The sequence below is a fragment of the Ascidia mentula genome, chromosome 3, assembly GCF_947561715.1.
Source record: "Ascidia mentula chromosome 3, kaAscMent1.1, whole genome shotgun sequence".
Taxonomy (NCBI): domain Eukaryota; kingdom Metazoa; phylum Chordata; class Ascidiacea; order Phlebobranchia; family Ascidiidae; genus Ascidia; species Ascidia mentula.
Window position 1 is genome coordinate 20,930,305 of NC_138568.1, and position 115,663 is coordinate 21,045,967.

General features: G+C 37.9%; 5 protein-coding genes and 1 pseudogene across 8 annotated transcripts; 3 read left to right on the plus strand and 3 right to left on the minus strand.

The window, feature by feature from the left end:
* Positions 1 to 3,906: 3,906 nt before the first annotated feature.
* On the plus strand, positions 3,907 to 7,773 carry LOC145894369 (fibrinogen-like protein 1; annotated as a pseudogene). Its single transcript, XR_014401552.1, has 10 exons — positions 3,907 to 4,037; positions 4,161 to 4,286; positions 4,341 to 4,490; positions 5,716 to 5,845; positions 5,910 to 6,013; positions 6,349 to 6,434; positions 6,570 to 6,666; positions 6,784 to 6,889; positions 7,059 to 7,217; positions 7,374 to 7,773. The product of XR_014401552.1 is annotated as a fibrinogen-like protein 1 (transcript).
* A 30,186-nt stretch (positions 7,774 to 37,959) lies between these two features.
* LOC145894910 (uncharacterized) lies at positions 37,960 to 44,543 on the plus strand. The gene is made up of 20 exons (XM_082983580.1): positions 37,960 to 37,988; positions 38,080 to 38,145; positions 38,325 to 38,554; positions 38,641 to 38,775; positions 38,861 to 39,016; positions 39,345 to 39,485; positions 39,552 to 39,786; positions 39,883 to 40,067; positions 40,310 to 40,381; positions 40,451 to 40,645; positions 40,832 to 40,903; positions 41,017 to 41,214; positions 41,725 to 41,796; positions 41,872 to 42,054; positions 42,119 to 42,178; positions 42,247 to 42,411; positions 42,551 to 42,622; positions 42,891 to 43,088; positions 43,413 to 43,484; positions 43,825 to 44,543. The coding sequence occupies exons 1-20, from the start codon at positions 37,970 to 37,972 to the stop codon at positions 44,209 to 44,211; spliced, it is 2,913 nt and encodes a 970-aa protein (XP_082839706.1). The 5' UTR covers positions 37,960 to 37,969; the 3' UTR covers positions 44,212 to 44,543.
* A 9,783-nt stretch (positions 44,544 to 54,326) lies between these two features.
* LOC145893948 (atlastin-like) lies at positions 54,327 to 71,764 on the minus strand. 3 transcript variants are annotated; one of them, XM_082982357.1, is made up of 15 exons: positions 71,674 to 71,764; positions 71,364 to 71,590; positions 71,179 to 71,310; positions 70,601 to 70,756; positions 70,314 to 70,490; positions 69,967 to 70,201; positions 69,677 to 69,861; positions 69,437 to 69,508; positions 69,180 to 69,374; positions 68,955 to 69,026; positions 68,642 to 68,836; positions 68,254 to 68,325; positions 67,992 to 68,183; positions 66,778 to 66,849; positions 54,327 to 55,383 (listed from the first exon to the last, which is right to left on the minus strand). In XM_082982357.1, exons 1-15 carry the CDS (start codon positions 71,690 to 71,692, stop codon positions 54,946 to 54,948), a joined length of 2,439 nt encoding a protein of 812 aa, XP_082838483.1. In that variant the 5' UTR covers positions 71,693 to 71,764; the 3' UTR covers positions 54,327 to 54,945. The 3 variants fall into 3 exon arrangements, with proteins under 3 accessions (XP_082838483.1, XP_082838482.1, XP_082838484.1); XM_082982356.1 differs by lacking the exon at positions 54,327 to 55,383 and adding an exon at positions 65,302 to 66,065; XM_082982358.1 differs by lacking the exons at positions 54,327 to 55,383; positions 68,254 to 68,325 and adding an exon at positions 65,302 to 66,065.
* Positions 55,904 to 60,533, minus strand: LOC145893950 (atlastin-like). Its single transcript, XM_082982359.1, has 13 exons — positions 60,440 to 60,533; positions 60,128 to 60,357; positions 59,943 to 60,074; positions 59,397 to 59,552; positions 59,127 to 59,282; positions 58,483 to 59,007; positions 58,246 to 58,317; positions 57,989 to 58,183; positions 57,754 to 57,825; positions 57,438 to 57,629; positions 57,127 to 57,201; positions 56,899 to 57,059; positions 55,904 to 55,952 (listed from the first exon to the last, which is right to left on the minus strand). The coding sequence occupies exons 1-12, from the start codon at positions 60,459 to 60,461 to the stop codon at positions 56,967 to 56,969; spliced, it is 1,920 nt and encodes a 639-aa protein (XP_082838485.1). The 5' UTR covers positions 60,462 to 60,533; the 3' UTR covers positions 55,904 to 55,952; positions 56,899 to 56,966.
* Positions 71,765 to 80,505: 8,741 nt separating the features above from the next.
* On the minus strand, positions 80,506 to 86,236 carry LOC145895932 (uncharacterized). The gene is made up of 13 exons (XM_082984705.1): positions 86,198 to 86,236; positions 85,418 to 85,567; positions 84,944 to 85,141; positions 84,598 to 84,832; positions 84,308 to 84,492; positions 84,069 to 84,140; positions 83,812 to 84,006; positions 83,584 to 83,655; positions 83,271 to 83,465; positions 82,874 to 82,945; positions 82,613 to 82,804; positions 81,643 to 81,714; positions 80,506 to 80,934 (listed from the first exon to the last, which is right to left on the minus strand). Exons 1-13 carry the CDS (start codon positions 86,234 to 86,236, stop codon positions 80,506 to 80,508), a joined length of 2,106 nt encoding a protein of 701 aa, XP_082840831.1.
* A 14,550-nt stretch (positions 86,237 to 100,786) lies between these two features.
* LOC145895933 (uncharacterized) lies at positions 100,787 to 106,658 on the plus strand. Its single transcript, XM_082984706.1, has 15 exons — positions 100,787 to 100,805; positions 100,889 to 101,115; positions 101,169 to 101,300; positions 101,722 to 101,877; positions 101,990 to 102,187; positions 102,299 to 102,533; positions 102,639 to 102,823; positions 103,126 to 103,320; positions 103,472 to 103,543; positions 103,662 to 103,856; positions 104,177 to 104,248; positions 104,318 to 104,509; positions 105,432 to 105,503; positions 106,223 to 106,390; positions 106,452 to 106,658. Exons 1-15 carry the CDS (start codon positions 100,787 to 100,789, stop codon positions 106,656 to 106,658), a joined length of 2,325 nt encoding a protein of 774 aa, XP_082840832.1.
* The last annotated feature ends 9,005 nt before the right edge of the window (positions 106,659 to 115,663 follow it).

Consider the following 115,663-nt stretch of genomic DNA (forward strand, 5'->3'; position numbering starts at 1 on the left):
ACGGTGAGAGCGACAAATACAGAATTTTTGTTGACGGATACAGTGGAAATATTGAAAACAGCTTTAACTTGTCTGGACACCCCAATTTTCGCTTAAATGACGTTAAGTTCAGCACCCAATATCGAGATAATGACAACTCATATGGGTTACAGCACACAACGTGACAAAATAACGACATCCGATTTTCGATTAAAACAAACGAATAAAATAAAATAAACAACAAAATAAATTACATATGTAATGATTGGAAATACATGCAAAGACAACATTATATTTAGTTTCAATGATATTAATTTTCAGTGTATTTTGTGCAAGCTCTAACCGCAAGCAAGGAGGGTGGTGGTTTAGAGGTTGTAGCTGGGCTTTTTTAAATGGGTTGTGGACGGAGGTATATTCTGAAGATCACGGGCCTGATGCGCACTGGAAGTCGTTCCACGGTCGTGCATCACTAAAGAACACAGAGCTGAAATTCCGCTGTGGATAACGAGAATAGGTGAAGCAAAGAAAAAGACTTCCTGATCACCCTCAAATATTGACAGACAATAATTGTTTTAATTTTCATATTCACACATTCGCCTGAAAGGCAGGAACTTCGACACAAATGTTATGTTGTTAAAGCGATAACCGTAGGTGGTCCAGAACCTCTATTGTTAGTCGTAGAGTTCCCCAGTGAATCTCACTTTATAGTTTAATTGTCCTTGACCCTCAAAGGAAAAAAAATACCTTTGGGCTGAAAATGATCCTTTCTACTGGTTTTGAGAAACATCAATCTTGTAAATAATATATACACTTATTCTTACCAAGTGCCAACATGAGGCCAGTAATGCTAACTACAATCATTTCCACATAAGCAGTTTACGTGGCAACCCAAACAATAGAATGCCAGGCACAGCACTTGCAAAGCGAACGACAATCAGAGAGGACATAACCGAGCGATGCAGGCATGTGAAACAGAGATTCGAAAAACATACATTGAAGGCAAAACAAGTTTGGTATTGCTCCATCAGACTTAGTCCAGCGCCAGCAGAGACGATATACTGGAAATAACACACAACACAACAACGTGCTTGGCGCCAGTGAAAAATAATATACCCACTATGTAAAACATTAGATCTTGTGATTATGAATTCGTTGCAAACACAATACACTTTATTTATGTGAAGCAACACACAAGTTGATTGGAATTTAAAACTACTTGTTTGAGAAAATCGATAAACTTATTTACACACCAGGGCATGAGTTCGCAAATGATGAGTCGCGGCCCAATTTTGGGTCACCAGATTGTCAGTTTCAGGTCGCGAAAAATTTTGTGTCGTTCCTGTAAAACCGACGGATCCACATAGTTTCCTTCACATAACTATGAATTGAACAACAAGTTGTATTAGTCTTGTGACATTGAACTGCACTCTTCAAGTATAGCAAGTTTGTTTAATTGTTTTTAATTATTGGATACAGATGTTTCTGGTACAATTTCATCTAAAAATTCACTAGGTAATCTCATGGTTTGGCCATAGACTAATTCAACACCACATGCACCTATGTCTGGCTTAAAAACACCGCGTAAACCCAAAAGTACAAGACCTAATTATGCGTTCCAATTGTTTGGTTAATTATGAGCTTTGAGAGCAGATTTAAATGCTTATGTTGTACTTCAATAAAACCATTCCCCTCAGGATGGTTAGTCGTGGTTTTCTGTAATTTTATACCAAATTCCACACAAATCTGATTAAATGCTTCAGATGTAAACTGACTACCGCGATCAGTCGAAACCCACAGCGGCGCACCAAATCTTGCATAAAGATATTTTGACAGTTTCTCTGCGTCTGACCAGAGGGTCACTTGATAAACTGAACAGAATATATAGTCAGAGAGAGTGCAGTTAATCGGGTTCGGGGAAAAGGAAGACTACTTTAAAAATGACGTTGGTGTTAAAGGTTACGACAAGGTTGGTGTCGAATGTCTTGAGGTAGACAGAGGGCTACTTATGGTTAGTTAGTATAAATGATGAGTGTTCGTTTTTTCTAAACGAATTGACGTGAGTCTGGGAATTGCACGTAGCTAATTGTGACATGTTGATGTCGGGAAATAGCAATTACGCGTAAAAAAATAAAACCATAATGCTGGGAACTGTTCTCTAATATGACGTGGTAGATGCACCAGACAGTGTTAAAGCGTACACTACTTCCGCTGCGTTGGCTGTTTTTGCCAGTTGTATTTTGTCATCATGATCTATACTGTGATATTCGATACGAGGAAATTCGACGACGCGTCATCTTATGTTGCTGACAATTGATTGTGTTTCCATAGCTTGAAGCAATAAACGTGTATTTTTAATCGGAAAAAAGACAACGAAGAATATACGTATGAAGGAAGCCAAAGCCGTCTGATTTCTGCCTAGTACTTTTTCATCATTAGCTTGCTGTTAGATGATGCTTGTGCGATCACTGCTTATAGGAGCAACTATGTCTTACCATCGAATTTATGGAGGTTATATTTAAATCTCGGCTGTGCAGTAAGTGAGACGGCAAGTTCAATATTCCGCCTTTACGTCCGCGAGTTGCGACCATGAAACAAAGGCTATTGTCACACAAGAGAAAGCCGCGTAGTGACGCGATAAAACTAAAAAGTTTCGGTGTTTTGACCGAAATTCATTAAAAACTGTAAATTACATAGGTACAGTTAAATTGTGGACAGGGGTCACAATGCTGTGTTGCAAAATCGTGGTTCCCCATAGTTTTTGCAAACAGCACGATGTGCGCAAGAACGTGAATAAGCTGGATTTTTCTTCTACACAGTGCATTACACCGTGCCTTGTGCGTAAGCGGGAGTGAGTGGGTGGACGATTATAAACAATCATGGTGTGTGGATTCAGGGTTTTAACTTTTTCTGCTAGTTTCTTTGCGTTCACGAAACGTCGTCCAACTCTTGTGAGGATTGCGCATAATGCGAGGTATAAACTGTCTTTTCAGTCCCTAGCTGGGTTGGTTATGTCGCTATCCACGTTATCTGGGAAGTGCGATCACAAGTCTTTGGACTTCAGCTTCTCTAGAGTGTTATGGAAGTCCGAATTACATTCGAAGTCTTTTTTGTGTCCGTTGGTGGTTGTTGGTGGCTGATGGGAATACGCGCATTGATAACAACGATTTAACATGGTAGATTTGAAGAGATTCAATGTTTTAATACCAGGTCTAGAAAAGGTGGAAAAGACGCGTTCTACGTCCAGAAAAGGTATACCCGCTATACCTTGGTGTACATGTTGTTGTTTTCTAAAAATTAAGTTTCAAGTTGTAATTTCGAAATCTACCGTCCAGTCCATCACTGATGTATGTGACTGTCTTTTCTCCTAAACATATCAAAATGATGCCAATGTTCTGTGAATTGTTCATACGTATTGTACCTGTTTCACGTTTCGTGTTTCTCGGGAATATTTGTGCATACACACACTGTTTAAACGACAGTTTTGATGAAGGATTTCAAAACGTAGGAAAATCGTATTTACTCATGTCACACAACGTCAATTTCTTCGTCCTGTAAAGTATTGGGTAACACTTCCCCGCAATGATAAAGAAGGTCATTGCAGCATTTCTGCTCACGCATTTTGCACGTGGTCTTGCAGGCCAGCATTTAAAAGGTAAGATTTAATGAAGTACTTTGTGTCAATACGCACACTTGTATGTCGGTCGTTTACTGTTATGACGACACTTTACTGTTCGAACGTTTATTTGTTTTACAACGAGGGTCATTTATTTGGAATAATTTCTTTAAATAAATTCTAATGCTTGTGAAGGAAGAATAAATTATGTCTGTCTGTCTGTATGTATGTAAAAACGCCCTCCGCGTTTACTGATGAGAGGTTTTTAATAATTCGAAACCACTTTCAGTAACATGCGACACACAGTTCTCCGATCTCGTACACTCGATCACGGTCGTGTTGTGTCCTGCCGGTTGTTTGAGGAAACAATCATCATTGTGTGGAAATAGGGTTTACACCAGGGGACCTATTTGCTTGGCAGCAATGCAAGATCAATGGATTGCAGGTGACATTGATTATAATAAAACTCTTTATTCTATTTCTCCAAGTTAAATTGATCAAAACACCCTAAACATAACCCGGTAATTATTTTTTTGCAAAGTGTTAAGATTTTATATTTCTGCAACAGACGACGGGGGACCGGTTACTGTTTATCGAAGTCCGAGTCAAGAAAACAATTTCTACAGTGGTGGGATGAGGAACGGAGTAAAGAGTCAATCATGTTCTGCAAGTGGAGACACGTATTCGTTTGAAAGTAATTATAGTGTTTGATTGCGTATTACTTTACAAGACATGTTTTGTGTGGCAGTGACATGTGCCACACAAGGATACTCATCTCAAGAGATCACGGAAGTCGAATGTCCTTCCGGTTGTGGAAAGGATACCGTGTTTGGTTCAGACATCTACAGCAGTCATTCGTCTGTGTGCAGTGCTGCCATACACGCTGGACTAATAACAGGTCTGAACCATTTCCTGCATGTTGGATATGGCGCTGAAATGGAGGTTGCGCTTGTTGAATCATCGTAGGTCTTGCTGATGGTCAATCGCACGTTGTGATGTTGGCGAGCAGCGCTCCTAGGTCTGAAACAACAACGTATCCTACGGCAGTAAATTGTTCATTTAGGCGTAGAGTGTACAGTGGAGTATAAATAAAAACACAAGAAAACACCAGAAAGAAAGAAAAGGAAAAACGCAATAAACGACAAGAGGACTACGAAGAAAAAAAGAAAAACGGACTGCTAACAGGGTGGATAGAAATTATCTTAATACTGAGCTGTGCAAGATAGGCGGTTTTTTTAAATCATGGACGGTAGAGCGATCTAATGGAAGGGTTTATTTCCTCCCCTATCTGTGGACCCCTAAATTTTAGCATGCGTAAGCCGAAGGTGGTGTTAACCCTAGGGTGAAATAGGTTCTTTTTCGATGCATTTCTTGTGAAATGATCGTGCACTGTGTCTACTAACGAAAATAAGGAGTTGTAGGAGGTCGGTAGATTGCCGGTATGGAAATCGTGCATTGCTTTGGCCAGTTCGAGTTTGTAAATGTCTCTAACTTTTATGACATCTAATTTCATGTATAATGGCGTGACGTGGCTTTGAAAGGAACTAAAGGTTATGGAACGGAGTATGTTATTATGAACAGTGTTGAGATTTTTCAGTGAGAGTGCCGATCCTCCACCCCAAGCACCGAAAGCGTACTGAATATGGGAATATACAAATGAATAGTAAACGTTTCGCAACGTTTTAACGTCAAGATATTTTCGCAACCAAAAAAAAGTGCCGCTTGCTTGTGACAATTTCTTTTCCAAATAATGAATGTGAGTTGTCCAGGTTAGTTTGTCATCAATGTATACACCGAGGTACTTGATAATATCTGATCGCAAAAGTTTTTCATGTCCGATGGTGATGGTGAAATCGCTAGTGCTTGAGGTGGAAGGGGAAAGCAATAGGAACTTTGTTTTCCGAATGTTGAGGAAACATGATCCCGCACATGTTGCATGCTTGTCCATGACTTGGTTTCTTAAACGTTTATGTTCTGCAAAAACAAATTGCGCTGCGGCCACTTTTTGATAAGTCTATGTGTTGGTGCTTGAAACAAGAAATTAAAAGCAAAATTGTATTCCGAAATCATATTTTGTTTTTTTATTTTATATTTTTTTATTTTTAAATTGCTTTTTATTTTAGTTAAAGGAGGGGTTTTGAAGTTTTTCATACAAAAGGGTCAGCCTTCATATACTGGTTCCACCAAAAACAGTCTCACAAGCAAATCTGCTTCTTCTTCAGATGCAGCTTTCACTTTTAAAAGCACGTAACAGTTGTTACTGTCAAATTGAACTTATAACTTAAGTACTATATATTATTATAGTTAAAGGACTTAGCTGCCCTGGCAACAACTGCACCACTGGCAGCACATGCATGGAACTGGTTGGTGATTACGCATGCATTTGTCCACCAGGATATTATGGAAAGTTCTGTGAATTAGGTGGGCAATCTTTCGTGGTAAACAAAACTGTTTTTTCTTTACCCAGTTTGGTTAACGTTTCATTCAAAGAAAAAAACTGATTACTTTATTAATGGATTTGATTAAGATTTTGGGAACTTTAGTAGCAAAAGAAACAGTGCAGTAAATGACTTCACAGCCCAAAAACAGGGCAATGTTGATTGCACAGCTTTCATTTTTTGTATAACTTCTTTTCAACGAACCTGTTTTGAATCCTAATTTCTCAAAACAACTATTTTGGTTACGCATAAGTAAATCTACGGCAGTTGACCACAGCTAAGGTGATTCCACACCTATGTAACCACAAAAATGTTTAGAATTTACTGAGTGTTGGAACGGAAATTTGAGCGGGTTGTATTCCTACAAATCGGGGTTACAAGTTATCTGTAATAACGGATGGACGGTATGTACGGGAGACTAGATATTGCTGTGCTTATTTTCTAGTCCATAAAACTAATTGTATTCAATTCAATACAACTGGTTTGGTAAACCTTCCGAAAAATGATTGGCATTTACGTATGTTATTTCCGATAAAAAGGTATTTCAACGTCGCTTTGATGGAAGCGTTGACTTTCAACAAAACTGGATCGAATACAAGAACGGGTTTGGATGTTTGGATGGAGAGTTTTGGTGGGGTGAGTTAATTTAAAATAGTTTTGATTTGTCAATATCTAAGCTATGTTTATCACCAAACGTAATTCTTACCATTTACTACTATCAGTAACCAAATATTTGTTTTCTTGATCGTTTAGGTCTTGAGCATGTTCACCAAATTGTTAGAAGTTTCACCTGTACTCAATGTCGCATTCGTGTCGAAATTGGAGATTTCAACGGAAATTCTGGATATGCCGAATACAGGTAAAAAAAAAAACAATATGAATTTAGGAGAAATTAATAGAAACGAATCTCAGTCTTACTTTAAAAACCATTGATGATGTTAAATTATAATACGGTTATACGTGAATTTGTGGGTTATGGATAGTAGGCCTGTTGATTGCTTAGACTTATTTGATGAAATACTTTGCAGTAACTTCCATGTAAACGGAGAGAGCGACAAATACAAAGTTTGTGTTGACGGATACAGTGGAACTATTGGCGACAGTATTAACCCGCCTGAATTTAATTATCTCGTGGCAAACGGCATGCAGTTCAGCACTCAAAATCAAAATAATGACCAAAAAGACGCGTAAGCACAGCAATACAATTATAGAATTTGCATTCCCATTAAAAATTACAAATAAAGGATTTTTTGTTTATTGATTTGCAGTTTAATGTTTTGCAATACCATTTGTATTGGAAAATTACTTCTGAATAGCAATAATAATAAATTAATAATTTGCAGTGTTTTTTGTGCGAGTTTTGAACGCAAGCAAGGAGGGTGGTGGTTCAGAGGTTGTAGCCATGCTGTTTTAAATGGGTTTTGGACGGAGATAAATTCTGGAGGAGACGGGCCTTATGCGCACTGGCACACGTTCCACGGTCGTGCACCACTAAAGAACACAGAGCTGAAATTTCGCTGTGGATGACGAGAACAAGAGAATCGAAGAAAAAGACTTCCTGATCAACGAAAAATATTGGCAGACAATATTCGCACATAATAATTTAGCTTTTTGTTTGTATTTTTGCTGTGCGTTTACGTGGACGTGTGCTTTGTATTTTTCTGAAGTACACGCAACGTTGATTAAAACCCCGTTGTCCGTTGCGAATTGTTAAGTGAATGTTACACCTTTTAGAAATCATTCGACCCAATTACCAACATAACCACTAGGTGGTAACGTAATAAGACTTCACAAGTGAATGTTTTTCTTGCTCTGTGGTCGATATTTGGTCGGTAAATGTAAGTACAATGTAACATGTGACTTCTTGTGTTTTTCTGTGATTTATACCAGATACAACTCTGATTAAAAAAAACAAAATCATTAGATGAGATATTGGCAGTCACCTCGTTACTACAATGTCAAGTTACTATCAGCTACTATTATGTGGCACCTTCTAGTAACCAATAACCACACTTGATAAAGATACCCTCGACAACATCCCCCTTTATCGCCCCTTACATGTCGCCATTTTTCAAGCGATTGCGTAACGACCTAAAAGAGCGGGTGATTGGCAACATCGGTCGAGCGCGCGACACTTACAAAAAGAAAAAAAGATTCGTGTCCTGGATATCCTGGGTTTCAAATCCCTGAGTTGTAAAAAAATATATATAAAAGTTACCTAGAAGAACACATTATTTATTTTTAAACCGTTCAATTCCCCTTCGACGAATTCAGGTTGCGCAACTTGCGTCTGGTTCTTTTTTCCCTTCTTTCGTCACGCGTCGTTGGTTGTGTCTGCTTAAATTGTCATGACATTTCTGCGGTCTGTACAAGCGAAAACTGCTTTAAGATGAAAGTATTAGGCTTGGCTAGGCTTGAACTGAAAACTAAAGCCATGGCAGCGGACCTAAGGTTGTGGTTTTAAAATAGGGACATGAGGCGGATGTTTGAGAACGTTAACTCTGTTGTCGGTAATCCGTGTAACTAGTTTCTATGACTTTACCTTTATCTCACGGATCTGAAATTAAAATGATAAATGAACGCATCATGGGTAATACTGCGCAATGTAGAAGAATCGCATAACCCACAGAGACGTGACTTGCTTCCTGTAGGTCACACCATGCGATACGTTTTTTTCCATGAAATTAAGAATCGATTTTGCAACACAGCATTGTGACACCTGTCCACAAATTTCCGTCCTATGTAATTCACTATGTAATGGCTTCTCTTTACGGAGCTTTGTTTTCCATTCATACTTTTACTGCGTTACCTTATAATGACAATAAAATATTATTGGTTTGATTGGAAAATTTAACTCATGAACACGACATCAGAAGAAAGTTATATTGCTACAGCGAAAACATAAACGACCAATATGCAAGTTTATGACGTCATTAAGTCCGAATCCGAAACTTTTCTGTTTTATCGCATCACTACGCGGCTTTCTCTCGTGTGGCAGTAGCCTTGTTATTGTTAGTTTGGTTTTGTTGTCGCAACTCGCGCACGTATAAACGTGGAATACTGAACTTGGCGTTTCAAGTATTGGGCAGCCAAGATTTAAATATAACCTCCAAAAATTAATGGAAAGTCTTAGTTGTTCCTGTAAGCAATGATCGCACAAGCATCATCCAACACAACATAGTAATAATGAAAAAGGACTAGGCAGAAATCAGACAGCTTTGACTTCCTTCATGCAGATATTCTTGTTTGTCTTTTTTTCGATTAAGAATGGACGTTTATTGCTTTAAGCTATGGAAACACAATTAATTGTCAGCAACATATGGTGACGTGACATCGAGTTTTCTGGTAACGAATATCACAGAATAGAACATAATGACAAAATACAACTGGCAAAAACAGCCAACCCGGCGAAAGCAGTATATACCACGTCATAGTAGAGAACAGTTCCCAGTATTATGGTTCTTTTTTTTAACATGCAATTGCTTTGTCCCGTCATCAACTTGTTGCAATAAGCTACAGGCACTTCCCAGACTCAATTAGTAGCGCTCAGTCTACCTCATTAAGACGTTCGACACAAAACTTGTCATAACCTTTAACACCAACGTCATTTTTAAAGTAATCTTCTTTTTCCCCGAACCCAATTAACTGCACTCTCTCTGACTATATATTCCCTCTGGCCAGACGCAGAGAAATTGTCAAAAACATTGTTTTTTGATAGATTGCCCGCAAACATCAGAATGATATTGGCACCCCATTATTGCTGATCACATAACGTTGAACAGTGAGCCAGGTTAGTTTCAGCCAGACAAAGTGGTCAAACATCACATAGGTGCTTCGGACGCGAAAAACATTATGGCCAACACGCAAATGGTCATAAATGAGAATATGGAAAGGAGTCTAAGGGAAGTGATCGAAGAACTACATGCCTTGATAACGATTCAAACCGTTACGTCTGTCACCGTACGGTTTCAAGCGACAAGAAGGCAAAATGGTGGGTATTACAGGTCTCGTAATTTCGCAGAGCGCAACAGTAATTATCGGCCGCCTCCTAGCCGAGATTATAACGCTTGACCACGCATAGGGCATCGAACTTTAATGGCAGACAGGACTACCAACGTCTTCGTTTCTCAATGGCGCCCCCTTCCGACTTGTGTTATTGCCACAGCAGGTATGGGTCGCATGCAACTACTCCGCCCTGTTCATTCATCGTCCAAAAACGGGCGAAGTTCCCTCAATAAGGTGAACAACGTACATAGGGTACGAAACACATTCACGTACTTTCACCATTTTTGATAGAAATCATAAGCTGAAGTTCCTTGTAGATACTGCAGTGCCCTCAATCTAATTCTCCGTAATTTAGAGCGTGAATTTTATCCCAGTTTTCCTGAAAAATGAAACGCGCGCTGGGAAACGAATTACAGTCATACGGGGAAGAAGAGTTATCTCTCAACTTTAATGCTGGCCGTTTTACGTGGACACTCCTCGTTTGTGAAGTGAATTCTTGTAATATAGGTGCTGATTTGTTGAGTAATTTTAAGTTTTTGATTGATGTAAACCACAAACATTTGTTGCGCAGCGTAAAGGCAATGGGTAAAACCACTTAATCGCTGTACGGATAATAGTCCTGTCAAACTGACAAACCAGGTCATGCTTAGTCGTGCAAATGTTATTAGCGTACAAAGCACAACACACGATACCAGTTTAGAAATTAATCGATCGAAACAGTTTGACGCAGTTTTCCGCTATCACGCAACAGATTTCAGGTGATCAACAGACAAAAAATGTCGTCATTCACAGAATAGAGACTGCTGGGCGGACAGTATCGTAAGAAGGTTGTCGCCAGAGACGCTACATGTCGCCAAGTCATGGACAAGCATGCAACATGTGCGGGATCATGTTTCCTCAACATTCGGAAAACAAAGTTCCTATTGTTTTCCCCTTCCACCTCAAGCACTAACGATTTCACCATGACCATCGGACATGAAAAACTTTTGCGATCAGATATTATCAAGTACCTCGGTGTATACATTGATGACAAACTAACCTGGACAACTCACATTCATTATTTGGAAAAGAAATTGTCACAAGCAAGCGGCACTTTTTTTTAGTTGCGAAATTATCTTGACGTTAAAACGTTGCGAAACGTTTACTATTCATTTGTATATTCCCATATTCAGTACGCTTTCGGTGCTTGGGGTGGAGGATCGGCACTCTCACTGAAAAAACTCAACACTGTTCATAATAACATACTCCGTTCCATAACCTTTAGTTCGCTCTCCCGTCCATGATTTAAAAAAAACGCCTATCTTTCACAGCTCAGTATTAAGATAATTTCTATCCACCCTGTTAGCAGTCCGTTTTTCTTTTTTTCTTCGTAGTCCTCTTGTCGTTTATTGCGTTTTTCCTTTTCTTTCTTTCTGGTGTTTTCTTGTGTTTTTATTTATACTCCACTGTACTCTCTACGCCTAAATGAACAATTTACTGCCGTAGGATACGTTGTTGTTTCAGACCTAGGAGCGCTGCACGCCAACATCACAACGTGCGATTGACCATCAGCAAGACCTACGATGATTCAACAAGCGCAACCTCCATGACCGGGTGGCCACCTTTCGTCACATGCAGCTTGTCGCAACCCATCACCTCCCAGTGCGACTGGCTGCGATCCTACGACAGACGGTGATTCTCCGTGAGTAAATCACCTTTACATGGGCGCCTTACTCGATAACCTTTATGGTTTTATCGGTGACCATGCCATTTCATTTCCTTTTATATTGTTCTTTGCGTGGTTGCTTTTTTTGCAAAATAAACATGATTTGATTTTCATGTGCAGAATCACATTTCATGTGGGGGGGGCACATTTCAGCGCCATATACAACATGCAGGAAATGGTTCAGACCTGTTATTAGTCCAGCGTGTATGGCAGCACTGCACACAGACGAATGACTGCTGTAGATGTCTGAACCAAACACGATATCCTTTCCACAACCGGAAGGACATTCGACTTCCGTGATCTCCTGAGATGAGTATCCTTGTGTGGCACATGTCACTGCCACATAAAACATATCTTGTAAAGTAATAAACAATCAAACACTATAATTACTTTCAAACGAATACGTGTCTCCACTTGCAGAACACGATTGACTCTTTACTCCGTTCCTCATCCCACCACTGTAGAAATTGTTTTCCTGACTCGGACTTCGATAAACAGTAACCGGTCCCCAGTCGTCTGTTGCAGAAATATAAAATCTTAACACTTTGCAAAAAAATAATTACCGGGTGATGTTTAGGGTGTTTTGATCAATTTAACTTAGAGAAATAAAATAAAGAGTTTTATTATAATTAATGTCACCTGCAATCCATTGATCTTGCATTGCTGCCAAGCAAATAGGTCCCCTGGTGTAAACCCTATTTCCACACAATGATGATAGTTTCCTCCAACAACCGGCAGGACACAACACGACCGTGATCGAGTGTACGAGAACCGAGAACTGTGTGTCGCATGTTACTGAAAGTGGTTTCGAATTATTAAAAACCTCTCATCAGTAAACGCGGAGGGCGTTCTTACATACATACAGACAGACATAATTTATTCTTACTTCACAAGCATTAGAATTTATTTGAAGAAATTATTCCAAATAAATGACCCTCGTTGAAAAACAAATAAACGTTCGAACAGTAAAGTGTCGTCATAACAGTAAACGACCGACATACAAGTGTGCGTATTAACACAAAATACTTCATTAAATCTTACCTTTTAAATGCTGGCCTGCAAGACCACGTGCAAAACGCGTGAGCAGAAATGCTGCAATGACCTTCTTTATCATTGCGTGGAAGTGTTACCCAAAGTTACCCAGTAAATACGATTTTCCTACGTTTTGAAATCCTTCATCAAAACTGTCGTTTAAACAGTGTGTGTATGCACAAATATTCCCGAGAAACACGAAACGTGAAACAGGTACAATACGTATGAACAATTCACAGAACATTGCCATCATTTTGATATGTTTTGGAGAAAAGACAGTCACTTACATCAGTGATGGACTGGACGGTAGATTTCTAAATTACAACTTGAAACTTAATTTTTAGAAAACAACAATACGTACACCAAGGTATAGCGGGTATACCTTTTCTGGACGTAGTACGCGTCTTTTCCACCTTTTCTAGACCTGGTATTAAAACATTCAATCTCATTAAAACTACCATGTTAAATCGTTGTTATCATTGCGCGTGTTCCCATCAGCCACCAACAACCACCAACGGACACAAAAAAGACTTCGAATGTAATTCGGACTTCCATAACACTGTAGAGAAGCTGAAGTCCAAAGACTTGTGAACGCACTTCCCAGAGAATGTGGTTAGCGACATAACCAACCCAGCTAGGGACTGGAAAGACAGTTTATACCTCGCATTATGCGCAATCCACACAAAAGTTGGACGACGTTTCGTGAACGCAACGAAACTAGCAGAAAAAGTTAAAACCCTGAATCCACACAATGATTGTTTATAATCGTCCACCCACTCTCGCTCGCTTACTTACAAGCTACGGCGTAATGCACTGTGTGGAAGAAAAATCCAGCTTATTTACGTTCTTGCGCACATCGTGCTGTTTACGGAAACTACGGGGAACCACGATTTTGCTACACTGCGGTGTGACACCTGTCCACAATTTAACTATACCTAAGTAATTTACAGTTTTTGATAAACTTCGGTCAAAACAACGAAACTTTTTAGTTTTATCGCGGCACGAAGCGGCTTTCTCTTGTGTGACAATAGCCTTTGCTTTATGGTCGCAACTGGCGGACGCAAAGGCGGTATATTGAACTTGCCGTCTCACTTACTGCACAGCCGAGATTTAAATATAACGTCCATAAATTTGATGGAAAGACATAGTAGTTCCTATAAGCAGTGATCGCACAAGCATAATCTAACAGCAAGGTAATGATGAAGAAGGTCTAGGCAGAAATCAGACGGCTTTGGCTTCCTTCATACATATATTTTTCGTTGTCTTTTTTCCGATTAACGTTTGTGAAACTGATAAAAGTTTACTACTATGTAATGAAATACCCTATTTAATATTGTTTTTGTTGTGAATTCCAGATATCGAAGTAGAATTTCGTAACACGGGTTAAATATTTGTGAACGATCTCTTTGCACACGAAAAAGTTGTCATTAAAAAATCCACATGTAAAGCGATTACAGGAAATATGCTAATTGATTTAAGCTTGTCTTACTTTAACGCACTTAACGATGGAAAAATGCCAAATGTTACAACAATAGCTCAGGTGAAGTTTCATTCGGACTAGTTTATTTATTGCGCACTTTCTGTTCTAAAGATATTTCTGCTAAGAATAATTACCTTAAAAGTAAACTTTATTTTACGAAAAGGTCGTTGTTAATTTTTATCGCAGTTTCCCATCATATAAACGCTGCTTAACATTATTTCCTAAGGCATCAGCAGAAAACAATGCTCGAAGTGCCATACAAGAATGCATGAAAAACTACAAAAAACAAATGAACGAGGTATGAGTAGAATAATATAAAAGTTGTTAACAGTAGTCAAAACAAATTAAATTTCCCGCAGATCTGTGAAAAGCGATTCTACGGCCAAGCTTTCTTTGTCACTAAACATGAAACCCTAAAAACAGAAGCACTGAAGTACTTTGACAGCCAAACAAATTTCGGCGACGACAACCTCCTTGTCAAGTTCCGCAAACATTTGGATGAAAACATGGATGTGGAGTTTGTTTGTTTCAAACAAACTAACAAAATTAAGTTGGTGCGTGCAACCTACTATACGAATTAATATATTAGCTTTCGCCTATTTTTTGCTGTTTGCGAACCTACTTTTCACTATAGTAAAAAATAATAAATTTATTTATTGAAGCAACAATGGAAAACGACTGTTTCCGAGGGTGTAAGGGAGGCCAAAGAAAACTACAAAAAGGAAATGCATGAAGTAATGTTTATTGGTTGAAGAATTTCAATTTTATTTATATTGATAATATTTGTTTTTGAAAAACCTTCAATACTTTTCAGTTATTTGATGACAGAAATCATTTATTAGCATTATTAATTGAATTTTAGGCGATCAATGAAAAATATGTAGAAAAATCTCAGTTTGCAGAGATTGAGAAACAATGTCGAAAGAAGGCTTTTGAATCATACAATAAATTCATGAAAAACATCCCCCTGGCCTTGAAATAAGAGAATTAAAAGATTTCTTGGATGAGTTGCGTAAACAGTTCAAAGAAGAAAACAAGAACAATCTTGTAAGTGCGCTTACAGCCACTTGTGTTAAATTGCCAGGTTGTATACAACGAAAAAAGCTTTGATTAAAAATGCGATAGCCTAATAAATGCTAACCAATGTGAAGTTATCGGTTCTCACACTGCTTTCCTCATCATCACAACTGTGAGCTACCTGAGTTACATGTTACCTTTGGCTTCAAATTCAAAGTAATTTACTCCTAGTTTTCACACCTAAAACAGCTATTGTTTTTAACCTTCGCGTTTATGCTGCGCAACAAACAAAATTCACCCCCTAAATTACAGGGAATTAGACTGCGGGCACTGTCAGTATCTACAAGGAACTTCAGTTTGTGATTTCTATCAAAAATGGTGAATGTACGTGAATGTGGGTGCAAAATATTTGGAGTTTATAACTTTGAAAATGAAAGCCAAAGCTAAAATGCTGTTATACATTAGTATTAGTAAACGTTTCGAACACTAACTGCGTTCATCATCAGTACTACAATGAGTGCATGCAAGAAAAGCGTCGGGGTAATAAAGGACTGAGCAGGCAGAAGGGAAACAGCAGCAGCAACAACGCGCAACAAGCCGGAGGCATGTCGCGTGACAACAACATGGGAGCACAGCAGCGACGTCATCATTAACGATGTGTCAGGCTGTAGTACGGACCTAGATGTTGAGTCCTGTTGCTGTTTCCCTTCTGCCTGCTCAGTCCTTTATTACCCCGACGCCTTTCTTGCATGCACTCATTGTAGTACTGATGATGAACCCAGTTAGTGTTCGAAACGTTTACTAATACGTGAATGTGTTTCACCTCTTACATTGTTCACCCTTAATGAGAGGGACTTTGCCTGTTTCTTTGATGGTTAAATGAACAGGGCGGTGTACAAGTAGTTGCATGCGTACCATATCTGCTGCAGTAATAACACATGTCGTAAGGTGGCGCTTGTGAGAAACGCGGACGTTGGTAGTCCTGTCCGCCATAAAAAATTGACGTCATAAATAATCTCGGCTAGGAGGTGGCAAAACAGCAACGGTTTGAGCTGTTTTCAAGGCCGGTAGTTCTTTGGTCATTTCGCTTAGACGCCTCTCCATATTGTCATTTATGAACATTTGAGTGCTGGCCATAATGTTTTACGTCAGTTAGTATGAATTTTGTCAGTTAGTATGAATGATGAATGTTCGTCCGTTCTAAACGAGTTGACGTGAGTCTGGGAAGTGCACGTAGCTAATTGCAACAGGTTAATGTCGAGACAAAGCAATTGCGTGTTAAAAAATAGATCAATAATACTGCGAACTGTTTTCTAATATGACCTGGTAGATGCACCAGACAGTGTTACAGGGTACACTGCTTCCGCCGCGACGGCTGTTTTGCAAGCTGTATTTTGTCATTATGTTCTATTCTGAGATATTCGATACCAGGAAACGCGATGTCACGTCTGACAATTGATTGATTCCACAGCCTAAAGCAATAAACGTCCATTTTTAATCGGAAAAATTGGAAAAGAAGAATATCTGCATAAAGGAAGTCATAGCCGAATGATTTCTGCCTAGTCCTTTTTTATTATTACTATGCTGTGTTGGATGATGCTTATGCGATCACTGCTTATAGTAACAACTACGACTTACTATCAAATTTTTGGAGAAAGTGAGACGCCAAGTTCATTATTTCGCCTTTACGTCTGCGAGTTGAGATAACGAAGCCAAACTAACAATAACAAGGCTATTGCAGCACAAGAGAAAACCGCGTAGTGATGTGATAAAACGGAAAAGTTTCGGATTCGGTCTTAATGACGTCATAAATTTGCATACTGGTCGTTTATGTTTTCGCTGTAGCAACATAACTTTGTTCTGTCGTCGTATTTTTGCGTTAATTTTGCCGAACAAACCAATAACGTTTTTTGTTGCCATTATAAGGTAACGCAGTAAAAATATGATTGGAAAACAAAGTTCCGTAAAGGGCAGCCATTACATAGTATTTTATATTACTTAAGCACATGTATTTGGTGTTGGATTTTTATGATAACTGCATTAATTACATCAAAAACATTACCGAGCAATGAACACGACAATAATATTCACCAAATAGTATTTAAGTGTTTTAACCGAAATCCATCAAAACTGTAAATAGCATAGATAAGAAATTTGTAGACAGGTGACACAATGCTGTGTTGCAAAAACGATTCTTAATTTCAAGAAAAAAAAACGAATCACATCGTATGACGTATAGGAAGCAAGTCATGTGTCTGTGGGTTGTGAGATTGTTTTACTTGGATTGGGCAATATTACCCATGATTCGTTAATTCATAATTTTCATTTGAGATCCGTGAGGTAAATGTAAAGTCAGAGAAAGAAGACAAAAGAAATAACATGTTGGTACGCCCATAGATTTGTTGTTTCCCATAGTTCCTATAAAGAGGACGTGAATAAGCTGGATTTTGCCTCCACACTGTGCACTACACCGTGCCTTGTAAGCGAGAGTGGGTGGGTGGACGAATGTACACTACCACGGTGTTTCGTTAGTCTGACGAGACTCGTCGCCCTTATATCACGCTTGTGTGGATTGCGCGTAATGCGAGGTCTAAACTGTCTTCCAGTCCTTAGCCGGGTTGGTCATGTCGCAGACCATTTTCTTGGGGAAGAGTGATCGCAAGACTTTATAATTAAGCTTCTCCTACTATGGGAGTCTGAATCACATTCGAACTCTTTTTGCCTGCTTTTGAAAACCGTTGGTGGGTGATGGGAATACCCGTCTAGAAAACAGCGATTTAACATGGTAGTTTCAATGAGATCAAATGTTTTGAAACTAAGTTTAGAACAGATGGAAAGATATATCCATCATGTCTTGGTGAACGTATTGCTTTTTTGAAAGTAAGTGTCAAATTGTACAAAATGTACGGTCCAGTTCATCACTGAATTAAGTGACTGTATTTTCTCCAATACATATAAAAATGTTGTCAGTGTTCTGTAAATTTTTGAAGTAGTATCACGGAACAGGTACAGCTACGTCTGTTTATTGAATTATGTTGTTCAATAATAGCGTTGATATAGATCATAATAAAATAAATCATTGGAAAACGTAAAAGAAGATTATTTTTGCATTTGTGCTAAAATGCCACGCCATTTGCATGTGCTCTTGCAGGCCAGCATTTAAAAGGTCACATTTTAAAAGACTTTTATTACAAAAAGACTTTTTAGGATACATTGGTGCCATGCTAAGAATACATTACTGCAGTGCAACCTTCTCATGTAACTCTCTTTAACATGACGCATTGCATATCAGTTGGTGACAGTAAGGAGAAAATGGCAGGTATCATGCGTCATCGGTCGTTAAATGTTTCAACAAAGTACAAGTAGTCCTTCCTCCTGCAACACTATTAATGTACAAGTGTTTTTTTATAAATTTATCAGCGGTTTTAAGTAAATCTATCAGTGGGTTTATATTTGTATATAAGTGGTGTTATACGGTTTGACTGTTTTCAAGGCCTGTAGTTCTTCGTTCATTTGCCTTAGACGCCTCTCCATATTGTCATTTATGACCATTTGAGTGTTGGCCATAATGTTTTTCGTGTCCGAGGCACCTGCGTGATGTTTGACCAATCTGTCTGTTTGAAATTTACCTGGCTCACTGATGATCAGCCGACATACAAACCATAATCGGGTGCCAATATCATTCTGATATGAGCGGGCAATCTATTTAAAGTTTCTCTGCGACTGGGCTCAGATTTTGATGGTATTTACCTAGAAGAACTTTCATGCGATTTAGCAAATTAGTTTTATTTTCCAGTGTCAGATCATGAATCAATTTATGTACCTCTGCTACCCGTTGCGCCTGTACCTGATTAAGAGAAGAAGTGATTTAATTAAATTTCTCCCCGTCGGACGTGACCCGATTGTTCTGAAAATTAATCTCAAATGTCGACAACCACAACATAAAAGAATCCTGTCGCATTGGGAGGTAACTTGTACTTTAGCTGGCATGGGTGATGCGGATGCGAATGCAAAATTGGGTGCAGAAATGCCAGAATGCCAAGGCGTCGAAGACGGTGCTTCACCCGGGGGCAAAAACATAGACGCGTCCTGGTCAGTGTTGCCATCGGAGAGTAAATCTTAGATGTCTACATTCTTTTTTTAACCAGTAGCGCAGGAGTCAGATATACGGCAGTGTTATATTTTGTATTACGTTCCAGGAACGGTCAGTGCATATTTGATGACCCCTAAGTGATACATGAACACAAAAATTAACCCCCTGATTTAATGTTTTTAACGCGCTTTAACAAAACGTAGCAAAAGGCTACGATTGTCAGTTAGTATGAATGATGAATGTTCGTCCGTTTTAAACGAGTTGACGTGAGTCTGGGAAGTGCCCGTAGCCAATTGCAACAGGTTGATGTCGGGACAAAGAAATTGCGTGATAAAAAATAGAACCATTAATACTGGGAACTGTTCTCTAATATGACGTGGTAGATGCACCAGACAGTGTTAAAGCGTACACTGCTTCCGCCGAGTTGGCTGTTTTTGCAAGCTGTGTTTTTTCATTATGTTATATTCATCAAAAACATTACCGAGCAATGAACACGACTGTAATATTTACCAAATAAGTGTTTTGACCGAAATCCATTAAATAATTCCAAATAACATAGGTAGGAAATTTGTGGACAGGTGTCACAATGCTGTGTTGCAAAATCGATTCTTAATTTCATGGAAAAAAAACGTATCGCATGGTGTGACGTACAGGAAGCAAGTCATGTGCCTGTGGGTTGTGCGATTCTTCTACAGAGATTATTTATAATTTTGATTTGAGGTCCGTGAGATAAAGGTAAAGTCATAAAAAGAAGACAAGACAAATGACATGTTGGTACGACCACATACTTGTTGTTCCCCATAGTTTCCGCAAAGAGCACGATGTGCGCAAGAACGTGAATAAGCTGGATTTTTCCTCCATACAGTGCACCACACCGTGCCTTTGTGGGTTAGCGCGCAAGAGTAGGTGGACGATTATACACTCCCACCGTGTGTGGATTCAGGGTTTTCTATTATTCTGTTTTCATGTGATCGATCGTTTTGAAGTTAAGTTTAGAACAGTTGGTATATCCATCATGCCTTAGTTCCTATAAAGAGGACGTGAATAAGCTGGATTTTGCCTCCACACTGTGCACTACACCGTGCCTTGTAAGCGAGAGTGGGTGGGTGGACGAATGTACACTACCACGGTGTGTGGATTCAGGAATTTCACTTTTGTAATTTCGTTAGGCTGACGAGACTCGTCGCCCTTATATCACGCTTGTGTGGATTGCGCGTAATGCGAGGTCTAAACTGTCTTCCAGTCCTTAGCCGGGTTGGTCATGTCGCAGACCATTTTCTTGGGGAAGAGTGATCGCAAGACTTTATAATTAAGCTTCTCCTACTATGGAAGTCTGAATCACATTCGAACTCTTTTTGCCTGCTTTTGAAAACCGTTGGTGGGTGATGGGAATACCCGTCTAGAAAACAGCGATTTAACATGGTAGTTTCAATGAGATCAAATGTTTTGAAACTAAGTTTAGAACAGATGGAAAGATATATCCATCATGTCTTGGTGAACGCGTTGCTTTTTTGAAAGTAAGTGTCAAATTGTACAAAATGTACGGTCCAGTTCATCACTGAATTAAGTGACTGTATTTTCTCCAATACATATAAAAATTAATCAGAATTGCTCTTCTGGCACTTAGTTTCTAACGTGTTTATTGGAAACCAACGTTTCGTCTGCCATCCGGCGAGACTTCTTCAGGGTTATGTGCCGGATGGCAGACGAAACGTTGGTTTCCAATAAACACGTTAGAAACTAAGTGCCAGAAGAGCAATTCTGATTAATTAGTATGCCTGGCAACAAAAATAGCAGTACATATAAAAATGTTGTCAGTGTTCTGTAAATTTTTGAAGTAGTATCACGGAACAGGTACAGCTACGTCTGTCTATTGAATTATGTTGTTCAATAATAGCGTTGATATAGATCATAATGAAATAAATCATTGGAAAATGTGAAAGAAGATTATTTTTGCATTTGTGCTAAAATGCCACGCCATTTGCATGTGCTCTTGCAGGCCAGCATTTAAAAGGTCACATTTTAAAAGACTTTTATCACAAAAAGACTTTTTAGGATACATTGGTGCCATGCTAAGAATACATTACTGCAGTGCAACCTTCTCATGTAACTCTCTTTAACATGACGCATTGCATATTAGTTGGTGACAGTAAGGAGAAAATGGCAGGTATCATGCGTCATCGGTCGTTAAATGTTTCAACAAAGTACAAGTAGTCCTTCCTCCTGCAACACTATTAATGCACAAGTGGTTTTATATAAATATATCAGCGGTTTTAAGTAAATATATCAGTGGGTTTATATTTGTATATAAGTGGTGTTATACGGTTTGACTGTTTTCAAGGCCTGTAGTTCTTCGTTCATTTGCCTTAGACGCCTCTCCATATTGTCATTTATGACCATTTGAGTGTTGGCCATAATGTTTTTCGTGTCCGAGGCACCTGCGTGATGTTTGACCAATCTGTCTGTTTGAAATTTACCTGGCTCACTGATGATCAGCCGACATACAAACCATAATCGGGTGCCAATATCATTCTGATATGAGCGGGCAATCTATTTAAAGTTTCTCTGCGACTGGGCTCAGATTTTGATGGTATTTACCTAGAAGAACTTTCATGCGATTTAGCAAATTAGTTTTATTTTCCAGTGTCAGATCATGAATCAATTTATGTACCTCTGCTACCCGTTGCGCCTGTACCTGATTAAGAGAAGAAGTGATTTAATTAAATTTCTCCCCGTCGGACGTGACCCGATTGTTCTGAAAATTAATCTCAAATGTCGACAACCACAACATCAAAGAATCCTGTCACATTGGGAGGTAACTTGTACTTTAGCTGGCATGGGTGATGCGGATGCGAATGCAAAATTGGGTGCAGAAATGTCAGAATGCCAAGGCGTCGAAGACGGTGCTTCACCCGGGGGCAAAAACATAGACGCGTCCTGGTCAGTGTTGCCATCGGAGAGTAAATCTTAGATGTCTACATTCTTTTTTTAACCAGTAGCGCAGGAGTCAGATATACGGCAGTGTTATATTTTGTATTACGTTCCAGGAACGGTCAGTGCATATTTGATGACCCCTAAGTGATACTTGAACACAAAAATTAACCCCCTGATTTAATGTTTTTAACGCGCTTTAACGAAACGTAGCAAAAGGCTACGATTATCAGTTAGTATGAATGATGAATGTTCGTCCGTTTTAAACGAGTTGACGTGAGTCTGGGAAGTGCCCGTAGCCAATTGCAACAGGTTGATGTCGGGACAAAGAAATTGCGTGATAAAAAATAGAACCATTAATACTGGGAACTGTTCTCTAATATGACGTGGTAGATGCACCAGACAGTGTTACAGCGTACATGCTTCCGCCGAGTTGGCTGTTTTTGCAAGCTGTGTTTTTTCATTATGTTATATTCATCAAAAACATTACCGAGCAATGAACACGACTGTAATATTTACCAAATAAGTGTTTTGACCGAAATCCATTAAAAAGTTCCAAATAACATAGGTAGGAAATTTGTGGACAGGTGTCACAATGCTGTGTTGCAAAATCCATTCTTAATTTCATGGAAAAAAAACGTATCGCATGGTGTGACGTACAGGAAGCAAGTCATGTGCCTGTGGGTTATGCGATTCTTCTACAGAGATTATTTATAATTTTGATTTGAGGTCCGTGAGATAAAGGTAAAGTCATAAAAAGAAGACAAGACAAATGACATGTTGGTACGCCCATAGACTTGCTGTTCCCCATAGTTTCCGCAAAGAGCACGATGTGCGCAAGAACGTGAATAAGCTGGATTTTTCCTCCATACAGTGCACCACACCGTGCCTTTGTGGGTTAGCGCGCAAGAGTGGGTGGACGATTATACACTCCCATTGTGTGTGGATTCAGGGTTTTCTATTATTCTGTTTTAATGTGATCGATCGTTTTGAAGTTAAGTTTAGAACAGTTGGTATATCCATCATGCCTTAGTTCCTATAAAGAGGACGTGAATAAGCTAGATTTTGCCTCCACACTGTGCACTACACCGTGCCTTGTAAGCGAGAGTGGGTGGGTGGACGAATGTACACTACCACGGTGTGTGGATTCAGGAATTTCACTTTTGTAATTTCGTTAGGCTGACGAGACTCGTCGCCCACATATCACGCTTGTGTGGATTGCGCGTAATGCGAGGTCTAAACTGTCTTCCAGTCCTTAGCCGGGTTGGTCGTGTGGCAGACCATTTTCTTGGGGAAGAGTGATCGCAAGACTTTATAATTAAGCTTCTCCTACTATGGAAGTCTGAATCACATTCGAACTCTTTTTGCCTGCTTTTGAAAACCGTTGGTGGGTGATGGGAATACCCGTCTAGAAAACAGCGATTTAACATGGTAGTTTCAATGAGATCAAATGTTTTGAAACTAAGTTTAGAACAGATGGAAAGATATATCCATCATGTCTTGGTGAACGTGTTGCTTTTTTGAAAGTAAGTGTCAAATTGTACAAAATGTACGGTCCAGTTCATCACTGAATTAAGTGACTGTATTTTCTCCAATACATATAAAAATGTTGTCAGTGTTCTGTAAATTTTTGAAGTAGTATCACGGAACAGGTACAGCTACGTCTGTCTATTGAATTATGTTGTTCAATAATAGCGTTGATATAGATCATAATGAAATAAATCATTGGAAAATGTGAAAGAAGATTATTTTTGCATTTGTGCTAAAATGCCACGCCATTTGCATGTGCTCTTGCAGGCCAGCATTTAAAAGGTCACATTTTAAAAGACTTTTATTACAAAAAGACTTTTTAGGATACATTGGTGCCATGCTAAGAATACATTACTGCAGTGCAACCTTCTCATGTAACTCTCTTTAACATGACGCATTGCATATCAGTTGGTGACAGTAAGGAGAAAATGGCAGGTATCATGCGTCATCGGTCGTTAAATGTTTCAACAAAGTACAAGTAGTCCTTCCTCCTGCAACACTATTAATGTACAAGTGGTTTTTTATAAATATATCAGCGGTTTTAAGTAAATCTATCAGTGGGTTTATATTTGTATATAAGTGGTGTTATACGGTTTGACTGTTTTCAAGGCCTGTAGTTCTTCGTTCATTTGCCTTAGACGCCTCTCCATATTGTCATTTATGACCATTTGAGTGTTGGCCATAATGTTTTTCGTGTCCGAGGCACCTGCGTGATGTTTGACCACTTTGTCTGGCTGAAACTAACCTGGCTCACTGATGATCAGCCGACATACAAACCATAATCGGGTGCCAATATCATTCTGATATGAGCGGGCAATCTATTTAAAGTTTCTCTGCGACTGGGCTCAGATTTTGATGGTATTTACCTAGAAGAACTTTCATGCGATTTAGCAAATTAGTTTTATTTTCCAGTGTCAGATCATGAATCAATTTATGTACCTCTGCTACCCGTTGCGCCTGTACCTGATTAAGAGAAGAAGTGATTTAATTAAATTTCTCCCCGTCGGACGTGACCCGATTGTTCTGAAAATTAATCTCAAATGTCGACAACCACAACATCAAAGAATCCTGTCACATTGGGAGGTAACTTGTACTTTAGCTGGCATGGGTGATGCGGATGCGAATGCAAAATTGGGTGCAGAAATGCCAGAATGCCAAGGCGTCGAAGACGGTGCTTCACCCGGGGGCAAAAACATAGACGCGTCCTGGTCAGTGTTGCCATCGGAGAGTAAATCTTAGATGTCTACATTCTTTTTTTAACCAGTAGCGCAGGAGTCAGATATACGGCAGTGTTATATTTTGTATTACGTTCCAGGAACGGTCAGTGCATATTTGATGACCCCTAAGTGATACATGAACACAAAAATTAACCCCCTGATTTAATGTTTTTAACGCGCTTTAACAAAACGTAGCAAAAGGCTACGATTGTCAGTTAGTATGAATGATGAATGTTCGTCCGTTTTAAACGAGTTGACGTGAGTCTGGGAAGTGCCCGTAGCCAATTGCAACAGGTTGATGTCGGGACAAAGAAATTGCGTGATAAAAAATAGAACCATTAATACTGGGAACTGTTCTCTAATATGACGTGGTAGATGCACCAGACAGTGTTACAGCGTACACTGCTTCCGCCGAGTTGGCTGTTTTTGCAAGCTGTGTTTTTTCATTATGTTATATTCATCAAAAACATTACCGAGCAATGAACACGACTGTAATATTTACCAAATAAGTGTTTTGACCGAAATCCATTAAATAATTCCAAATAACATAGGTAGGAAATTTGTGGACAGGTGTCACAATGCTGTGTTGCAAAATCGATTCTTAATTTCATGGAAAAAAAACGTATCGCATGGTGTGACGTACAGGAAGCAAGTCATGTGCCTGTGGGTTGTGCGATTCTTCTACAGAGATTATTTATAATTTTGATTTGAGGTCCGTGAGATAAAGGTAAAGTCATAAAAAGAAGACAAGACAAATGACATGTTGGTACGACCACAGACTTGTTGTTCCCCATAGTTTCCGCAAAGAGCACGATGTGCGCAAGAACGTGAATAAGCTGGATTTTTCCTCCATACAGTGCACCACACCGTGCCTTTGTGGGTTAGCGCGCAAGAGTGGGTGGACGATTATACACTCACACCGTGTGTGGATTCAGGGTTTTCTATTATTCTGTTTTAATGTGATCGATCGTTTTGAAGTTAAGTTTAGAACAGTTGGTATACCCGTCATGCCTTGGTGAACGTGTTGCTTTGTTGAAAGTAAGTGTCAAGTTGAACAAAATGTACGGTCCAGCTCATCACTGACTTAAGTGACTGTATTTTGTCAGTGTTCTGTAAATTTTTCGTATTGTACATATTTACGTTCTGTTCGTTTTTATCGAGACCCAATGTGGGTGTCATTTTGTTTGGCATACACACACTATTTAAACTGAGGAAGATCATATTTACTCCTGTGTAGAGATTGAAGTAGTATCACTGAACAGGTACAGCTACGTCTATATATTTAATTATGTTGTTCCATAATAGCATTGATATAGATATTAATGAAGTAAATCATTGGAAGATTAGAAAGAAGATTATTTTTGCATTTGTGCTAAAGTACACTTGATTTTTGCATGTGCTCTTGCAGGAGACATTAAAAAGGTAACATTTAAAAATAGTTCTATTACAAGAGGTATATAAAACGTATACGTGTATACACTTGTATGTCGAGCCTTTTGAAACACGCAAATTAATTCATTTTTGATTTGGCGAATGCGGCGTGGCGTTGCTAATCGTGCGTTTATTTGTCTTCCAACAAGGGTCATTTATTTGGGATGGCTTCCTGTAAACGAGACTTCCCAGGGTTAGCTTCTCGATAACCACGTTTGGTTCTGAGATGGTTAATTTTAAAATGCAATCTGTTATTTTTATTGCTTATGACGCAAATTATGCACTGTATGTATTAAAGAAAGGCGCAACACCGTATAAGAGTTATCTTATGTTTGCCTTTAGTGTCTTAATCAGAATAAAAGCGCGTGTCACAACAGAAACTGAAAATTTATATGACTAAAATTTATGTGAGGGCAGTGAACAGGAAATCGAATGCGGCAAAAACGAAATACATAATGTTGTGAAACATTGACGCAATGCTAAAAATACATCACTGCAGTGTCACCTTCTTAAGTGACGCTATTTAACGTGATGGATTGCAAAATAATTAGTGACAGTAAGGAGAAAATGGCAGATATCATGCGTCATCGGTCGCTAAATGAGGCAACAATTGCGAGTAGTTCTTCCGATTGCGACATCATTAGTATATTAGTGGTTTTATATTAATATAGCAGTGGTTTTATATTTTTATATGAGAGGTTTTATATTAATATATAATTGATTTTATAATAATATATAAGTGGTTTTATGTTAATATATCAGTGGTATTACACAGCCTGCAAGTAATCATGTATACCGTTTGGTCCAGCTTGGCTTAAAGCGTTCCATTGCGCCACCATAATAAATGTAGCAACGTTTTCACATACTTAAAAAGAAGATGATTCTTTGAACATGTGTTTATTTGTAGTTTATCGCTCTATGCTGTTTTATATTTGCTGTTGATTTAATTACACCCAGGAAGAATAGGTTGCAAATTTCCCTGTGCGACATTAAGGATCTAACTAAGCCACGAACAAAAGTCTGCGAATTTCTATTACTTATTAAATATTGTACACCAATGCTGTGTTGCTAATACTATTTCATCTTTCAATTTCTCTTAACATCCTCTTTTATTACAAGAGTTATTCAAACTTTACAATCATTGTCACTTACATGTGACACACAGTTCTCCGATCTCGTACAACGGTGAAAGAGTTCTTACCATAATACTTGTTGTTGACACTGGTTTGACAAGTATATAGTGGATAATGATCATGGTTGTCTGTTTTGTACCTTTATACGTGTACATCCTGATGAAGGCTATGTTATATCAACAGAAACGTTGGTATTAACAAACATTATTGCCATATGGGGCTTTCTGCAGTGATAATGGCAACAGCATCAGAGATGAATTGCTGTCAATTAGCGTCAGAGACTATTTCCCGGCTTAAGTTGACTGTATTGATTGGAACCCTTCACCTTAGCAACAAAACCACAACTATACGTAACTATATCATGCATCACTTTTCCAGCTGTAGTGTTTAACAAGCTCTTTTATTAAAAGCAAAACTTTACAACAGAGATAAACCACACACGTGTCGCTTTTTTTCCTTTTGTGCAGCAGAATGGTCTGCGCGAAAAAAGAATTAAAAGTTTGGGTAAATAGGCTTCTTCGCACACACACGGTTAGCCAGCTTTTATAAATTCCTTCTTACAAAATCATATATTTGTAAGGGGTTTATTTACGGAAGTGTCTTCGGAATCTTAGGAATGAACAGTGACCAATCGATGGGTCCCCAGTATTTTTATAGACATTTGTTATAGACTCTTAAAAGTTCGAGGTCTTCAAAATTGTAATCATTAATTTGGGAGTTTCGTCAGTGATTGATTGGGGGCGAGGAAGAATGTATGTTGGGTAACAACCGAGCACAGCACAAACTAGTCATTGAAACAAGACAACAGTCCATCTATCATCAGCACTTGTGGTTTGTTTAACTGCAGTGCAGAGGTTTATGTTAAAAATGTTTTATTTATCAAAAAAGAACAAAGGCTTCTAAGAGAAGTCCTTTTGTATTGGATCTTCATGGTGTAGAATTTAACAGATTTGCTTTCGTTTAAGAGATGTGTAAAATATCTATGTTAGAGACGGTTACATTACGCTATTATTGCTCTCTCTGTGGCAATTAGGATCGTATTCTGAAGAGGTCTTCCTAATTGAAAATAGAAAAAAAAATCAGTACAACTCGTGTTTCTGACCTAAATCAATGGTTGTTTACGCATTGTGCAAATTGTGTTTTGTGCTACACGCGCAGAAATGGCGATTTGTCGATAGAGGTTAAAAAGTTGTGGAGTTACCAAATTGCTCCCACAGGTCAATTGTCGTCAACTCGCGGCAAAATATAAATAATTAGATTTTGCGGGGTGTGTCGTCACAGAAAATAAAGTTCCCAGCACCAAAAGCTAGACTAAAGACAGTGAATAAGAAATAAACAATGTTGTGATTTGTGGTGGCATGCTAAAAACACATTACTGTAGTGCAACCTTTTTATGTGACGTATAATCGGCTTTAAAGTGACTCATTGTAAATGAATGAGAGACGGTAAGGAGTAAATGGCAGGTAAAGTGTTGCAACAAAGCACGCGTATACACGTAGTTCTTCCACCTGCGAAATTATTATTATTATATTTGAGGTTTTACTTCTTCACGTTTCCCCCAAAAGCTCATGTTTATCGTCCTGTGTTGTTTTATGTCCGTTGTTGATTTCAATTACACCTAGGAAATGATAGGTTGCAAACTGATCTGTGCGATATTAATCTTCGACGTTTATTGATTTGCTAAATGCATTGTACTCGTAATAATTGCACGGTCAACAGCATCAACATTCTCATACATTTGCCCCATGTCCTCCATCTTGAAACCATCCCTTACCTGCTTCTCCCAATCTTCACCGAGGTAATACACTTCATACCCGAGAAGTTTTGATGTTTCTTGCATTGATGTTTTGCCAGTTTTGGCCACACCCGCAACCAACACTTTACTCTTGTTGCAACTTGATCTTGTTATTGTGGTTTGTCACTTGTGGCAAGCACAATGGTTTTGCATCATTCTTATCAAAGTAAATTTATATTTTGTTTGTAAAATATTACATTGAGCGAATGATTTAACTAGTTTGCTGGATATTTTGTCACTGTTTGCCAAACAATTGACATTAGGAAGGATAGCGCCACATATTTTTGTGATTAATTGCAGTAAACAGTAAAAAAGTTGAGCAATGTGTTGGAAGCTGGTAAACATCACTATTGAAAAAGTATTATGTAGACGTTGTCATTATTTAGTATCTTGGAAGAAAAGATGGTGTTTGGTGGAATTAAAATTGATGAAAGCAAACTACATACGTAGGAAATTTGTAGACTAGTGTAACATTGCTGTGTTGCAAAATCGATTCTTAATTTCATAGAAAAAAAAAAACCCTGTTTTGACCTACAGGAAGCAAGTCTCGTGTTTGTGGGTGGTGTGATTCTTCCACATGAAGAACGCAACACTACCCACGATTTTTGACCTTCGACGTTTATTGATTTGCTAAATATGCGTTGTATCAGTAATAATTGCACGGATTGTCAACAACAGGGTCAACTTTCTCAAACATTCGCCTCATGTCCCCATCTTGAAACCATCCCTAACATTCTTGCCCAATCTTCACCGAAGTTCTCCATAATATCATGCACTCTGTACCCGTGAAGTTTTAATGCTTCTTCCATTGATGTTGTGTCAGTTTTGGCCACGCCCGCGACCAACACTTTTCCTCATGTTGCGACTTGGTCTTGTGTTTGGTCACATTCGAGTTTCGATGTTAACTATTGAAAATGTGCAGATCCGTGAGGATAAAGGTAAAGGCATAGAAAGAGAAGACAAGACAAATGGCATATTGGTATGACCATAGACTTGCGGTTCCCCATAGTATCCGTAAACAGCACGATGTCCGCAAGGACGTGAATAAGCTGGATTTTTCCTCCACGCAGTGCATACACCGTGTCTTGTAAGTAAGCGAGAGTGAGTGGGTGGACGATTATACACTCCAACAGGTGTGTGCTTTCAGGGTTTTCACTTTATCTGTTAGGTTCGGTGCGTTCACGAAACTCGTCGTCCATATATCACGCTTGTGTGGATTTCGTATAATGCGAGGTTTAAACGTTGGCCATGTCGCTAACCATGTTCTTGGGCAAGATTGATCGCAATACTTTGGAGTTAAGCTTGTCCGAAATACTGTGGATGTTGGGATAACAATGTAGGATTTGTGCCCACGCTTTTTGCATGTGCTCTTGCAGTCCAGTAATCGTTGGATAAGATTTGTAAAGTTTTTTAATACCGTAACGTACACTTGTAAGTCGGCCCTTTTGAAACACGCAAATTTATTCACGTTTACATTGGTGAATGAGGTGTGGCGTTGCCATTCGTAAGTTTGTTTGTTTTCCAACAAGGGTCATTTATTTGGGATGGCTTCCTATAAACGAGACTTCCTATGGTTAGCTTATTGATAACCACGTTTAGTTCTGAGTTGGTTAATTTTCAAGTGCATTCTGTTATTTTCTGAATGCTTAGGACGCAAATTATGTACTGTATATGCATTGAAGAAGGACGCAATACCGTATAAGAGTTACCTCATGTTTTCCTCTGGAGTCTCAATCAGAAAAAAAACATGTACCACAACGGAAACGAAAAATTCTTATCACCAAAATCTTTGTGAAGGCAACAAGAAATTGAATGCGGCGAAAAACGAAATAAACAATTTTGTGATACACTGATGCCATGCTGAAATTACAACACTGCAGTTCTTCTTCTTCAACACTGCAGCATTTTAACGTGATGGATTGCAAATTAATTAGTGACAGTAAGGAGATATGGCAGGTATCTTACGTCATCGCTCGCTAAATGTGGCAACAAAGTACGAGTAGTCCCTCCTGCAAAATCATTTTAAGTAGTTTTATATTTATATATCAGTGGGTTTTACGCAATCTGCAAGAGGTCACGTACCATGTGGTCCAACTTGACTTAAAGCCTTCCATTGCGCCATGGTAATAAATATAGCAACGTTTACACAAACTTAAAAAGATGATGATTCCTTGAACAAGTTTCATTTGTAGTTCATCGCTCTGTGTTGTTTTATGTTAGTTGTTGATTCAAATACTTCTGGTAAAAGATAGATTGCACACGATATTTAGGGTTTGTCTAAACCACAAACAAAAAAATTGTAATTTCTATTGTTTTTTAAACATTGTACACCAATACTCTGTGGCCAATTATATTTCATCTTTCAATTTCTCCTAACATCTTAGTTTATTGATATAGGGTATTTGCAAATGTCCAATCACTTGCACTGTCAGTGACATGTGACACACAGTTCTCCGATCTCACACAGTTCTCCGATCTCACACAGTTCTCCGATGAAATTGAGTTCTTATCATAATACGATACATGTTGTTGACATTTGTTTGACAAGTGAATGGTAGATTATAATCGTAGTTGTATGTTTTGCACCTTTATACGTGTACATCCTGACAAAGGCTGTTGCATATTAAGCGAAACGTTAATATTAATAAACATCATTGTCATAAGAGGCTTTTTGCAGTGATAATGGCAGCAGCATCAGTGATGAATTGCTGTCAATTAACGTCAGAGACTATTTCCCGGCTGAAGTTGACTGTATTGCTTTAAACCCTTCACCTTAGCAACAAAATCATAACGTACGTAGCAAGGCAGTCGCCGCTCAATATCATGCACCACTTCTCCAGCTATAGTGCTTACTAAGCTCTGTAATCAAAAAGCAAAATTGTACAACAAAGATAAACGAATCACGTGTCGCTTTTTCCGTTTGTGCAACACATGCGTTTGCGCGAAGAAAGAATTGAAAGTTTGGTTGATGTAAGGCTTCTTCGCAACAAACAGTTGGCAAGCTTTGATAAACTCCTTCTTACAAAATGGAATATTTGTAAAGGGCGTGCCAACTGAAGGTGTTCAAAATCTTACAGATGAACAGTGACCAATCCATGGGTGCACAGTATATTTGTAGGCATTTGCACTCTCTCTAATGTTCGATAAAAAAGAGGTCTTTAAGATTTTATTCATTAATTTGGGAGTTTCATCAGTGATTGATTGGGGGCGAGGAAGAAGGTACGTTGGGTCGGAGCCGTGCACAGCACAAGCTAGTCATTAAAACAAGACAACAGTTCATCTATCATCAGCACTTGTGGTTTGTTTAACTGCAGTGTAGAGCTTTGTGTTAAAACTGTTTTATATATCAAAGAGGAACACAGGTTTCTAAGAGAAGTCATTTTGTGTTCGATCTACACGGTGTAGAATTTAACAGATTTGCTTTAGTATTAGAGTTGTGTAAAATATCTATGTAAAAGAAGGTTAAAATATACGCACTTGCTCTCAGTGTGACAATTAGGATCGTGTTATTAAATGGTCTTCCCAATCGACAATGTATTTCATATTTCCTGCAAACAGCACGATGTCCGCAAGGACGTGAATAAGCTGGATTTTTTTTTGTTCCTTGTGAGTAAGCGAACGAGTGTGGGTGGACGATTAGAAACAATCATGGTGTGTGGATCTAGGGTTTTCACTTTTTCTGTTGGTTTCGGTGCGTTCACGAAGCTTGTCGCCCGACGTTAACGTTGGTCATGTCGCTAGCCATGTTCTTGGGAAAGATTGATCGCAATGAGTTTCGACTCAAGCTTCTCTAGTCTAAAGTGTAAGTCGGGATCACATTGTAGGGTTTGTGCCCACGCTTTTTACATGTGTTCTTGCAGGCCAGCAATCGTTAGATAAGATTTATAAAGCTTTTAACACGAACACTTGTCGAATTTAACAGTTTTGCTTTAGTATTAGAGTTGTGCAAAATATCTAGGTTAGAGAAGGTTAAAGTATACGCCCTTGCTCTCAGTGTGGTAATTAGTATCGTGTTCTGAAGAGGTCTTCCTAGCCGAAAATAGTAAAAAGCACTACAACTCGTGTTTCTAACCTAAAGCAATGTTTGTTTACACATTGTGCAAATTGTCTGTTACGGTGCACGCGCAGAAATGGCGATTTGATTTGGGTGATCTCCTATATTTTCAACATAGGGAGATTTTCAAATGCAAACATGGCATTTTTCTCAAAAGAATTCCTCCTATGACGTCATATTTGCTACAGCGATAAAGGTGCAAGTGGTAGCCGCTATTTTCAGTGCAGTTTTTTACATTTTTTAGTTGACATAGAACCGCATGCAATTTTAAGTAGAACAAATATGTTTCATCACAAAAAATACAAGTTCCCAGCGCCAAAAGCTAGACTAAAGACAGTGAATAAGAAATAAACAATGTTGTGATTTGTGGTGGCATGCTAAAATCACAATACTGTAGTGCAACCTTTTTATGTGACGTATAATCGGCGAAAACGATTTCAAGTGACGGGTTGCAAATGAATGAGAGACGGTAAATATAAAATGGCAGGTAAAGTGTTGCAACAACGAACACCTAGTAACCATTTTCATACATTCGCCTCATGTCTACCATCTAGAAACCATCCCTGACTTGCTTCTCCCAATCTTCACCGAGGTAATAAAAGTTCTCCATGAAATCATACACTCCATACCTGAGAAGTTTTAATGCTTCTCCCATTGATGTTGTGCCTGTTTTCGCCATGCCAGCAACTAACACATTGACTCTTGTTGCAACTTGATCTTTTTATTGTGGTTAGGCACATTCGAGTTTGGGTGTTACCTGTTGAAAAATGTAGAGATCCGTGACGTAAAGGTAAAGTCATAGCAAGAAGACAAGAGAAATCATATGTTGGTATGACCATAGACTTGTGGTTCCCCATAGTTTCCGTAAACAGCACGATGTTCGCAAGGACGTGCATAAGCTGGATTTTTCTTCATACAGTCCACTGCACCGTGTCTTGGGCGCAAGCAAGCGAGAGTGGGTGGACGATTATAAACAATCATAGTGTGTGGATTCAGGGTTTTCACTTTTTCTGTTAGTTTCGGTTTCGAAGCTTGTCGTCCTACGCTTGTGTGGATTCCACATAATACGAAGTTTAAACTGTTGTCATGTCGCTAGCCATGTTCTTGGGAAAGATTAATCGCAATGACTTCCGACTCAAGCTTCTCTGGACTAAAGTGGAAGTCGGGATCACATTGTTGGGTTTGTGCCCACGGTTTCTGCATGTGTTCTTGCAGAAATCGTGAGATAAGATTTATAAAGTTTTTAACACGAACACTTGTCGACCTTTTCAAACACGCAAATGAATTCATGTTTACATCGATGAGTGCGGTGTGGCGTTGCCATTCGTACGTCTGTTTGTTTTCTAACAAGGGTCACTTATATAGGATGGCTTCCTATAAACCAGGCTTCATAGGGTTAGCTTCTTCTTCCTAGGGAGTTACCTCATGTTTGCCTCTGCAGTCTTATTTAGAAAAAAAACATGTGTTACAACAGAAACTAACAATTCTTATCACTAAAATCTATGTGAAGGAAGTGAACAAGAAATTGAATGATACATTGGAGCCATGCTAAAAATACTGTGACGCTTTTTGGCGTGATGGATTGCAAATTAATTAGTGACATTAAGGAGAAATGCGGGTATCATGCGTCATCGCTCGCTAAATCTGGCAACAATGTACGAGTAGTCCTTCCTCTAGCGACATTATTAATATATAATTTGTGTTATATTAATATATCAGTGGTTTTATATTAATATATCAGTGGTATTACGCATCTCAGTGTGGCAATTAGGATCGTGTTCTGAAGAGGTCTTCCTAACTGAAAATAGAAAAATCACTAAAACTCGTGTTTCTAACCTAAACCAATGTTTGTTTACGCGTTGTGCAAATTGTTTGTTACGTTACACGCGCAGAAATGGTGATTTGTCGATAGAGGTTACAATGTTGTGGAGTTACCAAATTGCAGACACTGGCCAGATATAGTCATCTCCCGGCAGAAGAAAAGTAATTATATTTCAAAATTTGCAAAGTTCATAACCTGGTTCAACAATGCGGTATTTTGTCAGTTATTGTTCAAGGTCATTTTTGCAATCAACCACCGAGGTATTTTTTGCAATAAATTACTTAAAGTAGTGTTAGAAACGTCAGATTAAGTCACCACAAAGTTGAGGTTAAAGATATGACATCACACCCAAGTCGACTTCAAGTTATATCGCAACACACGATCCCCGTCTTGTTGAAGCAGAGGATGTCGTTGCTGTTGTACCTCTTTTCGTTCTGAGCTAGTTAATTTTACGAGCAGTTCTTCCTCTTGCGACATTATTAATATATAAGTAGCTTTATATTAATATATCAGTGGTATTACGCAGCCTGCAAGAGGTCATGTACCGTTTGTTTCTGCTTGACTTAGAGCGTTCCATTGCGCCATCGTAATAAACCGTCGTCATTTAATATGTCTTCCTCTCTCTCTAAAGTTCGAGGTCTTCAAAATTGAGTCAGTGATTTGAGAGTTTCGTCATTGATTAATTTGGGGCGAGGAGGAAGTTACGTCGGGTCACAACCGAACACAGCACAAACTAGTCATTAAAACAAGACAAAAGATTATCTCTCATCAGCACATGTGATTTGTTGATCTGCAGTGCAGAGCTTTGTGTTAAGTTTTTAATTTTTTTTTAAAGGAAAAAATGGCTTCTGAAAAAGGCTTTTCGTGTTCGATCTATCCTTGGTAGAATTTAACAGTTTTGCTCTAGTATTAGGGTTGTGTAAAATATTTATGTTTGAGAAGGTTATATTATGCTCTTGCTCTCAGTGTGCCAATTAGGATCGTGTTCTGAAGAGGTCCTGCAACATTATTGATAGATAAGTGGCTTTATATTAATATATCAGAGGGTTTTACGCAGTCTGCAAGAGGTCATGTATACCGTGTGGTTCAGCTTGACCTAATCGTTCCACATATACTCACATACTTCAAAAGAAGATGATTCTTTGAACACGTGTTTATTTGTTGTTTATCGCTCCGTGCTGATTTATATTCGTTGTTGATTCAATTACACCCAGGAAACGATAGGTTGCAAATTTATCTGTGCGACATTAAGGATCTATTACTAACAAAAATTACACTAAAAAAGCCACAGACAAAAGTCGGTGAATTCTGTTACTTGTCAAACATTGTAAACCAATGCTGTGTCGCCAATCTTATTTTATCTTTTAATATCTCTAAACATCTTTATTATTATTAGAGTTTTTTAAAATATTCCAATCATTGTTAGTTACATTTGACACACAGTTATCCAATCTCGTACAACGGTGAAATCGAGTTTGGTTCTTAATACGATATTTGTTGTTGACACTTGTTTGACAAGTGAATGGTAGATCATATAATCATGGTTGTCTGTTTTGCACCTTTATACTTGTACATCCTGATGAAGACTGTTGCATATCAACCGAAACTTTGATATTAATAAACATTATTGCCATAAGAGGCTTTTCGCAGTGATAATGTCAGCAGCATCAGTGATGAATTGCTGTGAATTAGCGTCAGAGACTATTTCCGGGCTTAAGTTGACTGTATTGCTTTAAACCCTCTGCCTCAGCAACAAAATCAATCGCCGCTTAAACATCGTATACCACTTCTCCAGCTGTAGCGTTTAACAAGCTCTCTCATTTAGTAGTAAAATTGTACAAAAATATATAAACGTAGCGCGCGTCGACTTTTTCCCATTTTATGCAACATAATGAATTCGCCTCTGTTGAACTCACAGTCATCTAGCTTTGATAAGCTCTTTCTTGTGCAAAATATCCAGGTCAGTGAAGATTAAGGTATGATGGTCAGCGCGTTTTCTTAGATGGTTGTTGCACTTGCTCTAGTGGCAAGTATGGTCGTGTTTTAAAGACTTCTGTCCAATCAAAAATAGGGCACAGCAGTGGCAATTTTGCAATACAGGTTACAACGTTGTGAAAGAGCCAGAACCGGCCTGCAAAAAGAATGCAACGTTAGTTGGTTGTGTTTATCTTACTCATATGATTTATTTATGCACTGTGTGTTTGTTGACAATAATGACGTCTGTGAATGACGTAACTTACTTAATTTATCGATTATCAACATAACACTTAACAGTGATTTTGACGATATTGAAGCGTATATGCGTACAATTGCAAGGCGGATATGTATGTATTATTTTTGTCATTATTCTTATTACACTTTTTATGCGATGATATAATGCAATATCGGACAATCATTCAGTTTCAGACGAGATTAACTAAAAACGACGAGATTAACTAAAATAAATATTCAGATATGCAAACAAATCAGTAGACTTCATTGTACAGATCCGAGCAAACCTTTTAGATTTCAAGGAATCTAGGTTAAGGGTAATAGTGAGAGGAAGATTCTATCCCAGAAAGTTTTTTTGTTAAAAATTTTGTGCCTTGCGAAAGAATCTCTCACTTGGTTGTTTTACCAGATAATCTCTAAAATTGTCTTCCCAGTAATAAGTTGGAATTTTTGTGGCGATTAGTTGTGTATGATTCTTTTGGAATGTCTTCTGCGGAGGGGGGTAAGTAGGTTCTTTACATTGTTGGCTAATCTCAATGAAGCAAATAGTGTTTAAATTTAGGTTTAGATTATTTCAAACTTTTTTTTTCAAGAATGCAGCGGTATTGGACAACAACAAATACTTGATTCACAGCCAGGAAACTTTTATTCAAAAGATGGTAATTATATAGTTTGTGATATACTTCAAACATACTCAACTGATGCAACGAAAGTCATTAGTCAACCAAACTTTATTAAATAAGTTTCATTCCATACATAATTTTCCCTTATGTAAACTTTTCCACCCTTGGTATGGCAAGTTATCAAACTGTTCACAAATCAAAAATCTGCATTCCAGACCCTGGAAGTACTCAACAAAAACCCAAAGCAGTGCAAATAATCCGACCAAGTCTACAAAAAAACAACATTTATGAAATCGATGCTGATGAACTTGAACGAATATTTGGACATCCCAAAGTGGCCAACACACCGGTTGCAATCTATTCAATTGCTGGAGCTTCTAGGGGAGGAAAATCCTTTATGTTGAACTTCTTTCTGCGATATTTGTGGGCGGAAAAAAATAATCAGGTATAGAAAACTATATTTTGAAAGCTCAAAGAAGTTTTCATCTAATTCGAAACCGAATAAACACTTTCTTCTGTCGTTCCCAACAGTCAGATTCCTGGCTCAGTTCCAAAGAAGATGAATTGGTTAAGGGATTTTCATGGCGAGGTGGTGACGAGAAACACACACAAGGAATTTGGATTTGGGATGAACCATTTTTCATTGAAACACCAGATAAAAAAACGGTACACATCAGCATCGCGTTATATGCAATTATAAAAAAGAGGGCGACTTTTAGCATGAACATTAACACATACACTATGTTTATAGGTTGTTTTATTTCTTATGGATACTCAAGGATTTTTTGATCACCAAAGCACATTAAAAAACTGTTCCTTTATATTTGCACTCAGCAATCTGATGAGTTCTATTCAAATCTATAATGTGCACAATCAAATACAAGGGGACAATTTACAAAATCTTCAGGTTGAAAAAATGAAAAGATTAAATTTTTATTTATGCAAAGCATTCCGTGACGAAAAGGCTGTTTAAAAAGATGCATCTCAAATCAAGGCAATTTGGTTTTTGCAAATTTAATTTTAATAAATTGGCCTCTTCTTGAAGATGAATTCGTAACTTCTTTCTGTTTAGATAATTGATGTAGCCTAAACAGTTTTTGCAATAATACACCCGCTACTTTCTGTCGGAACAGTGCTTTGCAGCAATTTATTACACGCGAAAAAACTGCACAAATTCCATATTTGCTTTTTTATCACAAGACATACCTTATTGAGTTAACAAATATCATCAACAGCTATTTACGCAATATGCAAGAAGTGCTAGTTGGATAGCTTTTGCTAAAGAGAAGGTAAAATATTTTGTCAATGTCGGGAAAAATCTGGTCAAAAACTCTGACAAGGAAGTGCCGAAAAGTATCATCACACATTTATTTCAGGTTGTTAAACTTTTATTTCATTCCATTCTGAACCAAGAGCACACCTAACTTCAATTTTATTTCCAGCACTTGATATTTCTTGTTCGTGACTGCGGGTTCAAAAAATATAAATGTGATTTCGATGGTGGTGAAGAATATCTTCAGACATTCCTGAAACCCACTTCACAAAATTCAGAAGCTGAATCAAGTCAAAAGAACTTGCGTGATGCTTTTGAAAACATCTCTTGTTGTTTGATGCCATATCCAGGGGAAAATGTTGCCCGAAGAGATGAGGATGAAGGAAGTAAACTTCAATTAAAAGGTGACATTTATGAGTTCAGTCAAACCAAACATATTTTCACAATTTATTAAAAAACTCTTTATTTATTTTTTAACTATTGTTTACTTTATGATGCAGATGTTAAAAAAGATTTTCTTGACACCGTCGACATACTCGTAAAAAGAATTTTATCAAGCCAGCAAGTTTTAATAAAAAAAGTTAACGGCAATCCAATTACTGGAACTGATCTCATCCACTTGACCTTGTCTTACTTTGATGCACTGAACACTAAGGAAATGCCTGATGTTAAGGCAATTGCTCAGGTGATAGCTGTAGTTGCACAAACCAGCGTGACAAATGTATACGTATAAAATTTTTTTTATTCATGATAAGTTTTGTAAAGTGGGTGTGAAAATAAAATTGTTAACAATCCCTAAAAGTTTTAACTCTTGTTTACTTTCTTCGTGTAATAACTTTTTTGCAAAACATTTGTTAGATGAATACATTAAATTTAGTTACTGCTCTCCTGTCACATACGAAATAAAAAATATTATTTTGTGTCCAGATACAAGAAGAAATCATAGCTTTGAAAGTAAGTCGTGAATGCACAAATAGCTACAAACAGCAAATGAACAAGGTTAGATGAAAAAAATATATTTAATATTTATTTAAAACAAGCTTTGACTCCCCTAAACTTTTCATACAGTTTTGCGAAAAGACATGTCACAACCAAACTAACTTTGAAGATAAACATAAAAGCTTACAAGAACAATGTCTAAAAACCTTTGGTGGCGAACAACATTTTGGCGATGCTGAGTTTTTAGCCAAACACCGGAAAAAGTTGGTTCGAGACATGGATTGGGAGTTTGTATATTTCAAAACTTTGAACGAAACTAATCTGGTGTGTAGAACCCATGTAACTATTTGTTCTGTCATTGGCACTTAATTATGATCCTACAAAAAAGTAACGTGGTAAATAGACTACTGTAATTTTTTATGATCTTTTCCAAAGACAGCAGGTAGAAAAATGAATTATTGTATTATATCTTATTGCATTACAAAATTTAATGAGCCTAATTGGTTAAAGGAATTATGGAAAGGAAAAGTTAAAGAAGCTATGAGAAAAGTCGAAGTAAACTACAATGAAGAAATGAAAAAAGTAACCGTTTTAAACTTTATTTTGTTTGACAAACTTATTCTAAACCACTTAAAATGGGTTTGTGATTTTGTCAACTTAATTTGATTTTATTAAAGTAGTCATAAAATTTCCAGGTGGTCAGCAATGAACTGTGTGTAGAAGAGACTCAGCTTGAACAGAGTGAGAAGCGAAATCGACCAAAAATGATTCAATTTTACAAGGATTTGACAAAAGATTTTCCTTGTTTGGTTGATCTTGAACCTGACAGAACATTAGAAGAAATGTTGACTGAGCTGAGTGAACAGTTCGAAATAAAAAACACAAAGAATATTGTGAGTATTATTTTTGCATATTCAGCGCTTTTTTATGTAGATTAGTATGCCGCTGTAAAAGATAATTATACGAACAAATTTAAGTTTAACTTTTAAATAGATACATAATTATTTTTTCCTAGGTTTGAAATGGTAGATATTATGTTCACTATACCAAATTTTTTTTCATACAATACTTTAAAGCTTTTTTTGCTAAAAATACTTGCATGCAGAAATAACAAATTTTATTATGAGTCTAAAAATATTTCGCAAATTAAAATGTTTTTGTGATGCTTAATTCATGCTGGATAAAATAACCAATTTAGGATGTTTCTGTGATGTTTATGTTCATGCTGGATAAAATAACCACTAGATGAGTGGTTTTAAGCTCCTGGGACGTCACGCATCCTGTGATTTACATTAAGCAAGAATGGGGGCTGCAGTTTTACAGTAGCTATACACGAGCCGTCACTGTACTAAATGTTCTAAAAATTTTTACGTGGTACAATTTACCTGAAGATTGCGTTGCAGAAAACACTAGAGTCAAAACTTGAAACTGAAGCACAATCTTCAATTGAGGAATACAGAAAAATTATGGATGAGGTTGGTTTAAACTTAGTTATCTAGAAGGTAAAAACTATTTATTAATAACACATTTTTTACTAATATTTGTTACAGAAGTGCAACGAAAAAGTTCTTAATGAAGAAGATTTTCATGAACTCCACCGAGACGCTGAGGAAAAAGCAATCAAAAACTTCACTGCATCCGATACTGGCAAAAACACAAAATGGAAAAACATTCAACTCGTAAAACTTCAAAATAGAATTAACGAAAATAAACCACGTTACCAAGAAATGAACGTAATATTAAAATATTAGAAATTTTCAACATCAGTAAGCGCAATGAACTTTGTTCTTTTTTTAGAAAAATGTGTCTGATTTTCTACTAAAAGCAAAAAATTGTTACAATGAGAGAATGTCAGGGGTGAGATACAAATTCATTTATATGCTTTTATGGAATTACTGCATCATTATTTGATTTGATTTTTGAAGCTGTGTGGCAGCGATTATATCGAAGCAAACACACTCAGGAAACATCATGAAACTAGCAAGGAATATGCAACAATAGATTCTACAGAAACAAAAATCTCTGAACGCATTAAGTTAATGATTGACGTGGAATTTAAAATGCTTGAAATGAAAAACTCGGAATTAAAGGTTACCATACTTTTTTGCATGTTGTTAGATAAAGTGTTTATTTGAAGCTATAAATATTCGGTTTGTAAAATAGGTAATTGTAATGTTCTGTCTTTTGATTATTTTCATAATAACTAAAGGGTTTTACTGTACTTTTTAGGAAAAAACTATTCGAATGTTCCAAGACAAAATGGCAGAATGCTATCGCAAATACAAACAAGAAATAAAAAATGTATGTATGAGTGATTTGTTTAAATTTATTTTTGACAGTTCAATCTTAAAAACATAGTTTTTGATACTACTTCAATATTGTTTTTTTGTTTATGTGTTTAAAAGACAAAAAAAGTATAATTTTTTATTATATTTTAACGAAGTAATTCCGAATCACTTTATTTAATCACGTCACATTGAATGCATTTTATTTAGATAGTCAAAAGTTTTATCAGAAATGTAATGTGATTTTTTAGAGTTTATCTGAAAACACCACTTTTTGTCACCAGGAAACGGGAACGTATATTCCAGGACCTAAATTAGATAAAATTCATATCCAGATCAGAGGAAATGCAATGCACAAATACGAAGAACTTCAATGTTCAGAAAACCATTTAGCAACAGATTACAATTCCATACGCAAGCAGTTGGAAAAAGTCATTGATGAAATTTATAAGAATGTTAAAAAACAAAACTTGCAGCTAAAGGCAAGTTGATATAACACAAAACACTTTTAATTACACTTATTATTTAGATTTATAAAGACAAACAATTATATTAGTACACGTTGCTCCCCCATATTGGTAATATGGAGGAAGAAAGCGTATATAAACCGGTTTATTTCCAGACAGTAGTAATGCAATAAGTTTGTTGAGGCTATATATTGCAACGATCACTTTTTACGATTTTGCAGTTCAAATTCTAAAAACGTTAATACATTTTTAAAAAAGAAAAACACGTAGTTTAGTGAATAAATTGGTAATATGAACTGTAATTTTATTATTAATACATTTGTTTCATATTGCACGTAGGAATGTCTGGAGGAAGAATGTCAAGTACATTTGGGGGAACAAATCAACAAATACTTGAGATCAATGAGAGAAGTAAGTTCTGTTGGTACGACCACACATATATATATTATATATATATATACATATATACAGTAAATTCAGGTTCATTTTAATTGTTTATAAAATGAGTCGCGGAAAAGGTATAGAGCATTTCTCGTAATCAAGTAACACAACAATTGAAAAGTCATTTGAAATTAAACAGACTTTTGGACTACAGTTAAAGTGCAGTTTAGTCTTCCACCTAAAACATAGTTACTTATCGGCAATTTTAACGAAAACCCAAACGTTTTTTGATAAAAGTTTTACCATTGCAGATTTCGTCACAAAGCATGCATAACAAAAATTATTATTTTCATAATTGTCTCATTTATAGATCTGTGACGAAAGGTATGTGGAACCATCTGTTTTACAAGAACGTCACCAAAAACTAATAAAGGAAGCTGATGAACAGCATTCTAAAAAGCTCACAGGAGACCTTGCTGTCTTTAAAATCGAGTTTGAAAGAAGATATATAAATAAAGTTAATGAATTATACAAAAAAGTGAAGGAATACAACAGAGACAACCAAAACATATTTATCAGAGTTCTCAAAAGTGCTGGACAGGGTTTCTTACGTGGAGGGATAAATGATTTTGCAAAAGATGGAAACCCTGTGTCACGTGTACTTAAAACAGTTACAGGTGCCATCGGTGGTTTATTTGAAGGGGCAAAAGAAGAAATAAATAGGGAAAAAAAATCATTTCCAGAGTCGCCTGTGTAGAAAAATGCTGATCACTGATAACATTAACATTTACAGCAGTTTATGTATATTTAAATGTGGTGTTTAAGATTAGAGAAAATCGTTTCTCGACCTTGATTTTTCGTGTTTGTGATTTTACGATTGTTTAAACTCATATTCGGTACGATCAGTTGTTCCTAGTCAATAACAGTGATGTAACAATCGAACGAGATGTTTTCAAATTTTTCGCGACCCGAAACTGATAGTATGACCCAAAATAGGCCGCGACTTTTCATTTGCAGACTCCTGCCCTAGTGTGTAAATGAGTTTTTCTAATTGTGTAAAACCCGCTTCAACCGATTTTCTTCGAATAAGTAGTTTTGGATACAATGTATATATTCACAATCAATTTGTCTGTTTCTTCATGTAAATAAAGTATATTGGGATTTCCTTTAATGCATGTTTTTGGAATTGCTGTTTCACACGCCTGCATTGCTCGGTTATGTCCTTTGACTGTCGTTTGCTTTTGCAAGTGCTGTGTTTGGCATTCTATTGTTGGGGTTGTCACGTAAACTGCTATGGGAACAAGGATTAAAGAATGTTGCCTGCCTTCTGTCCGGAAATTGGTACAACAACAAAATTGTACATATTAATTGCAAGATTGAAATATTTCCAAACCAGAAAAAAAAGAAAAAATAAAATTGATACGTTTCAGCCCAAAGGCTTAATTTTGCCTTTGAGGGTCAAGGACAATAAAACTATAAAGTGAGGTTCACTGGGGAACTCTGCGACTAACAATAGAGGTAAAGCCCTACCTACGGCTATCGCTTCAGCTCCATAACATTTGTTGAATATTCTGTTCTTCCCGCACGAATCGATAACAAATGCCTCAAGGATCGGTGGAAATTCCTGCTTTAAAGCTGGTGGATTATGCCCTGGTTCGCCAGACTTGGAACACACGGTTATTCCCCTAAACTACGAGGCCATCATTTATGCATCAAATCAAGTAACAACAAAATGCATACTTTTATAACCCTGAAATGAAGTGAGTGAGATCAGGATTCCAGCAACAACCACCTTCAACCAATACCTGATAAAACACAAAGAAATTATATCTTACATTGTCATGTTCCTATATTGTCTTTGGTCTCACAAACCTTGCTCTCATGTTCCGACTGAAGTCAACAAGGCGAATCCAACCCTGTCCCTAATCCTCCCTCTAATCAACCAACAATTGCACACCAAATGTTTTAATTTGTGTAAGTATTCACAAAATCAGCTTTCTTTATAAACCATATCTGACATTTATAACTGGCATTTCCTAATCCATTTTCTTGCCCACGTCTGGTCAACATCCTGGCAAATTTAGACGTCGTTGTGTCAGAGGATTATCAGATGCATTAAAAATTCACAATCATTACCAAGGTTGAAAAGGTTTTCCTCATCATTTGTCAATTAAAGGATTTTTATGTTGGAAAACCGAATATTTTAATGGTGAAGCCCACCTCGCTCGTATGCCAGAATGTTGTAATATTGACACATTGGACGCACGCATCAAACACTGCTAAAAACACTCTTGTTCTATCCAACAACTTTGAAACGCCATAATTTAATAGTTTCCGATTGAAGTCAGCTCGTCAACTGGAAAATTAAACGGGTCGACATCGGAAACGTTCTGTTTCAAATTATTAACATCCTATCCCAATAAATTGGTGTCGGTGATTGAAAGAACATGTTCAGTAGAGGGCGGGATTCCAGCAAAATTAAGGAATTGATCTTAAAGACAAGCAATGATAATGATGCGTGCCATGCCTGACACTAAAAGTTATCTGTGAGTTGGTTATGTTTAAAACTTAGCCAATTACGAGCGGACAACTTAGACATAGGGATTCAGTGTTAACTTTTATGGTCTCACGCATCACCAAACTTTTTGAATTTTCTTTTCTTGTTCGTCACGATTAAACGTGTGTTGGGTAGAAATCACGCATTGAATGATTATGAGTAAATAAAGGATGAGATAGTCGTTGAATGTAAAGTAATGGTGTTGACTTCTTCCTTTCGACAAGGATGCATTCTAATATGTCTACGACTTGTCAGTATTACAACATATCCCAAATATAGTACATGCCGGTTGGCGAAAGATTTACGTGAAGCTGGTAAAATACTTACCATCTCATACCCCTGTCTCTTGCACAACAGTGAAAGGATCGTTTAGTACACACCATGACAAACCCAACAACGCATTTATATATATATATATATATATATATATGTTATATAGGAACATGTTCATTCAAAGGAAAATGGGAAAGAAGCAACCATCCACGTGACGATACAAGCGGTGCCAATGTTATCTATTCCCTTTTTTTCTTGTGTTTTTCTTACGTTTTTCTTGATTTTTTAGATTTTATGCGTTTGATGCTTTATTATTGAAATAACTGTGAGGAAGTGTTACCGGATGCTAGTTGAAACGTCGGTTTTAATAAACATTTTAGAAATCTTAGTGCCAGAAGAGCAAATTCCCATTGATTCCAAATTAGGGTTTGGATATGATTTCCAAAATATAAATCTCGGCAGCAACCAAACATAGAAAGACATTTTTATACAAATGATATGGATTTTTTACCGCCTGACATTTATAATTGGCATTTCCTAATTCCTTTTCTTGCCTACGTCTGGTCAACATCCTGGCAAAGACGTCGTTGTGTCAAAGGATTATCAGATGCATCAAAAATTCACAATCATTACCAAGGTTGAAAAGGTTTTCCTCATCATCTGTCAATTGAAGGATTTTTATGTTGAAGAAACGAATATTTTAATGGTGAAGCCCACCTCGCTCGTATGCCAGAATGTTGTAATATTGACACATTGGACGCACGCCTCAAACACTGCTAAAAACAATCTTGTTCTATCCAACAATTCTAAAACACAATCATTCAAAAGGGAAAGTTTCCGATTAAAGTCATCTGGTCAACTGGAAAATTAAACGGGTCGACATCGGAAACTTTCTGTTTTCAAATTATCAACTTCCTATCCCAATAAATTGGTGTCGGAAATTGAAAGACCATGTTCAGTAGAGGGCGGGATTCCAGCAAAATTAAGGAATCAAAGGCAAGCAATGATAATGATGCGTGCCATGCCTGACACTAAAAGTTATCTGTGAGTTGTTTATGTTTAAAACTTAGCCAATTACGAGCGGACAACTTAGACACAGGGATTCAGTGTTAACTTTTATGGTCTCACTCATCACCAAACCTTATGAATTTTCTTTTATTGTTCGTCACGATTAAACGTGTGTTGGGTAGAAATCACGCATTGAATGATTATGAGTAAATAAAGGATGAGATATTCGCAGAATGTAAAGTAATGGTGTTGACTTCTTCCTTTCGACAAGGATGCATTCTAATATGTCTACGTCTTGTCAGTATTACAACATATCCCAAATATAGTACATGTCGGTTGGCGAAAGATTTACGTGAAACTGGTAAAACACTTACCATCTCATACCCCTGTCTCTTGCACAACAGTCAAAGGATCATTTAGTACAAATCACGACAAACCCAACAACGCATTTATATGTATATGTTATATAGGAACATGTTCATTCAAAGGAAAATGGGAAAGAAGCAACCATCCACGTGACGATACAAGCGGTGTCAATGTTATCCATTCCCTTTTTTTCTTGTGTTTTTCTTACGTTTTTCTTGAGTTTTTAGAGTTTATGCGTTTGATGCTTTATTATTGAGATAACTGTGAGGAAGTGTTACCGGATGCTAGTTGAAACGTCGGTTTTAATAAGCATTTTAGAAATCTTAGTGCCAGAAGAGCAAATTCCAATTGATTCCAAATTAGGGTTTGGATATGATTTCCAAAATCTCGACAGCAACCAAACATAGACAGACATTTTTATACAAATGACATGGATTTCTTTTACCGCCTGACATATATAACTGGCATTTCCTGATCCATTTTCTTGCCCACGTCTGGTCAACATCCTGGCAAATTAAGACGTCGTTGTGTCAAGGGATTATCAGATGCATTAAAAATTCACAATCATTACCAACGTTGAAAAGGTTTTCCTCATCATCTGTCAATTTGAGGATTTTTATGTTTGTCAGTTGAAGGATTTTTATGTTGAAAAAACGAATATTTTAATGGTGAAGCCCACCTCGCTCGTATGCCAGAATGATGTAATATTGACACATTGGACGCACGCATCAAACACTGCTAAAAACACTTGTTCTATCCAACAACTCTGAAACGCCATAATTTGATAGGAAAAGTTTCGGATTGAAGTCAACTGGTCAACTGGAAAATTAAACGGGTCGACATCGGAAACGTTCTGTTTTCAAATTATCAACTTCCTATCCCAATAAAATGGTGTCGGTGATTGAAAGACCATGTTCAGTAGAGGGCGGGATTTCAGCAAAATTAAGGAATCAAAGGCAAGCAATGATTATGATGCGTGCCATGCTTGACACTAAAAGTTATCTGTTAGTTGTTTATGTTTAAAACTTAGCCAATTACGAGCGGACAACTTAGACATAGGGATTCAGTGTTAACTGTTATGGTCTCACCCATCACCAAACTTTATGAATTTTCTTTTCTTGTTCGTCACAATTAATCGTGTGTTGGGTAGAACTCGCGCATTGAATGATTATGAGTAAATAAAGGATGAGATATTCGCAGAATGTAAGGTAATGGCGTTGACTTCTTCCTTTCGACAAGGATGCATTCTAATATGTCTACGTCTTGTCAGTATTACAACATATCCCAAATATAGTACATGTCGGTTGGCGAAAGATTTACGTGAAGCTGGTAAAACACTTACCATCTCATACTCCTGTCTCTTGCACAACAGTGAAAGGATCGTTTAGTACACACCATGACAAACCCAACAACGCATTTATATATATATATATATATGTTATATAGGATCACGTTCATTCAAAGGAAAATGGGAAAGAAGCAACCATCCACGTGACGATACAAGCGGTGCCAATGTTATCTATTCCCTTTTTTTCTTGTGTTTTTCTTACGTTTTTCTTGATTTTTTAGAGTTTATGCGTTTGATGCTTTATTATTGAAATAACTGTGAGGAAGTGTTACCGGATGCTAGTTGAAACGTCGGTTTTAATAAACATTTTAGAAATCTTAGTGCCAGAAGAGCAAATTCCCATTGATTCCAAATTAGGGTTTGGATATGATTTCCAAAATATAAATCTCGGCAGCAACCAAACATAGAAAGACATTTTTATACAAATGATATGGATTTTTTACCGCCTGACATTTATAATTGGCATTTCCTAATTCCTTTTCTTGCCTACGTCTGGCCAACATCCTGGCAAAGACGTCGTTGTGTCAAAGGATTATCAGATGCATCAAAAATTCACAATCATTACTAACGTTGAAAAGGTTTTCCTCATTGGTAAAGCCCACCTCGCTCGTATGCCAGAATGTTGTAATATTGACACATTGGACGCACGCATCAAACACTGCTAAAAACAATCTTGTTCTATCCAACAATTCTAAAACACAATCATTTAAAAGGGAAAGTTTCCGATTAAAGTCATCTGGTCAACTGGAAAATTAAACTGGTCGACATCGGAAACTTTCTGTTTTCAAATTATCAACTTCCTATCCCAATAAATTGGTGTCGGTAATTGAAAGACCATGTTCAGTAGAGGGCGGGATTCCAGCAAAATTAAGGAATCAAAGGCAAGCAATGATTATGATGCGTGCCATGCTTGACACTAAAAGTTGTCTGTGAGTTGTTTATGTTTAAAACTTAGATAATTACGAGCGGACAACTTAGACACAGGGATTCAGTGTTAACTTTTATGGTCTCACTTATCACCAAACCTTATGAATTTTCTTTTATTGTTCGTCACGATTAATCGTGTGTTGGGTAGAACTCGCGCATTGAATGATTATGAGTAAATAAAGGATGAGATATTGGCAGAATGTAAAGTAATGGTGTTGACTTCTTCCTTTCGACAAGGATGCATTCTAATATGTCTACGTCTTGTCAGTATTACAACATATCCCAAATATAGTGCATGTCGGTTGGCGAAAGATTTACGTGAAGCTGGTAAAACACTTACCATCTCATACCCCTGTCTCTTGCACAACAGTGAAAGGATCATTTAGTACAAATCATGACAAACCCAACAACGCATTTATATATATATATTTATATATATGTTATATAGGAACATGTTCATTCAAAGGCAAATGGGAAAGAAGCAACCATCCACGTGACGATACAAGCGGTGTCAATGTTATCCATTCCCTTTTTTCTTGTGTTTTTCTTGAGTTTTTAGTGTTTATGCGCTTGATGCATTATTGTTGACATAACCCTGAGGAAGTCTCACCGGATGGTAGACGAAACGTCGGTTTCAATAAACATTTTAGAAATCTTAGTTCCAGAAGAGCAAATTTCCATTGATTCCAAATTAGGGTTTGGATATGATTTCCAAAAGCAACCAAACATAGACAAACATTGATAAATTTTACATTAAAATTAGTTTATATTTCCCAGGAGTTTGGGTACTGTCTTTGCTTCAATACCGGCCGAATTCCCTGCAACAATTACTATTGGATAAGTTTCCTCCACACGTCTGAAAGGCACTGTCAGAGATAACGTAACCGAGATGCAGGGGTGAAACAGCTATTAGAAAAACATACATCAAAGGCAAAACAAACTTGCGTTGACATAGTCAGACTTGGGCCAACGCTAGCAGAGACGATACACTGGAAATTACACACAACACAACGACCTGCTTGGCGCCAGTGACATGCAATATAACACAATATACTTTAGTTACATGAAGCAACACACAAATTGATTGGAAATATATCATTCAAAACTACTTTTTTTGAAGAAAATCGGTTCAAGGATAAACTTATTTACATACAGAAGTCCGCAAATGATGAGTCGCGGCCCCTTCCACCGCTCCTTTCACAAAACCCTTTACAGCACTTTTGATAACCCTTATGAATATGTTTTTGTTGTGATCATTGTATAACTTTACTTTTTCGTAAAGTTGATCGACTTATTCCTTATATCTTGTTTCAAAGTCGTCTTTTATAAATAATGTAAGCTTTCCAAAAAACATTATATATTTTCTTTTTCTCTAAGATTTTTGTGTCGTTCTTGTGAAACCGACGGTTCCGCATAGTTTCCGTCACAAAACTATGAATTAAACAACAAGTTGTATCAGTCTTGTAACATTGAACTGCGGTCTTCATGTTTAACACTCTTAAATTGTTTGGAATAATTGGATACAGATGTTTCTAGTACAATTTCCTCCAAAACTTCACCACATAATCACAATGTTTAGCCATAGACTAATTCAGCAGCACATGCATCCATGTCTGGCTTAAAAACAGTTCGTTAATCCAAAAGTACAAGACCTAAATTTGCGTTCCAATTATTTGGTTGATTTTGAGCATGGAGAGCAGATTTAAATACTTATGCTGTACTTAAAACAGTTCCCCTTAGGATGATATCCGTGGTTTGCTGTAATTTTATACCAAATTCCACAAATAAGTCATTAAATGATTCAGAAGTAAACTGACTACCGCAATCAGTCGAAACCCGCAGCGGCGGACCAAATCTTGCCACCAAATGCAACAAGAAAGCGTTCATGCATGTCTCGGCGGTAATATTAGGCAGCAATGGTATTGCTTCAAACCAACGAGAAAAATCCGCAACAACATGTTAATAAATAGGATTATATAAATAGGATTATTATAACGGTATGGCCCGACTAGATCAAGGTTGACATCTTGAAATCTACCTGTGAGTTCAATATATTTGCCCCAAAGGCGCTCTGACATGCCGTCCAACCTTGCAACGCTGGCATTGTAAACAAGTTTGGCTCCATTCATTAACGTCTCGATCAAGACCGTGCCAAACAAAACGACTGGACACCAAGCGGTGCGACGCGTCTACACCGGGATGAGATAATCCGTGCAACGTCACAAAAGCGTGTTTCTGCAAGGCTTGAGGAACAATAGGTCGGAAGCTTTCTGTAGAAAAAACTCCAGTCAACTTCAGCTCACTGTTGGGAACTTGCCTTTCTGTTAGCTCCAAAGAACCATATAAGTCCTGCAAAGTCCCTATCTTGCTGATGCTGAGCGAAATCTTCAACGAAAGTAAGCTGTCATTGAGAAAAATTGCATTTACTTCGATTCGGGAAAGACCGTCGGCTACTACATTTTGTAAACCACACAGGAATTCAACATCGCTTGTATACTGGGCAATATAATCCATGTGATGGTTTTGCCTCGGGGTGAAACTGCTCGTCTTTGATCGGAAAGCCTCAACTAAAGTTAAATGATCTGAGACAACATTAAAATTCAAACCTACGAGAACTTGCCATTGATCTGAGGATAATGAAGAAGGAATTGATCACTGAACTTCTTTTTAATATCCCCAGATGCCTTGGCTGCCAGGTATAAACCGCCTGCAAAAGCTAAAATTCCAAAAAATAAACTTAACTGCGTGACTGTCTTTAAGAGGCTTCAAACCTAACCAAGGAAGTCCAGCTCACTTTTACCAAGATTCGTTTTCTTTTCATTAATCAAAATTCCGTAATCCGATAATCTCTGAAATAAGAGCCTGAGATGTCGCTCATGTTCTTCTACATCTACACTTGCAACTAACAAGTCATCAACATAAGCAAAACAAAATTCCTCGAAACCACTTACTACTTGGTTGATGTACCTTTGGTACGATTGGGCAGCACATTTTAGGCCAAAAGGTAATCGGCAAAACTCAAAGCTTCCAAAGGGCGTAGTCACCGTAGTTTTAAGGATGGAATCGGCATGAACAGAAATTTCATAACATGCTGAGAGCGAATCCAAGGAACTAAACACGGTTTTTCCATGCGAATTATTTGTATAATCGCGCAAATAAGACAATAGATACGAATCGTCTTCAGTTAATAAGTTTAGCGCTCTGCAACCTCCCAGAAAACGAAGGATTTTACCGTTTTTCGGGACAACATGCAAGGGAGCATTCCAAGGACTACAAGAAGGGCGAACAATACCTTGCTTTTCCGGTTTTGCGAAATGCTCTCTGGTGACATGTAGCGTCTCCGGCGACAACCTTCTTGGACGACACGACACTGGCCGCCTGGCAGTCTCTACTCTGTGCATCATGTTATGTTCTCTGAAATCTGAGGCGTGACAGCGGGAAACATACCGCTAATACGAACACTGGAAAGGCTATTTGGTGGTATTTGTGAGGACATCCTCAGTGGAACCAACCAACGTCGCAGTGCGTATGTCAATATATTCGAAAGAAAAGCAGTAAAGTAACAAATTATTGTTACGTGCTTTCGTGTTCTATTCCAAAGGTTCGATGGTCGCTACACTTAAACCGTAAGGTAACCAGAGATCCTTATTTTAATTGACTATTGCTACCAGGGTTAGTTCATCAATCCGTAAATCTGGCTAAATTATCACAAGGTCGAGACATCAAGAGTGTATATTCAAGCGGAACTGCGAGATAATGCAAAGTTGTCTGCCAACACTAAGTTGGTAAACGTCCAGATTGCCCTGCACTAACGATCTACCGCCAGGCTGGACCCCTGCGTCCATGGCGCTCTTGCACGCATTTACTTGGCATAGGACTTAAAACATGAATAGTGGTTTTCACTGTTAATCTTTTAAATCAAACTCCATTCTCAATAGAATTTTCCAAGCTCTGTAAAATGTTTTCATGAACTATGCAAGGTACTGAGGCGAAAATGACGCACGGCACTATTGCTTTCCATTTTGTCTTCTTCTGTGTTGTTTATTTAGAGCACTACTTCGTACATATATGCGCACAACACATTGGTGGTGTGAGGTATTTTGGCTTTAGCGGTGAACCGTTATTGCTTACAGGGTCCGGGCCATATCTGAATTAGAGACCCAGCGTTGCGGCGCCGAAACAATTCCTTAACTGTACGAAATAGATCGCAATGTTTTCAAAGCACGACCCAAAAGCAAAACTGTATCGCGTATTACGTTTTGCATTCCTTCCATTTGATGTTGATAAAATTAACCAAGCAGGCGTCAATTGTATTTATGTCTGCAAAACTTAAATGCAGTTTTACAATGCAGCCAATGTATTTTATTTACAAAAACCAAAACAATATGCGAGCACTACTTATGTACACTGCTTTAAAAATATTAACACAACACACTAATTCGAACTAAAAAACTTAATTTTTACGCTTGGAAATCACTTTAAACATAAGCTATTGCAGTAAAGGTAGATTTAACCAAATTCGTGTGGATCCTGTGTTCAATTAGGCCAGTGTTTCCCAACCGTGGTACTAGTGGTACACGACGACATTCCTGGTGGTACGCGATTTGAGGATCATAGTTCGAATTGAAAAAATCGAAAGTGATCTCAAAATGTTCGTTACTTCACCCCAAGGTTACTTTGTAACACTTAACTAGGTGGCACGCGTCGAAATTGTTTTACCTCCCAGTGGTACGCAACCACAAAGAGGTTGGGAATCACTGAATTAGGCGATTAACTTGACAGTAATAAATTGCGATACATTTTCACTGATGTACGGATCTATACAGGAATGGATCTATACAACTTCAACAATTTCCATACAAAAGCAAAATAACTTTGTGGCCAACAGCAACACGTATTTTTAAGCCAAATACAATAGTTCATAACAGCAAATACAAATATTCTGCATGATATTCGACAATAATCATGTAAAGTTTGGCAAAGGTAAAAATTATCGGCATGGTAATGTTTTCTCATGCTGTATCGCTAGTGTTTGAATTGACAAAATCGGTAAACGGCAACTTTGGTAAATTAAGTTCTTCTACAATCCCCATTGCAAACCCGCCAATAGCTCCTCCCACAGTACCAATACCAGCCACAATAACCACGGCTTGAACGCCAAGAGCACCCCCAATTATTGCTCCCAACTCAGCTCCCTTCACTGCTCCTTCTGCCCCTCCCTTCAGAGCGCTTATAAGAACTCTTACAAATATAAGTCTGTTATGTTCGTTGTATTCCTTCACTTTGTCGTAAAATTCCTTGACTTCGTTGTTGTATCTCTCCACAAACTCATCTTTTATGGGCGAAAATTCTTCTGTGAACTCTGCACATATTTTTTCCTTTCCTTCCATTGTTAGTCTGGTGTGTTCTTCTTCTAGAACAGACGGTTTCACATATTTCCCATCGCATAACTATGAATAAAAAACACTATAAAAAGACTGTTTCCTTGTTTTTTTCAGAGTCCAGCCCTCTATCATTGCATTCTATCAGCGACACCAATATCCTATTTTGGTATTAAGTAAATATTGTGAAACTACCAGAAGTAACAAATTGAAGTCCGCGGATTTATTAACAAAAAAAAGAATCTATTTGAATAAGAAACTGAGGATGCCCGTCCAGGCGAAATCGATTTTTCAATATTGTTAATAAATCAGCTGACTTCAATTTGAAACTTCTGTTAGTTTCACAATATTGACTTAACACTATAAAAACTTGTTTTTTCTGCATATTTTTGGAGAAATACCATCTTCAAATATTTCTATTGAGAAATTCTCATTTTCGTTGCAAATGTGTCATTAAAAAAAAGAAAACCTAAGCGAACAATTTTAAAGAGAAGCAATAGCAACCATGGTGACAATAAAATATACATTTGGACCAAATAGAAAAAACGGAATGTGCAAAAACTCACATCTTTCATTGTTCTCAAGTAGATGCCGATTTGATTCTGTAAATGTGGTTCATTTCTTTCCTTCTGGATTATCTGCACAAAAATATCGAGTGTAGTCAACGCTTAACTCTAAGCAACAATCTTCAGACAAGTTGCATGTCAGATTTGTATCGACTTATAGGAAAAACTTAAAGTGATGTGTCCAGAAAAACTAGAATAATTTAGAATAATCTTTTAGAAATTTCGGGCGAAAAAGTATTTTCAAACGGCATATACGGAATACGGAAACTTCATGCGGAACAAAAGTCAGTGTGAAACTGCTCAGAAATTTTTGCATTGGATTTTGATTGTATATTTGAGTTGCAGACAGATTGCTACTGTTCTGACATATTATGTCTTATTGACTTACAAAGTAAAAAACTGTAACAGGGGCGGGGTGTTTTTATGGTCAAAGCCTTTATGATAGTTTTGAAGTACATATGACACGGTCATGACAACTTTGGTACATCTACCACAACAAACATCTTCCAAAAGTATTTCAAAGTAAGAAAAGTAAAGTGGTTGCTGCTCTACCGTTAGGTTTGCCGGTAATCAAAGACAATTGCCTAAGCCTATGGTTGTGACGTCACAATAACTTATTATATTTAATATATCTTCAATATAGGCCGCTTTTCCAATGAAACAAAGCCTTCTATGACGCGGATCACTTGTATAGCATCAAATTCGCTACGGCGTAAAATATTTTCGAACATTGGTCGCCACTACATTTGGGGGAGTTTTCTGTTTTATTAGGTTTGTAATCGCCAAATTTTTGCGTTTCGAACGCAACCAATTAACCGCCGCTTGTAGGCTTGATTTTGCGTGGCTTAATTTCTCTGCGCCTAATAAATAGTTCACGTTTCCAAGCGAACGTTTTGTTGCTGCGTTAAGGATTTTTCTTAAAACGTCTTGTCAGAAAAGTGTAAATTATCTGTCATATTTCGCGTAACTCTGGTGTAAATAAAAAAAACTTTGGAATTTTGTGCAGATTTATACTTGCCCTTTTCTCCGAGTTTTCATTCTTAACCCTCTCATAGTGTGCATTTATTTCCGTCTCCAATATATTTCTCAGATCTTCGTAGTCGACACTAGAACCCGTCTGGTCAAGTTCTTTCTTTGAACATTATGTAATGAGTCTGGCGTCATATACTTCCCCATTTCCTGTTTGGGGTTCAAGTTCAAACCCATTCTAGAAATAAAAACATTTAACCCACAAAAGCGTAGTTACATTTCTAATTGTTTGTTGATAGTTGGCGAAGATTTCTGAAATTTTGCTTCGGTATTCTTGGAAAGTTTGTTTCTCCTGAAATATTTGAAAACAAGAAGGAAAAAGAAGTTATATTTGAAATAATTCATTTTTGAATATTGGGCAAAAACTAGGAGTAAACTACTTTGAATAACAAAGCCAAAGGTAACACTTAACTCAGTTGGTTCAGAGCTCTGATGATGAGGAGAGCAGTGTTAGAAACGATTACTTCACAATGGTTAGCATTTAACAACCAGGCAATTTTAACACAAAGTGGTGAAAAGCGCACTTACGAGATTGTTTTTGTTTTCGTCTTCGAACTGTTTACGCAACTCATCCAAGAAATCTTTTAATGCTCTGTCAGTGATATCAAGGCCAAGGGGGGGGTTTGTCATGATTTCTTTGTATGCTTGTAAAGCCCTTTTTCGACATTGTTTCTCAATCTCTGCAAACTGAGATTTTTTTACATATTTTCCATTGATTGCCTAGAAATTCAATTAAATAATGATAATAAATGCTTTCTGTCACCAAACAAGTGAAAAAAATACGTTTTTAAAAAAAAATTAATAAATAAAATTGAAAATCACCAAACAAAAAAACAGTTTTTACTTCATGCATTCCCTTTTTGTAGTTTTCTTTGGCGTCCCTTACAGCTGCGTTAACTGTCGATTTCCATTCTTGCTTCAATAAAGAAATTTATTATTTTTAACTATAGTGGAAAGTAGGTTCACAAACAGCAAAAATTAGGAAAAAGCTCATATACTAATTTTTTTTAAATTATTGTTGATGTTTGCATAATAGGTTGCATGCACCAACCAATAGTTGCATAATTGGTTGCTCGCACCAGCTTAATTTTGTTCATTTGTTTGAAACAAACAAACTCCAAATCTATGTTTTCATTCAAATGTTTCCGGAACCTGACAAGGATTTCGTCGTCGCAGAAGTTTGGTTGGCTGTTAAAGTACTCCAGAGCTTCTGTTATCAGGGTTTCATGTTTATTTACAATTATAGCTTGACTGTAGCATCGTTTATTACAGAACTGCGAAAAATTTATTTTTTGTAACTACTGTTTAAAATTGTTTATAAATTTTCTACTCATACCTCGTTCATTTGTATTTTATAGTTTTTCATGCATTGTTCTATGGCGTTTCGAGCATTGTTTTCTGCTGATGCCTTAGTAAATAATGTCAAAGAGCTTTTTATATAATGGAAAAAATATGATAAAATTAACAAGAACTTTTTGGAAATAAAGTTCAATGGAGGGTAATCAATCAGTTGCAAAAGTGGACAAGTTCCACCCTCTTCTTTCTGAGTAAATTAATTCAAGAGAAACTGTACCTGAGCTATAGTCGTAACCTTTGGCATTTTTCCATCGTTAAGTACTCTAAAGTAAGACAAGCTTAAATCAATCAGCTCATTTCCTGTAATCGTTTTTCCGATTGATTTTTTAATCACAACTTTTTTATGGGCGAAAAGGTTTTTCACAAGTACTTTGACCGCGTCAAGAAACTCTGGTCTGATATCTAGAATATACAACAATAACCAGAGCACAAAAGCATCATTAAAGATTATTACTTCATTGCATTTTGGAGAAATTTTATCAGTTTTCCAAATCTTAAAAACGTCACCTGCTAATTGAAGTTGACTTCCTTTATCCTCATCTCTTTCAGCAACATTTTCTCCTGGATGTTTGATCAAAAAACAAGAGATGTTTTCAAAAGCATCAAGCAAGCCTTTCCGAACTGATTCAACTTCTGAATTTTGTGAAGTGTTTTTTAAGACTTTCTGAAGATATTCTTCACCGCCATCAAAATCACATTTGTATTTTTTGTCACCCCAGTCACGAACAAGAAACATTAAGTTCTTGAAAAAAAAATGGAAATAAAGTATAATCTGTAGGAAGAGACTAATGCAGTAAAATAAATTATTGGTGAATATTTCTCAACGTTTTCATGCAAAATGACATGAAAAAGTTTAGTAACCTGAAACGAAGTTGTGGTGCTTTTCGACTTGTTCTTATCAGTTTTTCTCCATTCATTAAAAGTCTGTCTTGGGGCCGAGACTAACTTTTTTGTCTGGCTGTATAACTTTTCAGCATAATCCATCCAATGAGTGCTTGTTGCGTATTGTGTAAATAGCTGTTAAAATAGTAAAATAGTTAACCTATTAAGTTTTTTGTTATCGCAAAAAAAAGAAACAAATAAACAACATTTATGTACTCTAAATAACTTAGTATCGCCGCTGTGGCTAACCTGAAGTTGTTGTAAATCGTTTCCTCCAATTTGTTTGGACACATTATAGATTTGAACCGAGCTCATCAAAGTGCTGAGTGCAAATATAAAAGAACAGCCTTGCACTGTGTCTTGATTATCAAAAGATCCTTGAGAATCCATGAGAAATAAAGCAACCTAAAAATTAATGTGTGTTTAGGCTGCAAAAGATCATATAGTGTTGCAAAACTACGAATATTCCAACATTGGCTCTCAACCGGGTTAGCGTGGCATTCTGCGGGAACGTTTTAATGTTTTGCCTTACTTTTTGTTTAAGTACACAAATTTTTTAAGACCGTGTTCCGATGAGTGCAAAGCGAAGTCGAGTACATGTTTGGTTTCTATTTATCACGATTTTCATTTGATCACAACCGCAGTTGAAGAAAGATACAACAAATAAATACTACGAATGCTCGTTAGATCGCTGTTGGGTGTCACAAAATACTTTCAAGCTTATATTACACATTTAATAAAAGCCCCAAGGCAACAAGTTGAAAAGCATTATAAATCGTCAGTTTTTATCATTACTTTTGTGTTTGAAATATCAAAGAAAAATGGTTCATCCCAAATCCAAATTCCTTGTGTGTGGCCATCGCCACCACCTCGCCATGGAAATCCTGCTTCCAATTCATCTTCTTTGGAATCAAGCCATGAATCCGACTGTTGTGAACGACATTTAAAACGGTTACCACTACTTTTTTATATATTTGTACTTTTTCATTTCTTTCTGCCCTCAGGTAACGGAGGAAGAAATTTAACATCAGTGATTTTCCTCCTCTAAAAACTCCAGCAATTGAATAGATTGCAACCGGTGTGTTGGCCACATCGGGACGCCCGAATATTCTTTCAAGTTCTTGAACATCGATTTCATAAACGTTTTTTTGTTGGGAACTCGGTCGGACTATTTGTGTAGCTTTGTGCTGTTGTCCAGTACCGCCGTATGCTAGAAAAAACGTATTCTTGAAATAACCGGAACAGTTTTTGCTTCATTGGTGTTAATCAATAATGTGACAGAAACAACTTACATCCCTCTTCTACAGAAGACATTTCAACAGAAGCATACACAGATAATTCCTATAAATATTGCTGCTTATTTCAAGGAAGTTTTCAGGGATCCCTAAAAAAAGAACCCAAGTAATTGTTTGTTATTCTTTTGTACTATTTAAATATACTCAGACTTTTTCAATTTATTAGCACCGGCCTGCGCCGCCAAGCGTAAATTAGTGCGATGACGGAGTCTGTGTACATGGGCTTTTAACGGATATTTCGGAACAAAAATTCGTTCCGTTTACGTACGTAATCTGTCGACCCTTTTTCGAATGCGATTTACGCACGTTAACGCAATACGAATTCTGTGTGCAGCCACCTTAAGTCATGTTCAAAGGTGCTTCGAAAAGTTGCGGAATATCGTGACCTTCTCAGTGCCAAATGAACTACTGAAGGTAATTTATCGTAGAGGGGTTGATAGACTCCCGTGCTTCACCACTAAACCTTACAAGTGAACTCTGCACTATCGTCATCGACTCTCCATAACGAAGCAACAAAGTCGAAAATATTATATATTTTAAAACCCTGGATTCGTATTTGGAAACTCTGTTTATACTACGTTTACATGTGGGTAGATGTTGTATTCCAACGCTGGTTGGCTACATCGGAAAGCTAACGAAAACGATAAGATCAAATCACGGGATTGCTCCGAAGTCACTTGTGCAATTTTATACATCGTTACGCATGTAAGTCCCTTCCCCAAACCACACACAAACGAGAGAGAGCCTATTAAACTTAAACTCAAAAAGTAGACAATGCGCCCTACTATATATCTGTGCAACGTTTTATTAGTCCTTTTTTGTTCTAATTTCAATGGGAATTTTTGCAAAACATTTTGAAAATATTAACTCCTACACCATGATTTAGAAGCGTGAGAATTGTTGTATGCCGCCAATATTATTTTTAAGATTTGGTAACTCTCGTCGCCATATGTACTTCATCATCTTGTTATCGACAATTTTTAAACATATATTTACAAACACCAAACTCTGTTTTAGCTTCTGTACTCATATTTATGTATTTTCTTCTAAATATCTGAAAATTTGTACGCAAACTTCAACATTGCAACTGTCCACGCGTGAAACACAACATCTAAAGCCTTACTTGCTCCATTTCACAATCATATTACCTTTTAAACCTTCCCATTCAATTGCTAAGACTTAAATCGCAAGATCACACTGGTTGAACCGCGCACAAAGGACGTGTATAGGACACCCCAACCTCGCTGTAGTTGAAAGAAGTACGTCATACTTTGAAGCAAGCTGATACTTCAACTGGTGTTTTAACAAAAACAGTGAATGAATTGGAAACGCTTGTTGCTCCAGACGTCCAGAGCGAAGTCAATACAACGCTGTAACTGAAACGTCGAGATATTGTAGGAGATAAAACGTTATCGTCGCAATAGAAACATGGGCCACATTGTCGTGACACTCTCACCAATATTCAGAGAAACATCCAAGGAAAGCAGACACATATTAACACTGAAAATTTTGCTCACTTACAAGATTTCGTTCCTGTACCTAAATACTTAGGAATTTAAAAATAAAATATCGCACTGAAGCTAATCGCCAATCACACTTTGTAAGTTATTTGGATACGTAACAAGATAAAGGACAAATTTGTCGGTCTGATTCCTGTTGTCTAAATGACATATTGAGATTACTTCCATCCAAAACCTTTAAGCACTTTAACGCAATACGCATTCTGTGTACAGCCACCTGAAGTCATGTTTGTCGGTGCTTCAAAGAGTTGCGGAATAATAAAATACACATTATATAATCGTGACCTTCTATGTGCCAAATGAACTCCTGAAGCTCACTAATCGTAGAGGGGTGGATAGACTCTCGCGCTTCACCAAACTTACATGAGATCTCTGCACTATCGTCATCGACGTTCCGTAACGAAGCAACAAAACCTTGTTTTCTCAAAAACTCTGGATTCGTGTTTCGAGACGCTGTTTGTACCGCGTTTATATGTGGGTAGAGGTTACATTCCAATAATGCTGGTTGGTTTCATCGGAAAGCTAACGAAAACATTAAGAACAAAAGCACGTGATTGCTCTCAAGTCATTTGAGCCATTTACATACAACGTTACGCATGGAAGTATCTTCACCAAACTACACACAAACGAGAGAGAGCCAATAAAACCTAAACCTAAATAACTAGACAGTGAGCTCTTCTACAACTGCACAACGTTGTTCTGACCCTTTCCGATTTTTTTGGTATTTTTTGCAAAATACGTTGAAAATTCTAAGAATACAGTTGGCGACCAATACCATTGTTAACATTGTCATGTTTCATGTACGAAAATCATTTCGGCAAGAACATATGCCATCATCAGTTTGAATGACGCGGTATGTGTAGCTCCATCATTGTATGGAGCTGACCTGACTGACGTCAAAGATTTTGAAAATATTCTTGGATCATTTTACAGTTTGTCATCGTTTTTTTGAAACTAACAAACCAAAGAATTGACAACATTGCGACACAAGTCAATATGACAAACGCCGTCGGTGAAAAAGGAACTAATGTTGTGATGACGTAAATCGTGCGAACGCTGTGGTTGAGGCGTGGAGGTAATTGGTGGAAGCATTGTGGGTTACATGCGCAGTTGCAAAACTCCGAAGCCGCCTGGTTGGCATTGAAGGCACATAATGTAAATTCTTACACAGGCTTCGACCAAAGACATATATCAGTGGGATTACCGCCAATATGAGCAACCTATTACTACAATACGTCATTCATGGAGCGGCAAGAAGAAAAATCGTGGCTAACGCTGCGAACATGACAGAACAGAAGAATCACACCACCATGCTTCCTGTTATGTTACATCACTTGATTCGCTTCAACACACATATTGCTTGCGGTGTTACATTTTAATCCAATGCGCCAAACATGTGGTTCGATACAAGCCTCGTTGCCCTATGTACGTCGTGGTAAGTACATGAATTTATCTCATCCTGACTGGTAGCAGAGTTCACGTTAAAAGTAGCTTAGTTGCACAGCAAGTGGCAAAAAAGTTCTGCATCCATATACGCTTGCACAGGTCTGCCCAACATGTTTTTGACATTTTTCTCATAGGGATATTGTTTTAAGTGTCCTACGGTAAATGATAATCTGAATACTATACTTGCGATGAATCAAGTATTCGATGCATTTAAGCATGGACCTGAATGCGATGAACAGGGCTGATTCAGATGCACCAGTGTCTTCAACATTACAAAGTAAAATATAATTTCAATTAGGTTATGCAACAGTACAACAACTTACATTTAAATTCGTTGGTTTGCAGAATTTTATGTTATCCGGGGAACATTCTTCTGTAATAAACTTGCAAACGCATTGAAAGTAAATGGTTACAAATGCACTCAGTGTGGGATATGGGTGTTGTTGTGCTGAGAATTTATTCTAATTACCAGGAGTGTCGATTTATAGATGAATCCAATTAGCTTGTTAAGTCATTCTTCAACGTAACACATGTAGGTCAAAACATTGGCCTTCTGTGTACAGCTCACAAAGCTTATATTATTGGCCTCATGCTTATTTTTACCACTAAACGTTGGATGACACTACCATTAAGTTTAGACTAAGAAGTAAAGTTTCGAAACATATATGTTCTGCAAAAGCATAAGCGACGGGACCTAAGTTTGTTGTCTCCAAAATGCGTTGTTCTACCAAAGTGTTTCAACCCTTCTGCTTTAAATGTTTTTTGTTAAGTTAGCTGTGCCGTATGTGTTCACAAAACTACGGGAATAGGAGGAAGTCGATTAATATTTAAAAACTTAAATAATTCATTTGCACATACCGCGCATACGATCACTGGAAAAGTTATTTTGTTGTATTATTGAGGACATACTCAGTGGAACCATCCAAGGCCGCAGTGCATATGTCAATATATTTTATAGGAAAGCAAACACTCGTGACATGTCGTAAAGTAACAAATGATTGTTGCGTGTTTTCGTGTGCTGTTCCGAAGGATCGATGGTCGCTACACTCAAACGCAAAGAAAGCTGAGATCCTTCTTTTAATTCAGTATTGCTACCAGGGTTAGTTCATCAATCCGTAAATCTGGCTAAATGTTCACAAGGCGAGACATCAAGGGCGTATATTCAAGCGGAACTGCGAGATAACACAAAGTTGTCTGCCATCTCCAACTTGGTAAACGTCCAGGTTGCCCTGCACTAACGATGTATACCGCCAGGCTGGACCCGCGTGTTTATGGCCCTCTTGTATGTAATGGCCAGGACTTACAAGATGGATTGTGGTTTTCAGTGTTAATCGTTTTTTATCAAATTACATTCTCGATAAAAATTTTCCAAAAAAATATAAATTATTTTCATGAACTGAGCAAGGTACTGTGGCGAAAGTGACACACGGTACTAATTCCTTTTTTTGTCTTCTTTGATGATCTGAGTTGTTTATTTAAAGCACTCCTTATTACATATATGCGCACAACACTTAAGCGGTTCGAGGTTTTTCAGCTTTAGTGGTGAGCCGTTATTGCAAAGTCCGGGCCTTGTCTGAATCAGGGATGCAACGTTGCGGAGCCGATATAATTCCTTAACTGTACGAAAAGGATCCCAATTTTTTTAAAGCACGACCCAAAAGCAAAACTGTATCGCCTATTACATTTTGCATTCCTTCCATTCAATTTTGAAAAAAATAACCAAGCAGGCGTCAATTGTGTTCACGGCTGCAAAACTTAAATGCAGTTTTACAATGATATTGATATTATGCAGCCAATGTATTTTAATTACAATAAGCAAAACAATAAGCGAACACTACTTATGTACACTGCTTTATGAATATAAACTCTACAAACACAACACACTAACTCGAATTAAAAAATGTTTACGCTAGGAAACTAAACAAAAGCTATTGTAGTTATGGTAGATTTAATCAAGTTCGTGTGGCTCCTGTGTTCAATTAGGCTATTCACTTGACAACTATAAATTGCGATACATTTTCACTGATGCATGCATTTATACAACAAAACTTTCATCAATTTTCGTGCAAAAGCAAAATAACATTGTGGCAAACAGCAACACGTATTTTTAAGCCAAAGTAGAATAGTTTATTACAGCAAATACAAGCATTCTGCATAATATCCGATAATAATCATGTAAAGTTTTCCAAAGGTAAAAATGATCGGTATGTTAATGTCTCTCATGGGGCATCGGTAGTGTCTGGATTGACAAAATCGGTGAACGGCAACTTTGGTGAATTAAGTTCTTCTACAATCCCCTTTACAAACCCGCCAATAGCACCCACCCCTATACCAATACCAATCCCAATAACCCGGCCCTGGCCGCCAAGAGCACCCCCAATTGTTGCCCCCAACTCAGCCCCCTTTGCTGCACCTTCTGCCCCTCCCTTTACACCGCTTTTAAGAACTCTTACAAATATGAATCTGTTGTGTTTGTTGTATTTCTTCACTTTCTCGTAAAATTCCTCGACTTCGTTGTTGTATCTTTCAACAAACTCATCTTTTATGCGCGAAAATTCTTCTGTGAACTCTGCACATATTTTATCTTTTCCTTCCGTTATAAGTCTGGTGTGTTCTTCTTTTAGAACTGGCGGTTTCACATATTTCCCATCACATAACTATGAATAAAAGACATCATAAAAAATCTCGTCTTTCGGCATATTTTTGGTGCGGTACAATTTTTAAATATTTTTATTGGGAAATTCCCGATTTTCGTTGCAATTGTTTCTTTTAGAACAGTAGTTCCCAAGGTGGGCGCCAACGCCCCCCCCCCCTGGTGGTGTTTGCAATCTTGCGGGGCGCGCTGGAGACCAAATGGGCGATTGGGGGGCACTAGGAAATAAATGACCGATTGGTGGGCGTTTGGTGACAGGGCAAATTTTCTCTTGTAGCGTAAGTCAGTGTTTCCCAACCGGTGGTACGTTTTAAGATATTGATTCTGACGTTACAACGAAATTTATGTATGTCACAATGTGTCATCAATCAACGGTAAATAACCGCTATTCGAAAATGAGGATTTTCGGTGGTATGGTTTACTTGTTTTTAACTAGAGTTTGGTATTGAAATATTAGAAACCAGACGAAATTGGTGTTATTCCACCAACGTCACCCATCGCGTTAATTGACAAGCAACAAGTAAATTGGTTGTGTTTTTTGTCTGTTCTATTGGGCGTTGTTAAATAACTAAGGTGTTTGGGGGGCGGTACTGAAAAAAGTTTGGGAAACACTGATTTAGAAGAAGAAATCCGAAACGAACAATAGCAACCATGGTGCCATTTAACGATATATCCGGACCCACATGTAACCAAAAAACGGAAAATGCAAAACTTACATCTTTCATTGTTCTCAAGTAGATACTAATTTGATTCTGCAAATGTGGTTCGTTTACTTCTGTCAGTTTTTCCTGAAAAATAACGAGTGTAGTCAGCACTTTACTCTTTACTCGAAGCAACAAATGTCAGCTTTTACGACTTATTCGACAAAGTTAAAATGATGTGGCATGAAAAATTAAAACAAAATAATTAAAAGTATGACATGATGATAACTTCTAATTCCTAGAGCTCCAAAGGGAGTAAAAGACGATCAGCGCCAGAATACGATGTTTATTTCACAGAAATAATAATTTCGCCTATTGGCATCTTCAGGCGCTGATCGTCTTTTACTCCCTTTGGAGCTCTAGGAATTATATTGATTCGTAAAGACAGATCCGCCGGTCACCGACTTGCAAAGGCTGATTCCTGTAGTCAATTTTTTGACGTTTTCTCTATTACTATGATGATAACTTTTAACATTTTTTGGCGAAACATGTAGTTTTAGAACGCTACAGATTTCTGAGTTACAACTGATAAAAGTTACGTTCAAACCGTTGCGTACGATATCGTACGAAAGCAAGACTATCGTTGCGTGACGTCATTGAGGGCTTTAGTCGTGCGAGAGCAGCGAGCCTAGGAAGTAGTTTTTCATCAAACAGGAGCGCTTAAACAGGACAAGCGAACAAGTGAAATAAACGGATTTTGATTGCTTATTTGAGCTGCAAATGGTCACTGTTTCGACCTATTGAAGTGCAGAGTAAAGTCGCTGCTGCTGTACTTTTTGGACTTCCGTAATCAACGACAAATCCCAAAGCTTTTGGTTTATGTCGTCACAGTGACGCATTTTTGGGTGATATTACAACTTGCCATGACCTTTGATTTACCGTAATTTGGGGATTCTTATATTCTTGAAACTATCGGGTATATTCAGTATGTGTACTTTTCCAATACGAACAAGGCGAATCACTTCAAAATCGCTGCAGCGAAAAATATTGACGTTTGTTCGCCGCTTTTCTCTCTATTGTGTTGACGTAGAATCGAAAAACTAGAAATATGTTTGTTGTAGATGTACATTTAGTTTTACACAAAGTTGCCATGGCCGTGTCACATGTACTTTATTTTTGTCCTACAACTTCTTGTCACATTATTATTATTAACTAAACGTCATCGATAACCAGTTTTTCACGTAAATTAACTGTAAATAAAAAAATATCCTATGTAAATTTATACTTGCCTTGGTCTGCAAATTTTCCTTCTCAAGTGTCTTATAATGAAATTTTATCATTTTCTCCAATGCATCTCGTGGAGATTCGTGTTCGAAATCAAAACCTGTCTGGTCAAGCTTTTCGAATTCTTTCATTGCAAGTAATTTGTTTTTTGAATGAACCTGATGTAGTAATGCTTGCGTCATACACACCTGCATTTCCTGGCAATAAATTTTTTGCGTTTAAATTTAAACCCATTGTAAAAGTAAAAACACAACAGCCCTTAGTTACATTTTGAATTCTTTGTTTGTAGTTGTCAAAAATTTTAAAAATTTCGCTTCGGGACTTTTGGGTTCTTTGTTTCTACAGAAAGATTTAAAAACAAGAAGTGTATACAACAGGGCACATTTATTTGCAACATTTTTTTAAAATATTTTTTAAATGTATTCTATAAACATCACCACGTTGAAAAGCTTTCAGCTGTGTGAAAAATAGCTTTTAGGTACAAAAATTTGAAGTAAATTACTTTGAATAGATAAAGGTAACACGCAAAGTTAGCTCATAGCACTCATGATGAGCACAGTTGTGTTTAAAAGGATTGCTTGACATTTAAGCTTCTTATTTCTCATTTGTATACAACCTGGCAATTTCAACTGAAAGTGGTTTTACACTGACTTACAAGACTCTTCTCGTTTTCTTCTTGGAGTTGTTCGCGCAGCTCATCCAAAAAATCTTCGAACTGTTTGTCCAGTTTAATATCAAGGTCTGTTGGAAGGTTTAGTATCAATTCATTGTAGGATTTGAAAGCCTTGTTTCGACATTGTTTCTCAATTTCTGCAAACTGATCTTCTTCTACAAATTGTCCATTTATCGCCTATAAGTTAAAATAGTAAATGCTTTCTGTCACCAAACAACTAAAATAATTTAAACTTTTAAAATATTTATGATTTACTCCCAAATAAAATTAAAATTCATCAAACAAAACACATTACTTTATGCATTTCCTTTTTGTAGTGTTCTTTGGCTTCGCTTATACCTTCGTAAACAGTCCTTCTCCAACATTGCTTTAAAAAAAAAAAATATTATTTTTAACTCTAGTTGAAAATAGATTGAGAAAAAAAATTACGCCAAAACATTACAAATAATTTTCACACCAAGAAAGAGGTCAAGCTATTGTTGAAGTCACAACAAGCAGTCGTATAGTGGGTTGCACGCACCAAATTAGCTTTGTTAACTTTTGTGAACACAACAAACTCCAAGTCTATGTTTTCATTCAATTGGTTCCGGTACTTGGCCAGAAACTCAACGTCGCCAAAATTTGATTGTCTGTCAAAGTACTCCAGAGCTTCTGTTTCTAAGGTTTTATGTTTATCGGCAAAGACAAGTTGGCTGTAGCATCGTTTTTCACAGAACTGCGGGAAATTTAAATTTTTTTAACAACTGTTTACAATTTTTATAATTTTTCTACTCATACCTCGTTCATTTGTATTTTATAGTTTTTCATGCATTCTTGTATGGCGTTTCGAGCATTGTTTTCTGCTGATGCCTTAGTAAATAGTGTTAAACAGCTTTTTATATGATGGAAAGATGCGATAAAAAATCTAAAACAACTAAATTTGGAAATAACGTTCACTGGAGGGTAATCAATCAGTTTCAAAAGTTGACTAGTTTCGCTTTCAACTTTTCAAGTAAATTAGTCCAAAAAAAACTTTACCTGAGCTATTGTCGAAACTTTTGGCATTTTTCCATCGTTAAGTGCATTAAAGTAAGACAAGCTTAAACCAATGAGCTCATTTCCTGTAATCGTTTTCCCGATAGATTTCTTAATCACAACGTTTTCATGGGCAAAGAGGTTTTTCACAAGTATTTTGACCGTGTCAAGAAACTCAGGTCTGACATCTGGAATAAACAATAAAAGCAATAGCAGGAAAGCATCATAGACGATTCTTATTTCATTGCATTGTGGAGAAATTTTATTAGCTTTCCATAGGTTGAAAACTTCACCTTTTAATTGAAGTTGACTTCCTTCATCCTCATCTCTTTCAGCAACATTTTCTCCTGGATATTTCATCAAAAAACAAGAAATGTTTTCAAAAGCATCACGCAAGCCCTTCCGAACTGATTCAACTTCTGAGTTTTTTGAAGTTGATTTGAGGACTTTTTGAAGATATTCTTCGCCACCATCGAAATCACATTTGTATTTTTTGTCACCCCAGTCACGAACAAGAAACATTAAGTGCTTGAAATAAAATGGAAATTAGGTATAATGTAGAGACTAATGTAGTAAAATAAATCATTGCTGAGTATTTCTCATCGTTTTTATGGAAAATGACATGAAAAAGTGTAAAAACCTGAAATGATGTTTTATTGCTTTTCGGTTTGTTCTTATCAGTTTTTCTCCATTCATTAAAAGCCCGTTTTGAGGCCGAGACCAACTTATTTGGGTCAGAGACTAACTTTCTTGTCTCGTTGTAAAACTTTTCTACATAATCCATCCAATGAGTGCTTGTTGCGTATTGTGTAAATAACTGTTAAAACAGTGGTGGTTAAACCATACAGTTTCTTGTTATCGCAAAGAAAGAAACAAATAAACCACATTTACGTACTTATCTCACTTAATATCACCACTGTGGCTAACCTGAAGATGTTGTAAGTCGTTTCCTCCAATTTGTTTGGACACATTATAGATTTGAACCGAGCTCATCAAAGTGCTAAGTGCAAATATGAAGGAACAGCCTTGCACTGAGTCTTGGTTATCAAAAGATCCTTGGGAGTCCATGAGAAATAAAGCAACCTAAAAATTAATGTATGTATTTAGGCTGCAAAAGAACATGTACTGTTGCAAAACTACGAATGTTACAAAACAGAGGCTCTCAGCCGGGGTAGCGTGGCATCATGCGGTAACGTTTTAATGTTTTGCGGTATACTGTTGTTCAAGTGCACCAATTTTTTAAGACCTGTTCCGATAGGTGTAAAGCGAAGTCAAGTACATGTTTGGTTTCTATTTATCACGATTTTCATTTACCAGCATCACTTGATCACAAAGCAGCAGTTAATGAATGACACAACAAATATTACGAATGTTCGTTGGGTCGCTATTGGGTGTCACAAAGGATTTGCAAGCTCATATTATACATTTATCAAACGCCCCAAAGCACAACTTGAAAGCATTTCAACAAGTGTAAAGCATTATAAATCATCATATTTTATCATTACTTTTGTGTTTGAAATATCAAAGAAAAATGGTTCATCCCAAATCCAAATGCCTTGTGTGTCCCCATCGCCACCACCTCGCCATGGAAATCCTGCCACCAGTTCATCTTCTTTGGAATCAAGCCACGAACTCGACTGTTACAAGCGACATTTAAAACACTTACCACTACTTTTTGACATATTTTTACTTTATTATTTTTTTCCGCCCACAGATAACGGAGGAAGAAATTCAACATCAGTGATTTTCCACCCCTGAAAACTCCAGCAATTGAATAGATTGCAACCGGTGTGTTGGCCACATCTGGATGTCCAAATATTCGTTCAAGTTCTTCAGCATCGATTTCATAAATGTTTTCCTGGGAACTCGGTCGGACTATTTGTATAGCTTTGTGCTTTGGTCCAGTACCGCTGTATGCTTAAAAAAAACATATGCTAGAAATAACCGGAACAGTTTTTGCTTCATTGGGGTTAAACAATAATGTGACAGAATTTACTTACCCCCGTCCACAGAAGACATTTCAACATAAACAGACACAGATAATTCCTATAAATATTGCTACTTATTACAAGGAAGTTTCCAGGGATCCCTAAAAAAAGAACCCAAGTAATTGTTTGTTATTCTTTTGTACTATTTAAATATACTCAGACCTTATTGCACTGTTAAATACGTATATTAAACTATTCAAATATTTCAAAATCTTCGGACATTCGGTGGGACTCACAACGCATATAACGTCTTAACTCTACCCACGCAGTCACATGAATGGACCAGGCAACCTTCTGGTGAAACGCCACAATTTGCGTACTGATGAAATACGAATCTGATGTTCTTCTGGCGAAAATCAACAAATATACACCTTTTGTTTAAAAAAGATTGCATTTTCTGACGTTTCGCCTGTACGTATTACTAGGCTTCTTCAGAGAATAAAACAAACACAGTAGCGAACCCAATGGCAAAGAAATCAAGCGACGAACAAGTACAAAAGGGCGCAACATCTAAAACACAGCGGGATATAAATCAATGGACAACATCAATCACGGGTCAAACGGCCAAACATGGGAAACAAACGTCAAGAATGATTACGGGCGAAATTGCGGAACACGGGCGAGGGCGCAAGTACTTTTCCATCGTTATACAATTTAACACATTAGGTAGCATATTAATATAATAATTTTCCACAACCAACCGTTTTGCCAAAATAGTTTCTTGTTTTGAAACTTTTGTTCCTTTCAATTGATACGGTGGTCGGTGTCAAGCATGTGGGCACATAGAGAAGATTTATTGGGTTCCATATTGCGTATGGCTGCCTTGTGTTCCCTAATGCGGGACTTTGAATTGCGGTTGATCTGGCCAGTATACACTGTGTTACAATCAAGGCTTGGTATTAAGTAAACTACACCGGTCATTTGAAGCATGGAAATACGGTCTTTAGGTTTGGGAAGCATGTTTTCTAGTACAGAACGGTTTCATGGCAACTTTTACACCAGTGGCATTGAGTATTCTTGATATCCGCTCAGAAAATCCTTGTATGGAAGTGAATGATGTATATACGTTTGCGTGGGTTTGTTGTGAGTGTGGGGTGTGATATTTAGGTTAGTGTGAAATTTGTTAAGTTTTAGGACGTTCCGAATGTGTTTGCGTTCAACCCTCCGAGTGTGTGGATCGGCAATATGTGTAATTGTTCTGTTATATGAGGTTGTGAAACCCTGCAACTTTGTCTTTCGTTATGATGACGTACTTGTCATCAACATAGCGGAGCCAAAATCGCGGGGGTGTTTTGAAGGAAGCAAGAGCGGTTTGCTCTATCTGTTCCATTGTAATGTTGGCAAGAACCTGTGAAATAGGAGAGCCCATATGGGGGTGCCAAAAATTTGTTGGTAAATGTCGTGTTTATATGTGAAAACAATGGAGTCTAAACACAACTGTAATGCCTCTTTGATGTGTGTTAACTTAAAATTGGTGCGTTCATGTAGTGTTGTGTCTTGTTGTAGTTTGTCCAAGGATATTCTGAGCGCAACATCCGTCGTAATTGACGTAAACAGGCTAACGACATCAAACGATACTTGACACTCATGCGGAAGTAATTTATAATCAGAAATAATCTTAACAAACTCACTGGATTTTTTTGCAACTAAAGCCAATAAAATTTGGCTAACAAACTTAGATAACTGGTAGATTGGCGAGGTAACAAAGGAAACAATCGGTCGTGATGGAATATCTTTCTTGTGGATTTTGGGTAACCCGTAGAACTTAGGAAGCACCCCGTTAATACCGTTGATTGTAACACTGTGTATATTGGCCAGACTAAACGCAATTTAACGTCCCGCATTAGAGAACACAAGGCAGCCATACGCAATATGGGGCCCAATAAATCTGCTCTATGTGCCCACATGCTTGACACCGACCACCGTATCATATGGAGGAAGCAAAAGTTTTAAAACAAAAAACTATATTGGCAAAACGGTTGGTTGTGGAAAATTATTACATTAAGTGTTAAATTGTAACGATGGGAACGTACTTGCGCCCTCGCCCGTTTTTTGCAGCTTAGCACGTAACCATTCTTGACTTTTGTTTCCCATATTTGGCCGTTTGACCCGTGATTGATGTTGTCCATTGATTTATGTCCCGCTGTGGGTATTTTTTTCTGTGGAAGCAATCCTAGCATGATTAAGAAGCGTGACAAATGTTGTACGCCGCCAATATTATTTTGAAAATTTAGTAACTCTCGTCTCCATCTGCACTTCATCATCTTGTTATCAACATTTTTCGAATTCATATTTACAAACACCAAACTCTGTTTTACATTCTGTACTCATATTCATGTGTTATCTTCCAAATATCTGAAAATTTTTTCGCAAACTTCAACATTGCAACTGTCCACACATTAACACAACATCTAAAGCCTTACTTGCTCCATTTCACAATCATATTTCCTTCAACCTTCCCATTCAATTGTTAAGCCTTAAATCGCAAGATCACACTGGTTAAACCGCACACAAAGGACGTGTATAGGTTAACTCAACCTCGCTGTAGTTGAAAGACGTACGTCATATTTTGAAGCAAGCTGATACGACAACTGGTGTTATAACATAAACAGTGAATGAATTGGGAACGCTTGTTGCTAGGATGCCTACAGTGGAGTCAATGCAACGCTGTAATTGAAACCTGTGGAATTTTTGGGGGATAAAACGTTTTTGTCCCCACAGAAACATAGGCCATGTCGTCGTTGAATTGCGACACAAACTATATAGGGTCCAAAAACCAGTTGCTGGGCTTGGCCGCTGATAACCCCGAAAGAGGCGAACTTCTTTTTAAGGATCCGTACAGAAAAGTCTAGCCTGATTTTTATTTTCATATCTGGATATTTGTTTAGGTAATCTCGTCGTTTTGGAACTAATTAATTGCCTCGATATTGCATTATATTAGCAGAAAATAGTATAGTGAAACAATTTAATAACAAACATTATCTGAGTTTGTTGGGTTGGCCTTTTACACGCGAACTTCACAACGCCTATGACTAAGTTGGTAAGGTAACCCTCAGCAAAATACAAGAAGCCATATTTGAAGATCGAATGCAACAGTCGCCTAATCTAGCGCTCTGTCGCGAGACGAAGCCGGATTCGTCGCGTCGTGATTACGTATACTACTACAACTAAAATCACACAATTATTTGGGGATTGTATCAAAACAATGAGACCACAAACTTCGTTTCTCAATTGAATTCAATATTTGCGCCTTGTTTCCGGATTTACTTCATGATCTTGATATCAAAGTTTTTGAAAACAAACAAGAGACATTGATATTCACAAACATTAAAACCACATCACAGTACTTTCAAATATCAACACAGGAAAAAAAGGAATTCTTTTTCATCATCTGTATTCACATAGGCATATTAAACTATTAAACAATCTTAAAATTTTCAGACATTACCATGAACTTACAACTCAAAGCATCTCAACTCTACCCACGCAGTCATGTTAAAGGACCAGACAACCTTCTGGTGAAAGTTTATACCGCAATCGGCGTCATGATATTCACGGTGATTGGATAGCGAACGTTGCTATGATTTCGGCACTGAATACAACGCTGTAATTGATATCTGGGATATTCGGGAAGGAATTGTGTTGGGCAAATGCTTGGGATGTGCTCCCTTATAAAGGATTTCGATTCGGCCGAATCCGAGAACTTGCACAATGCATTCGGTCGAATACTGAACGAATTTCAATATTTATTGACATCATAAATTTGCATATTCGTCTCGAAATCTCACACTCCGTTTCTATTTTCGCTGTAGCGACATTATTCGTATGTTAAATCAGCGTGTGTTTGTTTTGCGTATTGCGGCCTCCCAATGTATCGCTCAGTGGCCGGACGAACTCTCACGGTGATGTCATCACTTTCCCGAATCTGGTTAAGGTGTACCACCGAATTTTGAAAGTTTGTTAGTGTGACGTCACAGTAATTACGGAACTCTGGTCAAATGTACTGTGTCGCCATTCGTTTTTATACTCTGTTCATCAAATCCAAGACAAATTTTCTTCATTTTTAACAATACGGTTTGTATCAAAACCGTGCGGCTAAAATACAAAGTTTCTTGTTCGATTAAAGCTTGGAGGGTATTTTTTTCTGTGGAAGCAATCCTAGCATGATTAAGAAGCGTGACAAATGTTGTACGCCGCCAATATTATTTTGAAAATTTGGTAACTCTCGTCTCCATCTGCACTTCAGCATCTTGTTATCAACATTTTTCGAATTCATATTTACAAACACCAAACTCTGTTTTACATTCTGTACTCATATTCATGTATTATCTTCCAAATATCTGAAAATTTTTACGCAAACTTCAACATTGCAACTGTCCACACATTAACACAACATCTAAAGCCTTACTTGCTCCATTTCACAATCATATTTCCTTGAACCTTCCCATTCAATTGTTAAGCCTTAAATCGCAAGATCATACTGGTTAAACCGCGCACAAAGGACGTGTATAGGACACCCCAACCTCGCTTTAGTTGAAAGAAGTAAGTCATACTTTGAAGCAAGCTGATACTTCAACTGGTGTTTTAACAAAAACAGTGAATGAATTGGAAACGCTTGTTGCTCCAGACGTCCAGAGCGAAGTCAATACAACGCTGTAACTGAAACGTCGAGATATTGTAGGAGATAAAACGTTATCGTCGCAATAGAAACATGGGCCACATTGTCGTGACACTCTCACCAATATTCAGAGAAACATCCAAGGAAAGCAGACACATATTAACACTGAAAATTTTGCTCACTTACAAGATTTCGTTCCTGTACCTAAATACTTAAGAATTTAAAAATAAAATATCGCACTGCAGCTAATCGTCAATCACACTTTGTAAGTTATTTGGATACGTAACAAGATATAGGACAAATCTGTCGGTCTGATTCCTGTTGTCTAAATGACATATTGAGATTACTTCCATCCAAAACCTTTAAGCACTTTAACGCAATACGCATTCTGTGTACAGCCACCTGAAGTCATGTTTGTCGGTGCTTCAAAGAGTTGCGGAATAATAAAATACACATTATATAATCGTGACCTTCTATGTGCCAAATGAACTCCTGAAGCTCACTAATCGTAGAGGGGTGGATAGACTCTAGCGCTTCACCAAACTTACATGTGATCTCTGCACTATCGTCATCGACGTTCCGTAACGAAGCAACAAAACATTGTTTTCTCAAAAACTCTGGATTCGTGTTTCGAGACGCTGTTTGTACCGCGTTTATATGTGGGTGGAGGTTACATTCCAATGCTGGTTGGTTTCATCGGAAAGCTAACGAAAACATTAAGAACAAAAGCACGTGATTGCTCTCAAGTCATTTGAGCCATTTACATACAACGTTACGCATGGAAGTATCTTCACCAAACTACACACAAACGAGAGAGAGCCAATAAAACCTAAACTTAAATAACTAGACAGTGAGCTCTTCTACAACTGCACAACGTTGTTCTGACCCTTTCCGATTTGTTTGGTATTTTTTGCAAAATACGTTGAAAATTCTGAGAATACAGATGCCGACCAATACCATTGTTAACATTGTCATGTTTCATGTACGAAAATCATTTCGGCAAGAACATATGCCATCATCAGTTTGAATGACGCGGTATGTGTAGCTCCATCATTGTATGGAGCTGGCCTGACTGACGTCAAAGACTTTGAAAATATTCTTGGATCATTTTACAGTTTGTCATCGTTTTTTTGAAACTAACAAACCAAAGAATTGACAACATTGCGACACAAGTCAATATGACAAACGCCGTCGGTGAAAAAGGAACTAATTTTGTGATGACGTAAATCGTGCGAACGCTGTAGTTGAGGCGTGGAGGTAATTGGTGGAAGCATTGTGGGTTACATGCGCAGTTGCAAAACTCTGAAGCCGCCTGGTTGGCATTGAAAGCACATAATGTAAATTCTTACACAGGCTTCGACCAAACACAGATATCAGTGGGATTACCGCCAATATGAGCAACATATTACCACAATACGTCACTCATGGAGCGGCAAGAAGAAAAATCGTGGCTAACGCTGCGAACACGACAGAACAAAAGAATCACACCACCATGCTTCCTGTTATGTTACACCACTCGATTCGCAACACACATATTGCTTGCGGTGTTACATTTCATTTCAATGCGCCAAACATGTGGTTCGATACGAGCCTTATTGCACTATGTTCGTCGTGTTAAGTACATGAATTTAAAACTCGTACAGACTGGTAGCTTAGTTGCACAGCAAGTGGCAAAAAAGTTCTGCATCCATATACGCTTGCACAGGTGTGCCCAACATGTTTTTGACATGTTTGTCATAGAGATATTGTTTAAAGTGTCCTACGGTAAATGATAATCTAAATACTATACTTGCGATGAATCAAGTATTCGATGCATTTAAGCATGGACCTGAATGCGATGAACAGGGCTGATTCAGATGCACCAGTGTCTTCAACATTACAACGTAAAATATAATTTCAATTAGGTTATGCAACAGTACAACAACTTACATTAAAATTCGTTGGTTTGTAGAATTCTATGTTATCCGGGGAACATTCTTCTGTAATAAACTTGCAAACGCATAAAAAGTAAATGGTTACAAATGCACTCAGTGTGGGATATGGGTGTTGTTGTGCTGACAATCAATTCTAATTACCAGGAGTGTCGATTTATAGATGAATCCAATTAACATGTTTAGTCATTCTTCAACATAACACATGTAGGTCAAAACATTGCCATCTGTGTGCAACTCACAGTGTTTATATTATTGGCCTCATGCTTATTTTTACCACTAAACGTTGGATGACACTACCATTAAGTTTAGACTATACAGTAAAGTTTCGAAATATATATGTTCTGCAAAAGCATAAGCGGAGGGTGCTAAGTTTATTGTCTGCAAAATGCGTTGTTCTGTAGCGCAAAAGAATTTGCCCACTTGTTTGCGTTTCATTTCCTAGTTTCACGCTTTCGTTAAATCACGTATTCTTTTACGCCACGTTCTTTTTCACCTTTTGTTATTTCACCTTCCACCAGTTCATTTAAATGTTTTGTATTGATTTATATTTTTGTATCTATTAAGTGTCTCGAACGCACCAGTCACCGCACGTTGATTTGATATCGTAGCGCTAGCTCCCTTCCTCTCACGTGACACTGTTGGGCCAATGACTGGCGAGAAAAAAGATAAAACCGGACTAACACGAGACGCTAAGAAAAAATCGGAGGGCAGACTGTTTGGGGAGATTGTGTTTCGTCTGAGCAATTTTTATGGTTTTATGAACAAGATTGAATTGCATTGTTTAACCGTTGTGCTGGAACAGGCTGGTGGTTAGCCGTTAATGCAGCGTCCTGAGGACCTTGGGAAGCGCTTATTTAAGAAGCGTAACAGTTCTACCAAAGTGTTTCAACCCTTCTGCTTTTGTGCTCTTGTTTTTTGTTAAGTTAGCTGTGACGTATGTGTTCACAAAACTACGGGAATAGGAGGAAGTCGATTAATATTTAAAAACTTAAATAATTCTTTTGAACATATCGCTAATACGACCACTGAAAAAGTTATTTTGTTGTATTATTGAGGGCTTCTTCAGTGGAACCAACCAAGGCCACAGTGCATATGTCAATATATTTTCTAGGAAAGCAAACACTCGTGACATGTCGTAAAGTAACAAATGATCGTTGCGTGTTTTCGTGTGCTGTTCCGAAGAATCGATGGTCGCTACACTTAAACCGTAAGGTAAGCAGAGATCCTTATATGAATTCAGTTTTAGTTTATCAATCTGTAAATATGGCTAAATGTTGCCCTGCACTAACGATCTATACCGCTAGACTGGACCCGCGTGTCCATGGAGCTCTTCTACGCACTGGACAGGACTTAAAAACATGGATAGTGGTTTTCAGTGTTAATCTTTTTAATTAAATTACATTCTCAATACAAATTTTCAAGCTTTGTTAAATGGTTTTCATGAACTGAGTAAGATTCTATGGCAGAAATGACACATGGCACTAATGCTTTTCGTTATGCCTTCTTTGATGATCTGAGTTGTTTATTTAAAGCCTTTCTTTTTACATATATGCGCACAACACTTTAGCCGTTCGAGGTTTTTTTGGCTTTAGCTGGTGAGCCGTTATTGCAGAGTCCGGGCCTTGTCTGAATTAGGGAGGCAGCGTTGCGGAGCCGATATAATTCCTTAACTGTACGAAAAGGATCCCAATGTTTTTAAAGCACGACCCAAAAGCACACCTCTCGACTTTTTACCGAAAACTGTATCGCCTATTACATTTTACATCCCTTCCATTTTACATCATTTTGAAAACATTAACCAAGCACGCGTCAATTGTATTCACTGTTGCAAAACTTCAATGCAGTTTTACAATGATATTAAGCAGCCAATGTATTTTATTTACAATAAGCAAAACAATAAGCGAACACTACTTATGTACACTGCTTTATAAATATAAACTCTACAAACACAACACACTAACTCGAATTAAAAAAATTTTACACTTGGAAACTAAACATAAGCTATTGCTGTTAAGGTAGATTTAATCAAGTTCGTGTGGCTCCTGTGTTCAATTAGGCGGTTAACTTGACAGCTGTAAATTGCGATACATTTTCACTGATGCATGGATCTACTCAACAAAACTTTTAAAAATTTTCATACAAAACCAAAATAACATTGTGGCAAACAGCAACACGTATTTTTAAGCCAAAGTAGAATAGTTTATTACAGCAAATACAAGCATTCTGCATAATATCCGACAATAATCATGTAAAGTTTTCCAAAGGTAAAAATGATCGGTATGTTAATGTCTCTCATGGGGCATCGGTGGTGTCTGGATTGACAAAATCGGTGAACGGCAACTTTGGTGAATTAAGTTCTTCTACAATCCCCATTACAAACCCGCCAATAGCTCCTCCCACAGTACCAATACCAGCCCCAACAACCCCGCCAAAAGCACCCCCAATTGTGGCCCCCAACTCTGCCCCCTTTGCTGCACCTTCTCCCCCTCCCTTCAGAGCGTTTTTACGAACTCTCACAAATATGAATCTGTTGTGTTTGTTGTATTTCTTCACTTTCTCGTAAAATTCTTCGACTTCGTTGTTGTATCTTTCAACAAACTCATCTTTTGTGCGCGAAAATTCTTCTGTGAACTCTGCACATATTTTCTCTTTTCCTTCCGTTATAAGTCTGGTGTGTTCTTCTTTTAGAACTGGCGGTTTCACATATTTCCCATCACATAACTATGAATAAAAGACATCATAAAAAATCTTGTCTTTCGGCATATTTTTGGTGCGGTACAATTTTTAAATATTTTTATTGGGAAATTCCCGTTTTTCGTTGCAATTGTTTCATTTTGAACAGTAGTTCCCAAGGTGGGCGCCAACGCCCCCCCTGGTGGTGTTTGCAATCTTGCGGGGCGCGCTGGAGGCGAAATGGGCGATTGGGGGGCACTAGGAAATAAATGACCGATTGGTGGGCGCTTGGTGATAGGGCAAATTTTCTCTTGTAGCGTAAGTCAGTGTTTCCCAACCGGTGGTACGTTTTAAGATATTGATTCTGACGTCACAACGAATTTTATGTATGTCACAATGTGTCATCAATCAACGCCAAATAACCGCTATTCGAAAATGAGGATTTTCGGTGGTATGGTTTACTTGTTTTTAACTAGAGTTTGGTATTGAAATATTAGAAATCAGACGAAATTGGTGTCATTCCACCAACGTCACCCATCGCGTTAATTGACAAGCAACAAATACATTCGTCATGTTTTTTGTCTGTTCTATTGGGGGTTGTTAAATAACTAAGGTGTTTGGGAGGCGGTACTGAAAAAAGTTTGGGAAACACTGATTTAGAAGAAGAAATCCGAAACGAACAATAGCAACCATGGTGCCATTTAACGATATATCCGGACCCACATGTACCCAAAAAACGGAAAATGCAAAACTTACATCTTTCATTGTTCTCAAGTAGACACTAATTTGATTCTGCAAATGTGGTTCGTTTACTTCTGTCAGTTTTTCCTGAAAAATAACGAGTGTAGTCAGCACTTAACTCTTTACTCGAAGCAACAAATGTCAGCTTTTACGACTTATTCGACAAAGTTAAAATAATGTGGCATGAAAAATTAAAACAAAATAATTAAAAGTATGACATGATGATAACTTTTAACATTTTTTGGCGAAACATGTAGTTTTAAAACGCTACAGATTTCTGAGTTACAACTGATTAAAATTGCGTACGATATCGTACGAAAGTAAGATTATCGTTGCGTGACGTCATTGAGTGCTTTAGTCGTGCGAGAGCAGCGAGCCTTACGCATAGGAAGTAGTTTTGCATCAAACAGGAGCACTTAAACAGGACAAGCGAACAAGTGAAATAAACGGATTTTGATTGCTTATTTGAGCTGCAAATGATCACTGTTTCGACCTATTGAAGTACAGAGTAAAGTCGATGCTGCTGTATCTTTTGGTTTTCCGTAATCAACGACAAATCCCAAAGCTTTCGGTTTATGTCGTCACAGTGACGCATTTTTGAGTGATGTCACAACTTGCCATGACCTTTGATGTACCGTAATTTGGGGGTTCTTATATTCTTAAAACTATCGGGTATATTCAGTACGTGTACTTTTCCAATACGAACAAGGCGAATCACTTCAAAGTCGCTACAGCGAAAAATATTGACGTTTGCTCGCCGCTTTTCTCTCTATTGTGTTGACGTAGAAGCGAAAAACTAGAAATATATTTGTTGTAGATGTACATTTAGTTTTACACAAAGTTGCCATGGTCGTGCCACATGTGCTTTATTTTTGTCCTACAACTTCTTGTCACATTATTATTATTAACTAAACGTCATCGATCACCAGTTTTTCACGTAAATTAACTGTAAATAAAAAAATATCCTATGTAAATTTATACTTGCCTTGGTCTGCAAATTTTCCTTCTCAAGTGTCTTATAATGAAATTTTATCATTTTCTCCAATGCATCTCGTGGAGATTCGTGTTCGAAATCAAAACCTGTCTGGTCAAGCTTTTCGAATTCTTTCATTGCAAGCAATTCGTTTTTTGAATGAACTTCATATAATGTGGCTTGCGTCATACACTTTTTCTTTTCCTGAAAATATTTTTTTTGCGTTTATATTTAAACGCATTGTAGAAGTAAAAACACAACAAGCGTAGTTACATTTTGAATTCTTTGTTTGTAGTTGTCAAAAATATTTGAAATTTCGCTTCGGGACTTTTGGGTTCTTTGTTTCTGCAGAAAGATTTAAAAACAAGAAGTGTATACAACAGGGCACATTTATTTGCAACATTTTTTTAAATATTTTTTAAATGTATTCTATAAACATCACCACGTTGAAAAGCTTTCAGCTTTGTGAAAAATAGCTTTTTGGTAAAAAAAATTAAATTAAAAGTAAATTACTTTGAATAGATAAAGGTAACACGCAAAGTTAGCTCATAGCACTCATGATGAGCACAGTTGCGTTTAAAAGGATTGTTTGACATTTAAGCTTCTTATTTCTTATTCATTTGTATACAACCTGGCAATTTCAACTGAAAGTGGTTTTACACTGACTTACAAGACTCTTCTCGTTTTCTTCTTGGAATTGTTCGCGCAGCTCATCCAACAAATCTTTTAACTCTCTGTCCAGTTTAATATCAAGGTCAGTTGGAAGGTTTATTATCAGTTCATTGTAGCATTTGAAAGCCTTGTTTCGACATAGTTTCTCAATTTCTGCAAACTGATCTTCTTCTACAAATTGTCCATTCATCGCCTATAAGTTAAATTATTGAATGCTTTGTGTCTCCAAACAACTAAAATAATTTAAAATTTTAAAATATTTATGATTTACTCCCAAATAAAACTAAAATTCATTAAACAAAAAACATTACTTCATGCATTTCCTTTTTGTAGTGTTCTTCGGCTTCGCTTATACCTTCGTAAACAGTCGTTTTCCAACGTTGCTTTATTAAATAAATTGATTATTTTTAACTCTAGTTGAAAATAGCTTTAGAAACAAAAAAATTACGTCTAAAGATTACAAATAACTTTCAAGCCAAGAAAAAGGTTAAGCTATTGTTGAAGTCACAACTAGCAGTCGTATTATAGGTTACACGCACCAAATTAGTTTTGTTAATTTGTTTGAACACAACAAACTCCAAGTCTATGTTATCATTCAATTGTTTCCGATACTTGGCCAGACACTTAGCGTCGCTAAAATTTGGTTGGGTATCAAAGTACTCCAGAGCTTCTGTTTTTAAGGTTTCATGTTTATCGGCAAAGACAGGTTGGCTGTAGCATCGTTTTTCACAGAACTGCGGGAAATTTAAATTTTTTTAACAACTGTTTTCAATTTTTATAATTTTTCTACTCATACCTCGTTCATTTGTATTTTATAGTTTTTCATGCATTCTTGTATGGCGTTTCGAGCATTGTTTTCTGCTGATGCCTTAGTAAATAGTGTTAAACAGCTTTTTATATGATGGAAAGATGCGACAAAAAATTCAAAAGAACTAAATTTGGAAATAACGTTCACTGGAGGGTAATCAATCAGTTTCAAAAGTTGACTAGTTTCGCTTTCAACTTTTCAAGTAAATTAGTCCAAAAAAACTTTACCTGAGCTATTGTCGAAACTTTTGGCATTTTTCCATCGTTAAGTGCATTAAAGTAAGACAAGCTTAAACCAATGAGCTCATTTCCTGTAATCGTTTTCCCGATAGATTTCTTAATCACAACGTTTTCATGGGCAAAGAGGTTTTTCACAAGTATTTTGACCGTGTCAAGAAATATAGGTCCGACATCTGGAAAAAACAACAAAAACAATAGCAGGAAAGCATCATAGACGATTCTTATTTCATTGCATTGTGGAGACACTTTATTAGCTTTCCATAGGTTGAAAACTTCACCTTTTAATTGAAGTTGACCTCCTTCATCCTCATCTCTTTCAGCAACTTTTTCTCCTGGATATTTGATCAAAAAACAAGAGATGTTTTCAAAAGCATCACGCAAGCCCTTCCGAACTGATTCAACTTCTGAGTTTTTTGAAGTGGATTTGAGGACTTTTTGAAGATATTCTTCGCCACCATCGATATCACATTTGTATTTTTTGTCACCCCAGTCACGAACAAGAAACATTAAGTGCTTGAAATAAAATTGAAATTAGGTATAATGTAGAGACTAATGTAGTAAAATAAATCATTGCTGAATATTTCTCATTGTTTTTATGGAAAATGACATGAAAAGTGTAAAAACCTGAAATGATGTTTTATTGCTTTTCGGTTTGTTCTTATCAGTTTTTCTCAATTCATTGAAAGCCCGTTTTGAGGCCGAGATTAACTTTGTTGGAGCCGAGACCAACTTATTTGGGTCAGAGACTAACTTTATTGTCTCGTTGCAAAACTTTTCTACATAATCCATCCAATGAGCGCTTGTTGCGTATTGTGTAAATAGCTGTTAAAATAGTGGTGGTTAACCAATAAAGTTTTTTGTTATCGCAAAGAAAGAAACAAATAAACAACCTTTATTGACTTATCTCACCTTTATTGACGGTTCACGCAAAGGCACGTCGTTAATCCTCCGAATAGCTTGCAATCGCTAGAGCGGAGTTTGCCAAGATACTTCAAATGGGGATCATTCGTCGTTCATCCAGTCCTTGGGCCGCACCACTACATATGGTACCAAAGCCATGAGGTTAATGGCGCCCCTGCGGTGACTATCGCCGCCTACATGTGTCGACCCAGCCAGATCGCTACAGCATTCCGCATATTCAAATCGCGTTTGTCCGGCGCTAAGATATTTTCGAAGATCGACCTTGTTTGGGGCTACCATCAGGTCCCTGTTGCAGAGAAAGACATCCAAAAAACTGCTATCATGACTCTGTTTGGATTGTTTGATTTTTAACATTGCCTTTCGGCCTTAAAATGCAGCCCAGACTTTTAAACGGCTTACCCAATCAAAAAATTTCGCCCGGGCCTTCACCGCTTTTCTTTGGTTAGCTTGGCAGATAGGTATGGCCCGTATATGGATTTCGAACCTTAGCCAGACATATATCTCTGGTAAAAGTTCGACAAAGAAACACTACCAGCGATGGCCGTAGATGCGGGTCTTGTTTGGCTCATCCTTGTTACTGAAGTTAGGCCGAACAATATAACTGTGCATGTTCAGGCCTATTATCTAACCTCAACCTACTATGTCCCGCACATACTGAATGATATACCCTGCATACAATTATCATTGACACAACAATTCCAATAACCTTTCTTTAATTTATTGAAACAAACAATTTGCGTAATTATGAGTTCGCCCACCATCGCAGTTCTCCACTCCGGACAGAGATGGGATTTTTTCAATCACTGTAAAATTAAAAACTTTTTAATAGCACATAAATAAACATGAGTAAATAGTTAGGCAAATTTGCTCTAAAAATTAGGCTAACAGTACCACAGACACAAAAACAACAGAGGCAAACTCACAAATATATAACATGCTGCAATGTACTGTACTTACCATTGGGTCAGTTATGATATTTCTCAAATCTGCAGCCATAATTCTTGTAGGTGCTGCATCCTTTTCTCTCAATTATACTTTCAAATTTATCATTGTACAAACATGGGTTTTCTTTTCTTAATACCTATAGCAGATAGTTAAATTAAAGGTAGCCTATCTGATGTTCTACAAAATCTTAAAACAGAAGCATCTGCCACTATTAATGCTGACAATGATACAATATTATTTCCAACTGATACAATAAAACGGATTCAGTCAGATACGCAACAAAAAGAAGACATAACGTCTGTCCACAGCGGTCTCGTCCTTACCAGACCACGCTTTTCACGCATGAATGAATCCGAAGTAAAATTGCGCAATTTATTCTCACACATTAAAAGTTCAACCACGGTAATGACAAAATGTGGCTATCAATATTCCATGACCACATCATGAAAATAAAATCGCCAAATTTTATCAAGAATAACACGTAATATATGTCATCAAAATTATTTCGAAATAAAAATTATATATCGCAATCGAAAATTTGCCTTTGAAATCTCCAAAAAATTAAAGTGTTTGTATAATTGTTCGTAAATTCAATTTTATGCAAGGCACCGTAGAGATATTTAACTTAGTCACTAGGGCTAAATTCGTAAAAGGCAAACATGTTCGAGCCTTCAACGGGTTGATACCTTACAACCACACGCCGCGCAAGCGTCGCAATGCCACAGTTGAACCTTAGTAGATTTTTTAGCTAATTATCAAGCATGGCAACACCATACCTAAACCTATTATGTATGCACTCATTTCGTACGTTATTCACATGCTTGGCCGCACGAGACATAATCGCAGAACAGCCGATTGTGTGATTAGAATGGCCGGAGATAAACGGTAGAAATTTTTTGATTGGGTATGGACCAGGTATGTCAATCTTTACCATTTGTTTTTGTTTACCTGGACGACATACTGGTGGCCAGCACTTCACCAAGTTAACATAAAATTACACCTAGAACAGCTTTTCCACCGCCTGCAGGAATGTGGTCTTCTAATCAACAAATGTGTTTTTGAAACAAACAAATTGAGTTTCTAGGTCATTTGGTTGATGTCGTAGCGCAAAACCTTTGCCCAATAAAGTGGAAAAATTTCCTTGCCCCACCACTACTAAAGGTTTGCAAAATTTCCTGAAATGATAAACTTTTATTACAGATTTATTCCTTCTGCCACAAGTATCATGTCCCCCATTTATAATTCCACATCAAAAAGGAATGCTCAGCTGCAGTGGTCTCGTGATTTGCAATGTGCTTTCAACGCAGCAAAACTTGCACTGGCAAATGCAACCAAACTTAACCACCCACATCCTGATGCCACATTCGCCCTGACTGTTGATGCATCCGATAGAACTGTAGGAGCGGTGCTTGAACAGCATATAAACGGGATTTGGAAACCTCATGCATTTTTTAGTCGTCATTTGCGTGCTAACGAGATGAAGTACAGCGCTTTCGACCGGGAGTTGTTGGCGGCTGATCTGGCTATTCGCCATTTCCGCTATTTTCTAGAAGGCCGTTTATTTACCTTCTACACCGATTACAAACTGTTGACTTGTACGTTACAAAGGTCATCGGTTCCATGGTCAGCAAGACAACAGCGCCACTTGTCCGCCATATCCGAATACACAACGGATCTTCGTCATGTACAAGGTAAATACAATTGTGTTGCCGATACCTTATCCAGAGCAGTGATAGGCTCCATTCAAAATCCCGCAATCAATTTGGATCACATTGCTCTTGCCAAAGCGCAGCATGTTCCCGAAGTACAAGCTTACAGCACTGCCGTATCCAACTTACAAATTAAAGAAGTTGTCATGGACACCTCACAGGTGAGACTTTTATGTGATGTGTCCACTGGTGTTTGCAGACCAATCACCCGCAATCATGGCAAAGAAAGGTGTTCGACGTTATTCATGGCCTAGCCCATCCATCAGTCAGAACAACAAGCAAAATCATTTCGTCAAGGTTTGTGTGGCATGGTTTAAACAAGCAAGTTGCAGAGTGGGCTCGGCAATGCTTGCAATGCCAAAGTGCAAAATTCAAACACACGTACGTTCTCCTCCTCATAGTTATGAAATCCCCAAAGCGCGATTTTACCACGTTAATATTGATATTGTTGGCCCTCTGCCGCCATCACAAGGAAGTAGATACTTGCTTACCATTGTCGACCGCTTTACACGATGGCCATGCGACAACCGTCAGTTGCGCAAGAGCGTTTATATTTCATTGCATTGCCCGCTTCGGGATCCCAACGGAAATATCGTCTGACAGAGGCCCGCAGTTCACATCTGAATTGTGGAAGAACATTTGCCAGCTCAAGGGAATTAAACACCACTGCACTACGGCGTTCCACCCACAGGCTAACGGATTGGTGGAACGATTTCACCGTCAACTCAAAAGCAGCCTGATGGCTAGATCGGCTAATCCAAATTGGATTGACGAGCTGCCCTGGGTTCTGCTCGGCATACGTAACATGCCAAAAGAAGATCTCACCACGTCAAGCGCGGAACTCGTTTACGGCTCAACCATTGCCCAACCTGGGGATTTTCCTGTTGCTGCAGACACGTTTATCAAGTATTCCGAGTTTGTACAAACTCTTCGTGGTGCGATTCAAAAATTATTACCGCAGCCCATGTCGCGCCATTGTCGAACTCGTGTATTTGTGCCACCTTCGTTACGCAATTGCACATATGTTTTCGTGCGTAAAGATGGATATCGCCCCCCACTTTCGCCACCGTATGATGGTCCTTTTCAAGTGTGTGCTCGTCACGAAAAGTATTTTGTGATAAAAATTTCAGGTGTTGAACATTCCATTTCGATTGATCGCCTTAAACCTGCTATAGTTGACTGCTCCAAACCGGTACCTGTTGGACAAGCTCGTAAAAGAGGGCGACCAAAAAAACAACATCCCGCTTCTGGGGGGGAGTAATGTGGCGGATGTCACCCTTGAATTCACTGAAGCGTGATACGTATTGCTTTTAGTGTTGCTTTTTCTGCGCGTCTCGAAACAATTAAGCGTTTTCTGGCAACGACGCGCATTCAGAAAAATACACGTGACGAAGCACCCCCTTCAACATCAAACAAAACAGTAAGTCTACTTTTGGGACTGCCAAGACAAAAACCGAATCAATGAAAAACGATAAAACTTTTCCTGCGACAAGCCGCTGTGATAACACGTTAAACCTGCATCGTCCATCACCCTCAAGCGACCAAAAGCACTTTGCGCCATTTTCATTAACCACCGTGCATTTGCACTCGGAAACACACAAGTTGATAGGTATTCTCGGCCTTTGCCGGAAATGCGCATTATGCGGCGGCCGAAGAAAAAAGACGACGATATACTTTGCCACCTGCATCACAACCCTTTCCACCACACCGTCCCCTTACGATAAAATCTACATTAAAAAATTACGGAATTTACGTGGCTACCTGCACCACAAGAACAATATATTGGCCAAATTAAAAATCGTTTTAGCACGAGGTGGAATTCACACATGGCGAACAGGTTGTTTTAAAGATGACAAAGTTGACAAGATGGCGCTGGTAAAACACTATCAAAATAAACACCCCATCTTATTTAAAAACAAACCGGACATTGCAAATTGTTTTACGGTAATTTTTGTCCAAGAACCTCCCATGGTTACATTTGTGAAGATAATTGTTTTACGGTAATTTTCGTCCAAGCAACCTCAGGGCGTCAATACATATTCAGCCCATGATTCTACCTTGTAAAAAATGACTATCTTTGCGTTCATTGATTTATTTTGTCTTTATTTCCGTCACTGTTTTGTATTCTGTGTGCATGCAGTCTCTCGGCGTTTTCTTGCGTCCGTGTTACCACAGCGGCTTGTCCCAGGAAAAGTTTAATTGTTTTTATACGCTTCGGTTTTTGTCTTAGCAATCCCGAAAGTGGACTTACTGTTAAGTTTTTTGTTGTGGTATTATTTTATTGCTATACTTTTAGACAAAAACTGAAAATGCCAATAGGCGAATTTATTATTTCGGTTAATAAATCAAGATCGTATACTGGCGCTGAACGTCTTTTGCTCCTTTTGGAGTTCCAGAAATATGAACAACATTTATGCACTTAATTTACTTAATATCGCCACTGTGACTTACCTGAAGATGCTGTAAATCGTTTCCTCCAATTTGTTTGGACACATTATAGATTTGAACGGAGCTCATCATAGTGCTGAGTGCAAATATAAAGGAACAGCCTTTCACTGAGTCTTGATTATCAAAAGACCCTTGAGAATCCACAAGAAATAAAGCAACCTAAAAATTTACTATTTGTATTTACCCTATGAAAGAGCATAACCGCAGCAAAACTGCAAATATTCCAAAACAGTGGCTCTCAAAAATCAAACGGTTTTGTTTTTATGTTTTGCGTTACTTTTTTTTCATTATTTTTTTTTTCACGTTCACAAAAATAAAAAAATAGGAAATTATTTCGTCGTTATTAGTCATTTTTAACAAACCTAGTAGGGTAGTGGTTCAGGACTGTTAACAACTTTTAATACGAATGCTCGTGTGTTTGCTATTTGCTGCTACAAATACATATGGAACTTTACAAAAGGCCGAAAGGCAACAAGTTGGAAAGCGTTTTCCCACAACCATCCATAATAAATGTTCTGCTGTCCAGTGCCGCTGTATTCTTAAATAAAAACATATGCTTGAAATAACCGAAACAGTTTTTGCTTTATTTGGGTCAACCAATAAACTGACAGATATTACTTACCCCCGTCCACAGAAGACATTTCAACAGAAAAGGGTACAGATATTCCTTATAAATATTGCTACGTTTTACAATGAAGATAATTTTTGGAGGTTCCCTAACAGAACAACCCAAGTAATAGTTAATTAGTCTTCAGCAAGGCACAAATTTTCTAACAAAAAAATGTCCTTCCAGAGATTTATTCTTCCGAATTTACACCTGTGGCGGTGTTTATTCAGGCGCCAACAAATCAGAATGACGGGCACTTCAAAAATTAACATAAAACGAGACACATGTAGAAAACATCAATCGACGCATGTCACGGTTCGATAAATACGCAGTCGTCGCTACAATATTTTGTAATGCTGGGATGCCACGACTTGGAGAGTTTAACCTCATGTTAGACTTTTAATTTTATCATATTCCGTAAACAAGGTTAAATAGTGGGAGAAATAACGTTTTATCAGAGTTTGTTGGTTTGGCCTCTTGCGCGTGAAGATCACGGCCGCCATGACTAAGTTGGCAAGGTAACGCCCAGTTAAACGCAAAATGCAAACTTTGAGGATCGAAATCACCACAACCGCCGTAGCGCAGTGACGCCGGACGAAGCCATATGTACTGGCGTGACTACAAACAAACAATTTGAAATAAATTGAGAACTTGCATGGTTGCACAGTTAAATATTTATTTTGTTAAATTTTTACAAAAGTCATCCACATTTCCGATGCATCCGCATATAGTTGTCATGCAAAAGGGAATTATTTTAGCCGCATGGGAATTTCCAACAATTTTATTTTATAGGGGCATGTACTCATGCTACAATACGTATGATCACCTAAACCTCAAAATGGTCAAAGTGCACACTGCGCCGTTCAAATGCAAATAACTGACTGTTTACTTTTTTTAAAGCTGCTGCAAAATGGCCAGAATGACATACACGACACAGAATGCCTGGTCTGTTAAACTCACCAGTAAATCGATCACATTAGTTATGTTAGTCGGTGCTTCGAAAACTTGCGGAATAATGAAATACACATCATATAATCGTGACCTTTTCGGTGCCGAATGAACTCCTGAAGCTCACTTATCGTAGAGGGGTTGATAGACTATCGTACTTCACCAAACCCTGCAGGTAATGGTGTTTTAGGTTTGGTTGCAAACTGATCGTGACATTAACAGGCCTCACGACTTAACCTCCCTGACCACGCAAATACAAATAATAGGAAAACCTCACCTGTATAACCTGGTAGGAAGCAAAAACTTCATTAATTTTCTGGATGTCTATAGAAGCAAAAACTGCTCCAAATAGATGTTGTTTACCGATGAAATCTGGTCAGCAGCACTTTTATGCAAACTTACATAAGCTAGTCCTCACACAGCAAACGCATCAAACTATTCACATAGGCATAATTCGTTCTTGGTCAATAATTAATTATTAACCTTTAAAATTTTACAGCAGGGTAGAGCGCGACGATGCTACGAAGAAGTACGTACTTTACTCAGTACTTCGAGCCCAAGTGATGGTTTAAAACTTGAAAGAACTTTATCTGGAGATTGCCCTTCCAAAACCATCGGCTTTTTAGCCCAAGAATTCATGGTATTTGGCTACCCACACTCAAAAGATTGTCTATAAATACAATGGTAGACGTATTACCGATATTAGGGATGCCCAAAGTTTTCAAAAGATTGTAAACCGTGGGAGTCATTTTATTCGCTAGAATAATTCTGCCACGCATAAAAATCGACAGTGACATAGGCATTTCAAGAAAACAAAATGCAAGAATCAATGTTTGGAGAAAATATGAGGAATAACGACAATTTGTAAATGTTCGTTTATTTTCCTTTCGTTTGATTTGTTGTAGGGTCAACGTCGGACTCAGTTGAATCTGAAATAGCGAAGAAAATATGAATATGGTGAAAAACATTGCGCAACTCATTGGTTTTTGTTTAGAAGTTATAATCTATCACAGTATTTGTGCAATCGGGGTTCGCTTTTTCCATAGCTTCCAATTTTTTGTAACTTTTGAGATGAAAGTTGTGTTTGCGAAGAAACCGTTTGAAACAATTAAAACTGAAAGCACAATTAGACAATATTTGAAAAGTATACAAAATTTTTGAAACCACAAAGCCATGTAAATCATAATTATTTTGCTCATGCTGCCGCATGTAGTTGATGTAACGTTACATATTTGCCTGAATGCTATCTTCTGCATACATTTCAACTGGGACTTGGGTAAACACTTACGTGCCTGATAGTCCAGTCCAAAGGTTGGCACTTGTGACATAACAACTATTGACCTTATGGTGGTATTTCTAAATTTATTGCTTTACCAGGCATTGTAGTCTCGTAGCAAATTAAGAAAAGTTTTCACATAGAATTATCCTATCATACCATGATACCATAGTGTCATACATACTAAAGGATGCGATCTGGCTAATGAATGGAGAAGAGAGAGTCCGGTAATGCAACGGATCGAAAGGGAGTTTCGAATATCTCTCTTCTGTTTGTGTCTGTTGTTATCCTATTGCTTGTATGCGGTTATTTAATGAACAAGTTAACCGACAAATTCTCACCAACCAAATTAATAACCCCAATCGTCCAATTCACACACAAGCGCATTGTTTTTGAGGTCGAAGAGTCATCTGGCTCGCATTTAAAACAACACGACGACAGCGCACATAGTGGCAATACAAATATAAAAGTGGTGGCACCAGCGGCGATAGAGATCAACGTGTGCACTTTTGTTGAGTGTGTAGCGAACACAGTGTATATTAATATGAAAATTGTAATATTGGAACTGTTTATATTCGTGACCGGGTTCCCACGTACAAAGGTCAAACTAAACGTGGTACAGTAATAATTACAGACCTTTAAACAACGACCGCCCTGGCCCTAAAACAATAAAGGACTATAAAGTGCCGTAACCTGTTGGTTCGCCCTGACATGCCTAGCGGGCACTTGTGACTTGTGTTCATGCTTTATATGGGCCACATTGGCTTGTATCATTATTCCATTCCATTACAATTTCTACTTGTGGTTTCATTTGGACTGCTGCCGTACGTTTCAGCCATCTTAATACAAGATTGTTTACCTGATTGGTGTCGGATTACGGAGTTTACAGAAGAACACGCATTAAAACGCAACAAGTGTTAAACATACTGCGTTTGTTGCGAACTTGAAAACTTCACAGTTCAAATGTCTCTTTGATTCCTTAATTTTCACCTTAATGTTGAACGCCATAGCATCATTTTTATGGTCGATAATAAAGACCAAACTGAACGATATCAACAGCGAACTGTTTTAGATTCTAGAGTTTAAATTCAATCCAAACGATCCCTGATAAGACCTGCGTTAAAATGACTTTGTGAGTGACAAAAACTCCACAGTGCCAAGAAATTGTAAACGAGAAGTTCGACAACCGGCAAAGTTTCTGACAACGACTTTTTGTTCCTGTCCACCTGCTGACGATATTGCATACAACGTTATTCTCTGTTAAGCATAGTGGAGCCTATCATACGAATTGTGTAAATTGCATACAGATGGCCACTGTTTTGATCTATAACTTCCTCTTTGTGGTGACTATACAATCACCGTCATCCGTTGGGCACCAAACTTGGTGCAACTTTACGGAGAAAACAAGGTGGAAACACTATGGCCAAGTAATTTTCAACCAATAGTGCCGTCAGGTCCCGTGTCACAATAATCATATGATAAGCAATGTGGAGGCAATAATATTATTTATTTAAGTTGTCCTCAATTTGTTTTTATTTAGTGTGACTGGGTTGAGAATCGAACCTGGTGGTAAAATGAAGTTTTAAATTCGTTGGAGTTGCTGTTGGTTCTCGGTGATACGAGGGAGGATTTGCTTCCCGATGAATTATCCGCGGACTATCCTCTCTGGCTCACAAGGTTGGTTCCAAACGACGCTTTCAGAAGCTGTTGCGTACAACTGGCAATAAAAACATTCACAGTATACAGCAGGACGGGAAAGCGCTTGTTTACACACAAAAGAATATTGATACCCTGAACCAGTGGTGCCCAACCGGGGTAAATTTGACATAACTTAGGGGTAATTTTGTAAGCAAGATATTTGCGAACTTTTCACTGTACGTTCGGGTACGTATTTCAAAACCTCTCTTTCCTTATGACTATTTTGCAAAATTAGTGAGGGTTTAATCTTCCAAGACTTCCAGGGTGTAAATTGGAGAAAAAAAGGTTGGGAATTTTGCGAACAAGATCTGATTGATAAACTTGGTCCAAGGATCGAAAAAATTGTCTGAGCACTTTGACAGATCAATCGCGAGTGTACCAAGGCTCCACTGTATCTTTCACAGTCACGTCGCTCGATGACGGAGAGCCGTTGTTGTTGCCGGAAGTGCTATCCATCGACAAAATTCCCATGTCGCCGAATAGGATCCCTGATGCGAAAAAGCTTGCCGAGTGCAATCACCTCCAGGAGTTGCCCCTGCGTCGTTTGGAAGGGGGAACTGTGACGATACTGATCGGAGCCTATAATCCTTCAGCCTTCCACGTACAATGTACACGTTCTGGACCGCAGGGGACCCCTTGTGCTGTAAAGACATCTCTTGGCTGGTCACTCTTTGGTCTCGCACTTGGTTCGTCTGCAAGGGGCCAAGCACATGTCCGTCTTCTAAAGGTTGCGCAAGTCATGTTCCAACGGGAGAGCGTGTTTGTGGACAGCGTTTTTGGCGACGGGACATCAGTATTCGACATACCCACATCAAGGGAAACACGCGTAGAGGAATCCTTTCAGCTGTCAGTTCACTTTACGACCCTCTGGGTTTCGTATCTCCCGTGATTCTGAGGGCCAAGTTATTGCTGTAGGACTTGTGCAGATTGGAACTGAATTGGGATGACGACATTCCGGATTTGATTTCCGATTACTGGAAGAGGTGGCTTGCTGAGTTGCCTCACTTAAGCAATGTTGTCGTTCCACGTTGCTTCAGGTCTTGGAAACTGAAACCTCCATTGAAGTATTAACTGCATCTTTCGCTAACACATCTAAGTATGCGTATGGCGCCGTGTCATATCTTCGCATCGAAGACAATAACAGGACAGTGATGTGTTCTTTTCTGATTGGAAAATCCCGACTTGCCCCGTTGAACACGAAGACGATCCCTCGGCTGGAGCTCACCGCTGCTGTGCTCGCTGCGAGGTTGGATCGCCTCATGAGAAAGGAATTAGACTTGCCTATTGAAACTTCAGTTTTCTGAAGTGATTCCACTGCTGTTCTGTTAAGCATTCGAAATGCAACCAAACGGTTTCCAATTTTTGTCGCCAATCGCCTGGCAGTGATTGAGCGACTGACGGACATTACGAATTGGATACACGTTCCTACAAAATTAAATCCCGCAGATGATGCCTCCAGAGGTCTGCCCGCTGATGCCCTTGTCAACTCGAGTCGCTGGTTAAAAGGTCCAATGTTTCTCCTGGAGTCAGAAACCAACTGGCCATCGCAACCAGCTAAATGCTGTTGATGTTCCGGAGGAATTTAATCCGTTGGGGAAGGCTGTAGCCTCCTGTACTGTTGACGTACATCAGTTGAAGCACCCTATGGATAGAATCATTGAACGTTACTCGTGCCTACATCGATTAAAGAAAGCCGTGGTCTGGTGGATGAGATTTAAGATGTTTTTGGTACATCGAAGGAAATTATCAGTTGTCTCGTCAACTAACATAGGCTTGTCTAAGTTGAAGATCGCCGAGTTGAAACTTGTCAAGTACGAGCAGCGGAAAAGCTTTGCTTCACTTCTCTCTGCATTAAGTGGAAATTCCCGATTGAAAAAGACTGACTGCAGTCGTTCCGTGTACAAGTTCAACCTGTTCTGGTTGATCAAGTACTCCGTGTTGGTGGACGCTTAGACAAAGCGCCGATCAGTTTCTTCGCGAGACACCCTGCAATCATACCCCATTCTTCGCATTTGACTAATCTTGGCCCATCATGAAGAGTTGGACACTCCGGGATGGGACACACCTGGACTTCAGTTCGACAAGACTACTGGATCATCAAGGGCGGTGTTGCCGTACGGCGCGTGCTTGAAAAATGCCTGTCTTGTCGACATCGAATTATTGAGACGTACCCCGATGAAAAAGGAAAAGTTCGCACTGTGCTCGTTCGGACGAGCAGCGGTGTCTCTCGGCGCCCCATCACAAAACTGTGTCGCATCGTTGATTCTAATGAGACCTCCTCAACCTTTCCGAGCGATGTCAGCTTGGGTTGCTAGATGATGATCCGGGTTAACTGCTCGGTCTTCTGAAGATACTTGTAAAAATGTTCATGTTATTCCCACATTTTGGGGGGGAGTGTTACATCGCCACTTGTATGCTGTGAGTGTGTTTTCTATGTTGTGATTTTTTGACGTCAACTCAATGTGCCGTTGTTGCGTCACACGAATCTTTGTCTTAGTGGAATACTGCTGCCTGCCAGTGCTGTAGACTTGTTATTGCCTGCCAGTGCTGCTGACCCATTGTGAATTTATATATTTGCAAAAGGATAATTTAAGTGCAACTGTTTCCTACTGACTGGCTGTTCTGAAACCTCCCGAATTTTGTGACTCTGGTACTATAATATTTCGGTAAGCAGAATTTGCTTATTTCTCTGTGTTTGCTTGTTGGTGTTGGATCGTTTGCACGCGTTGAGATGACCATGTGTTGGTTCGAACTGAACCTTGTTGCCGTGATTCCTACATCTCGGTATAGAAAACTTTTTGTTTACATAGTCGCGGGACGCAATTACGTGCGGACACCATAGCGCTAATATCCAACTGCGACAAAAAAAATCAACGCGATTAGTGTTAAGGTGGAGTATACAAATACAAATAGGTTCGACATTTGACATATGTTCAACAATTTCAACGAGATACAATTAAACGAGCCTTTGTACTTGGTAGCATTGGTACGGTTAAAACAGCCCATTAGACGCAGGCTAATGACAAGAATTTGCAAATGTGAAATGTATTCCACGAATTGGATTTATCATGAATCTCCCACAATGCAATTTATAGATACGCAGTGTGTTATAGTGAGTGGCGTTATCTGCGGTCTGAAGAATAAGTCGCTCATTAAAATATTACCAGTGCGATTGAACATCGTAGGCAAATCACTACAGATAAAATAATTGTATTGCGGAGCTGGTGAGATCGGTTTGGGCGATTTTCCTCAATACCACACCAACATTAATAACGTTAGACATGAAAGAAAGGTAATAACAAAAATCTAGCGCGTTCGATATGCGTTTAGTTTTTGGACACGGAAACGTTTGCTTTGCTATATAATATATTATGACTTTACCCTGCGCATTGTTGACTTGGCTGTTGACTTGGCACTGCGGGTAGTACGGAAGACTTTCATGCCGTTCTCAGCAGTAAGATAAAAATGGGCTTTATTTGCTTTCAAGTTTTAACTTTTGCATGTCAGTTGAGAAATGTTTATTTTTACCAAATTAACACAGTTTCCATCATACACTCCCACCCTACTTCATTGAAATAATTAACAAAGACTCAATAATCCTTAAAGTATATGTTAAATTTACAAGGCACAACAACACAGTAGTTAATGGCACATATGCCGTGTGTTGATGTATTTCATGGCTAAAGAATAGTTTTGGCATCACATGATGCGTGTAGCAATTGAGAGTCGCTACTGACATCGGAAATGTTTGCTTTGCTATAAAATACATTGCCCCGCGCAGTGTGGACTTAGCTCATTCCACTGTGGGCGTTTCCAAATCCTTTTAATGGCTCAGCTACCTTTTGTACCATTTTTGTGCAGTGAATTACTTTCGCTTTGGCTGTTGACATATGTTTTAAAGGGTTCCACCGTTTACTCTATGGGAAGGCAGAAAGCTAATGCTTTTATTGTTTCTGCAAATGTGTTGGCCATAAAGCTATCCTTCCTCTCATTCTCCCCCCAACTACATTGTACGTTAAACCATTGAATGGAGAAGAGATATTCACTTATCCGACAAACCAGCTTCATAAGCAACAACAAATATTTTCATTTCAAAACTGATGGATTCTTCGATTTTCCAAATACGTGAATTTGAGTGCATCACATACGTTATAATTATAGTTTTCGTTGCTCCTATATGCAACATAACTTATATCTTGTACTAAAAACGTTTTGAAACTTTTGCAAAGGTCTGTTTATTAAGTCGAACCGAAGCACAGTGTTCACACTGAAAACAAGTTTACATGAAATATCTTTTTAAACGACACCTGACTTTTTTACATCTCCCATATAAGCATAGCAACTTTACTTATGTTGTTTATTGTTTTAATGGCATTAATTTTCCCTCTTTTTGGTCTAGAGTGTTTTTGTTTGTTACATTCTTATCGCCAACAAGTTTACAGTTTCTACGCGTAAATGTCACTTGAATGCAGTATGTCGTCTTTTCAGACTTCGGAGCGCTGCAGAAGTTTCTCCATGACAACATGAGCGAATGATCAACCAAAAGGCTACCTCCAGTTGATCCAGAGCTCCTAAATGTTAAACCATCACTATTGGATACGAAGTTTGTTCTACCTCTTCGTAGCATCGTTAAACTGAATTCTTTTGTCGTAATTGTCGGGGCGATAGTTTCTCAAACAGCGCTTCGTTACAATGACCATAAAACAGGCTCCGACGATCGTAACTTCATCTCAGTGCCCTTACGCTGCGTTTTAATCTATTTACCAGAATGTAAAGTTTTGAAGGTTTAAATTTAATTTTTGACCAGATTAACTTTATTTCTTAAAAGTATTTTATAACCGAATCGAGTGGTGTAACACAACAGGAAACATGGTGGCGCGTGTCTCTATAGGTATATTGTGCCATGAGCGACGTATTGCGCTAAATATGTGATGCACATACAGGAGGTAATCTCTGCATCGGATATTGTGTCTTTACAACGATATTCTGTCTTTGAAAAGCTTTGGTTGAAACCGTTTGAAACTCCAGTCGTACGAAAGTTCAGCGCAACACATAGTAGCTGTATATAGTTTGAATTTTTTCATTTGCTTAAAGCAAGATAGTTGCAGAAGACAAGCTACTATTGGGTTGTATATGCCAGTGACAACAGAAATCACTTTTCCGACATTTTTCAGGATGAGAACATTTCTAACTTTATTTAGATCAAGTAATGTCCTAACAAATAATCTTCGTGAGCAATCACGTGATTTTGGTCTAATAATGTTTTCGTTAGCTTTCCGACGTAAGCAGCATTGGAATGCAACATCTACCCAGATATAACCGCAGTATAAACAACGCCTCGAAATACGAATTAAGGGTTTTTGAATATACAATGTTGCCAACTTTGTTGCTTCGTTATGGAGCGTCGATGACGATAGTGCAGAGATCACTTGTATGGTTTGGTGAAGTACGTTAGTCCATCTCATACGATAAGTGAGCTTCAGTAGTTCATTTGGCACGGAGAAGGCCATGATGTTCCGCAACTTTTCGAAGCACCTTTAAACATGACTTGGTGGCGGTACACAGAATGCAGATTGCGTTAACGTGCGTGAATCCGAAAACGGACCGACAGATTACGTGCGTAAACGAAATATCCTTCAAAAGCCACAGTACACAGAATCCGTTATCGCACGAATTTACGTTTGGTTGCGCAGGTCGGTGCTAATAAAATGAAAAAGTCTGAGTATATTTAAATACTACGGAATGCTTTTTGGAGTATTTTATTCCAGGAAGGATATACATTTCTGTAAGATATTTTGTGCTTCGCCAAAGAGTAACTAACAATTACTTGGGTTTTTTTGCTAGAGAATCTCTGAAATCTTCCTTGAAATAAGTAGCAATGTTTATAGGAATTATCTGTATCTGTTTCTGTTAAAATGTCTTCTCTGGAGTGGGGTAAGTATTATCTGTCACATTGTTGCTTAATCCCGATGAAGCAAAAACAGTTCCGGTTATTTCTAGCATATGTTTTTTTCAAGCATACAGCGGTACTGGACCAAAGCACAAAGCTATACAAATAGTCCGACCGAGTTCCCAGGAAAACATTTATGAAATCGATGCTGAAGAACTTGAACGAATATTTGGACATCCAGATGTGGCCAACACACCGGTTGCAATCTATTCAATTGCTGGAGTTTTCAGGGGTGGAAAATCACTGATGTTGAATTTCTTCCTCCGTTATCTGTGGGCGGAAAAAAATAATAAAGTAAAAATATGTCAAAAAGTAGTGGTAAGTGTTTTAAATGTCGCTTGTAACAGTCGAGTTCGTGGCTTGATTCCAAAGAAGATGAACTGGTGGCAGGATTTCCATGGCGAGGTGGTGGCGATCGGGATACACAAGGCATTTGGATTTGGGATGAACCATTTTTCTTTGATATTTCAAACACAAAAGTAATGATAAAATATGATGATTTATAATGCTTTACACTTGTTGAAATGCTTTCAAGTTGTGCTTTGGGGCGTTTGATAAATGTATAATATGAGCTTGCAAATCCTTTGTGACACCCAATAGCGACCCAACGAACATTCGTAATATTTGTTGTGTCTTTCATCAACTGCTGCTTTGTGATCAAGTGATGCTGGTAAATGAAAATCGTGATAAATAGAAACCAAACATGTACTTGACTTCGCTTTACACCTATCGGAACATGGTCTTAAAAAATTGGTGCACTTAAACAACAGTACCGCAAAACATTAAAACGTTACCGCATGATGCCACGCTACCCCGGCTGAGAGCCTCTGTTTTGTAACATTCGTAGTTTTGCAACAGTACATGCCCTTTTGCAGTCTAAATACATACATTAATTTTTAGGTTGCTTTATTTCTCATGGACTCCCAAGGATCTTTTGATAACCAAGACTCAGTGCAAGGCTGTTCCTTCATATTTGCACTTAGCACTTTGATGAGCTCGGTTCAAATCTATAATGTGTCCAAACAAATTGGAGGAAACGACTTACAACATCTTCAGGTTAGCCACAGCGGCGATACTAAGTTATTTAGAGTACATAAATGTTGTTTATTTGTTTCTTTTTTTTGCGATAACAAAAAACTGTGTGGTTTAACCACCACTATTTTAACAGCTATTTACACAATACGCAACAAGCGCTCATTGGAGGGATTATGTAGAAAAGTTTTACAACGAGACAATAAAGTTAGTCTCTGACCCAAATAAGTTGGTCTCGGCTCCAACAAAGTTAGTCTCGGCCTCAAAACGGGCTTTCAATGAATGGAGAAAAACTGATAAGAACAAACCGAAAAGCAATAAAACATCATTTCAGGTTTTTACACTTTTCATGTCATTTTCCATAAAAACGATGAGAAATATTTAGCAATGGTTTATTTTACTACATTAGTCTACACATTATACTTAATTTCAATTTTATTTCAAGCACTTAATGTTTCTTGTTCGTGACTGGGGTGACAAAAAATACAAATGTGATTTCGATGGTGGTGAAGAATATCTTCAAAAAGTCTTAAAAAACACTTCACAAAATTCAGAAAGTGAATCAGTTCGGAAGGGCTTGCGTGATGCTTTTGAAAACATCTCTTGTTTTTTGATAAAATATCCAGGAGAAAATGTTGCTGAAAGAGATGTGGATGAAGGAAGTCAACTTCAATTAAAAGGTGAAGTTTTCAACCTATGGAAAGCTAATAAAATTTCTCCACAATGCAATGAAATAAGAATCGTCTATGATGCTTTCCTGCTATTGTTTTTGTTGTTTATTCCAGATGTCAGACCTGAGTTTCTTGACACGGTCAAAATACTTGTGAAAAATCTCTTTGCCCATGAAAACGTTGTGATTAAGAAATCTATCGGGAAAACGATTACAGGAAATGAGCTCATTGGTTTAAGCTTGTCTTACTTTAATGCACTTAACGATGGAAAAATGCCAAAAGTTTCGACAATAGCTCAGGTAAAGTTTTTTTTGGACTAATTTACTTGAAAAGTTGAAAGCGAAACTAGTCAACTTTTGAAACTGATTGATTACCCTCCAGTGAACGTTATTTCCAAATTTAGTTGTTTTAAATTTTTTATCGCATCTTTCCATCATATAAAAAGCTGTTTAACACTATTTACTAAGGCATCAGCAGAAAACAATGCTCGAAACGCCATACAAGAATGCATAAAAAACTATAAAATACAAATGAACGAGGTATGAGTAGAAAAATTATAAAAATTGTAAACAGTTGTTAAAAAAATTTAAATTTCCCGCAGTTCTGTGAAAAACGATGCTACAGCCAACTTGTCTTTGCCGATAAACATGGAACCTTAAAAACAGAAGCTCTGGAGTACTTTGACAGACAACCAAATTTTGGCGACGTTGAGTTTCTGGCCAAGTACCGGAACCAATTGAATGAAAACATAGACTTGGAGTTAGTTGTGTTCACACAAGTTAACAAAACTAATTTGGTGCGTGCAACCCACTATACGACTGCTTGTTGTGATTTTAACAATAGCTTGACCTCTTTCTTGGTGTGAAAATTATTTGTAATGTTTTGGCGTAATTTTTTTTCTCAATCTATTTCAACTAGAGTTAAAAATAATAATTTTTTTTTAAAAGCAATGTTGGAAAAGGACTGTTTACGAAGGTATAAGCGAAGCCAAAGAACACTACAAAAAGGAAATGCATAAAGTAATGTGTTTTGTTTGATGAATTTTAATTTTATTTGGGAGTAAATCATAAATATTTTAAAAGTTTAAATTATTTTAGTTGTTTGGTGACAGAAAGCATTTACTAATTTAACTTATAGGCGATAAATGGACAATTTGTAGAAGAAGATCAGTTTGCAGAAATTGAGAAACAATGTCGAAACAAGGCTTTCAAATCCTACAATGAATTGATACTAAACCTTCCAACAGACCTTGATATTAAACTGGACAAACAGTTCGAAGATTTTTTGGATGAGCTGCGCGAACAATTCCAAGAAGAAAACGAGAAGAGTCTTGTAAGTCAGTGTAAAACCACTTTCAGTTGAAATTGCCAGGTTGTATACAAATGAATAAGAAATAAGAAGCTTAAATGTCAAGCAATCATTTTAAACACAACTGTGCTCATCATGAGTGCTATGAGCTAACTTTGCGTGTTACCTTTATCTATTCAAAGTAATTTACTTCAAATTTTTGTACCTAAAAGCTATTTTTCACACAACTGAAAGCTTTTCAACGTGGTGATGTTTATAGAATACATTTAAAAAATATTTTAAAAAAATGTTGCAAATAAATGTGCCCTGTTGTATACACTTCTTGTTTTTAAATCTTTCTGCAGAAACAAAGAACCCAAAAGTTCCGAAGCGAAATTTCAAAAATTTTTGAAAACTACAAACAAAGAATTCAAAATGTAACTACGCTTGTTGTGTTTTTACTTCTACAATGCGTTTAAATTTAAACGCAAAAAAAATATTTTCAGGAAAAGAAAAAGTGTATGACGCAAGCCATATTATATGAAGTTCATTCAAAAAACGAATTGCTTGCAATGAAAGAATTCGAAAAGCTTGACCAGCCAGGTTTTGATTTCGAACACGAATCTCCACGAGATGCATTGGAGAAAATGATAAAATTTCATTATAAGACACTTGAGAAGGAAAATTTGCAGACCAAGGCAAGTATAAATTTACATAGGATATGTTTTTATTTACAGTTAATTTACGTGAAAGACTGGTTATCGATGACGTTTAGTTAATAATAATAATGTGACAAGAAGTTGTAGGACAAAATTAAAGTATATGTGACACGACCATGGCAACTTTGTGTAAAACTAAATGTACATCTACAACAAACATATTTCTAGTTTTTCGCTTCTACGTCAACACAATAGAAAGAAAAGCGGCGAACAAACGTCAATATTTTTCGCTGCAGCGATTTTGAAGTGATTCGGGTCAAAAATGCCTTGTTCGTATTGGAAAAGTACACACACTGAATATACCCGATAGTTTCAAGAATATAAGAATCCCCAAATTACGGTAAATCAAAGGTCATGGCAAGTTGTGGCATCACCCAAAAATGCGTCACTGTGACGACATAAACCAAAATCTTTGGGATTTGTCGTTGATTACGGAAATCCAAAAGATACAGCAGCATCGACTTTACTCTGTACTTCAATAGGTCAAAACAGTGACTATTTGCAGCTCAAATAAGCAATCAAATCCGTTTATTTCACTTGTTCGCTTGTCCTGTTTAAGCGCTCCTGTTTGATGCAAAACTACTTCCTATGCGTAAGGCTCGCTGTTCTCGCACGACTAAAGCCCTCGATGACGTCACGCAACGATAATCTTGCTTTCGTACGATATCGTACGCAACGGTTTAAACGTAACTTTAATCAGTTGTAACTCAGAAATCTGTAGCGTTTTAAAACTACATGTTTCGCCAAAAAATGTTAAAAGTTATCATCATGTCATACTTTTAATTATTTTGTTTTAATTTTTCATGCCACATCATTTTAACTTTGTCGAATAAGTCGTAAAAGCTGACATTTGTTGCTTCGAGTAAAGAGTAAAGTGCTGACTACACTCGTTATTTTTCAGGAAAAACTGACAGAAGTAAACGAACCACATTTGCAGAATCAAATTAGTATCTACTTGAGAACAATGAAAGATGTAAGTTTTGCATTTTCCGTTTTTTGGTTACATGTGGGTCCGGATATATCGTTAAATGGCACCATGGTTGCTATTGTTCGTTTCGGATTTCTTCTTCTAAATCAGTGTTTCCCAAACTTTTTTTAGCACCGCCCCCCAAACACCTTAGTTATTTAACAACGCCCAATAGAACAGACAAAAAACACAACCAATTTACTTGTTGCTTGTCAATTAACGCGATGGGTGACGTTGGTGGAATGACACCAATTTCGTCTGATTTCTAATATTTCAATACCAAACTCTAGTTAAAAACAAGTAAACCATACCACCGAAAATCCTCATTTTCGAATAGCGGTTATTTAGCGTTGATTGATGACACATTGTGACATACATAAATTTCGTTGTAACGTCAGAATCAATATCTTAAAACGTACCACCGGTTGGGAAACACTGACTTACGCTACAAGAGAAAATTTGCCCTATCACCAAACGCCCACCAATCGGTCATTTATTTCCTAGTGCCCCCCAATCGCCCATTTGGTCTCCAGCGCGCCCCGCAAGATTGCAAACACCACCAGGGGGGGGGGGGGGGGGGGGGTTGCCGCCCACCTTGGGAACTACTGTTCTAAAACAATTGCAACGAAAATCGGGAATTTCCCAATAAAAATATTTAAAAATTGTAACGCACCAAAAATATGCCGAAAGACAAGATTTTTTTTTATTATGTCTTTTATTCATAGTTATGTGATGGGAAATATGTGAAACCGCCAGTTCTAAAGGAAGAACACACCAGACTTATAACGGAAGGAAAAGATAAAATATGTGCAGAGTTCACAGAAGAATTTTCGCGCACAAAAGATGAGTTTGTTGAAAGATACAACAACGAAGTTGAGGAATTTTACAAGAAAGTGAAGAAATACAACAAACACAAGATTCATATTTGTAAGAGTTCTTAAAAGCGGTGTGAAGGGAGGGGCAGAAGGTGCAGCAAAGGGGGCTGAGTTGGGGGCCACAATTGGGGGTGCTTTTGGCGACAAGGGCGGAGTTATTGGGGCTGGTATTGGTACTGTGGGAGGAGCTATTGGCGGGTTTGTAATGGGGATTGTAGAAGAACTTAATTCACCAAAGTTGCCGTTCACCGATTTTGTCAATCCAGACACTACCGATGCCCCATGAGAGACATTAACATACCGATCATTTTTACCTTTGGAAAACTTTACATGATTATTATCGGATATTATGCAGAATGCTTGTATTTGCTGTAATAAACTATTCTACTTTGGCTTAAAAATACGTGTTGCTGTTTGCCACAATGTTATTTTGCTTTTGCACGAAAATTGATGAAAGTTTTGTTGTATAAATGCATGCATCAGTGAAAATGTATCGCAATTTATAGCTGTCAAGTGAATAGCCTAATTGAACACAGGAGCCACACGAACTTGATTAAATCTACCATAACTACAATAGCTTTTGTTTAGTTTCCTAGCGTAAACATTTTTTAATTCGAGTTAGTGTGTTGTGTTTGTAGAGTTTATATTCATAAAGCAGTGTACATAAGTAGTGTTCGCTTATTGTTTTGCTTATTGTAATTAAAATACATTGGCTGCATAATATCAATATCATTGTAAAACTGCATTTAAGTTTTGCAGCCGAGAACACAATTGACGCGTGCTTGGTTATTTTTTTCAAAATTGAATGGAAGGAATGCAAAATGTAATAGGCGATACAGTTTTGCTTTTGGGTCGTGCTTAAAAAAAATTGGGATCCTTTTCGTACAGTTAAGGAATTATATCGGCTCCGCAACGTTGCATCCCTGATTCAGACAATGCCCGGACTTTGCAATAACGGCTCACCACTAAAGCTGAAAAACCTCGAACCGCTTAAGTGTTGTGCGCATATATGTAATAAGGAGTGCTTTAAATAAACAACTCAGATCATCAAAGAAGACAAAAAAAAAGGAATTAGTACCGTGTGTCACTTTCGCCACAGTACCTTGCTCAGTTCATGAAAATAATTTATATTTTTTTGGAAAATTTTATCGAGAATGTAATTTGATAAAAAAGGATTAACACTGAAAACCACTATATCCATCTTGTAAGTCCTGGCCATTACGTACAAGAGGGTCCAGCCTGGCGGTATACATCGTTAGTGCAGGGCAACCTGGACGTTTACCAAGTTGGAGATGGCAGACAACTTTGTGTTATCTCGCAGTTCCGCTTGAGTATACGCCCTTGATGTCTCGACCTTGTGAACATTTAGCCAGATTTACGGATTGATGAACTAACCCTGGTAGCAATACTGAATTAAAAGAAGGATCTCTGCTTACCTTGCGTTTGAGTGTAGCGACTATCGATTCTTTGGAACAGCACACGAAAACACGTGACAATCATTTGTTACTTTACGACATGTCACGAGTGTTTGCTTTCCTAGAAAATTTATTGACACATGCACTGCGGCCTTGGATGGTTCCACTGAGTATGTCCTCAATAATACAACAAAATAACTTTTCCAGTGATCGTATGCGCGGTATGTGCAAATGAATTATTTAAGTTTTTAAATATTAATCGACTTCCTCCTATTCCCGTAGTTTTGTGAACACATACGGCACAGCTAACTTAACAAAAAACATTAAAAGCAGAAGGGTTGAAACACTTTGGTAGAACAACGCATTTTGGAGACAACAAACTTAGGTCCCGTCGCTTATGCTTTTGCAGAACATATATGTTTCGAAACTTTACTTCTTAGTCTAAACTTAATGGTAGTGTCATCCAACGTTTTGTGGTAAAAATAAGCATGAGGCCAATAATATAAACTTTGTGAGCTGTACACAGAAGGCCAAAGTTTTGACCTACATGTGTTACGTTGAAGAATGCCTTAAAATGCTAATTGGATTCATCTATAAATCGACACTCCTGGTAATTAGAATAGATTGTCAGCACAACAACACCCATATCCCACACTGAGTGCATTTGTAACCATTTACTTTTAATGCGTTTGCAAGTTTATTACAGAAGAATGTTCCCCGGATAACATAGAATTCTGCAAACCAACGAAATAAAATGTAAGTTGTTGTACTGTTGTATGACCTAATTGAAATTATATTTTACTTTGTAACGTTGAAGACACTGGTGCATCTGAATCAGCCCTGTTGATGGCATTCAAGTCCAGCAAGTGGCAGAAAATGTCTGTATCCATGGATACAGACATTTTCTTCCACTTGCTGTGCAACTAAACCGCCTAATTGAACACAGGAACCACACGAATTTCATTAAATCTACCTTAACAGCAATAGGTTATGTTTAGTTTCCAAGCGAAAAATTTTTATAATTCGAATTAGTGTGTTGTGTTTGTAGAGTCTATATTTAAACCAGTGCACATAAGTGGTGTTCGCTTCTTGCTGTGCAACTAAGCTACCAGTCTGTACGAGATTTAAATTCATGTACTTACCACGACGTACATAGGGCAATAAGGCTTGTATCGAACCACATGTTTGGCGCATTGAAATGAAATGGAACACCGCAAGCAATATGTGTGTTGAAGCGAAACGAGTGGTATAACACAACAGGATAGTTGGTGTGATTCTTCTGTTGTGTCGTGTTCGCAGCGTTAGCCACGATTTTTCTCGATCCATGAGTGACGTATTGTGGTAATATGTTGCTCATATTGGCGGTAATCCCACTGACAACTGTCTTTGAAAAACTTTGGTCGAGGCCTATGTAAGAATTTACTTTATGTGCCTTCAATGCCAACCAGGCGGTTTCAGGGTTTTTGCAACAGCGCATGAACCCACAATGCTTCCACCAATTACCTCCACGCCTTAACTACAGCGTTCACGATTTACTTTATCAAAACATTAGTTCCCTTTTTCACCGAAGACGTTTGTCATATTGGCTTGTGTCGCAATGTTGTCAATTCATTGGTTTGGCGTTTCATATGCCTGAGTTTCATCGATTAAATAAGGTTTAGGATTAATCGAATTTCTATTTCCAACTGGACGAGCCTTGATTGGTTCAGGAAACCGAACAAAATAAAAACACGTTTTGCTAAAATTGTTTTGGAAGTATCAAAACTTTAAAACTGTGTCAAAAAGGTAGAGAGGTTACATGTGCCCTATCTACCTTCAAAACATGGTGTTAGTGCAACACTTTTCAACCGAAGCAAGGATATTTCAGCAATACAGTGTCTTGACCAATTACCTGTTCGTCTTGGTTGCGTTGTATTAGCTACTTGCTCAACGAAATACCAGCATTCAATTTTAACAAAAAGTTTACAAATATGAAATTCCTGTTGCTGCCAGACATATTGCAATTAAACATGTACTGATCTTCTGGCATAAACGTACTGTATTTTTACCAGAGGGATGTTAGTTGACAAAAAAAATCGTCAGTTGACAAAAGTTCCTGCTAGAGGCAGAGGCACCATAAACGTACTGTATTTTTACGACGTTTCGTCTGCCATGCGGCGAGACTTCATCAGGTATAACGCAACAAGTGAATCACACTGAAACACGCAGAGGCACGAAAGAAAAAGAAAAAAGTGGAAGACTCGCCGCATGGCAGACGAAACCTCGTAAAAATACAGTACGTTTATGTTGCCTCTGCCTCTAGCACGTGAGTTGACAAGCGGTGTCAGCGTTCCCCTTTTTCTTTTTCTTTCGTGCCCCTGCGTGTTTCAGTGTGATTCACTTGTTGCGTTATACCTGATGAAGTCTCGCCGCATGGCAGACGAAACGTCGTAAAAATACAGTACGTTTATGCCAGAAGATCAAAACATTTTTAATTGCAATATGCCTGGCAGCAACAGGAAATTCATATTTGTTGAAATAAGGGATCTGCATGGGTCTCAAGCTTTAAGACTTGCAAGAAGGTTTATGCGTCTTAACTTAGGTGTCGCTCGCAGCAAAGCGCATCTGCACTTTAATCATGCATGTCTAAGGGAAAATATGTTACCCCCCAGTTTAACATTCCGATCTACTATTGCGTCCAAGGAAGGAAGAGACATTATGCGGTCCTGTGGCTTTCGCTTCTTGAGACTTCGCATAAAAGACGCACACAGGCGGGTTAAGAATAACACAAGAGAAATACAGGTGGTTACATACAAGATGGAAATTGACTTTGATAAGACAATGTTGTCGGCGCTAAACACTTACGTGAAGGAAGGTGTAGTGCGAATCACGAAGGCAGGAAAAACAAAATCTGATGAAATGTTGGGTGGATGGCGAGATAGACGAAAAGGTTTGGTGGTTAAGGACACCCACCAAAGTGGGTTACCAACATGTCTGACCACGAACTTACGAAAGAACAGAGTGATGTTTTGGCTCTAGAGCTAAAGTTCGCGGTTTCGCCTAAATTTATTCCATAGAAACTGATTTTGGCTTCTATTGAGAAGGGCATCATTGGCCAACCTGCGCACATAAAGTCACTTTTACAGAGCAAAGTGGTGGGTTGCATTCGTAGTCACACGACTCTTGTCCCGAACGTGCCTACGCCATACTTGTCGGCAATACATGAGCTTAAAAACAATCCAAGCATCGTTATATTGCCAGCGGATAAAGGCAATCGTACGGTTGTTATGAACCGAGCGGATTATAACGATAAGCTACGGGGCCTTTTAAGTGATACAAGAAAAAGTTGAAGAGAAGCCTTGTCGGGTACTTGCACAGGGAATGTGAGGCTTTGACATTGAGCGAATTTAGGCAGTTACACTGCACAGATGGCAGAACGCCCCATTTGTATGGTCTTCCTAAAGTGCACAAGCCAGGCGTACCCTTAACACCGATTGTGTCGTTTACCGGTTCCCCGAGCTACATGCTTGCAAAGTTTCGAAAATAATCGCTTCTTTGGTGGGTAATAGTCCATAGTCACCATGTGAAGATCTCAAGCGAGTTTGCAGCTGAGGTACGGAAGATGCGAGTGGCGCAACATGAAAGCATGGTATCCTTTGATGTGGTGTTATTGTTCACCAATGTACCGGTATCCTTAGCAATCAACACTGTTATGGCACGCTTAGAAGCTTGCGGATCGAACGCTTTTATCCCGGGAAGACATTGCAGAGGGGCTTAAATTGTGTTTTAAACGCGACCTATTTCTTCTGGGTTAGTTTTACCAACAGGTGTTCGGGACGGCAATGGGTCCCCCCATATCCGTTGTAGTGTCTAATATGGTGATGGAAACCATCGGAGAGAGAGCCCTTCCCACTTTTGCGCATCCTCCGCGTTACTGGAGATGATATGTGGATGACACGTTTGCCAATCTTGCAGAAAAAGTGCTGGCCTTTCTGACCTACATTAACAGCATCGAGGATTCCATCAAGTTTTCGTTGGAAGAGGAGAGTGGTGGCAAAATACCCTTCTTGGATGTAGAAGTTTGCCGGGACAAGGAGGGAGTTATCAATACTCGTGTTTATCGAAAACCAACACATACGAGTCGCTGCCCTTCGATTCTTTCGGCACACCCGATAGAACATAAAAGGGCGGTTGTAAGATCGCTTATGGATAGAGCCAAGACCCACATTTCAAAAGTAGAAGACCAAGCAAAGGAGATTAGTGTCGTCAAAAATGCGCTGCGTACAAACCAATATCCTGCCTGAGCGTGAGAACGGCATCAACCCAGAAGCATGAAACGCCCACTAGCGGAACAGTTGTAATTCCCTACGTCCCTGACCTTACCGAAACATTGCGAAGATTGATGTCGGATTACGGCATAAAAGGTTACACAAAGCCTCATACAACGCTTGGCAATCTAATTTCACGACCCATTGCTACGGAGGCTTCCGAACCAAAGGGGGTGGTCTATTCGATACCATGCAAGGATTGCAGTGGTGTATGCATCGGTGAAACCGGGAGGGCCTTCAAGACGCGACTGAAAGAGCGTCGCCGTGATATCGCGTCGAAAGATGCCAGCAAGACTGCGTTGGCCAAGCATGCGGTGACATTTAGACATGAAGTTGACTTCGATAGAGCCCAAGTCCTGGAAATGAAGCTGGACCACGCCAAGCGGCTATTTCTTGAGTCGCTGCTCATACACAAAAATAGTGGTTGCGTCAACGATAAAGAACAATGTGTTTTCTTTCCGGCAGTTTACAATAATTTTTTGTAATTGTTGTGTCTTCTGCAATGTATGGTGCCTCTGCCTCTATCACGTGAGTTGACAAGTGTCCCTGCGTGTTTCAGTGTGATTCGCTTGTTGCATTATACCTGATGAAGTCTCGCCGCAAGGCAGACGAAACGTCGTAAAATACAGTATGTTTATGCCAGAAGATCAGTACATTTTTAATTGAAAAGTTTACAGTCACCCCATAACTTTAAAATTACAGTACAAACATTTCCTGGTTAGGGCTTGTTTCAATCCACATGTTTATGGCTTGTTTCAATCCGCATGTTTAAGGCTTGTTTCAATCCACATGTTTAGGGTTTGTTTCAATCCACATGTTTAGGGCTTGTTTCAATCCACATGTTTAGGGCTTGCTTCAACCCACATGTTTAGGGCTTGTTTCAATCCACATGTTTAAGGCTTGTTTCAATCCACATGTTTAGGGCTTGCTTCAATCCACATGTTTAGAGCCTGTATCAATCTGCATGTTTAGAACATTAAAAATAAACCTGAAATGAAGCAAGCGTAGCATACTGGAAAAGAAAGCCCTAAACATGGTACGTATAATCATACGTCTCGTAAGAATGGGAAAAAAATATGCATGGTACAATCGTACGTCTCGTCTGCACAGATCGACTATTCCTATGTTTACAGATGTATTAAAGGCGTATTACATCGTGCCACTAATCGAAGCTTAATTGTTTTTTTTATGTCTGGATAACACAAACTTATGTTTTATCGACCATTTACAAGGATTAAAAACTAACTTTATTTAGATCAAGTGATGTCAATACGTATGCTGTGCAAAATTAATTATGTCGCAGGTTATTTTGTGTGCTTCGAAAGCCAAGCAGGTGTCTTCAGAGCCAGAAGCAAATTAGATATTGTTTTAACAATTTTCAACGGCCCATGTAACCCCAACGCCTCAGCCAAATACCTTTGTAGGCACGACTGATTTGCGTCTGTTTATTGCCAGTCACCAAAATGGAATCACGCTTCAATTACAACGTTCACGACCTACGTCATCACAACATTAGTTCCCTTTTTCACCGACGGCGTTTGTCTTGTGTTGCAATGTTGTGCAATGTTGTGAAAACACGCAACAATCATTTGTTACTTTACGACGTGTCACGAGTGTTTGGTTTCCTGTAAAATATATTGACATTACGACGACAGGATTGACAACCTTTCCCTGGTAGAGCCATACATGGTCTGAGCGGGGTTTATTATTTTCCTCTGATAATTCCATTCCCTGTTTAATGATGTTCTTATACCGGGAAAGTACCAAAAAGTGGAAATCTGTGTGCTTGATAGTGTAGAAGTTAGCACAGTGCCGCAGTCAACAGCTGCACTGATGAGACCAAGTGTCTGCAGCTAGTAACCGTCGAGCAGCGCACCTGGGCCTATGCCAGACCAAGGGGCATGAATACCAAAAGGGACCCACGAACATCATTGTTTCCTCAAAATTAAGGGTTTTATGTCGTAAATGCTAGGTTTCACTATAAGTTTATGTAATCTACAAAAGGAAAAGGCACTCACACTGCCACATCTTTTGCTCTCACGGGCCCTGGTTTTCAATGATTTTCATGGCTCTTTTGCACAATTTAATTCGTAATTTTATCGTTTCCCGTACAATTACGTCGTCAACGAGGCAATAAAGTGACGAGAACCGCACAGCTTGAAACCTTAAGTGGTTGGCGAGAAGCTGCCCGGAAAAACGAGGAGTTAATTACACATATCAGAAACCAACACACATTGTAATAATCATTTTGTTATTTTAGTTAGATCATTCCACACTGCAATATTTTAATGACTGTTGTGCGCGTTTGGTCCCAACACAAGAAAATGACCAAACTTTGTGTGTGGTGTTTATTTCCTTTAAATGAACAAGGAATTCATGAAATGTGTCAGGTAATTTATTTAGTTATTTATTGCAGTTTAAATTATCATCACAAAACCGAGAATGCATGTTTAAAATTTAACTTCTGAAAGGTTGTAAGACGTATCAGGGAAATAATAGTTATCAAATCACAAGCATTTATCGCAAAATCCGTTTAAAGAGTTTTTCAGATACCTACTGGCAAGCCACAACAATCCGCAATGTTCACAAATATTTCTGCTTGTTAGTGACGCATTTAAACCCATAAAATATCAAACACACACGCATGCGATTTAACGATGCAAGCGTTTACGAGAATGTTGAAGTTGGAAGTTAATTTTTTAACAGGGAAAACTCATTAATTCCTTATCGCTGTGTTTGTCTGTCTGCGTGATTGCATGCAATAAAGTTTGTGTGGAAGAATAAAGGTTGGTAAGAGTTTTGCAACAGTAAAGGATCGAAGAGTTGTGACAGTCGTTGCTACAAAAAGTTGCACAAAACAGTCAGTTTTTTGCAACGAAATTGACGAATATTCGATTATCCCAAACTTTTTTGTGACAAAAATAGGACAATTGATTTAAATCCAAAGTTCCTGCGAATTAGGCGGAGCTCTGGATCAATCGAATCTGGATTGAGTTTACTGTATATCGCTGAAAATATGAAGTGTTTATCAACAAACAAATTTCTAGCGCCTATTAGTGACGCTTTTACATGTCATTGAGGTTAATCATAGTAAACATCTGAAATGTTCATTTTGGCAAACTTGTGTTACTCTTCCATAGCGGATGTGCAAATATTCAAAATATTCGACCGTGATCCCAAGGTGTAGGCGTTCGATCTTTCAGACTAGGAGTTCCCAGACCATCTTTTTACAAAAGTCCATGGGTCAGCCCTTTTCTGCTTCAAACAACAGGGCATGGTGAAAAAATAAACAGTCTTAAAATGTGCCTGGAAACCAGTTATTTGCATTTGGACAGCGCAGTTTATAATTTGACCTATTTTGAGGTACTTTGTCATTCATATTGTGGCATGGGTACAGGTCGCTGTAAAATTTTCTGTTGACTAAATTCGCATGCAGCAAACGTACAACTGTAGGCGGATGCATCGAAAATGTGGATTACTGCAAAAATATTAGTTACCAATATTAATATTTATCCGTGCAACTATGCAAACATGCAAGGTCTCATTTTAAATTGTATGTTTGTAATCGC

Excerpts from the sequence above, each read along its gene's own strand:
- LOC145894910 (XM_082983580.1), top strand. Across the intron at positions 38,146-38,324 it reads AAACTTTTATTCAAAAGATG|ACCCTGGAAGTACTCAACAA; the intron begins GTAATTATATAG and ends TCTGCATTCCAG. Across the intron at positions 42,412-42,550 it reads TGAAAAACTCGGAATTAAAG|GAAAAAACTATTCGAATGTT; the intron begins GTTACCATACTT and ends TGTACTTTTTAG.
- LOC145893950 (XM_082982359.1), bottom strand. The coding sequence starts at position 60,461 with ATGTCTTCTGTAGAAGAGGGAT. Across the intron at positions 59,553-59,942 it reads TTGATATTTCAAACACAAAA|GTTGCTTTATTTCTCATGGA; the intron begins GTAATGATAAAA and ends ATTAATTTTTAG. Across the intron at positions 58,318-58,482 it reads AGGTTACGACTATAGCTCAG|GCATCAGCAGAAAACAATGC; the intron begins GTACAGTTTCTC and ends TTATTTACTAAG.
- LOC145893948 (XM_082982357.1), bottom strand. Across the intron at positions 69,862-69,966 it reads AAGTCAACTTCAATTAAAAG|ATGTCAGACCTGAGTTTCTT; the intron begins GTGAAGTTTTCA and ends TGTTTATTCCAG. Across the intron at positions 69,509-69,676 it reads AAGTTTCGACAATAGCTCAG|GCATCAGCAGAAAACAATGC; the intron begins GTAAAGTTTTTT and ends CTATTTACTAAG.
- LOC145895932 (XM_082984705.1), bottom strand. The coding sequence starts at position 86,236 with ATGGCTGCAGATTTGAGAAATATCATAACTGACCCAATG. Across the intron at positions 84,493-84,597 it reads AGGTCAACTTCAATTAAAAG|ATGTCGGACCTATATTTCTT; the intron begins GTGAAGTTTTCA and ends TGTTTTTTCCAG. Across the intron at positions 82,946-83,270 it reads AAGAAAACGAGAAGAGTCTT|AAACAAAGAACCCAAAAGTC; the intron begins GTAAGTCAGTGT and ends ATCTTTCTGCAG.
- LOC145895933 (XM_082984706.1), top strand. Across the intron at positions 103,544-103,661 it reads ACAAAAAGGAAATGCATAAA|GCGATAAATGGACAATTTGT; the intron begins GTAATGTGTTTT and ends TTTAACTTATAG. Across the intron at positions 104,249-104,317 it reads ACAAACAAAGAATTCAAAAT|GAAAAGAAAAAGTGTATGAC; the intron begins GTAACTACGCTT and ends AAATATTTTCAG.